At 40.4% G+C, this 144,179-nt stretch overlaps 1 protein-coding gene across 3 annotated transcripts; it reads right to left on the minus strand.

Moving 5' to 3' along the window:
• Positions 1-905: 905 nt before the first annotated feature.
• Positions 906-121,054, minus strand: ENPP2 (ectonucleotide pyrophosphatase/phosphodiesterase 2). Of its 3 annotated transcripts, none has more exons than XM_089517877.1 (26): positions 120,920-121,054; positions 80,138-80,243; positions 65,832-65,987; positions 63,412-63,537; positions 60,853-60,913; positions 58,957-59,054; positions 55,767-55,846; positions 51,238-51,357; positions 45,410-45,465; positions 42,640-42,705; positions 41,955-42,021; positions 31,675-31,786; positions 30,444-30,569; positions 29,585-29,616; positions 23,723-23,850; positions 22,871-22,958; positions 21,698-21,785; positions 21,216-21,388; positions 19,772-19,855; positions 19,104-19,152; positions 16,450-16,586; positions 14,615-14,750; positions 13,838-13,915; positions 9,835-9,967; positions 8,268-8,424; positions 906-2,264 (listed from the first exon to the last, which is right to left on the minus strand). In XM_089517877.1, the coding sequence occupies exons 1-26, from the start codon at positions 120,938-120,940 to the stop codon at positions 2,091-2,093; spliced, it is 2,652 nt and encodes an 883-aa protein (XP_089374003.1). In that variant the 5' UTR covers positions 120,941-121,054; the 3' UTR covers positions 906-2,090. The 3 variants fall into 3 exon arrangements, with proteins under 3 accessions (XP_089374003.1, XP_089374002.1, XP_089374004.1); XM_089517876.1 differs by lacking the exon at positions 120,920-121,054 and adding an exon at positions 80,545-80,742; XM_089517878.1 differs by lacking the exons at positions 19,772-19,855; positions 120,920-121,054 and adding an exon at positions 80,545-80,742.
• Between the last annotated feature and the right edge of the window lie 23,125 nt (positions 121,055-144,179).

Here is a 144,179-nt window from a genome sequence, read left to right on the forward strand (position 1 = left end):
TCATATGTTCTTTTCATATTTTTTTTAATGTAGCGAGATCTTGGAGCACCTTTGAGACTGAAAGCAAAAAGTTGGCAGCATGATCTTTCGTGGACTACAGTCTACTTCCTCACTAAATGTATCTGGCCACCAAATGCATCTGAGCAAGTAAACTGTAGTTTACAAAAGCTCATGTTGCCAACTTCTTTCTTTCAGTTAGTCTCAAAGGAGCTACAAGATCTCCCTACATACTAATTCTACAGACAAACATGGCTGTAATCTTTGAATTAATATATTTTAGCTCTTTTTGATAATTGCTGAGAGATTGACAAAGAACTTTTTTAAAAAAGCTAAAATGAGCAAAATGTTTCATCTTTCTCAGTTGCTAAAGACTGAGCCATATCCAAAGTGGCAGCTTAGAACACTAGGTTGAGGCCATGTGGTGTTAAGTCTTAGAATAATAGAATCTTAAGAGCCACAAGGGCCATCTAGTTCAATCCCCTGCCATGCAGAAATATACAGCTAATACACTCCTGAAAAATGCCCACACAGCCTCTGTTTAAAGACCCTATAAGGCAATCTACTCAACTATCAAACAACCCTTAAAGTGAAAAAGAAAAAAATGAAAAGGTCTTCCTAATGTTTAAGTCTTAATTCAGTGAATCCAGAAATTCTCCCTTTTGTCCAAACTTCCTGAAACTGATGGCACCTCCGTACCAAACACAGAGAAATCAAAGTAGTTGTGATGTTCTGAAGTAAAATGCATGTCCACTGGTTAGTACAGCTCACTGGTCAGAATTGCAAACTTGTGTTTACTGAAGCACATTGTCATACTCTGTGTGTGTGTGTGTGTGAGAGAGAGAGAGAGAGAGAGAGAGAGAGAATGAATGAATGAATGAATGAATTTCTTCAAATGCAGCATGGGGGAAAAATCTCAAACTGAGTGTGGGTTCAAAACAGAAACTGCCAGATGTCTCCATCCAAACCCAGGGATTTTGACTGCTTCACTGAGTTTGAATTTCTATGCATTCAACATTGTTCATGTTTGTGATGGCACTGTTTTTTCCTGAGAGGTTCTTCAACATCTATATGGCAAACAAGGACAACACTGTCCTCTTTATGGTGGGAATATCTGTACCCTTTTAATTTGGCAGATGTAGATTCACTAAAGGGAGATTTTCACTTTAGTTTATTTTTAAAAAATTCACCAGAATTCACAAAATTCATCACTTAAAGTAAAATATTAGAATGAAGGGCAGACTAGGTCCATTGGGATATTGGTAAAGAAGAAATTGCATAGGGCTAGAGTGGCCTTTCCCAACTTGATGTCTTCCAGATTTTACACTACAACTCCCATTGCTAGCCATGCTGATTGGGATTGTAGTCCAAGACATTCAGAGGGTGGCAAATTAGGTAAAGATGGACTATGGTATTACAGCCTCATGCCCTGGCCCAATGCTGTGCCCACTTACCTGTTTGCTTTTTAAAAAAACAACAGAAGTTGGAAGCCTAGGCTTTCTGTATATATGTACACATTCATTCTGCTGCTTTTAACAATCATAACGTAATTTTACATTTGCGCAGTAGGTTGTGCTCTGTTTTTGCACAGGCTGGAAAGCCAGATTAAAAGTTAAACACCTGGTTATTAAAAAATACTGTGTGAGAAAGGAACACAAAGTAAAAAACTGAATGTGTGATTTTATTATATTTAAGTTTCTATTCTCTATGGAGCTTAAATATGTCTATCACATAGTTAATAGTAATTATCATTTTACACGTTTGATACACAGTACAGGACTAAAAAAAAATGAGGCAAGGGAGTGCTGGAAAAATATTAAGTTTCCTCAAAGTAAGTAACTGATTCTGCAGCACCATTTTAGAAAGCCTTGACCAAGAGGCCCCAAGAGTTCTCTTCCAAGAAGACCAAACCATATGCCCTACATTAAAGAATCAAGAACAACTGACACATCTTTTAATATATTTAAGATTTGATGCAAGATTATTAAACCACACTAATAATTTTAATGTCCTGTTTCAAATTAATAAATATAATATAAAAATATACACCACTTCATGAGAGGATGGATGGACTGACTGAGTTTAAGAGCAGGTTAAATTTCACTTTCAAATGTATGCAGATATGTCTTTAGAGAAAGGATTTCTGTGTAGCTTCGGCTAGTCTTCCGGAAGAAGTCCAAGCTGGTAAGCTGCTCAATGTCACGAACTCGGGCAGTGTGCATTTTCAACAGATCTTCAATCCAATGGGATTCATCCTCAGAGTAATTCTGGAATTGAAAGGCAACTTGATTTAGATTGGACTCTCCCTTCTAAAGAGGATGTTCTTTCCATAATAATTTGTTTGAAGCATGATCTTTACAGATACAGGACATCATTTGTCAAGAATATATAGTAAAGTAGGTATTGAGAACCATACCCCCCCCCCCCCTCTACATTTCATACATGAAAAGCAGGGTACAAGTGGCCAAGCAACATCAGACTGTGGCCAAGAGGGCAAAAGCTATTAATGAAGAAAAACACACAAGCTAAGGACTTTATCACATGGGGAAAACTGGGGGGAGATCGGGGGTTTAAAAAGGTATTTTCCTGGGACATTTGCACAATTGCAGGAAAGGTTTTCCCACACATCGCACTTAGGGAGGATTTATCCTGGGAAGCACCAGGAATGCTTCAACAAATCGTTCACAGGATTTTTCCGTGAATGATTTGTGGCTGGAGCATTCATGGTTCTTCCCAGAATAAGTGCTCTCTAAGCATAATGTCATGGGAAAATCTTTCCCACGATGGCACAAATGTCCCAGGAAAATGTCTTTTTAAATTCCTGATTTCCCCTTGTGTGATAAAGCCCTTAAAGAAGCTACAGTGTACAGTGTGGTTTGCTTTTGCCTGAGTCTTCTGGAAAGGGCAAGATTCCATCTCTTCCTTTCTCCTGCCCTCAACTAAGTTAATTGAGTGTAAACTACTTTTTCACTTTGAAGTCAGTTTGCAGCTCTGGTGGCACATTGGTTAAATGCCTATACTAGAGCCACTCACAAACTGCAAGGTTGCAAGTTCAATACCATCCAAGGGCTCAAGCTTGACTCAGGCTTGCATCCTTCCGAGGTGGCTAAAATGAGTACCCAGCCTGTTGGAGGCAATTAGTTTACACATTGTAAACTGCTTAGGAAGTGCTTAAGTACATTCATAAGCGATATAGAAATGTACTTGCTATTTCTATTGCTTGCTACTGCAGAAATGAAGTAAGCTGAGAGGAAAGGGGGAAAAGAAGAGCAAAACTGAGACATTTTAAAAGCAGCTGAAAAAGTGGGATAGCAAAGGATTAGTGAAGACTGTCCTTGCCATACCTGGACTGTTGGGAGTTATGGAATACTTTGAATCCATTACTAAGCTACCTGGACCTTAAGGTAGGTCACAGGGACACAGAAGCTGCTTTATACTGAACCAGACCCACTTATCCATTGAATTCAGTACTGACTGGCAGCAGCTCTGCAGGGTTTGAGAAAAGATTCTTTTGAAGCCCTACCTGAAGATCCCTGGTCTCCTATCCAAGTACTAACCAGATCCTGTCCTGTTCAGCTTCCAAAATAAGATTGAATATGTTCAGGGTGGTATGTTATTTGTGACTTCTTAGGGCTTTCTCTTGCTCTCCCCATAAAATGAGGAATCACCAAGTCACAAGTACAAGGCTTTTCACAATCCAAATTGTGAAAAACACTTTTCCAGAAAAGTCTTTCCCACTTGGCTCTTGCACAGTGGTCTCTTGCAGCTTGGGGAAAAATTGGATTACAACCCACAGAATCTCCCAAACAATATGGCCAATGGCCTTTGATTTTCAATAACATGGGGGGAAAGCCCTATAGATCAGGTACAAAATGCATGCATGCATGATAGCATTAAGAAGGTTCCAAGTTTAGTCAGAGGATATCCTAAATTGATCTAGAAAAAATGTAGCTTTGGGGAGCTTTTGCCAGCCAGCATTGAGCTTGATTGATCAATACTTTGACTCAATGTTAGCCATTCCTTGTTTTGCCATGCTTTCAGTAAGTTTTTGCTGCAACACAAGTTCTTCTTTAGTCAGCTATTGCTTTAACCCACTTCTAAAAAAAAAAAATACGAGTTGGTATCAAACTAGCACCCAAAGAAAAACAAGAGGGGGAGATAAAACTCCTTTCCTATCCTCCATTTAGGATAGGTACTGAAAATCTATGGCCCTCCAAATGTTGATGAACAACTAATAATAATAATAAGCTTTATTTGTATACCGCTTTTCCGTGGACGATCAAAGCGGTTTCCAATATCAGATTAACAATACATAACACATCATGACTCTGCTTCTCTCCCCTCAAGATGGTGGTCGGGAGGAGGACTCTTCTTCTTGGCAGGCAGAGGCCTGTTGTTTCTTGCCTGCTTCTCTCCCCTCAAGATGGAGGACAGGGGGAGGGCTATTATCATCTCTCATAACTGACCATACTGGCAGAGGCTGGTGGGAATTAGAATCCAACATTTGGAAGACCACAGGGTCCTCAAGTTTGGATTAAGTACAGTCACTACTACTCTTCTGACTTTAACATAAGGAGTGGCTCTGTTTCTGGCACATAGAAACAGTAAACACACTACTCCACATTCATTACAATTTGAAAATCAGTGTATCATGGAAATATTTAACAAGATGATTATTATTTTAAAAATCTGTACATGTGAAGCTTATTTTTTAAAAAAAAAAAATCACAAGACCAGGATATGGAGCAGTGTCATTACTGCTGTTGGACAGTAAAGACTGGCTTCACCTCATGATCAGATTGAAGATGGATGATTGACTCCCCATATGAATGCTAGTGCCATATTAGGAGACAGTATACATGGCCACTAGGTGGTGCCATGTTATTTGAAACCATCTTTAAAATCCAAGGCAAGTTGAGGTTTAGGAAAGTCCTCTATGGAGTTTATCACTGGGTCTGATTTTGACATTAAAGAGAGATTAAAGCACCTTTTAAGCATCCCCCAAATGAAGCAGAAATGGCGAGTAATTGTGTGCATGATTATCATACAGAATTGTGCAAATAAAGCAATATAGAAAATGCATTGTCGCTGAAATCTCGAAAGTAAAAAGGTGCATATTAATGCTTCTTTGTGACCACTTCAGTGGCAGGTTTTGTGTGACGTCATGTGAAATTGTTACGCATAATTACATGATTTATCAAGGATATTCAGGGGATAAACTCCTGATCTCCTTTGTGTGATACATGAGTTCTATCATTTGCTTCAGCTACACTCCTTAAAAGTACAGACTTGAACATATGGTAATATAGTTGGCCCTCTGTATCCACTGGTTCTTTACTCACAGATTCAACCATCCATGGCTTGAATATAGAGCAAATCCATGGCTTGAATATAGAGCAAACCTTGATTTTCCCATATTATATAAAGGACACCATTTTACTATGTCATTATACTGTATTTAATAGGACATGAGCATGCACAGATTTTGATATCCAAGGGTGGTTCCTGGAACCAAACCCCAGTGGATACCAAGGGCCCATGGTATGCCAAAGCCCCCACTCAATTTATGTCTTGCGGTGGGAAACCAAGGCAGCAGTCTTGTCACACCATGGAGAAAATACCTGCCAGACTAGCTGGGAATCAACACTGGTAGCAGAACATCCTCCATTACCCTTGAGAGCAGCAGTCTTGCTTAGAGGATTGAGGGCAAGAACAAAGCACAGACAGCTTTGCCCTTCAACACCTCATGTTCTCCATGTCACAACGTGTGCTGCCTGATATGGCTGTTTTCTTAGGGCTAGGATGCAGAATGAGTTTGCTTGGGGTTTCAGAAAGTAAATGCAACTGCTGGTTGTCCATCCACAAAGAACTCATAATATTTCTATCATTATACCTATGTGGATTCATTAGTGAAGCCTTGCAAGTAATTCCAAAGGGAGTCTATAAAAACACCCAGTTGCCCACCTAGTCACGCATGCTTGTTATTTGTGACCTTTATTTATATGGGCTTCATTACCCAATAAGACAGAACAGGCAGTCTGCTGCTAGAGTACATATCACTGTACTTGCATTCATGCCTTCTCTGTCTTGCTTCCTCTTTCCACTTTGGAAAAGGAGTAGAGAAATAAGCACTCTAGAGATTAATACTAGCACTATTTATAATGATTAATTATTATGGAGCTACATGTCTGTAATAAAGTTCTGATGGGTGCGATTTTAAATGGCTCATCCAAACTAAAGCAGAGCACAAATCTCTCCTTGCAACTTAAGTCAATAGAAGCAGATGGCAACAAGCAGCTGCCTGGTTGCCTGTCCCAATGGAAAACCCTTACTGCGTAAACACACTTAATGAGCACAACCTGTGAAGAAAGCACATCAGAGACCCCAAAGTATTTAATAAAGGTTGAGTATGTATACAAATGCCCATATGCATTTTATATACATATATAGAGAAAGAGTAAAGTAGAGTAGAATAGAATTTGAGTCCATTGAATGTTATGATTGTGACAAGCAGCTCTTTTATATGTTAATATGTAACAGAAATATATTTGGAAGTTCACCCTCATGTTCAGAATAGAATGTAACTATGGCCAGCTCTCTGAATATTGATGGACTACCACTCCCATCATCCATAACCACTGTCCATGCCAGCTGGGGCTATTGGGAGATGGAGTCAAACATCTGCAGAGCCAAAGCTTCCCCATCCCCAAACAATAGCACCCTTAATGGATGGTGGTCCAGCCTGTGCTCATGTATTTCAGTACAAATCCCTCTGAAGACAAGGAATCCAACAATCTTGAGGGTCCCTTTCATCCTGGTTCCTCTTTGAAAAGAATATCATCCAGATATGGGAACAAGGATGCAGTGGCTTAGTGGTCAAGACACCAGTTCTGATTATCAGAAGATCAGAAGGTTGGCAGTTCAAGGCCCAAGTGCTGCAAGACAGGGGTGAGCTCCTGTTACTAGTCCACGAACTTCTGCCAACCTAGCAGTTTGAAAGCATGCACATGCAAGTAGATAAATAGGGACCACTTCTGAGTGGGAAGATAACAGTGTTTGGTGCAGTCATGCTGGCCACATGAGCACCAGAGCAGTCCTTGGACAACAATGGCTCTTTGGCTTAGTAACGGAGATGAGCACCACCGCCTACAGTAGACTAGACATTCATGTCAACTGACTATCTTTACCTTTACCCATGTATTCTTGCACAAACCTGAAAGAAGCTATTACTGATTAATATTACTGGAAGGTGAAACAACTGCATTTTCCACACAATTTTGGAGTTCCAAAGCCTCGATTTTTTAAAAAAAATAAATAAATTTCAAAAACTTAAATTGGAGCTGCAGAACTCTGTAATTGCACAATTTTTTTTTGGGGGGGGGGGACCCTAAAGGCATGCTGAGTAAGACATAAGGTATGGAGGGCAAGGTTAAGGGACCAGATGGGAAGGGAGTGGGTGCTCCAAAATATATTTTGCCATTTAATTTTAGCTTGCAGGATTGCAGCGTGAAAGGGGCTGGTAACACCCAAAGAGTGTCAGTTTCTCTGTGCTGATCCTGAATGCCAATATCCAATTCTTTGGTCTCACTATCTCTAGACCTGTTAAATATGTTTTTAAAATTCTGCTTCTCCCTTTAACTTTGGAATTTGCCAGCTGATAAGTTATGTGACTCTGCTGTAAGAGTGGCTTTTCCACTGTTTCCAAAACCTGGCTATAGATGGGCCACTATGATAGCTTTCTTCTGTAATTCCAATTTTCTGCTTTGACTTTCTTTTTTGTTTTCCTTATTATCTTTATTTCAATGATTCAGAAGAACTGAAGGAAAAGGTGGAAGAATTTTTAAAATAACATTTCTAGAGAGAGATTTGAATGACAGAAAAATTACTCAGAGATACCCAAGGAATAATGTGAAATGAACCGAAATACAAGGACAGAGAAAGGAACTGAAGAGGAAAGAACAGAAGCTACACAATGTGATTCCTGTCTCCGGACTAGCAGCATGAGGATTAAGACATATCTTCATAGATTGCTCTGCTACACTGCTTTATATTCCTTCTGTGCATGTTTTGTAATGTACTCCACCCCTGCTCTGGACACCACTACAACAGGATTGTCTAAACGTTTTATTTTGCTTAACTTTAGGCCAAGTTCTAGAATTTGGAGAACAGTACTGTGTACTTGGTAAATCTGACTAAAAGATATTACTACACTTTTGTTGTTGTATAATGCTTTTTAAAGAAAAAAGCAACAGGCATTCATTTAAACTTACAGTGCAGCTCTCATCATTGTCAGGCCGGTGTGGGAATATATACGACAGAACAGACAGTGGCCCATCACACTTGTCAGCTGGCTGAGTAAAATCTAAACAGCTTGTTATAATACTGTAGTAGTGCGTTGGAACTGGGACTGAACTTCCTTCCACATACCTAGAAGAAAAGATCTATCTGTTACTCAAATATATGTTTAACAAGCACCTCTGAAGGAAGACATCTGGAAAGCTTCTGAGGAAAGAACTCCCACAAGTTAGAAGTTATATCCTCATTATACAGAAAGACAAAATCCTCTCACACACAAAAAACATATTGGAACAGATGTGGAAAATCACTCAAACAACAGTGAGAAGCCCACCACTGCAAGTGCCCCCCCCCCCCCACTCTGAGTTACAAAACTGTTTTGGCTTCGAGGTTCAATGAAGCTTGCCAAATAATTAGAAATGTCAGCAAAGTGTATTAGAGTCAGAACTAGGAAGGAAGCATTGCAAAGCCTCCAAATTCTTCTCTGGCTAGGATTTAAATTCAAGCCAGAGAAGAATTCCTTAACAGTAAACCCTGAGAGAAATCAGGGGATGGAATCAAATTACTAGTCACAACTAGAGAAGAGCCATTGAATCAATTGTTGAAAATAAATTAACATTTATGCAAATCACATTGATTCTATTGACCTGTTCTAGTTGGAGTGAGGCAAATACCTCTCCAGGGTGTTCATGATATTCCATAAACTGCTTCTGTTCTGCCTGTAAATCTAATTGAGTAAATCTGGATTAATGGCTTGAGGAAAGGAGCTTGGAGGGATTGACTAGGCCTGGATGAATAGGTGGGGTGACTTTAGAAATTGGACTGGCACAGTCCATATCCTGTTGTAGACCTATTTTAACCATCCTGTCACCAGCATCTTAGCTGGTAAAAACCACCATGGTTTGACATGGTGGGAGGTGATGCTACACTCCTCTCATAAAGAGAGTATAGCCCCATCTACTTTGGAAACAAATACCATTGTAAGATCTCTGCTGTTTGCTTTTAAATAATGATTGGACATAGTTATTCAACTAAGGAAGGTGTGCTTGTGGGGGCTGGTGGTTCAGCTCTAGATTTCCTAGAATGATTTTCCTCTAGATTTCCTATTTAGGTCTGTTCCAGTCTGGATAGGTTTTAGAATCAAGACTGCCTTACTAGATTACAAACAACAATGACTTCTTACCTGCCCCTGCCTTCCCATTTATATGCTGAATTCTTTTATCCTGCTCTAGTTTTTTTCTGTATGAAATTAATTTTAGTAATTTTGACTATTTAGACAGAGGTTATGTACACTATGAACTTTTCAAAAGCTACTTTTAATTTCATTTATAAAGAAAATTGAATAATTTTGATTATTTTCTGAGCCACTCTGATTGATTTTGGGGACACTGATTCCTCTCCACAAATAAATAAGAATCTCACCAAGAGGAATATATCTTTGTTCACATTTGCCTGGGAGTAAGTGCTACTGTGTTGAATGGAAAAAAAACCTCCTAGATAAGCATGCATAGGATTTCATTGTAAAACAGAATAAATTCTTACAGTTTTATTTTGTCTGGTGTGTCATGCAAACCATCAAAATCATAATCAAAGATTGGTCCACTTATAACATTGACTCCATTCCGCTCAATGGCATATCTCTTCACCAAAACACGTTGGAAGTAATTCCACACCTCTATATTTAAAAAAGATACAAAATTATCTTAAAATCAGCCACAGAAGTTTTAAAGTGTTAAATACATGACAAATGCACTTCCTCTACTGCTGTTGTTTATATAGCCAAAATGGCACCAACTGTATGCAAGAGAGAGGGCATCAACAGGCATATAGGAGAGAACCCCAAAGTTTACACAAGCAGAAGGAAAAAAACTGGAAACCTCTCTATACCAAAATCTAACTTCACTGAGGACTGAACAGAGAAACAATGGAAACCAAGGAAATGGAATGCAACTAAGTGCCTAAAATCTTGATTAGAAGCACTTCACACTACAACATTTTGCTCACATGAAGGATGGCAATTCCATCCACATTTGCGGCTTTGACTTTTGCTGATTTGATTATTCACAGATTTGATTAATAGATTCTGTTTAGGAATCTCTAAGACCTCCAGTATTACTCTATGAACAACTTCTGCCAAACGTTGTAGCAGAGAACCTAGAGATTCCTAGAGAGAATTATTTCTCTAGGCAATTGTAGGTCCTCCAGTACAATTCTATTATCCTCTCCCAGCTGATGTTGTCCTGAGGGACCTAGAGATTCCTAGAGAGATGTTCTCTCAGGTAAAAAAAAGATGTGTTTTTATGGCCTCATTTCCACTTATAAATAAATCAGTAAAATAACCCATTTGTGGTTCACATTCACAAATTAATCAATTCAAAATGGACCTGCTCCAGCCAGTCAAAGGGCAAATTTAAATTGATTCCGATCCACATCTGGTTCACACTTGTGCGGAATCAATTTATCCAAAAAGACATGGAAAAAAAACAGTGTCTAAAAGACACGGGTTAAATGGGTCTAGCGCATGGCCCCCCTGTTCAAATCACTTCAACAATTTAGTTTAAGTGGGAACCACGGTCATTTGAACCGGTTCAAACTGATTTGCAATCCAGTTTAAAAGGTAGTGGGAATCAGGCGCTTATTTGCAGTTTTCCCACTTCCACAGGGTTCTGTGCCCCAAAACCCAGTGAATGTGGAGTATCCACTGTATTGCACTATTAAGCGTAATATATCCAGTGTTTTCTCCAATATGATACTGTAACATCTTCTTTCCCACATCTTTTTGTCTCACCACAACAACCCAACACAACAAGTGTCAAGTTGAGAGAGCCCTTGGTAACTCAATTAATTTCACAGCTCAGTAGGGATTAGAATTGTTTGGAATATATTGGCTAAATTACCATATTCCCCCAACCCATCTTTACAATGAGCATTTTGGTAGTGTATAAGAAAATCACTTAACTGCTCTAACCCTAAGAATTAGATATGGGATGAAGATTTTCTGTATCTTTGGAAACAAAATGGATCTTTATTCCAGAATAAATAAAAGGGGGTTATTAACATATTTACATTAATCTAAATATCTAAAAGACTCACTTCCTAAGAAAGAAGTTAATATAGTGGTTTTCTTTAAAATGTAGATCAGGCATTATTTATGGCTGTATTATTACACTAATTTGAATCTGTAAATTAAGCAATAATTTTTAAAACTCAATAAAAACAATTTTTTTAAAAGTCAGTGAAACAATCATTACCCTTTCTGGGTCTATATGTATGTGTTCTGAAGTACAGTATTGGAAATGAAGATATGGAATATCTTCCTTTTGGGGAGAGGGATCAGGAGTAGAATATGAAAGATAAGCATTTTTTTACATGCATATTTTGTTCCCCTATAAGGAAAAACTGCCTTATTTTGCTTTTCCATTTTCCTCCCTTCATCTAATCTGCAAACAAAAGAAATACACAGTGCCATTCTGTGACTAGCATGGGCATTATACAGATGCTTCATTGTTTACCCTCTGCAAAAGAAGATGGGGTTCCTCTCTTTCTGTTTTTCAGATGATCTTATGGACACAGCCGCACATTTGCACCAACTGTGCTTCCTTGAGACTCTACTTTTAAATCATCTAAATTACGTCAATCATGTCATTTATTTTTTAAAGGCTCTCAAAACTTTCATAATACATGCATGGACAGAAAACAAGGCACTATACACTTGTCTAATACTGCATGGTAAATATTAATCTAATTCTATTATATTTCTGGTATTATGTACCAGAGCTGAGGAACCAATAACCTATGAAATGGTATTGAACTATAATACTCATAATCCCTGGCCAGAGTCCATGCTGGCTGGTGCTGATGAGATCTGGCATTTGAACCAATAACATCAGGAAGACTACTAGTCTCCCAAACCTTTTGTAAAGCAAGAACTTTACAAAAGTTGATTCTGAGCTTCTCTAGAGATGAGAAAATGAGGGCGAAATGCAGAAGAACACTGGTCAGCAATTTTTGTTTATCATTACCACCCCCATATTTTTCTCATACTACCCATTAAAGTGAGAACTACAAAACTCAATGACACATGAGGCTAAAATGTCTTGAAATGTACTAACTGTTCCCTTGCTGGATTTCATGAAGAGTCATCTAGTTAAGCCTCCCGCTGACCCCAATGTGGTTTCTTCCAGCTGTGCTGAATTACATCTCACATAAATGGGGGTTATGGGAATTACAATCAAACAAATCAGGAGGGCTGGGGAAGATTGCTTTTGTTCTCTATTTTTTTCCACCATCTGAGTGGCTATTGTTTAAAACACATTGTTTCATATTTTTCTTATGCTGGTTAAAACAATGCTAAACTAAATACCAGTAGATGTTGCACTGATGAGCAAGCCAAATCCAACACTCTTAGCCACTTTAAACATCAGACATGAAAGTGGCCATTAGATGTCATTTAGCATGACTTGTATAAGCCTACCTGTTTCCCTACCCAGAAATTGCTGGGGATCGCCACCATTATATGATACAAAGTAGTTAGTGATGACTTGCAATACTAGTAAAGGACTCTTCTGTATTTGCTTTCTGTCTTTAGAATGGCCTTCCTATTTGCGTCTTCTGGTTTCTTTCTAGCCTGCTTAGTTTTTTATTTATTTGTTTCATTTAATTTCATTTCTATGCCACCTTTCCCCCAAAAAGAGACCCAAGGTGGCTCAAAAATGCTACCTGTATTCCAAACTCTGTTGGCACAGGTGTATTATCCACATAATATCCACTCAACCTTTTTATCCACCTTGACTTTAGAATATGTTTTATTGCTAACACTGCTTTTTGTTCCTTCTTCTTTAATGTTTATGCAAACTGCTTTGTGATAATTTTTTAAAAGACAATAACTGAACGCCAGAAATACTTAAACAAAGTGCACATATAGATCTCAGGCAAGCATAATGTAGAGAAGCACCATTACTTAAGCACGGGCATCATGCCTTTGGGGAGCACAGTCTCTATATCATGCTGATAATATTTCCAGTGCCAACAGAATTTGGATTACAATTGGCATTTCTTTAAACCTAAGCAGGTTAGAAATAAACTAATAATTCTAAGGGTTTCTTTAAATCTGCCCATGTTTGCTTCTTCGGGGACATACCTTTATTGAAACATTGCTATTTCTGCACAAACATGTACAAAAAAAGTGTGTCCTGCAGAGGGAAGATAACTAACCCCCTAAACCAGCAAAATCTCTTATTCATGACCTCTATAGTTAGAAGGAACTTCCTGACAGTAAGGGCTGTTTGACAGTGGAACACACTGCCTTGGAGTGTGGTGGAGTCTCCTTCTTTGGAGGTCTTTAAACAGAGGCTGGATGGCCATCTGTCGGGGATGCTCTGATTGAGATTTCCTGCATTGCAGGGGATTGGACTGGATGGCCCCTGTGGTCTCTTCCAACTCTACGATTCTATGATTCCATGATTCTATAATAGATACAAGTGTAAATGGGCTAGAAGCTAGGTTTTATCAAGGCAAAAAATAAAAATAAAAAGAGGGTACCTACTTTTGAAGGCAGGATACATTGGAATGACATTTGTTATTAAAAATGCATCATACTTTGCTTCTGCTGAGGAACTGAGTTCTGAAAATGAAATAAAAGACAACATCATATATGGATTCTGTTGAACAACTGGGTTTTGCAAATATGTTAGCATGGTTTACTGGAATTACTTGCTAGCTTCAGCCTATATGTATAGATAACAGAAAATTCTCTAGGGATCTGAGTCTCTACTTGTATTAGAAATCTCATACACTTGGAGAAAATATTTGGGAGCTGAAACAGTCCACTATTATATTCTACCAGAATAAGCACAGCCAAACGAAAGTTACAAACCACAGTTCTCTTCAGCTTTCAGTTAATATTTCCAACAACAGAAGATAGTATTGTGAGTGAAGGGGAAGGAAGGAGAGTTTGCCTTCCTCCAGTGAAGTCAATAGCCTCTCATATTGGAAGACTCTAGATAGGTTGCTTCTGCATCCTAAGAACATTCAGGATAGGGTATTGACAGTTCCTGGGTCACTTTGCCTGCTTCTTCCCTGGAGCCATTTAACAGGCATTACAGCCAGGCGCCTTAACATACATTGCATGTAAGCCAAAAGAGCCAAAGTACAGATTAGGTGATGTCCTGCCCTATCAACCACAGAATCTACATCAGCAAAAGAGAACAAATGCTATGCATGTCCATCCCTTCTTTGAATCCCAATGTTGTGCCAACATATGTTGACAGTGAACAACAAAATCTGTAGACATTGTGCCTTAGATACTAGTATATAAGCTTACGTGGTGGGAATAGGAATCCATAAGACATTTGTCTGTCCACTCTGTATGCTGTACAACTCTGACTGTTGCTTGGAGAAACACGCAGGTCAGGCCTTACACAATTGACCAAGTGCTCTGGGACTCCAGACACCTCTGACTGCATTGAAAAAAGAAGAATTTTTCTTTCCATTGCTCTTCACATGTTCTAAACATATAACTTAAGAGTATGAGAGATCTCCATCTTCAATAGAACATTAACTGAGAACACTGTATTGTACTGCGTTCAGCTGAATTTCCTGCCCTGGATGTGTTAGGCTGATTAGACAAACCACATTATGAAACAGGAATACTACCATCATCAGCAAACTTCTACACTGCCACCTTATCATTGTATGGAAGTTACTCTAGACTCTTAAAAACTGTATCAGTGGAACAGAAGGTCTGGCAGGTTCTACCAAGATCCTATAACTCTGATACAGCTCCTGTGAAGAACTGCATATTGACTGTCCAGGGATTAGCTTAGTTAAATGCAAAGAAGTCATCAATAGAAGGCTGATCACTAGGTGCTGAATCGGTCATAGGAACACAACAGAGATTTTGAATATTTATGTTCTGCATCAGTGGAGGGACTACTTGGACAAATTAAATCACAGACCTTCAAGGTCCTCAAAGTACACAGCAAGCAGACTTTTTTTCATTTATTATGATAGCTGGGGAAAGAGTGCTTCATTAGTCCATTATTCCAGGTATTACCAACTTTTATCCATCTTAAGGACAAATTACACACTGTCTTTCATGCATAGCTCTGGCTATGCTCAGAAATGTTCCCATCCTTGACAAGGAAGGGTATCTTCACATATAAAGAAATTTCACTGAAAAAATATTCACCAACTAATCATGAGATTTCTTTATTTTCTGAAAATTTTGTTTGTGCTAAGAGTCTTGTCTTTTATGCAACAACCCTTGCCTTTAGTGCAATTTTTCCCTAGTAATTCTTAGGATGCTAGAGGTGGGGTAGGCTGCTTTAATCCCTTTATTTAAGCCTGCTTTCCCAATTTGGATCAACATTCCACTACTTCACAGGCAATTTTTTTTTCATTAAAAAAATAACCCGGCACTCAAAAGCTGGAAATATATAGCACAGGTAACATTTTGCTTGGTCCTTAGCAACACTTTAAGGGCTAATTCTCACAATATTTTGTACCCACAGAGCACACACATTTATTTACTTATCTATTTATTTCATTTGTGTGCCACCTTTCTCCCAGAATGGGACCCAAGGTGGCTTTCGGAGAGCCAAGGCTCTTCTCAACCCATTAGGAAAGCCTTGCTGAATGAGCTCAAAGAGCCATCTAGTACATCGACCAGTTTAACCAGCATACTTTTAAAAAAATTCACATTTCAAGATAGAAGCTGCCCTTTCCTGCCACTTCCTCACCTCAGGATTATACTGATCTGCTGTTCCCACACTTGAAAGCTCCTGACAGCCAGCATGTCTGAAACAGCTGCCAATTAATCTATTGACCCTGAATCTTTCTAAGCTAGAGGACATTCCTACTTCTGGTAGTAACCAATGCCATAAATGAGTTATGTGATGTGTGAAATAGTTATTACCATACCTCTCTTAATAAAAGGGTTCACATACATAATTTCAACTGTTTCCCCAAAATATATACATGCTTTTTTCAACATAACAAATTACTTGTTTCCTTCAATGGGAAGACCATTTCTTAAATTATTCATTGCTTTCTTTGTAAATGAAACTAGTGAAGGAGGACATCCAATCATTGTCAGTCATGTTTTAGAGATGACTGCAATCCTCCATTCTTCAAACCACTTCAGGGAAGCATAATGACCTGTTTTGAAATAGTATAAGATGTCCAGAGAGGCATCATAAATGTTTCGCTGTAGCCACTTTCAAAGTCATGGTGGTGCAAGATGCTGTATTTTGTACGATAAAGAACAGCAGGACGTCCATAAAGGAGGTGCTTATCTGTAAATTAAAAGAAGAGTGTGTGCTTGGAATGAAGAGGTTAAATACAAATCCTTATAAATACCACCACCACAATCAAGAACACATATTTCTTACATATGCACACATTCCGCTGCCTCAAAACTCTGCCACACATTGGTAAGTACTAATATATTCTTTATATAATATATTAAAAACTGAAAATCAAATGTGTAATGATTAGCTCTCTGGTCAAAAAATGGGTTTCCCAACAGTTAGGAAACTGCCAGGAACAATAATCGGCCAGCAAGAATTTTGCCCATTTTTCTCCTGATATTCAAAAGTCCCAAAATGTTGCGATGGAATTATTCTACAAAGAAAAACAGGTTTTTTGCACATAAAGAACAACAACCCTGTTTCCTATGAAAGAAGCCTGGATTTCTTGCACAAAAAAACCCATGTTTTTCTCCACTTCACAGCACTTTGGGACATTTAAATGTGGGGAGAAGACTGGGAAGCAATATTTGTTTTCTCCCTCCATCAGGAATAAAACTACCATAATTTGTTTTTTGTGAGTTTTTTGGTCTATGTGGCCATGTTCTAGAAGAGTTTATTCCTGACATTTTGTCAGAATCTGTGGCTAGCATCTTCATAGAAAGAAGATGCCAGCCACAGATGTCGGCGAAACGTCAGGAATAAACTCTTCTAGAACATGGCCACATAGACCAAAAAACCCACAAAAAAATATGGATGCTGGCCATGGAAGACTTCGACTTCACTACCATAATTGTTAGTCCAAAATTCCTGTATTAGAGTAGGGCCAAATCTAATGGTTTTAAGTTACAGGAGGGTAGATATTGATTGAACATTAGAAGGAACATCTTGACAGTAAGAAATTTTGACACTGGAACTAATTACCTAGTGATGGTGTGGTCTCTTTCTCTGGATGTCTTTAAAAAGAAGCTACCTGCTGGGAATGCTTTAGCTCAGTGGTTCCCAAACTTTGGTCTTGCAGATGTTTTGGACTTCAGCTCTCAGTATTCCTGACTGTTGGTCAAGCTGGCTAGGACTTATGGGAATTGAAGTCCAAAATACCTGGAGGACCAATGTTTGGGAACCACTGCTTTGGCTGGAGATCATATAGTGAGCAGGAGGTTGGACTCAATTGCCCAAGAGGTTCCTTCCAACTCTATGATTTTATGAAATCCCATAGCTCTGACAAGCGTGTGTCGAGCAATTTGTGTACAAATCATGTTCCACTTTAGGGGTGCACTTTAAAATTAAACATAAAACCACTTCTAGGTAAGCTAAAAGTAATATCTGTCTGCTTACTGAACAGCAAGGCTTAGAGGAATGGTATGAGGCACTTGGAATCATCCTAAAGTACTGTACAGACTCATAGGATTATAAGAGTTCTCAAAGGCTGTCTAGTCCAGTGCCCGAATCCATAGCTAGAGTATCCCTGAGAGGTAGCCATCTAACCTCTGTTTTAAAACCTCCAACTGTCAACACCTCTTACCATCAGGAAGTTCTTTCTAATGTTTACCCAAGCATGGAAATAAGAACATCCACTGCTAATAAGGAAAACCTCAAATAAGAAGTGAGCATTATATACCCTGACTAGACATACTCTTACCCAGCCTACTCCCAAATCTATACTGATGGAAGTCAGTATATTTCTTGATTTCAATGCCAATCTGACTAAGAAGTGGGAGAAGCTCAGAGGAGGGCTCACATATTTAAGACTACTGATTTCCAAAGAAAGTGAGAGAAAGGTTTTGTTAATTATGCTGTTAAAAAACAAAAGTGGATCAAGCTAAATATGTACATTTATATATTAACATCACTGACATTTATGGGTTTTTTATTTTTTTGGATTATAACAGATCTCAGTAGTTATTGTTAATGAGCCCAAATGACAGACTAAAGCCTAGCAAGAACAACTGGAGCTCCAGCACAAAACCCTGGTGTTAACCAACTCTTTTTCTCTGCATGACCAACTTTACACCTGTCCAGATTAGTATTGGTGCTGTAGCAGAGTCAGCACTCAAAGGATCAAAGATGAAGCCTCAGTACTTTCTGATCTGCACCTTCATCTGCATCCACACTGCAGAAATAATCCGGTTTGACATCATTTTACCTGGCATGGGTCAGTGCTATGGAATCCCAGGAATGGTAGTTTGTTGTAGTATCAGAGTTCTCTGACAGAGAAGGCTCAATGTCTCACAAAACTACAATTCCTAGAATTCTATAACGTTGAGCCATGGCAGTTAAAGTGATGCCAAACTGGATTATTTATGAAGTGTGGATGCAGCCTTAGTTCTCACAGATCAGAGCTAATCCATGTGATCCCAAGACTACATCAGCATCATGCCATATCACGACACAAGACAATAAAGACTGTAGAACACATGTAAAGGAGGGGAGATCCTGATTTACATATATATGTAATTTCAGTTTATTTATCCCCCACATCCCACAATAAATTTAAGAGAGAGAGCAAAAAATATGATCAGTTGGTTACAGGGTGTAATTACTAGGTTTGCCACATGTCCTTACCTTCTGTTCCTTTGACATGAAGGCGCCGATAGAGTTCATCCAGTCTATTCTAAAGCCAAACAAACCAATACATACAAGATCAGGAGCCTAACTCAGAGAACGTTTCCTTATTCCCTACTCCAATATTTACATAGCAAAGGAACACTGACCTTGTCAAAGGGGTTACTGGAAACACTTCTAATTACTAAAAGCCAAATTGTGTCAGTTTGTTGCAAAGCACATTGCTTGAATTTTGCAAACCAACCAGTTCAAAAAAGATTTCCAGAATCATCTTTGCCTCAAGGCTTCTCTTCCTGTGCACACAAACCGTTTTCTATTCAGAACAATGTCCAGGCCTGTTTAGGTATATTCAGATGTCCAAACTAAGAAACCTGATCATATGGGCTGAATGGATGTGCATGATGTTCAGTGGCACCAATTTACCCACCAAGAAACTCAACCCATTTATCACCTTTGAGTCACCAAAGGTCAAGAAACAACTTGACAGCACACAACAACAACAACAACAACAACAACACTACCAAGGGTGGTTGACAACTGGTCATTTGAGCTGAAACCCTAATTTATGCAGAAGCATTGGGAAATATCTTCAGTTCTTATTAGGAGATATGAGTGATAATACAGAACCTAGTGGTGGGGGGAGAGTTTTTTAATTTTTAAGCACATACCAGCTTTTGGTGGGTAGAGGAGAAAGATTTAATCCACCTCCACACATACTTGTCACAATCTGGACTGGATTTAGGTATACTTTTCTGAGAACAGAGAAGATCTTGCATTGTAGAAATAAATAAAGGACATATTTAACATACTATATTAATCCTTCCTCTGCAAAAGGAATGGCAGTTTGCCTTCTATTCAGTTTTCTTCTTCTGTCCAAAGCCTGATTCAGCATGTCTACTACAAGGCAAAAGTAGGGTGTTGATGTGACCCCTTTATTCTCCCATGGTTTAGCAGGTCAAGCTGAGAAATACAGTGTGTCCAAATTCTTTTCTCTTCTTTAAACATTTGATAAAACTGAACTGACAAGCATGGTTTTATTTTCAGTTACAATTTTGGCAAAAAGAAAAAAGAGAAAGAGACCAATTTGGAGCACCTTTCCCTGAAAGGGAAATTAATCCTAATGTAGTCAGCACTGAACAGGTCCAGATTATAATTACAGAGATCATAAAGTCCATAAAGTCAAGAAGAAGAAGAAGAAGAAGAAGAAGAAGAAGAAGAAGAAGAAGAAGAAGAAGAAGAAGAAGAAGAAGACGGCAACTTTCGGGAGGGTAACAAAATATTTAAAAACAGTACAGATTTTAAAAGATACAGAAACTTCAATACAAGTATAAATATACAAAAACCTTAATAAAATATAAATATAAATATAAAAATCATTTGAATAACATACAGTTGATTTAAAACCATTTAAATTCATTAAAAGACAATATACAAACTATTAATCAGCACAGCTTTAAAAGCCCATCCTAGACAATTTCTAAAAGCCTGATGGCATAAGATTGTTTCAACATGCTGGTGGAAGGAAAGCAAGGATGGAACCATATAACATGAACCAACCACCAAGAAGGCCCTTCCCCTTGTTCCCACCAAATGAGCTTGAGAAGGTGGTGGGACAGTGAAGAGCACCTCTCCAGAAGATCTCAGAGCTCTAAAGGGCACATAAAAGGAGATGTGGTCCCTCAAATAGCCTGGCTCTGGGCCACACAGAGCTCTATATAATTCATGCCCAGCACCTCAAGTTGTGCCCTGAAATAGACAAATAGCCAATGGAGGTGTTGCAAAAAGGGATTTGTATGGTTCCTGTACCCAGCCCCTGCTAAAAATTGGCTGCAATTGTCTGGGCCAAGTGAAATCTCTGAATATTCCTCAAACGCTGGCTGGTGTTGAGCACACCAGAGCAATCCAAACAGGATATAACTAAGGCATGTGGCCAGATCTGACTTCTGCAGGAACAGTGCAACTGGGGAAACAACCTTAATTATGTTGATTTCACTACAGGGGACTGGTTCCAATGTACAACTGCTACAATTAGGGATTTTCATAATTTCTGACAGACATTTGAATATAACAACATTATGACTTTCTAAGTATTAACAGATGTTATGGGTTTACCTTGTCATCACATGTGCACCCCAGATCATAGTCAGATGAAGGTGTTGTAGCTACAGGATAGAGTGGCCTAGCAACTTCATCTGGCATCACTGGCTTATATGTACTGCTTCGCAGTAGGTGATTTAAGCTTCCATGGGTGCCATTATTAGGAGCAGGCTTCAATCCAAGTAGATCTGGAATGGGGTTTAAAACACAGAAGAAAAGGAATTATCAATGCAACGCATTTTTCTTAAGATTTTATGGACTAACTTGCTAACTTACTAATTTACTGCTCTACGTCCAAGAATAATAAGATGACATTTATGCTACTCTGGTGAAGCACTATTCCCTTTCTCAGTCCATAAGTCAGACATACATCACGATTGCATACAAATATATCACATAGTGCAGCCAAGGCAGTTTGTTGCTACTGCTGCATGCTACTACTGCAAGTAAAAGCATATTCATTTTCAAATATTATTATTTAAATTGGGGCTACTTACCACACATAACATTATAAAGTTCTATATTCTCAAATGGAGGTACTTTTGCCTTGTGTTTAAATGAAGGTCCGTAGCCTACAAAGACTGTCTGAACAAAGAAAAGAAATTTTAACATAATTAAGGCTTGGGCAATTCTGTTATTCTACAAACACATCACAACATATGTCTTTTTCTGTGGTGGTGCCCTGATCCTTCACCAGCTTCCCTAAACACATCATCCTGGTAGGTCTATTGTGCTATCTTTTTAGGAGCCAGTTTTTATTTGTCCTCTTTTTTTCTTTTGATCTTAGCTTGCTCAAAGTTTTAAAATATTGTATTGTCTTAAAATATTTGTACACAGCCTATCTTTTTCCTGGCAAAATTTGTGCAGAGGGAGTTTGCCATTGCCTTCCCTTGAAGGTGAGAGCATATGACTTGCCCAAGGTCACCCAGTGGGTTTCCAAGCCTCTGCAGGGATCTCATGGAGTCAAACACCAGTGCTCAAATCACTACTCCCCACTGGCTCTTAAGTTAACATATAGGGAAGAATAAAAAGTGCTGACATAAATGCTTTAAATATATCTACATGTAGTGGTTTGTGTGTTGGCCCATGACTTTGGAGACCAGAGTCCAAATCCCAGCACAGCCATAGAAGCCCACTGGGTGACCTTGGGCAAGTCACACTCTCTCAATCTCAGAGAATGGCAATGTCAAGCCCTCTCTGAAGAAATGTGACAAGAAAACTGCATGATAGGCTTGCCTTGGGGTCGCCATAACTCGGAAATGACTGGAAGGCACACAACAACAACAAACATTGCATTTTTCTCCAACGTACTGTGCTGGATCATGGCATTATGGGTAATTATAATACAATTACAGTTGTCCCCCCATATTCGCTAGGGTTAGGGGAACAATATGGAAAAACTACAAACAACAAAAACACTGTTTGTACCTGAGAGGAGTAGCTACAAATGGTCTTTCAGTGCAACTTTTAGTTAAAGTTGACCACAGAGTTGCACTGGAGGACCTCGACAGTCCTAGAAAGAACATATTAATGAAATCCATGAATAATCAAATCTGCAAATGTCAAAGCCGCAAATATGGAGGGATGACTGTATATGACGTCAAGAATGTTCAATACAATTTAAGCTTCAGAAAACCCATCCCACCTCTAAGTATTCTGCTGCCCCCTACCTGCATGCTACTGATCTTGTTGTCATATCCATGGTCTCCTTGGAAAAGACATTTTCCTGTTGATTTCTTATACACATCTCCAGGCTTCCTAGAAGTTTAAGAATACTCTTTAACATAGCGGCAAAAAACATCCCTTCAGATTAGACTCCCAGAGGAGTTGAGAAAGAATCAACTAAGACAAATATACTGAGACCAAGATGGTCAGTTGCTCCACTCTGAGCAGAGCTTGTAAAAATTATATTTAAATGACAAGTCCTATTATTCCACTGTCAGCTTCACCACTGTCTAATTCCTGCAATGTGCCTTTGCTGGTGTAGCATTGGTATATCTGGGATGTTCAGAACTTGGAAAAAGGATTTTCAGGTTTTAACTTCCAGAACTCTGAGGATTCTGGGAGTTGTAGTCCGCCCCAAAAGGACTTTTTCCCAGCTCTGATTCTGGAGCACCATTTTATTCATCTCAAAGTGTTGTGGGGACCAACAATATATCTTCCAGCATAACCCAGCCTCTCTCTGGGCTGTGTTTTTAGTTTATCAGGCTCCATCATAACTCGGGCCCAAGCCATGTAGGGCTTTATTGGTCACAATCACACTACTGGAAGAGGAATTTGTGCAATGCTGGCAATATTTTTGGGTCCAAATAATAAAATGCACATTTCTAGTAATATGGGTCAGGCTTCTTCCTTGATTACAACACAGAAACATGGGCCTGGTGCAGGAATAATGAAACACAGATTATCTTAGCTACATCTAGGGAGATGAATCATTTTTACCAATTTGTCAGATTTGTTCAATGGGAAATCTCAATGAAAAGGAGAGGAAAAGTCATTTGGATAGGGAAATGCCAACTTACTTGGCCACATGCCATTGTCTTTCCACCAACAAATGAATATCTTCAATCCTTCGGTTATTTGCATAATGCAAACGCTTGGGAAGATGTTGCTTCAAATAGGGCTTGAAGTGCTGGTCAATCTTCTTGCACTGGAAAAAAAGGGAATTTTAATGGAGGCCTTTCTATCTATAAAAAAAAAGCAGGGACCCTACCTAAAGCAAAGCAAAGGTTCCTTTGGACTACAGCTCCCAGAATGACACACCAACATAGCCACTAGAATTCTGGGAATAGCCCTCCAAAAAATAACTTTTTGAAGCTCAACTGAAGGCTATTCTTGCTTAAAGATAATGCATGCACATACAAATATGTCCACAGATACACATCAAATGCTACAGGTGTTCTTTTTGCTCATTGGCTATACCAGGGGTGAGATCAATGCAGTCTTGCAGATGTTGTGAAACTTGAGCTTTCAACATTCCTTATCATTGGCTGGACTATTGGGAGGTGGAATCCAACAACAACTGGAAGTCCACATGATTCTCACATCTGACGTACACCTAGACCCTGTGTTTGATTCTTGGGATTGAACCTGTGACTTTTTACAGTGACATGAAAAGTACATAACTCAGAGATGTAAAGCTGAATGTAGCCTCTTCCCCAAGCCTGAGGGGCCATTCCACACAAAAAAAAATCAGCAAAATATTCTTGCTTATTCACGCTGATAATGATTCTGTAATCAATATTTTGGGCTTCAAGCAGTTTAACAGTTTAATCAGCAGTAGCAGAACATGCTATAAACCATCCTGGGCATAAAATGCTGTTTGAAAACACTGAAATTCTGGACCATGCCAACAACTATCAGGTCAGAATGCACAGGAAAACCATTGAAATCCACAAACAGCTAGACAACTCCAACAGGAAAGAAGAAACCTTTAAATACACAGCCCTACTGCTCAGGAACATCACAACTTCTGTAGTTGGCAACCTTCAACAGTGCTGATAACATCTGTGAGGAGGACAGGGGGGAGGTGTCGGTGGGAGCAGCACCCTATAAAGCCCCTTGTCTGACCCCAGAGACTGTTTGGAGTACTGCAGAGCTGTGGAGCCACACAGCCCTACTGCTCAGGAACAACGTCCCGCCCCCAATAGAGGCCAGTGGACTTTGCTGTTTGTTGCTGTGCGGCGCCTCCAGGGCCTGGTTTGTGATCCGTTGACCCTGCGCAACTGCGCAGCCTGGAGGATGCCAGCCCGGACCATCTGCAGCATCGCTGCGAGAGCCTAGGAACAGCTGGGGAAAGGGCGAGGAGGGGTGTGACCTGGTGAGAGTGGCACATCATAAAGCCGGCTTGCCGGTTGCCTCCCCGTCCCGCCCCCAATAGAGGCCAGTGGACTTTTCTGTTTGTTGCTGTGCGGCGCCTCCAGGGCCTGGTTTGTGATCCACCGACCCTGCGCAACTGTGCAGCCTGCAGGACACCGGCCCGAACCATCTGCAGCATCGCCGCTGCGCAATTGCACAGTTGTGTAGTGGGGATAAGGGATAAGGGGTTGGTGTATTGCTAGCTGAGCCATAGTATCTGAGGAATGACATTGTTGTTAGTCTTCCTCTGCTTTGGCTCCTTGATATCTATAGGGGGAGAGTCAATAGACATGGGGTTTGGTTTGCAGGAGGAGGTGACGGGTAATTGTGATGTTGTAACTGGAGTTCCCATTGGAGTAGTGTGGGGCAGGGGGAGATATGGCGGTAGGAGAGTGGAATTACAAAGGAAAGGAAGGCGAGATAGATGCTTAATATCTATCTCTCCATCTATCCACTCTCCTAACCAAAGAGAACTGAGGGTCAGCCCAACTGTACCACAAACCCTGTCTCTGCTCCTGTGCAATGCCAGGTCAGTTAGGAATAAGACCCACATAATACACGATCTCATTCAAGATAAGAACTGCGACCTGGCTTGCATTACTGAGACCTGGCTTGGGCCTGAGAGTGAAGCAGTGTGGGCACAGGCTCTTCCAGCCGGGTACTCAGTTAAGGACCAGATCAGGTTAGGTGGGCGGGGGGGCGGTGTTGCCTTGGTCCATAAGAACACCCTTCCTTTGACCAGGAACCATGTCCGTAAAACTGACTTCATCGAGTGTGTCTACCTGACCCTGAGTGCCAGGAACAGACTGGGGATTCTGTTGGTCTACCGTCCACTCCGTGCGCTAACAGACTCCCTAGCCGAGCTGACACAACTGGTCTCGGAACTGGTGTTGGAGTCCTCTAGGCTTCTCATCCTGGGGGACCTCAACATTCCTTTCAAGGCCAGTCATGGTCCAACTGGTGTGGCTCGGGAGTTCATGGCTACCATGACTGCCATGGGCCTGTCCCAATTGGTTTCAGGGCCCACGCATTGTGCTGGTAACACTCTCGACGTCGTCTTTAGTACGGAAATGGATACTCCGTGGACAGAAGTTTTCAATATCTCTGCCCTATCATGGACGGACCATTTCCTGGTTGAGGCTTGAATCAAGGCTTCCACCTTAAGCCCCCCCCCCGGGGGTGGAGGACCTATTACGATGGTCCCCCCTCGAAGGCTGATGGAACCCAAAAGGTTCCAAGAAGCCCTAGAGGGCAATATGGTTGGAATTGACGGCGACTCTGTTGATGCCCTGACTAACATCTGGGATAGGGATCTCTCCAGGGCTATACACAGTATCGCTCCCAAGCGTCCTTTCCAGCCTGCTTCCAACAAGCAACCCTGGTACACGGAAGATCTCAGGGAAAGGAAGTGGGCCGTGCAATGACTAGAGCACAACTGGCGAAGACATCAGCACTTAGCCGACAAGACACTCCTTGAGTCTCTTTTGAAGGCTTATGGAGTGGCAATAAGTGCAGCAAAGAATTCGTACTATGCTGCACGTATTGCATCCGCGGAGTCACGCCCGGCAGAGCTGTTCAGGGTGGTGAGGGAGCTGACACAACTGCCCCCCCCCCCGAACCCTATTTTAGAACCATCTAAAGCCTGCTGTGACGAATTTAACAACTTCTTCGCGGATAAAATCTCTCGGCTAAGGGCCGATCTCGACGCCAGTATTTCTTCAGATCCTATAAGAGAGGCTTCCAGAGATTCCGTGGACTCTATTAATCTGGATCACTTTGAGTTTGTTAGTACCGAGGAAGTGGACAAGATTCTTCGAAGTGTTAGGAAGACAACATGCTCTCTCGATCCCTGTCCTTCATGGCTGGCGGCCCAGGGGGGAACGGCGGTAACTTCTATGTTACGCCGTATAATTAATTCATCTTTCAGGGAGGGACGTTTTCCATCAAGCTTAAAATCAGCAGTAGTAAAACCTCTGCTAAAAAAGCCCTCCCTGGACCCCCTGATTCGGAATAATTATCGGCCTGTTTCGCTGCTGCCTTTTCTGGGGAAGGTGATTGAGAGAGCAGTTGCTTTCCAGCTTCAAGGGATCTTGGAAGAAACAGATTTTCTAGACCCATTTCAAATTGGCTTCTGGGCGGGCTATGGAGTTGAGACTGCCATGGTCACCTTAGTCGATGATCTCCGTCTGGGCATGGACAGGGGAAGCGTGTCCCTGTTAGTGCTTTTGGACATCTCAGCGGCTTTCGATACCATTGACCATGGTATCCTTCTGGAACGCCTGAGGGAGTTGGGTATCGGGGGTACTGCGCTCCAGTGGTTCCGTTCCTACCTCTTGGGTAGATTCCAGATGGTGCAGCTGGGGGACGTTTGCTCCGATAAGAGGGTGCTTACATCTGGTGTCCCTCAAGGAGCTATTCTGTCCCCCATGCTATTTAACATTTACATGAAACCGCTGGGAGACAGGGGGCGCGGTGTTATCAGAACGCTGATGACACACAAATATGCTTCTCTGTGTCTCCGACTGATGCAGTGACAAGGGATGGCATCTCTCCGCTAAATGCCTGCTTGGAGTCGGTAATGGGCTGGATGTGGAAAAACAAACTCAGCTTGAATCCAGAGAAAACGGAAGTACTAGTGATAGGCTCTCCCGGTCTGGGTGGTGAAATTTGGTCCACCTGTCCTGAATGGGGTCACATTCCCCCTGAAGGACTCAGTCCGCAGTCTGGGGGTGCTTTTGGACTCGTCGCTCCAGCTGACTTTTCAGGTGGATGTGGCGGTCAGAAGCACCTGCTATCAGCTTCGGCTGATACGCCAGCTGAGACCCTACCTAGGCCGGAAGGACCTTGAAACAGTGGTACATGCCCTGGTAACCTCTCAGTTGGATTTCTGTAATGCGCTCTACATGGGGCAACCCTTGTACCAAACCCGGAAGCTTCAGCTAGTACAGAATATGGCAGCTAGGTTGGTCACTGGACGTTCCAGGGCCGACCATATAACACCGACTCTGTATGATCTCCATTGGCTGCCTGTTCGCTTCCGAGCACAATACAAGGTGTTGGTTATAACCTATAAAGCCCTAAATGGCTTGGGCCCAGGGTACTTGGAGGACCGCCTCTCCCATATAATCTGCCCCGCACACTCAGGTCATCTGGGAAGAGTTTGTTGAGGATCCCAACAACGAGATATGTGTCAACCTCACAAAGGGCCTTTTCCATCTCGGCCCCTGGGATCTGGAACACCCTTCCCGAGGAACTCCCCACCGCCACCTCCCTGGACCTCTTCAAAAAGAGACTTAAGACCTTCCTGTTTTGGCAAGCCTTCCTCGATGTCCCTTGATATTGGGACTCCCCCCCCCCCCCCCCCTATATGTACAACATTATCGAGCGTATCAGCTGGCCTGGTTTTGATGTATGGTTTTAATGTGTATTTTTGGAATGTTGTTATAAGTTTTATTTATGTATTGCAATTTTTATCCTGTATTTTGTATTTGTCATTGCAATTTTGACTGTACACTGCTATGATCAACATGGAATAGCGGTCTATAAATAAAAATTATTATTATTATTATTATTATTATTATTATTATTATTATTAATTATTATTATTATTAAATAGTTATTAAATATTAAATATTATTATTAAATAAATTGGCTACCAAACCTGAAAAACACCAAAATCATGACCCAGCACATGCAAATGAAAACCACCCAGGGTCAGAGGGTTTTCCCAGCAGACAACTGATCACTAATGAAAGAGACACCTGGAGGCCTTGCTATTCAACAACAGACCAACACACAGATTAACTTGTAAATCACTTCCTCTCAACTAAAGGTCACACAGTATATCTACCCCATTCTCTGAAGATGCCAGCCACAGATGTTGGTGAAACATCAGGAATAAACTCCTCCAGAATATTGCCTGACCATCCCCTTCACAAAAACTATGGCTGTCAGCCATGAAAGCCTTTGAAGCACAGTGCTTCACTATTGGCTGAACTATAATCTGCTTGTTTAGTATCTTTTCTTTTCACTTTTTAAAAAAATTGAGGTGGTGGGAAGAAGTGGAGAGAAAAAGGCAGCTCAACAATGTGAGAAGTCATTCAAATTCCATTACCCAAAGGACAAAATTTCAAGTCCAAACACCTTTTAAACAGTAATAACCATTAAAACAACAACAACAACAACAAATTCAAAGGAATAGCATTTTTTTCGCAAGAGCACTGACAAAATATTTACTCATAAAAGAGTATTTTCCATTGCCAGAAGAGGGGATAAATAGACTCTGTTCAGAGAATTCAAGCACCTATTTGCAAGTAATCCAGCAAAGTTATAAAAACTTTTTACCAGCAACAAACAGTGGAAATCATGACAAGCATTCTTCCGCACTCATGAAGTCTCCTATTTAAAATACTTTACATAGTCTTAACCCAAAACCCAAATTAATAGCACTGACTAATGAACCCATAATTTATTAATATAAGAAAATGTATGTTCTAATTAGAAGCATATGCTAAACAAATACTTACTGTTAGATTGGCTACAATGGCTTTCGGGTCATCTGTTAAATGGGTACGGGAAGAAAGGGGAGGAAAGAGGAGAAGGAAAAGTCAACTCAGGGCAGGAAATACTTTTTCATACAGCTTGGCATTTGCTTTAGCTATTAGGATGGAGGAACAATCTTGGATGTGGGAAGGATCTTTCACTTCATAGAAATTTTGTGTGTCATGTCCTCTAAACTTTGTTTTCTTTTCTTATGTAGAGAGATTGTATCTTTCCTGCAATGAGTTCAATGAGGCATACAGGGCTTTCTTCCATTCTCAATTTATCCTCACCGCAACAATCTTCTGAGGTAGGACAGGCTGAGGCAGAGTGAGTGGCCCAAGGTAACTTTGTGAGTCTCATAGTTCTAGAACTCATGTCAATAAGGTTCCAGTCCAACATTCTAACCACTACACTGCATTAAACATATGGACATACATTAGGCTTTACCCCTAAGTCAATAACAATTGCCATTCCTGAGGGTGAAGAGATGCAAATTTATGCAACAAAGTTAAGGCATAGTTTCTTGTGGGTTTTTCAGGCTACGTTTCAGGCCACGTTCTAGAAGAGTTTATTCCTGATGTTTTGCCAGCATCTCTGGCTGGCATTTGGGCCACATAGCCCAAAAAACCCATAAGAAACTATGGATGCCAACCATGAAAGCCTTCGACTTCACAAAGTTAAGGCAATTACCATCAATGCAAATGTGCAAAAATCTGCAGCAATGCACATAATACACTTATGTGTATACTAGCCCTGAGACAGAACCTATTTAGCAGCTGGGGACAGAGGAGGAAATCAGGAGAGGCATCAAGGCAAAAGGCGAATATGGCAAAATCAACTTACATTTGACGTTAGTATTAGCTTTGGGACGAATACGGCCCAGCGTTCCAGGTATCAAAATTATGTCATCAACATTAGACAGATAGTTATTCAAATATTCAGTTCTGTTACAAGTTGCTTCCTCCATTCCTGAAAAATAAGTAAAAGTTAGTTTTTCGAAGAAAACATGTGTAGCTTTTTTAAATTTTAAAACCAACTGATGGTGGGTGGGGGGGGGGACTCTTGTAGATCCTTGATGTTTTCACTCTTTACCCCCAACACAAATCAAGAGTACCTAATCTTTAAAAATTTACCAGGAATTGCAAAGATGGCAATTAAAGTGAAAAGGCAATATAAAATTATTTTAAAATGCATTTATGGACATAATTCTGAAGAATTGTAGCAAGCCCAGTAAATGTATACAATCCTAAACCATACTAAGAAGTAAGTATGGTCCAGTGAAATGGTAATTTTCCCTAGTAAAATTCCAAAATCCATGTTGTGGTAATATCTTTAGGCCAACCAAAAAGAGAGAAAAATCTGTATTCAAGGTTTTGAGACCAAATATCTTTGTCAATAATAGTTTAAAATAAAGAACAAGCCGGGGGGGGGGGGGGGGGATGTTACAAATCTGTATGTTGTATTGAGATGTTATGGGAGGAAGGGTCTCTAGGATATTTCAGGGTCTCCCTACTAAAATGTGCTTTAACAAAGAGATATTGTATTGAGGTTTTTAATACTTTTATTTTTAAATATCCCTATAAACAACCAATTCTTATCAATTAATAAAAAGGCAGCAGTTCTAATAACTGTAGTTCAAAACTGAAGCCCAAGATCCAATACACTTTTGGCAGAGAATAAATATGCACCAGTGTTGTTACAAATGGATCACAAAACTGTGTGGCTCACTGAACAACAGCTTTGAGTTAACATGTTGCTCAGCAGTTGATTAGCTTGCCACCTACTAAGTCCAAAACAAGAAAGAGAGATGTCTGTGTGTGTACCTGCATAAGTATTGGCTATAGTTCTGCAATAACTATCAAAACTATTGATTATAGTTACACGATCTTTAAAAAAGGACAACAGCTTGTACAGTGATTTTTACATCAATGTAGTGCCCCAAACTAGTGCCACAACATTTTCATTCATCTCACTGTATTTTCATTGAATTCATTTTTTTCAATGCCTTGCCATTTCTTGATATCTTTTACTGGCTAGAAGCCTTAAAATATAACACATTTTCTTTATTATTTACCATGATCACCAACGAAGATAATGTTGACACAACGGTGGAGATTCAGCTGCTTCAAGCCATCCATTAGTTGCCCCAGTATCTTGTCAATCTCTCTTAGTGTATGATGCAACATCTATACATACATATATATATATATAGACAAAGTGAGAATTAGGATTTTTCCTGTCTTTCAATATAAATTTACGTCCCCTTTCTCTTGACCTGGGATGCTATCGCTATGTCAGATCAATTACAATCCAGAAAATTATATAATACATGAGAATAATTCAACCAGGCTGGAAGCATATTCAGTATCCTTTTTCCTACCATGGTCAGCCATTTATCTATAGGAAGCATGTGGCTTCTCATAGCTAATAGCTTCTCATGCTATTAATGATGACATGCAAACTCATATTCCAAGGCATGTTGTCTCTGGTCTCGAAGGGAATATATAGTCATCATGTTCATTGGACATTGGTGGCTTTCTCCTCCAAGGGCTTTTAATTTTTAATCTTCAGCTCCATTGTGGGCCATGCCTGCCTGTTTAGTCACACTTACCATATTTGAAACACAAATAATATTAGATTTTAACATGACATCCAGAACTTAGGGAAATCACTGATCTAATAGCATTAAAGTGAACATATGGAAACATCAACCAGTTTATGAAATGCACAATGGTTGAGTCCACATGTAACCAGGCTGTGGTTCATTGCATTCTGCCTTCTTGCTCTAACCAAATCTCTTCCTTCAAAGAAACAACGGTTTGCTTGCCAGTCACAAAACATAATTAGAAGTCATAAATTGTTGTAGGCTTATGAAGTCGGCATGTTTAAACCATGTTTTGTTCTTACAGCTTAACCTCGAAGTGTGATTTGCTCCTGTTCCCCCCCCCCCCACTGGCCAGGAACCCACCTGAAATAGTTGCTGACCAAATGTACAGGGGGGGAAACAGTCCAGAAATACGGGAAACAAAGGAGAATGTTAGTAGGTAAGAAGAATGGAAAATGATGAATAGAAATTTGGTAGATGGGGGAGGAGGAGGATTAGGGAAGGTTGAGTTATGTAAGGAGAAGTTACCGAGAAGGAAAGAAGAGAAGAGGGAAAAAGAATGGAGAAAAGAACAAGAGAACTTGCAATATAGCGGGATGAAATATCAACCTCAAATATCATAATTTATGTAACTAGAAGGTGTATGTTATGTGTGATGTTTTAATTGATAAGTGACTGATAATCAGATTGTTTAATGTTTTTAAACCAATAAAATTTTTAAAAAAGAAAAAAAGAAATAGGGGAAACAAATTGTAGTTTCTTTGGCCACTTCTGGGTTAAAGCAATAAATCTGCACAAGAAATGCATTTTTTTTACAGAATAAATCCTGAAGTGCAGTTTTCAAAGACATTGTCATAGTAGAAAGAAAAATATGGAGCGACAAGAGTGTGTGTATGTGTGTGTGTCTGTGTGTGTAGGAATATTGGATATATTGGGGAAAGAGACATGTACTGTATCACAGAAAGCTTAAGTATGAACTCAACTGAGGTACGTCAGTCCCTAACCTATGTATCACTACCTTTTTTAAAAAAAATATTCTTAAACTATATGAATTAAAGATTGCTAAATCCCATATTTTAAAATAAACATTAGGCATAAAACCAAACAACAGCTCTGACACAGAAGAAGGCATTGCTAAGTTCCAGTATGGAAGTTCTTGCTGTGAAGTTTCTCCAGTTCTTTTATAAAATTGTGATCATGTTAAATAAAGTTTGGTTCTCTCCGATTTCAGACAAGAGGCAAAAAAACTAATAAGGGGAGAAAATGTACCCTGAAAATTATACACAGCTTATCTGAAAATATATTTTAAAGCAAACTAAAGTATATGTCTATGCAAGAAGGGGAACCACTGAGCAAATGCTTCCCTCTGATACAATGCTATATTTTCTCTGTGCAGTACCAAACCATGACACAAAAACAGAAATTTCTCTCCACCACCACCCTTCCTTTCAATGTATAAGCCTTAAACAGGGGGTATAAATGGGAAGTACTCATGAATTTCAAATTAGTAGCCTGGGGTGGTTCGAGTTTGTTTGTTTTAGTGAAGAATATTTGCTTCTGAGGAAAAGCTCAACAGTACTGCCAAGATGAAAAAGGTGACTAGTCACATACATTTATAGCCTGTGTCCAAATTCACCAAGTTAATTTGAAAAGACATTTGAGACAGTGAATTAAGTACAACACACACAAACTTTAAAACCCATCTACTTCTATAAGTCCACAGCAGGAGAAGCTTGACCAAGCCACCACTTTCTCCAAATAAATTCAAGTCACTTCCAGGGGCTATTTTGAGCCTAAAGCTAAAGTGAAGGCACCCTATGGATACATTATCTCCCTACAATCAGGCTCTTGAAAAGTATATGTTGCTAATAGTAGTTAGTCAATCCTCAAATAAATAGACCTCCCTCAATATGAACATTTCTTGAACGTTGGTTTCCATTTATAAGGTTCAAAAAAGATAGTCCCCCCAAACATGAAAATGAGATTTACAGACCAATTCTTATGAAAACAGCTTATTTGATATCTTTTTCTAAGAGAATCTTAATACTATGCTCATGCTACATTATGAAAGAAAGAAACCTGGTTTTCAATAACCTCCAGTTTATTACTAGAAGAGTATTCCAGATGAGCAGATACCCATTTTCAAGAAATACATTTGAGCTGAACAGGATAACATAATAATGAGTTTGCTTGTGAAGGCTAGTCCAGACTTTTCCACCTGTGGATGAAGAACATGGATGAAATTTTGCAATAGAACATATTGATGTCGCCTCTACTTTGACTTTTTAAATAATGATTAGGAAAATAAGGCTTTACTGAACAGACAAATCTAATTATGAGAAAGAGAAACAGAAGAGGAAAGTAGGTGTCACACCACCCTGGCAGCTTAACCAGCAGCAGTCTGTTGATATATATTCAAGACGGCTGAACCTTTATTTTGCAGAAGAGAATTCCAGACTTGGAGGGAAAAATACCAAGCTGTACAAGTGCTTCAGAATTTGATATGTGTCAGGTTTGGAAACTTACTTTGTTCCGACGGGATTCCGTAGAGTATTGTTCCGCTCTAGGTACTTTTCTTCTTCTCTTTGAAGAATCAACACGTCTTTTCTGTCTCCTCTTAGGAGTGATCTTTCTCTTTGGTCTTTTAGATGGAGTAAGTGGTAAGCCAAAACTACTCTCCTGTACTGGCGGAGAGAGATGCCTGGACTCAGAAAAAGCTCAGCTAACATCAGATAGTTGAAACTGTCTACCTGTGTCAGCACATGTAGGAACCTCGGCACCTACAGTTGTGATTCATGTCACCAAACATGGTTCAAAAGACATGTCAGGGTGAAGACTGAGAGACAGGAGTTAGTTATCTATAAGAGCACCAGCAACTATAAGGAGCATCCCTCTGAAAGAGTGGCCAACTTATTTTTGCACTGGGAGAAAGGCCCCATTTCATGTTTATATTTGATTATGGCTTTTAGTTCATCAGATGTTCAATACACTTGTGCTTTAAAATATTCCTATAAGGCCATAAAAGCTTTTTTGTATGAATGTCTATGTGGCCAATGTTTGAGTCAGTCTGTTCCTTTTTTAAAAGCAGCTCAGAAGGCACAATATTCTCATCTAGCCAGTTTAAGCAGAAGTTACCCCTATCTTATCCTTGTTTTTTATCTTTCAAATGTTTCCAAATGAAAAGAGGTCCCACTGTTGCTACCTGTAGAATGCTGAATACACTTTTTAAAAAAAATAAAATAAATAAGTAGGCTAATAGGCCTTTTATTGTTCAAAATGACTACAGTATCTGATGTATAAGGTCCTGAAGAAAGATTCTGGGGACCAGAAGGGAGTGAATTGTCCATGTATTAAGAGAAGGGAAAACCAATTAAAAAGAAGAGCTGTAGAACCAAGCAGTGCAGAGTTGTTGGATACTACTTTGATCTTAAAAAGAGGCCACGTTGCATGCAACTCCAATTGACTATTCCAATGAGAGTTCTTGGCATCTTTTAGGATCAGATTCTCAGAAGAGTGCAGCTAATTCAAAAAAAATGGAGAAGAAAGGAAGCACAGCCGAAGGGGGTTGAGACTCGGCACTGATTTACAACACCATTTGTTCCTATCCACTTAGCCATTCTCTGTCTTTGTTGTTCAAACTGCAGAGCCCCGTTCTTGGAAGGGAAAACAGTGTTACCATCTGCCATGCTGTTTCATTGCTTCCTAGGCAAGCAGCTGGAAGGGAGATGCTAATCCAATTCCATTTGTCTCTCTCCAGAAAGCAGCTTCAGAGTTTTCTTTTTTGAAAAAAAAAAAAAAAGAGGAAGAGTTCAAGCTTCGTGCAGTCTTGATGAGAGGAGCAGCAGGAGGGGAAAGGAAGGATTCTCACAGTTTACTCACTCTTTCCAAAAGAAGCGCAGCCAGAGCTTTAACTGTGCCACTGAGCGGTTCTAATAATCAGGATCGCTATCTCAGGGTAGCATGTTAGAGGAGCAGCAAAACAGTCCTTAAGCACAGGAGTTTGTTGTCCAGTTCAGTCACAGTAAACTTGTGCATTCACAAAGTGATAGGGTCTCTTTCTAAAGAAAGTTAGAACTAGGAGGAAAGCCAAGTCTTTATTAACCAGCCAAACCATAGCCTCACTTTCAGAGAAGAACAGGTTATCAGTATGAGCAAAAAAGGAAGGTGCATGAGATCTCTTGCTTTGTAGAATAAGCAGTGGTGGAATCATAAATAAGGCAAGAACAAATCAGCCAAGGCTTCTCCCTTGGAGATTACCCCAACAACCCCCAATATCGTCCACCCTGCAATGAAACACACAAGTGCACAATTTAGGGATATTTGTCTAATGGAGCATTTTTCAAGGATCAGGTCTAAATCAAATGTCTCACCAGACAACTGTAATTAGATCTCTCAAAACATTTTATCACAAACTGTAAAGCAGCCACAGGGGGCTCCAGTTCAGAGAACTATTAAATATAAAAGTGGTTGGAAGATCTGGTTGTTACTTTCTTTTGCAATTTTTGTTTTGGTTCTCATCATTGTGAGCCAGCACCTATTTACCCCACAGGAGCTGTTCACATTGCCATACTTACTGCTACTGGCCCAAAAAGCAGAGTAGAATCTAGCACATACATTACCAACCTGGGGTGCCCACATTCCCAGGGGTGCAAGATGAAATTTGAGGGGTGCAACAAAGAGTGGCTTGTGTGCTTTAGTGACAAGTCACAAGTCATCTCTTAAATCACAAATCATCACTTGATTTTTTCTGAATAAATTAGACTCTAACTGCTCAACTTAGGTTTGCATTTTATGCACTGAGTTAAAAGCCCTTTTTTAGATTCAATTTGTTCGCTGCAGTATTGTGTGTGGTTCAATTTGTGATTCAAAAATTAGAAAAGAGAATTCTTCATATTCAAATGTGATATGATTTTTTTAGAGGGTGAGGACATCAATTAAACACCACCTGGGGTGTGGGCATAGAAAAGGTTGGGAACAACTGGTCTAGCTGAATCAGTATGAGTAAGAGTTTACTGGGACACCAGTACCTGGAGTTTACCTGGAGCACCAGCAAGAAACAGAGCCAGATTATCAATGGTTAATCCAAGAACCTCACAGAGTATGGGCCCAGTGCTGAGGGGAAAATGCATAGTTTGCTTGCTCTTCACCCCCTGTCACTTCCTGGCTCTCCCAATAGTTTAAGAAACAATGTACATTTTGTGTATTACTTGAGTAAAAACATACAGAAAATCAGGCTTTTAGTCTCACTGAAGTTGTAGGATTAAATATGAGTTCACACATGAAGATTTTTGCTCTGCTGCTAGAATTCATTTTTTGTACCATGCTCAGAATAAGTCACACATGAGCAAAAAGGGGGCCCTGTTTTGGGAACTGTCCCAGGCCTCCAACCACCTTAAATAATATTTCAGTACAGAAATATCCTGCATAGAAATTGCTATTTATGGTTCAGAAAATGCCATGTGTGAATTCTGTACAGATCACATCTTATATTGTGAATAGTCTTCAAAAATGGCACAGGTTTTTCTCACAGCAGGAAGAAAATTACTAACATTACTCATTGATTCCTTGAGAATGAAATTAGCAAAGAAGTGCAACCCCTTAAGGGAGCTGCCAGTGCTCAGAAGGATTTTATAAGGATAAAAAAGGGAAAGCCTTCCTGAATATGAAAAAGAATACTATGTGCAGATGTATTAAAATCTTCTGGCACACAGAGTGATTTTTTTTACTTTAAGGAAATGTTACAACTCAACTCAACACTTTTTGATGGTTGCTAGAGCAAACATATGGCCCCAGGATTGTCCTGGTCTCTGAAGAGGCAATTTAAACTCCTACTAGCTTTAGTGTGAAACCAAAAACTAGCCACCCACAGCTATCATGGAGGTGTTCTGGGGCTGTCTTCTAAAAGAACATTAAGCATGTACACTATCATTATCAGGGCTTAGAAAAGTTTTGTAGGGAATTGTAACTCACAGAAAACCAGCTATGGCCACACTGGCTAGGGGTTGTGGGAGCTGTAATGCAAAGAATAACTTTACCAACTTCCATTGTGTTTGTTTCTTGGAAGGAGGACGGGATACAAAATAAAGGTACACATTTTTCGATCCATATAAACCTATTTAATTCCTGTGATCCCAGTCCTGCAAAGAGCTAGTTTTCAACCCTGCATGAGCACCTCAATGGCAACTATGAGTACATAAGTAAACATATCAGATCTGAAAAACCTATGTCTTCTTATCTTAACAACTATATCAACATGCAGCAAATCATGTGTTGGCTCTAGTGACTTGCTTGTGCTTTTTTTACCTCCCAATGACCCACTCTGTGTTCAAATGTTTCCAGTGGAGTAATCAGGAAATTACTATGACTTCTCTATGTGAAATTACACAAAACCTCAGTATCTTAGACACATATGTTATGGTTCTAGAGAAGCAACAAGAGGAAAAAACATAAATAAGAAGCTGATAAGCTTTGTGGCATTAACATAAATCAGTTGTCATATTAACTGTAAGTCAATACGATTGTTTTTATTAGATATTTTGGTCCTTTATATATAGAATATCAACATATAGTTTTCCCCTATTCATTTTCAAGGGCTTTTCACCCTACACAACCCATAAAATCACAGAGCTGGAAGTAATCACAAGGGCTATCTAATACAACTTCTTGCCATGCAGGAAAACATAACTAAAGATGCCCACCCAACTTCTGTTAAAAAACTTCCAAAGAAGCAGAAGCAGTCTCTGAGGCAGTCTATCTACTACCCAACAGTTCTTACAGTAAATAATTTCTTCCTAATGTTTAGGTGGAATTCCTTTTCCTGTAATTTGAATAAAATGATTGTACTGTGATTCTACTTTAACTGCCATGGCTACATCCGATGAATTCAGGGGGTTTTGTTTGGTGAGGCTCTAGAGCTATCTGGCTGAGAATTCTAAGTACCCTCCCTTTAACTGATGTTACTCCACCCTACAGAATCTTAGGATTTGCAGTTTAGAATTTATCATTTGCTCCCAAAGAGCTCTAGGCCCTCCCCAAACCTCTATTTTTATATGTTTGAATTCCTTAGGATACAACCAAGGCAGTTAAAATGGAAACAGCACTACAATTGTGTCATGCAAAAAGGTCCTATGAAACAGAAACTGTAATGTCATAGAATATACCCCTTTATTATAGAAGGATACACCGACAGTCCCCAGTTGGGGAACATTTTACAGAATATTTGCGGGGTACCTCTTTGGGGTTAGTTATGATGATTCAACATATGTAACATAGTTAAAAGTATGGATCATTACAGTGGGCCCATGTTTCCAGGACCCCTTGTGGATACCAAAATCTGTTGACGCTCAAGTCCCATTAAATAAAATGACATAGTAAAATGGTGCATCTTATATAAAATGGCAAAATCAAGGTATGCTTTCCAGAATTTATATTTTCAAAAATATTTTCAACCATGGATGGTTGAATCAGTGGATAAAGAATTCAACTGTATTTTGCTCCCTATCTCTAATGTGTTGTTCAAATACTATATAGAGAACAGGGAAGGAGGGCTTAGATCTGTTCCAGCTGCTTAAAAGTGCAGCCAGCTCAGTACAAAGGAATGGAAGATGAAGGAAGATTGCATGCTATGTCCAAACTACCATGATTACTAAGCAAACAACCCTGAGGGGGGTCTCTCCACTGAAGTCTTCTTTCTGACTGATTTATGAGACATTGATAGCTCCTTAAAAATGGAAAAAGTTAACAGGAACATTAAATACTTTTCTGTAAAAAATAAAAATAAAAAAGGAAATCCTTCCTGCAATGAGCCTGATCATCTGTGGAGTTTGCACTACTCTACCAAAATATTTAAATGCACATTTAGAAACTTGAGGGTAAACTTGTTGTGGCATGGAACATCTCTCCACATTCAAAATAGCATCTTGCAAGTGGGACAGATTTAAAAAGCAAGGAAATGATATAAAGAGAGAAAGGTTAAATTCTCTACTTTCTCCCAATATTGTAGCCCTAGCCAAAAGATCCCCTCTGGCTGCTTATAAGTAAAAAAAATTGTGTGAGTTCCAAGACTGTTATCTTACACATTACATCTAATTTGACCTTCAGTCACTTTGACACCAGGGACATGTTTACAGGCTAATCTGTGCAGGAGAGCCACAAATTTTGGCTGATCTTTAAGACACGAAATAGCAAAAAGGACTGGTAAAACCCAATAGAATGGAAGTAGAGAAGAGAAAAAAATATCTATGAAAATGGATGTACTGTATTCTTAAGACCACAACCACCATTTAGTGGTGAGTTGTTAGCCACCCACATATATACTCAACTGTCCTGGCATGTTAAACAACATCTGAATATTCCTCAAGAGTACCTATACTCAGTGACAGCTGGGACTCACTAAGATCAGTGGTGCAAAGGAAAGATTCACCAAATGTAGAGGCTGAGGCAATCAACCACAAGCCAGCACCATTAGGTACTTGGGGGAAAATTTTGGCCATTGTTTTGCATTTTTTAAAAACTGGGGTGCTGGGATGGCATGAGGGCATCAAAATTAGCTTTGGGTGCTGTATTTCTCCACCTGTTGTCTAAGTGTATCTTTTCCCCTCTGTTGACTGGAATGGCTATTAGGGGTCAGGTGAGCAGCACACTATCTGCCCAGATTGTAGGACTACCTTTTCCCTTACTTCTGGCCAACTCATTGTTTCTGCACAGTAAATGATTTCTCCAAGCTGTTAAAATCAGCCGATTAAGTATAGATGTGAAAAGCAAAATTAAATAACATACTCAGGCTATTACGAAGCATAAATAGTAACCACATAAACTGTTCTTTTCATGCATCATTTTTCCTTTTAAACCACCCAACGTACTTGATAGATGACCCTGCAAAACTGATAACCTTACTTCCTTCATGCCACATCGTCATAAAGTGACATTCCTAAGGAAGGACAACAGCCGGAAGCTTTCAGAAACATCTTCCTGCTCTTTTAATGCTAGGGACTCCATATTTTCAACAGGGCTCTCTTCCTTCTTTGGAGGCTTATAGATGAGTGTGTTGGGGGGAACTATCATGTCAAAAATTAGCACTTTGGAAGAATGGATCTATAAACTCCTAGATATGATGGAGATGGACAAGCTTTCAAGAGGTCTTAAAAATGAAAAACACAACATATTTAAAGAAGACTGGATTGATGTCATCAACTTCCTTAAAAAGGAGTGGGGGAGAGATGTAGTGGTGGGAATAGAACCCCTGTAAGCATTAATTGTATTTGATATCTCTGTTAATCAATCATTGCCAGATTTGAACAAAAACTAGATTAAGTCCGACGTCATTTTTGTTTAATTTTTAAGTGGGGTCTACTGGCCTGGTGTACCCAAAAACAAAAGCTGTATAGAACTTGCTGGAGGTTAAGCATGGTTATAAACCCTCATTTTTTGCATATTTGTTTAAAAGGTAATGTAAGATTCAAAAAGTGTATGATTAAAAATGGACTGCTAGCTAGGAAGTAATGAAGGAGGAAGGTAGGTATATCTTTAATGCATCAAGCATCTTAAGCCTGGAAATTGAATAATTATTTTTGTTTTTATTATATATATGTGTGTGTGTGTGTGTGTCTGTGTGTGTGTGTGTGTGTTTTTATCTTTAAAAAACTCAATGAAGACTATATTTTTAAAAAATTAGCATTTTGGCAGCGTTTGCTGTAATGGGGTGAGCACAGCTATATAGGTTCCATAAATGGGAAAAGAACTATACTAACCTCAGTGGGACCATATCTGTGACCAGCAATATCTGGTTGATCAGAGTAGAATGCATAAGCATAAGGTCTGAAAGAAAAGGGAGGGGAAATGGATGTCAGAACAGTTTGTCTTAGCAGGTTAGCTTGAGTCAAGTCTTTTCAATTCACCTTGCCTTCTGGGGGGGGGGGGGGGGGGAAGGGAGGGAGAGCAGGCTGTCCTCAATCATAGGTTTTCCACAGTCAGTTTAAACAATTAATTGTGCAATAACTTCATTAAAAATATGGGAAGGTGTGCCAAGAGGAGCACAGGGGGTGGACAATCTCATGCAGAAATGTTCCACAAGTTTCATAACAGGGAGGGGAATGGGTACAACAATTCTAACCAGGCCATGCCCTCTGTCAGGTTATAGTTCCATGCGCCCTCCATGTGAATTAAAAAACCTTGACAACCACCCAAATTGCAGGAAGCAGTGCTTGTTAAGACTCATTAGACTAAACCATTTAAAAAAAAAAGGATTGGAAAAAACATTAACCAATATTACCATGCGTAATTAAATGTTCCCTAGTAATAGCAGCACATTCACGTCATGGAGGACAAACGTGGCTGATCAAAGTTAGAAGCCGTCAAAGGTTGCTGGCAATGCTGGCCTTCCAGTCTTTGCTACAAAGCTAAATTTCAGATGGATGACAAAGAAAGATTACTTACCTTTCATTTTCTGGCAAAGTTAGCCACTGTAGTATAGTTAATATTCTGCGCTCGTAAGGGATTATGCTAGAACACAAGATAGAAAATAGTGTAAGGCACTAGCTAGATCATGAATTTCCTGAGATCACATAGCAATCTGTCATAAAGCATAGTTGTAGTATGCTCCTACAGGGAAGGACAAGATTCCAATTTATCTTTTTCTTTCTCTTCCACTGAGTTAATTTGAGTGCAAAGTGCTTTTGCAACTTGAACCTAAGGTAAGCTAAGTACAAAGGGGGAAAGCGGGAGGAGGAAATAGAAACTGGACATTTTAAAAGCAGTTGAAAAGTGAGGTGACAGAGGATTAGTCAGGACATACAGGGACATGTAAAGGGTATGTAATGTGCTTATTCCTATTTATGTATTTTCTTTCACTCATTAATCAGAGAGAGAGGAGTTTATCAGTCAAGGGAAATTGGAAGTATAATCCAATGGCAATCATGGGGTTTAATGTTATTGTGTGATAGAGTAGCACATGCAATTTCGGGCAATGGCAAGCTATTTTCGGGCAATGGGAAGTCAGTTCGAACGCAATTCGAATTCACGTAAATTCTCTGACCTAGTGAATTCATGTGAATGCATTCTGGCCCCATTTTTTTTTCATTCGAAATTAAGAGAAATTCCTCCTGTGTGATAAACTCCAGAGTGAGATGTTTGTAGAGTAGATGTTTTCTTAATGTAGGTGATTATATGGGACTCATTTGCCACATGTGTGTTTTTTATCCCCAATATTTCCTAAACTGAGTACATGAATTCTTTAGTTTCTTTGTTTAAAACTGTAGTTTGTATGTTCTTCCTTATTAATAACTTTTGTTCTCTTATTACCTGGCCACACTCTTTTGACAACACTTTGATACGGCCCATCCACAAATGTCCTGGTTTTCTTCTGTGAAATATTGGAGGGTATGCAGCAGACTCAGGCAAAAGCAAACTGCTGCCCCATCTCCTAGCCTGTGTGTCATTCCTCCTTTATAACTTTTGTTATCTTAGCCACACACTGATGTTGTTTAGCCACACGTGCATGCTTAGCTACATATATTCTCTGAACAAATCATTCATTCATTCTCTCGCTCTTCCTTCCTTCCTTCCTTCCTAATTTAATTTATATCCTGACTTTCCCTTCACATGGGATCAAAGGCAGCTTATAAAAAGGCCAAAACAAGGTACAACTAAATTTAATTTAATCTAATTTAAAAACAGTTTAAAATAGCTATTACACTGAAACTCCAATAATTTAAACCATTCTGCAATCATTTAAAAAGCATAACAATAAAGATAATGGTGTATAACAAAAACAACAACAACATTAAAATTCTATTGCATTACCAGTTACTCTCAGAATGACTGCTTAAACTATAAGGTCTTTACCTGCCAGCCTAAAGAAAGCAAAGAGAGGACCAACCTAGCCTCCTCTAGGAGGGAATTATTCAGTCTGGGAGCAGCCAACAAGAAGGCCATCTCCCATGTCTCCACCAGACAAGCCTGTGATGGTAGTGGGACCCTCAATTTTGATACTGGGCACCTTACTCAGTATGGAAAATTGCTGTTTTCATATCAAGGGAGACACCAGAACTGAAACATGGGTTTCATAGGCCTGTTACAGACTGCCAAAATAAAGCTGCTTCGGGTCTCTTTGGAGGTATGCTGTTTAAATGATGCATGCATCCTAAGAATCCGGAAGCTGCACCAAAGCTGCACTCCAGTGCTTAGGAATGGAGTGTGGCTTTGGCGTGACCTCCAGACTCTTAGGACCCATGCATCATTTAAATAGCATACCTCCAAAGAGACTCAAAGCAGCTTTATTTTGGCAGTCTGTAACAGGCCATAGTTCTATTTAAAATGCATATAATAATCAAACTATTCATTATTTCACACCCAAAGGAAGCAGGAAGAAATAGCTACTTCTGCAGATGCTTGCAACATGCAAGGGTTAAATTATATAGCTAAAACCTGTACTGTGCCAAATGTACATTAATTTTTCACCCTAGAAGCCTCCCAATGGTTTTTCATTCACTGTCTACCACTTGCCATATGTGATCACATGGATCAGAAGTTGGGAAACTGTGGCTCTCTAGATATGGTTGGACTTTCATAAGCACAGCCAGCATCATGGCCAATTGTCAAGGGTGGTGGATATTATTGTTCCTTAGAAACTGAAAAACCATTGCTTTAAAAGATTGCAGTAACAATATAGGCAATGGCATATTTATAAAAGCATTAGGCATTTTTGATCAAAGGGAGTCAGCATGGTTTAGTGGTTTGAATGCTGGACTATGACTCTGGAGACCAGGTTTCAAATGCTGGCTTTGGTGTGTAAACCCACCAGAACTGGGTAACTTTGGGCAAGTCACACTGTCTGAGCCTCAGAGGATCACAATGGCAAACCCTCTCTGATGAAATTTGCCAAGAAAACCCCATGATTTGGGTCTTAAAATCACCATAGATCAGAAAGGCACTTAAAGGACTTAAAGGCACACAACAACAAACTATTGATGAAACACTCAACACATGTCAGCATGATTTTAATGAGAAAAAGAATCAAGAAGATAGAGTAATGCTGCCCAGTTCAAAAGATGGATGGAGCAGGACAAAGTAACTAACCCAATCCAATCTTTACTCATAAATAAACTCTGGCAGTTTTTACAGCATTTGCTTACAAGCACCTATATTCAGAAATGCAGCTATGCTACTGATTTTTGAGCATGTACTCAAAAAAATGAAAAGTACTTACTTAGACCAAAAGAATGTACCTGCTTTCACTCCTTGCTTGACAGCCGTAATCCATATCTAATTAGGAAAACATAAGCAGATTACAAAGGGCTCAAGGCTTTTGATTATAAGGGAGAACATTTCCTATAATAAAAACACTTATTACAAATATTTCTAAAGTGTTGGCTTCTACTTCTCCACCTTAGAGTTTATGCATTTGCATCCAACTGGCTTAGTTAGCAGCATCAGTGTTTCATATATTAGTGACTTCTGTATGAGGCCCCGTAACATAAAGTTTTCTGGGCAGCTTTAACAAACACATAGGTAATTTAAAATTGAAGAAGCAGAACATAAAGTTTTCCAAATCAAAAGTAACATTTAAAATAAAACAAGACGCAAAACTCATAGCAATCCCAAACTTAAGAGCAACTGTACAAATCAGATACCTAGACCAGGCTAGTCATACTCTCCAATTGCCCTGGTTTAGCAGGAGGAGACCCACTTAATCCCCTACTGTCACATTTTCTCAGCTGCTTTTAAAATGTCTCAATTTCTCTCTTCTCCTCCCACTTTACTCTTTTGTCCTCTTATTACCTGAGTTATTGCAATCTGAGTTCAAACTGGAAAAGTAGTTTCCACTAAGCTAACTCGGATAGGAGAGGAAGGGATGGGTGCTTGCTTTTCCTGGTAGAATCATTTGTGTGTTTTTCAGGCTTTCCTAAACTCATTACACACATTCCAGGGTTTATCTGCTAAAACTGTAGTTTTATGTGCTTCTTCATTAAAAACTTTTAGTCTCTTGTTGCCTGACTACACCCATTTGACTACACTCTTGTTGCTCAACCACATGTGTTTTCATCTATAAAATGTTGGAGGATACGATGAGTTGTTTAAGATCTGAATAAACAAAAAGGACATTTCTTAATGCCAAAAAGATCACAGGGAGAGAACCTTTCTGTGAAGGCTACTCCACAACCAAGTACCACCAACAAGAAGACCTTCTCCTTTGTAACTACCCACCTCTACCAGAAATGAGAAGCAGAAATTCCTTTGTGAAGTCGAAGGCTTTCATGGCTGGCATCCATAGTTTTTTGTGGGTTTTTCGGGTTGTGTGGCCATGTTCTAGAAGATTTTCTTCCTGATGTTTCGCCAGCATCTGTGGCTGGCATCTTTACTCTGAAGATGCCAGCCACAGATGCTGGTGAAACATCAGGAAGAAAATCTTCTAGAACATGGCCACACAGCCCGAAAAACCCACAAAAACCTGTAGAAATTCCTTATTTAAGATCAACAGATTGGAAAACAACTATTACATTGACAGAGCTAAAAGGTTTAAAACTTGAAGCTACTCTACTCCTTTTTACATTTTACAAGGAGTCTTTGTATTTCTGAAGCTAACTGTCACAAGGTCAGTTGAGAGTTAAAAGGGGGAAACGACAGGCTGATATGAAATGCAGGCTATGAAATGGAGTGGTGATATAGTTCATAGCAGGCTACGAAATGGAGGGATGGACAATATTAACACTAGAGGCACAGTGAAGATTTGTAGCAATCAACAACAGCTCTGCAGTTAGAAAGGATGAAGTAGATTCCCCAGGCAGCAGATGCTGGATATTGGCTGGCAGGACCCCACCACCACCATTTAACATCAAGCTCCCTAAGTCAGTTTGTTGCTGTCAGATATGGTGGTGGATGCGTTCCTGTCACTAGTGTTGGAGTGAGATTCACTTGCCATCTCCCTGTATGGAATGAATGGTTGCTATCTTGGCCTTTACCTCAGATAGGCATTCACAAAGTGCTTTAGGCCAATCCTGCTAGAAATGCCTAGAACTAGGCATTTAGAAGTCAATAATTTACATCTCATTTTCCAGAGGGGTTGCCATAGAAAAGACTGGTCTTCTCCCATGGGAGCAACCAAAAAAAAAACCACTTCTGCAACAAGAGTTCAATGTCATCTCCAAGAACACAACCCAAGAAAAATCGTCCTTTTGTTTTAAAAGTGGAACATTTGTAAGAATACCATGTTCCTTTTGATATACTGCATTTATGAAGGTCATAGATCAAGCCTTCATGGTGAATGGGCCCTTCACATTTGTTTTCCCTTTCTGAAAGAACAACACACTGAAATATTCCCGATGCACGCTTTTAAAGTTTCCCATCAGGCCACACCTAAATTAATAGAATACTCTCGTGGCATTTTGCATTGATCAAAAAGTTCCTGTTGCATGACTCTCTCAGCAATACCGCACTCAGCTGGAGTTGGGAAAACCTCTTTTTGGAGTAGTGGTTTCAGGGCAAGTTCTATTGTAAAATGTTTAGATGAAGGGGGGAAACTGCATCTTACCAATATGGGGGCCATTCAGGATACCATTTACCCTGGATCAGGAATTTGTTCTTGCACGTAAAATTCATATTGGCCCCGAATCTCTCACAATCGATTTTGAGGCATGCACAAGCGTTTCGTGGCAAATGCCCCTTAGTCATTGGAATCGGGGGGAAAGCTGTCTCTTTTTTAAAAACCTGGGTTCCATGAATATGAACTTGCCCCCGATCATGATCAGGTCAAGTTCAGGGGAGGGATTTTGGTCAGAGGGAGGGTCAGAAGGGAGGAGGAGGATTGCCAAGGGAAATTGGGTTGTGGGGCCAAGCTGGAGGAAGGATGTAGGGAAATCAGGCTGCGGAGCCAAGAGGAAGGAGCCTCTCTCTCTTTTTATTTTTTATTTTTGACAGTTTATGCGTATGATTTTTTGGGTGACACAGAATGTGTGTGTGCTTGTACTACTTTCATTTCCTCTTGCTCCTGGAACATAAGAGCCTTTATTATTAATATTATTATTATTATTTGTGTTATATGCAGATGCTACAATTACAATGCCTGTGCTACACTTCCCTTTCATTTCCTCTTGCTCCTGGAATTATTTGTTTAAAATGCGAATGCTACAATGCCAATGTTACAAATTTTTCCTTTTCAATTTGGCAAATTTTCAATATTGCTAAACATAAGACACACACCAGAGGTTTTTAAATTTGAAAGCATCTGTGCACCCTGCCTGCCAGTTTTTTTTAAAAAAAAAGGAGGGGAGAAGCCCCCATCCACTTAGCCAATGGCTGCAAGAAACGTCAGGTTTTATGAAAGCGGAAGTAATTTGATTGACAGCAGAGGACCCTTCCTTTTAAACTGGGTAAAGAGCTGCAATGGTGTTCTGGGGTTAAATACCCCGATTATGGTATTTATACACTTGCTTCCAGTGGCATTTGAGAGGAGGGCCCCAGATTGTACCCGTTGTACACCGCTTTGATCTAATTTGGAAAAGCGGTATATAAATAAACATTATTATTATTATTATTATTATTATTATTATTATTATTATTACCCAGTTCCCTCCAGTGCAAATGTGCCAGTCTGAATGGGGCCATGGTAGTGTACCACTACAGGGGTTCTTTCTTTCTTTTTTTTTTAAGTGAATGTATAGTTTTAGAAACATACAACCCAGGGTTAAAGCTAGTGTGTCCTGGGGAGGGCAAGGATCCGAGACCATCATCCCATCAAAGCTACCAAATCCCAAGCCCCTGCCATATTAGGAAGAAGAGGGAAAATGAGGAACACAGTTGTGGTGGCATTCACACACTGCTTAGAGAGAAGAAAGTGTGAGTGATCAAGAGGTTGGCTATTGTTCTGAATGCCTACCAAAGTCAAACCAGTTGTGGTGGAAGGACAAGGTAGAAAAATCACCTGTTCCACAGCACAGGCAATTCCACCACCCCAGCTTCCGATTATTTGGCTCTACCAGGTATTGAAAACTATAGTCAAACATCTCATTAACCTTGCTTCCTCCTCTCTCATCTTGCTACCATCACCACCATTTTCTATATTCTCCCCTCTTCTTTCTTGCACATTCAGGGAGGGTGCAAGCCAGGGTAGAAGCAATGGCATCATTCAGTTGGTCTGTCTGAACCAGTTGTTAAAACAGTTAAAAGACATGGAGGCTGGGGAGGTTAAAAGGGGAGCCAGGAAAAGTGAAGGGGAGGAGAAGGTTGAGACCAGAGTGGATAAGAAGGACAGAAATGCAAGAAGTCAGAGGAAAGGGAAAGACTGGATCTTCTGGAACCAGGGGGGAGAGCCAGGGACATGGACATGCCAAGTGTCCCACTATCCAACACAGCTGTTGCTGCAAAGGATCTGGAAGAAACATTGGCAAGATATGGAGCTGGGGAACAACACTGCTAGCTCCTGGGATCCCCTGGCGGGGAGGCAGCAAAAACATCCCCAAGCAAAGGAAGACTAGTTAGATGCATTTACATGTCTGCATATTTTTGCAAAACAAAACAAAACATAAGAATAAAAAAATAAAATCCATTGTTAATTACTTTGGATGATACCACTGGGCAGAGGTGGGGGTGTATGTACATGTGCATATGTACATGAGCAGGTTTTCCAGCTCTTTAAAAAAGGGGACAAGACTTTCTGCGGTAGGAGTAGGCATAGTTGGAAAAGTGTGGATGTGGGAGAGTGACACTTCTACATCTTTCTCCTGAGCTGCTGGTTCTTACAGTTCATCACTGGTGTAACCTCACCCTTCAGTAAAGGTCTTAGACCAATGTAGTCTACCACAGGGTCAGGATATGCATATGGTACTGTGTACTCAACATCAGAACTTGCAAAAAAAAATTCTTCACCTCCACACAAGGCAACACTCAGAACTGTACAGCCACAAGACCATGCTGGGAGTTGCAGACCAAAATTGCAACATTTCCAAATGTGCTCAGGATCACATTCACAATTACGGATGTTCTGAACCATGCCTGGGGTACACTATTGAACCAAGCTTGGTGCTTAGGATCCCCTCCACAAGTATGGACATACTGAAACATATCTGGAGTACAAGTGTATGTTGATAGGTTATACTGGGTTTAGAACAACTATAGCATTAAAAGCGCTGATATTTCCATTCCTCCACAAATATATTATACTGCCTTAGAAGCTTCTCGTTCTTCATTTTACAAGGCAATATGTTGATGAGCTAGTGTAGTATAGTGGGTTGAGTGTTGGACTAGGCCTCTGGAAGAGCAGGGTTCAAATCCCTGATCAACCATGGAAATCGATTGGGTGGCCCTGGGCAAGTCACATTCTTCCAGCCTTAGAGGAAGGCAATTGCCCAAGGCCCCAGTATCACCATCCGGCACCATAGGGAAAAAACTAGCATTTCAGAGTCCCATCAAGGCTAATAACATCTGACTCCAACTTTAAGCATCAGGTAGCTATGTCTGCAGCAAGCCTCCATTCTAATTTCCCCCAGTGCCTTGGGGGTTATATTGTCTGGGGAATTGTGAGAAAGAAAAATAGAAATACCCAGACACCTTTGGAGCACACGTAAGCCTACTAGAAGACATCTAGAGACAGCCATAGTTCACGGAGAGAAAGAAAGAGAGAGAACGCTAGGACCTATAGTTAAGAAAGACTTGCATAATACTTCAAAACACAATGGATGACAGGGAGCAGAATCACAACCTGCCAGTATAGATGTACTGCTGATATGAACATTTCTATTTTTATTTTGTTAAAAGATATATTTAGCAATATAAAAATAACTCTCAATGCCACACTCCTGATCTAGATAGATATTAGTTGTGACTCAATCCCATTCATTGTCCAATGGGACAAGTTATATAAGTGTAAGAAATCAATACTTTGTGTCATAACTTTAACAATCCTAGACCCAGCAACAGGGGAAGCAGAATGAAGAGATTTACTCTCCTCTCTCTCTCTCACACACACACACACACACGTTTTTTGAAGTATGATTACTTGTACATGCACATTTGTCTAAGGCAAAAGAAACTGAAACTTACAGGCTGGCCTCCCCACCATCTGTGGTTGAATTTTTCCCGGCCTCGAAGGCTGAAGCCAGCATCAAATACAGGGTCGTGCATCGAATTTCCAATGATTCCATGAGATTCAGGATACAGCCCCTTTGTTCAAAAACAAGCTAGAGTGAGTGATGCATTTTACACAGTATGTACATTTTTATTAATTTCTTTTAATTTTATAGGCACAAAATCAAAGAAGCTTTTAACACTGCATGGAAGTATTAGGAAATTAAACAGATTAGTAATTATGCAACATGAATTTATACAGTTACTTCCTTCAGTAAAAAGCATATAGCATTAGTTGCTTTGAAGTACTAGTTGGGAAAATTATTCCCCCTTTTTTCCTCAAGGAGCATAGGCCAATTTATAATACCTCCACAGCTGTATCACAAAATGCATCGTTTAGAGGTTTGCAATTGTTTCTAGACAATCTAGCACAAGTGCTCACAATTTATAGTGGAAAAGGAAGGGGGTGCCTTAATAAAATGCAAAAAAACAAACAACAAACAAGCTTCATTTTTATACTGCTTTATACTGCCTAAGCAGTGTCTAAGCAGTTTACAACTGTAAGCTAATTTGCCCCCAACAGTCTGGGTACTCATTTTAGCCACCTCAGAAGGATGAAAGCCTGAGTCGAGCCCGTTTGTTGGTCTTGAATTCGCAACCTTATGGTTTTGAGTGAGTGGCTGCAGTACAGGCATTTAACTACTGCGCCACCAGGGCAAACCATTCCATGCTCTGACTTCCCCTAATTTTACCCACATGCATCATATTGTAGCCATCTAAAAACAGTAGCTAAAGGAACTCCTGCATCCAACCCTCAATGCTTTCTCTCTGATTTGAGAACAGAGCTGCTGGGGGAAACAACAATGGTTTCACTTGAAACACAGGTATAAATCAGTCTTTCTGGTATGCCATTTCTGTCAAGCAGAGCAATTAGATGAATAATGTAAGGAGGTACTATGGGAACATAAGATAAATTGCTTTGCAGCTTACATGGGAGTTGTGCAAGAAGGTCACATGCTTATTTTACTGTAAGCCTCTAGAACACCATGACTGGGAACAGTGGGGCAGTGAATCTGCTCTGGGGTTTTAGTTTAAACTTTAAAGGTACTGAATGTATTGGGCGGCTAGGTTAGGCACCTTGAATAATTCCTTTAAAGTTCATATTAAAATGTAGCTTAGCCACCCTCATGGTATGGTCACCACCAGCCATCAATGACTGACAGTGCTTTCCTAACGCATGTCAAAATAGGTATATCATATGGAGGTGTTGTTTACATATTAGCAATTGAGTTCATCAGTGCAGGTGACATGAGCCACATGAAGCAGCCTGAGAGTTAGCAAAGAGCAGGAGAGAGAGAGAATGAAGTTAATGGTTACTTGATTTGACAAAGTCCAAATCTACTTCAAAGGAGGTAATTCTTCACTAATCTTATTCTTAAAGGAAACAATGAGTAATTTAAAGATTTTCTTCCACTGCAAAAAAAAAAAAAAAAAAAGCCTTTGAAAACCACACCGTTTTCAAAGTCTTTTCACAATTTGTATTTGGTACTGACTCTGTGCAAAATTCGCACATGGTTTTTGTGCAGGAAACAGTATTTTCAACACAGGAAAAATTTCTGCACACAAAAAACACAATTTCTATGCAAATCAACCAGCTGCAAATTTTGCACATAATAAGCCCCAAACTCCACAAAGATTATCACTGGTCCAGGATTCTTCTCATCAGGGTTTTGGGATAAATTTTTTAAACCATTCTTCAAATATTTTTGAATGTTCTTTCCATCCCTAGTTCAAAGTAATGTGCAGCACATGATTCTCCAGCTTTATATGGTGCACCAACAGCCAATGTTTGTAACCATTACCACTTTCCCGTTCTTTTCTCCATGATATATAGAATCAACTGTCTTAGGATTTAGATTCATAGAAGCATAGAATTGGAAGAGGCCACAAGGATCATCCAGTCCAATCCACTACCATGCAAGAAGCAGTCCTGAGAGATGGCCATCCAGCTTCTGTTTAAAAACTGCCAAAGGAGGAGACTCCACCACGTTCCAAGGGAGTGTGTTTCACTGTTGAACAGCTCTTACTGTCAGGGAAGTTATTCCTAATGTTGAGCTGGAATCTCTTTTCCTGCAGTTTGAATCCATTGCTCCGGGTCCTAATCTCTGGAGCAGCAGAAAATAAGCTTGCTCCAGCCTCAATATGACACCCCTTTAAATATTTAAACAGGGCTATCATGTCACCTCTTCACCTTCTCTTCTCCAGGCTAAAAATACTCAGCTCCCTAGTCTCTCCTCATAAAGCATGGTTTATTGGTGGCCCGCCTCTGGACATGCTCCAGCTTGACTCTATTCCAATATAGTACAGTGGACCCTTGCTATATGCTGGGGTTTGGTTCCAAGATCCCCCGTTGATAACAAAATCGGTGGATGCTCAAGTCCCATTAAATATAATGACATAGCAAAATGGTGTCCCTTATAAAAAAATGGAAAATCGAGGTTTGATATTTTAATGTAAAGTCGAAGGCTTTCATGGCTGGCATCCATAGTTTTTTGTGGGTTTTTCGGGCTATGTGGCCATGTTCTAGCAGAGTTTCTTTCTGACGTTTCGCCAGCATTCTCTGAAGATGCCAGCCACAAAAAACTATGGATGCCGGCCATGAAAGCCTTCGACTTTCCTTCCCAGTTGTAGCACTTACTTCTAGGATACTCAGAACTAGAAGTGGCACACTGTGGTCCACCAAATGTGGTTGGACTCCAAATCCTCAATGACAGCTGGTTGCTCCAATGTCACTGGAGTGGTTAATCAGACCAAAATGTTAGTTGGGACTTTAAAGGAGCTATCTCCAAAACAGGCTGAGGAGCTCAGACCCAAGATAGGACCAAAAAGCATCAAGTCAAAAATTAAGATTTTAAAGTTAGGACTGAAACCGAGAGCAGATTCACTGTTCTACTGGCATCAGAACCACTAGCTGCCACTGCAAATTTTGTGAGGCCCACCCAGTATCTGAAATGGTTAGGGATGATGAGCATTATAATCCAGAAAGACCTGAAAGGCCCCAGGTTTCCTATACTGTACAAAATTTTAACAGTTAGGGCAAGGGTATGAATCATGTGGCCCTCCATATGCTCTTGGCTTGCAACTCCCAGCTTTCTTCAACCTTGCTGGCAAGGGGTGATAGGAGCTGCAGACGCACAACATCTGGAGATATGTGATTCCTTCCACTGCACGAGGATTGAAACACATCAGTTTCCTCCTGTTATTGTCTTTTTCTCTCCACCTTTCCTAGTTTAGCTAGACACAATTAGTCTATTACAAATCATTTCCTCCTCTGCACTCCCTAATCCATGATGCCTATAGCAAACAATAAGATGGACAAGGGTTTAAATATAGCATACCACCACAAAGCTTAGCTGACTAAATGCTATTTCTCCACCAGCATCCTCTGCCAAAAGGTTTGCCAAGATGATTCCTGAAACTGGCTAATTATAGTTACAAGGGCCTCCAAGAAAGTAGTAACTCAGCACTATAACAATTTATTTAAAATGGTTGTTGTTGTTAACTGTCTTTGAGTCAACTTCAACCCATGGCAGCCCTATGTATGAGAGACCTCCAAGTCACCCTATTCTCAACCACCCTGCTCAGCTCCTGCAGACTCATGGCAATGGCTTCTCTGATTGAGTCTATCCATATGGAATGTGGTCTTCCTCTTTGCCTATTGCCCTCCTCTTTACCAATCATTATAGTCTTTCCTAGTGAGTCCTTTCTTCTCATTATATGGTCAAAATATGACAACCTCAGTTTAGTCATCTTTGTTTCCCAGGAGATTTTGGGCCTAATCTGCTCTAGGATCCATCCATTGGTCTTTTTAGAAGTCCATGATATACTCAGAATGCTTCCCCAGCACTGTACTTCAAATGAGTTGGGTTTTTTCCAATCAGCTTTTTTTTCTAAACTCATTATTTTCCTGCTTTTTCAAAATAACTATGATTGTTGTGTTTTATTGCTTGTTGTTTTTTTTTAAAAAGTCTTGACTGCTACAAACTGGCTGATCATAGAAAACACCTCGTGTCAATCTTGTTTCAACACTCAGAACAGATAATGGTGTAACAGTATAAGGCACAGCATGTGCCATCACTTGAAAGGCGGAGGATACTATTATAGAATAGCATCCTTCACCGTTTATCAAGGACACACACATAACTAAAAGGTTACAACTGCAACACAAAATAAACAATGCTATCCATCATTAAGTTACATTCATACTGTAAGCAAGTTGTGCCTCATATATTGGGGAGGAGGAAGAATTCCAAGCTTTGGTTTATTAATATAAACTTCTAACATTCCACAGTTCATGTGGACCTTCAGACTGTAACCATAAGGTCCTTAAACTGGTCTTCTCTTGGCCACATTCAGAAGCTTCATCTTCTGGTTCCCTAGTTTACATTTGCAGAAAGATTATTAAAATGATCCCACTGTCCCATAAAATCTGCAACAAGACTTACCGTTGCCAAAGTATACAAGTTAGGGAAAGTCTTTGTAGGATAGACAGGTCTCATGTATGGAGCATGTGTTCCACAGGTTCCTAAAAATACAGAATTCAGTATTATTACTTCTTTCAAGCACCAAGGTCTCCATGACACCTTGTAAGCATAACAACAGCGATTCCTGCCTGAAGACCTTACCACTTATCCAGCAATACCCTCTTCGAGGGTATTCCATTTAGTCCTTCCTTATTCCTCTCCTTTCTTATGCTCCTTTTCACTCCCAAACAGGGGAATAATGTACATTTATTTCAGTTACTCATAATTTTATCTACACCAAACTGCAGAATGGGACTAAAGGATTTTGTCTGCGGCTTTATGAAAAGCGAGCTGGGAAGGAACTTGATGACAGAAAGAGAAAGTATCCCACAGCTGTGCTAGAGGTAAGCATAACAGGTATGAAGGCATCAAATAGCAGAACTGAATGAGCCAAAAGGCCTATACAGATGGTATAAAACATGTTTTCTGTCCCACTCTCCTTCTGCATAATTTTTCGCCACTCTTTCATAGAATCATAGAATCGTAGAGTTGGAAGAGACTGCATGGGCCATCCTGTCCAACCCCCTGCTATGCAGGAAATCCAAATCAAAGCATCCCCGACAGATGGCCATCTAGCCTCTGCTTAAAGACCTCCAAGGAAGGAGACTCCACTACACTCTGAGGGAGTGTGTTCCACTGTCGAACAGACCTTACTGTCAGGAAATTCTTCCTAATGTTGAGGTGGAACCTCTTTTCCTGTAGCTTGCATCCATTGTTCCGGGTCCTGTTCTCTGGAGCAGCAGAAAACAAGTTTGCTCCCTCCTCAATATGACATCCTTTCAAATATTTAAACAGGGCTATCATATCACCTCTTAACCTTCTCTTCTCCAGGCTAAACATCCCCAGCTCCCTGAGTTGTTCCTCATAGGACATGGTTTCCATGCTCTTCATGTGCAGAGCAACAGATTTGAAGAGGAGAGACTTCATTATCTATGGAGATTTTCCATTTGAATTAGAAAACTATGGCCCCATACAGACTGCCAAAATAAAGCTGCTTCGGGACACTGTGGAGATATGCTGTTTAAATGTTGCATGCGTCCTAAGAATCCAGAAGGCACACGAAAGCCACGATCTAGTCCTAAGGACTGGAGCGTGGCTTTGGCGCAGCTTCCAGACTCTTAGGACACATGCAACATTTAAACAGCATACCTCCAAAGTGTCCCGAAGCAGCTTTATTTTAGCAGTCTGTATGGGGCCAATGTTTCAGATCAAATGGAGAGTCTTCACAGATCACAGTGACTCATAGGTTCATACTATCTCTCTCCACCTTTAGAGCAGAAATGATGTTGAGGGGGCAGAGCTAGTCTGTGTCCATTCTCAGGTGTTTATTCTACACACTTTTAAATGGCTGTATAGGGCTGAATTAAAGCCAAAGAAACCAATGTGAAGCCTTAAATACATACAAATACCTTGTCAAGTTCACTAAAGACAACAAAGTACATATTAAGTTAGGAAAATAAAATTCACATTCCAAAAATACAACCAATAAAAATGTGACTGTAGCTATAGGTGCAATTCTATCTTACTCCTAAATTAAAATACTGCTCTTAATATGCATTGCTGTATCACACACACACAAACACACACACACACACACAATTTTCTAACAATGCAAAGAGGATCACGCGATCTTTTCAGTTGCAGATCATGGCCAAGGTCTAGCTGTGTACTTTCATCAAATCTTGCTGCTTTCACTAGCAAAATCAGAAAGGGATGACTTCCACTCTCTCCCACATTTCTCCATGCACCCTATAAACCTGCTGGAAAAATCTCTGGAATATGCCTGTCGTGCCATGAAGGTCTATAGGCAAAAGGGGTGATTTTACTAGCAGAAACAATGAAAGCATATCAGTGGATCCTAGCCTGTGCATTATTTCATTTCTATGAGAGACGTGTCACACTAAAAACGAATGTGATAATTTGATGTACGCCTCAACACACAGCAAAGAAAATGCCTCAGTTCTCAAGAAAATCCTCAAAGCAAGAAATACATCAATACTAATGTATGAATACACATATCTCTGTTGCACATCAACAAATAATGTCTCCACAAAACGCTACAGTGTGTAGTACATCTGTTTATTCATATCTTGTTTTCCACAACATTGTTTACCCATCACTTTCAGCAACTGTAGTTAAGGCCCAGAGGTTGTACATGCCCCACACTGGATCTTGGAGGGCAGCTCTAGCATCCCACTGTGTCTAGGGTTGCCATAACTGTCTACCTCCAAACCGGGAGAAATGTAAAAAAAAGTAGGAGAAGGCTTTGTTGATCCCGGCTAGGCTCTGAGAAGAGAGAGGCTGTGGCCGCGGCCTCTCTCTTCGGAGCCCAGCTCGGTGGCAAGCCTTCTCGGAGGTGGAGCCACACAGGGCCTAGCCAATGGGCTGGGCTCCAGAGGAGGAAGCCACACAGCCATGGCCTCCTCCTCTGGAGCCTAGACCACTGGCTAGGCCCTGCATGGCTCCGCCTCAAGCCCTCCTTCCCAGCAAGGCCTAGCATGGCAGCTAGGCCTTGCATTACTGCCGCTGCCACGCTAAAAGTGCCGCAGCTAAGTGGGAGGAGGTGGTGACCGGGAGCTTCCAGGACTGCTGCCATACCCGGGATGGGACGTTCCAGACGGTTGAAAAACCGTGAATGTCCCACTCGGAACCAGGATATGGCAAGCCTGTGTCCACCACCCCATTTTTATTTATTTTTTCTCCAAATACCTACTGTACCTGCTGGAGCATCAAGTAATAATTGCACCATGCCTTTCTACAGCAATTTTTGGCCTAGGAGTGGCCTTTTTGAAACTCAAAAGAAAACCAAAACCATACCTCCAGATCACTTGTTAAGGGGTTAAACAGCTTCACTGGGCCTAAAACGGCAGGGGTGGAAGGACTTGTCAAAATTGTCTCTCACACTTCCTAGATGACATTGGGCACAAATATTAATTTTTTTCTCTCTCCCCCCCCCCCCCCCCCAAAATTTAAAACTTTGGATGAAGGCCACAAAAATGGCCCTGGAACTGTACCTTCTGCCTCATGATATATAAACCAAGAAATACAACAAAAGAGAGGAAAGGGTGTTTAAAAGGTCTGCATTTTACTCTTGTCAAACATACATACTTACTTAATTTTTCAATGTTGGGCATCACTTTTCTGCCGCTCTTTGTGTAGGATGCACGGAAGCCATCAACAGAGAAGATTATCAATGGAGGGCGATGAAACCTGGAGCAAATGGCATACTAATGAGGTCACCAAATGAAATAAAAACATAGCAAATATGGTTTCAAAAAAAAAAAAAAAAACAGAACAATAAAACCAGCTACAATTTTCAGGGATTCTTGGATGTTTTAAAGTTGGAGTATTCCACAGTTGCTACAAGGGACTGTTGAAATGGCTGGTCTATATTAATGGCTTAATATAGATGTTTTATGCAAAAGGAAGCCCCACTGAGTCAGTGGGATTTTCTATCAAATAAAAGAAGATAGGTTTGCAGCTGAAAAGCACAATTCTAGTGTTGAGGACTAAACATGAAAATAAGATTGGCTTGGAATTAAGATACAAGTGCCCCACCACATATTTTAAGATATGCTGGTTTTGAAGGTTTTATTTATCCTGAATGTCTTCTGGTGCTAAGATATTTAATCTTGGGACATACTGTGATGTCTATAATAACTTATGTTACCAATGTGAATGTTTCATGCTGTGTTGGAATTCCCAAACAAGTTACAAATTGTTCATTTTTTTATTTCAAAGGAAGCCTCCAAGAGTGTGGTATCAATTATAATGAGTAGCTAGACCGCAGAATTACTTTCCTTTCCATTGGTCCCATCCTCCCTTCCTCCTTTTTTACCTCAAGGACAAATATCCCTTGATCCCTCTGCCAAAAAAATAATTCCAAAGCATTTTGTCCTTGATGCACAGTATTTTTAAATACATGGAAGAAACTGCAAAAGCAATTGCTGAGGGATTTAAAAGTGGACCATAACAAATCCAACACATGGCAATACAAATTGGGTTAATGCCTCTTCTCTCAAAATACAGTTGCCAATATGGTCTGAATAAATGCAATATGTGTGTGTGTGTGTGTGTGTGTGTACACACACACTCTTCAAGATCCCTTCACAAGGAGCTGGTTAGCCAACATGTAACAATATTTGTTTAACCACTACGTCTTCACTGGTCCTGGTTTGTTGTTCTGCTGCTCTTCATCTGATTTTCATGTTAACTCTAAATGATGATTTGAATGTGTTGTACTTTAAGCATGTGCTTTGGCCTGGATAAAGCAGCTCAGATTTACCACCAACATCTTTTCTGATCTGGCAAATGGCAATCCCAGTTCTGGTAATCTGCCTATATTCCTTCATATAAAGATATATATTATATTTCTATAATTTAATATACATTATACAAATATAATGGCTGGAATTCTGAGGGGAAGGGGTTGTCCCAACCAGAGTACACCTATTCAATCCACTGCTGAATGCGAGTCAATATGTAGGTAAATCCAATTGAGTCAGTGTCTCTACTCTAGTCAGGACTAAGATTTAGCTATACATAATCACTATAATGCAATGTATTAGATGAGAGCCAGCATGGTGTAGTGGTCTGAGCATTGAACTACAGCTCTGGAGATCAGGGTTCGATTCCCCACTTGGCCATGTAAACCCACTGTGTAGTCTTTGGCAAGTCACATACTCAGCCCCAGAAAGTCCCATGATAGGTTCACTTTAGGATTACCATAAACTGGAATCAACGTGAAGGGACACAATAATAGTAATGTATTAGATATACTGGGCCTAAATACCCCAAAGAAACCAGATCCCATCTGATCTTGGAATCTAAGCACAGTCAGCCCTGGTAAGTATTTGGATGAGAGACTGCCAAGGAATATTAGGTGCTGTAGGCTACACTTCAGAAGACGACAATGGCACACCATCTCTGAATATCCATGGGGTCACCATACATCAACAGGCAATGTGAAGACACATACACAGTGTATTAGATAAAATACAGTACTTACCCTGCTGGGCATTCTGGTGTACGTATATCCTCACAAACATCGTCAACCCAGTGTTCTCCTCCTAAAAGGATATACATTACATTTTATATAGTGCCTATTTAGCTTTTGAGCAATTAAATCCAAACTGAGGACTTTGTTTTTATGATGACACAGAGATAGAGATAACTACACAGCGCTAGCTAAACTGAACAGAACTTTCATCCTATATAGAGCAGGAAAGAGTTAGAACAGTGGTTCTCAAACAGTGGGGCAGGACCCTCAGGGAAGCACACAACAGTTGCTCAAGGGGATGGGAACAAGACATGGAGGCCCTCCTCCTCTTCTTTCTAAACCTTTTAAGTGTAAAATTTACATATTCATTGCATTAAATATTGAATTTATTTAACTAAAATTGTTTTAATTTGAACAATGTTATTTTCTTATAAAATGTTAAAATAAGAATGTACATGAATGTGTAAATGAAAATATACACACTAAACAAAATATTTTTATTCATATACTACGTCAAGTGGAGGGTGATGTCGGCATGTAGCGGCAAAGGCAGGTCCCTAGGATAAAAAGTTGGGAGTACCACTGAGTTAGAAGAACTTGCAACATCTTAGAGTTTATCACATTGGTTTTGCTCCTGCGACAGATGCAGGAAGCTTTAATAAGGCAGATTCTATTGTATTTCCCCATCGCCGGGGAGTATTCAGAACATATGCAAGGCAGGCTTCTCCAGGTGCCTCCCTCATTTTTTCAAGAATGGGATTTTCTCATTCTTGAAAAGATGCAGCAGAAGCCTGGCTTGCATACAGGCTGCATACTCCCTGGCAAATGGAGAAATGCAATAAAATCACCCTTCTTAAAGTTACATCCCTCATGTATCGTGGGAGCAAAGCCAATGTGATAAACTCCCATATCAGTTGCTATGTAACATTACCCCAAAATTTGTACTCAGGTCTGCAAATTAGCAAAGCCTTGATGACTTCTGCTAGCACAAGGGCTGACCGCTGCAAAAATCTTTTTTTTAAAATTAACCATTTATAATTCCAGATGCTGTTGGACTGCATCACCATTAGCGATGCTGGCCAGAGCTGCTGGGAAGAGCAGTCCAAAGTCACCTTGAAGACAACACTTTGCCACCTTTTCTCATGGGATCTACAGCTATGTGACTATTCCAAGAGCCTATATAATTACAGATTTCAGTTACCATTAAGACAGTGATATGCAGCCAAACCTCATCCATGTTTATTCAAATTAAGCCCTATTGTGATCACAAAGGTTTATTCCCCAGTTGCAGTTGTAGTTTCATGGTTGTCTTTATGAAAGCATGATTAATCAGAGAGAAATTTACACAATCTTTATTGTATGGAAGGAGGAAAAGAATGACGGGGGGAACTATGCATTTAGGAGAAATGTATACTGGCTAAGAACCAGAAATGAAAGACAATTAATTTTGGCTCTTGACCTCAGTCATTTCATTGTTTCCTAGCAAGCAAGACCAGTCCTACTTTATGCTAGCTTTGTATCCAATTAGTCTTCCTTCCCTTATTTAGTTAACAGGGATCACTTTTATTTCACCCTCAGCCTTTCTGCACTGTTCAAAGATCCCAGGTGTAGATCCTACATTCTATTGTAAGCTCTTTTTGAGAACTTGGGAATGTTACTTTTTTGGACTACTGAGTTTTCACTCCCTCTTTTCTGCCTCCTCCTCTTCGATGTATCTATGGCCTCCATAGCCTTCTTCATGCCGGTAAGAGTTGTACCAACTGGATTTGGCCAGAACTGATGGACAGAATTTCATTCTAATTTATTTTTTACAATTTACCAGCATTTACCAAATTTCTTCATAGCCAGCACAGGAAAAGAACTTGAATATTAAAATTCTAGGAAAAAGCAAAATTGACAGATTTCCCCACACCTAGCTGTGGAATATCCACTCAATAGTTGTCTAACATTTTTAGATATTCATAGTCAGCATTCATATAGCCCATATTGCAGATGGGAAAAAATATTCCATTCTGAGACTACCCGTAATGAGATGTGATCCTAACCAAGGTATTCAGTTCATAGTTCAAGGTTTTAACCAACTGTATCCTTCTGGCAGCAAAAGGGATACCAATAGACTGAATATCTTCTCACTCATGTAGATGCTTCCCAATTGCTCCTGGGTATTAAAGGATCCTTTGGAGCAAAAATAGGAGAAATTCCTGTTGCACAAGTAAAGTCCCTCACATGATACTTAATTTATACATCAGTCTTAGCCATCGTGGTACAGCAGCAACAATTGGTACTTCCCCCCACGTTTCCTCCAGTAAGGCTGGACTCGATAACTCACGTCTCCATCCCAAGAATGTGTTTATCCATAAAAACAACATTATCCAACATAGTGGTTCGCAGTCTTTGGCCCTCCATACATTTGAGTTCAGGGTCTTTGAATTTCCAGAAGCCCTGAGCATTGCCATACTGACTGATGCTCCTGGCTGTTGAAGTCCAAAACAAACGGAAAGCCAAAGGTTGAAAACCATGATCTAAAGTGCTTTTGAAATAGTGAAACAAGTGAACAGAAACACCTACCTTTGCAAACAACATGGTAATTCGTACAGCAGTCCCCTCTGGACAGGCAGTCATTTGAACAGTGGCAAGCATTCTCTTCATTGCGTGTCTCTCCACAGCGCTCCTTTGTACATTCCCAGCCTCCAGCTGACATTATCACAAAAGTGGAAACATAAGACACAAAGTTGTTGTTTTCATTAGATGGACACAAAACATACCACAAAGCATACCTTTGGAGCGCAAGATTTACAAAGCAGTCATGAAGGTCTTTCAGGTCCTTCCACTTATGACTTTTGAAACAGAGGTTAGCAAATGGATGATGGCCTAAGCCAGTGAAACCAATGGTGAAGGTTTATGGAAGCTGCAGTTCAAAAACACCCACCCCTGCTTTGAATGCCTTTAAAAATCAGCAAGGCCAGGGGCACAACGGCAAACAGACCACACTGGCTGTCTGCTTAACTATGATGACATTCCCCAAATAATCTTGGGAACTGCAGTCTGTTAAATAGCTACACCTCAATCACATCCTCTCTACTATGATTAATCACATTTTATAGAACTGATTCAAATATGTTGACATCTCCGCATGCTAAAAAATAAATAAATTGCTATGTGAACACCAGCTTAGCAATTGTTCCTTGGGAAGATTTGGGGAAATTCCACCCTCTCCATATCCACATGAATAAAATGAATCACTAAGAAAAAAATTGAATGGAAATACATGAGCATCTTTGTCTGTAAGCAGTATGTGTAGATATGTAGCTGTGGTTGAATTATGTTTTAATGTTTATATCAGCTGTTTAGGAATTCATCAGCTTTGCAAAAGCCTAGTGTTTGAAAATGAGTTTAGGTGAGCCTCGGGCTTATAGGCTCCCCACTCTACCTTGATCACATGGATGCCTCTAGTATCATTCAGCTGTAAATTAGCCACGGTTTAGCATGTCCTCAAGACCTTAAACCAGGGACGTAGCCAAGGGGGGGTTCTTGGGGTCCGGACCCCCCCCCTTCCATTAGAAAAATGAATGGTGTGTGCTGCTGCGCCACCGCACCCAAGCCCCATTATAATGATGGCAGTTATTCTGAACACCCCCCCTTCCTAAAATCCTAGCTACGTCCCTGCTTAAACTGTGCTTAATTTTCACTACAGCTAATAAAAATGAGCAAGATTCATAAACTAGGATCTGACAATGGCTCACTTTTCACTAATTGGAGCTGGTCCAGATTAAGATGATATAGCAAGCTTTGAGAAATATAAAATGGTGGGAGCAAGATTGTTTAAATTTATCCTAGTGACTATGCTGGAGTTGGTGGAAGAAATGTAAGACCCTAAGATTCACACTTCTGATTCTTCTGCTCAAACCAGCTCATAGTATTATGGATTCAGCCCGAGGTTGAATTTCTGTGACTAAAATTGTAACAATTAAAAGATGGCATGAGCTTAGATTCTGAATGGATGAAAGACAGTTCACAAAGATGTCTCAGCCACCCCATCCTACTACAAACATCCAATTCCTCTCTCCAAGATCTCCATTTTATTGTTGATGTTCCCTGCACAATGTGGATGCACATGATGAGCTACAGAGAAAAGGGTGAGAAATAGCTCCAAACTTCACTTATTTGGGGCAATTCTGCTCCCTATCTCAGCAGAATACTGGAACCATATCAGAATAAGGAACTGGAGGACAAGGACCAGATCATGGAGTAGAGGAGAAGAACACTTTTCCTGCCATAAGGCTTACATGCAGGTTGATATATACAAAGCCAGGGCATTTGGACTGCAATGCTAAGCATGCTGGGGCTCCTGTAAGCAAGACAGAATGGCAGACAGTAATGGGAGTGAATTCATTTAGATGCTGGTCTAAATCACTTACCCACAGATACAATGGGGGGGGGGGCATGGTTGGGAGCTGGAAATGCAGTAGATTTACATCTTCTTTTTCCAAAACTACTGTCACACATCCCATATGACCTTTTCTTTCTTTCTGAGATAAAATGTTGACCTCCCAAAAGAAAGAGTGACTACACCCTCCCCATAAGACAAGTTGTGCCCAGGAGTGGGGTATCCAAGATTGGATCACCTCTTCCAATCCTTTGATGAGACTGGAGCTTTGTCAAAAAACAGAGAAGGGATATCTTTCTATGGCCCCTTGAGACACTCTGTTGTAGTTCTACTCAGAGTCTTTGTTAAAAATACATTGTCTAGTTTTTAAGTGCTCAAACACTTAGCCCAGATACCTAAACATTTGAGGGTGAAAGATATGAGCAGTCAGAAATCTGCCTATTATTTCTGTGAAACATGAATGAGTTGTTACTAAAAAGGACCTAGGATCATGCATTAGAAGCAAGGCTAAAACACATCTTGGCACAGGGAGTGACAAGAGGTCATGATAACTTTCATTTGCTGTAGCCATGTATATGAAAAGGGATTAGAACTATCCTACCTGTCTTTAAACATAGTTCTTCCCAGTCAGCACAACAATTCAAGTAGCTCTTGCACAAGTTGTCACAGCGGCAACCTGGAGGCTCTGCATCTTGAATTTCAAAGCATCTGTTTTTGCAGGAGCCAGAAGTATTGATCGAAGAGGAATCTGATAAGACTGGAGGAGGGAGGGAAAGAAAAATAGGATACCATAAGTCAAGCAACCAGTGGATGGTTACAGATTGCTCAAACTACTGCTGTTTATAGTAGTTAGTTAACGGCCCAGCTGTGTCATCCAGTACAAGTGAGAAGGGAACAAAAACAGAAATGGAGGAACAGGGGAAGAATTAATTAAACCAAGAATTGGTATGTTACTGTTTTTATCCCATTGCTGTTCTTATCCTGGATTAATTTATAATAAATCAAAGCTATGTCTATTCTATGGCCCCTCCAAATCCCATTAAAACCCCATATTTTGACCAAAATTATGCAAATTAGAAACTACAGATATAGGATGTAAAATAATTAGGACTTATTAAGAATTAGGAATTCACTGACCAAAACGAAAGGAAGGAGAGAAGATTGTGGACATAGAGTGGGTCCTATATGAAGAAGTCAGTAGAAGGACAAGGGTTTGTAGTGAGCATTAAGGTCTCAACCCATGACCTCACAAAATCTTGCCCTCAAACTTTGACCTCCTGCTAAGAAGGTGAAATAAAGAGTCACTTTTGAGAAATAAAAATTGACTCTGGCTTCTTCAAGCACGTTTCTAGGGTAGAGATGTGAAAGGACACTAAACTGCTTATATTTTTACCATTCACCTCTGCTGTAAGCGAAAGTTAGGAAATAATTCTTTTGTACATGTTTTAAAAAAACCTTGAATTTGCTGCCACAAGGGATGACTGGCCATTTAAGATGTCTTTAAAAGGGAATTAGACAAATTCATTGAGACAAGGCAACCCTATGCCTCTATCTTACCACAAGTATGCTCCTGGATATACATTACTATGAAACAAGAACAGAGTGATATTTTGCCATTCATGTTAAGTTCTTGGGTTTCCCATGGGCATCTGGTTGGCCAATGGGTGAATAAAATACTAGACAAGATGGACCTTTGGTCTGGTCCAGCATGGCTCATGTTATGTTATTAAATAGTTCTTACAACAAATTCTAATTCCCAAACTTTGAGGCCTCAAATAAGACAGACAAAACTGCAGTTGTTGTGTTAAAATGAGTGAGCCCAGAGACGAATATGTTGCTGGGTTACTTAGCAACAAAGAAAGAGAGACAGAATGTGAAGTAAGTGACATATGCCAATATTACAACAATATTCTCTACTGTGTACAGGGATGTATAGAAAATGAATGAATCGGTGAATGGCTCTATATACTTTAGAAGAATAAATATGTAGAGGACTAGGGTTGCTCTCATCCTGAGAGCAAAGGCAGAGGAACCTCAAGGTTCTGCCTTGATAAGTGTGTATATACAGTAGGTATTTTTCTTAATTGTTGGATTTGGTGGTGTTTTTATTTTAATGACATATTCTATGCAGCTGCTTTGCAACTATAAAAGTACACGTTTACAGACATTAGCAAGGGCTGTCACTTGTGAAGTTACATCACCCTTGTAAAATCATCAGGGCCCACACTTTTGACTTCACAATGGGCATCACCACAGATCTCGGGTTTTGGCTCTGAAGTCTCAGGGCCAGGTTTAGTTCTGACCTGACAACCCTGTAAGAGACATAGGCATACATGCAGCCCAGGCTCCTTACACATCCAGCCAAAACGAGTACAGAGATCCAAAATGGACTCTGTGAAGACGGTGCTGAAAATGTGCTTGCAGAGTTCTCAAGGCTATGACATTGGAGCATGAAAGCTTTGTAAGTGCATCCAACCAATCTTGGATACAACCCCCTTTTCAGCTCTTTGGATACTTGTCAGTGAGTGGTTACCTCTGACTTCAAGCACCGAAATCACTACATCGAGACTATGAGTAAAACACCTATCAGTTTGAAGTAAAGAGAAATGAAGCACTTTTCAAATAAACTTTAAAGTACTATAAAAACATATTGAACATATTGAAAAGCATGGAGAAAAGGAGGAAGAAATAAACTCCTGGAAAAATGTCTAATGTGGAAAGTTCAAAAACAGGGTGAGAAAAGGGCTGCCTCAGAAACCACATGTAACACCTCAAAGGCTGGTTCTATAGTCCTCTTCATCCAACTTCCCTACCAAGATAATTTTTCCAGAAAGAAAAAGGTGAATTGTTGATAGGAGCATCAGTTTACCTTCTAATAGATTTCAGAGGCTATCTGCAGCCTCTAACATCCCAAAATATCAATTTTTCAAAACCTCTTAGCCATTTCGAATTTCCTTTTCCTCCCACTTTCCACAGTATGTGCAGCCCCCAGATAATCTCGTGGGACAGATAAGCAGCCCCCAGACCTGCCAAAGTTGCCCATCTCTAATCTAAATGGTAGCCAAGCACATAGAAATACTGTTCATGCATAGGGCTTCGGTCTTTGTACATGTATTTGTGCGTTTCTGTGTTTCTGCCATATTCTAGCACAGGGGTGGAAATCAGGTGATCCTCCTGGGAAAAGAGCAGGATATAAATAAATAAATAAATAAATAAATAAATAAATAAAATATTGCTAAACTACAGTTCTCATAATTCCTCACCTTTGACTCTGCTGGCTAGAGCTACTTGGAGTTGTACTCCATCAATGTCCAGAAGGCTGCACTATTCCTCTGTAGTTCTTATGGCTCAAAGATACAATGGCTAATCTTGGAAGGTACTCTAGTGATCAAGTTGAGAGAGCATGAAGGGGAAATATATTGCATTGACTCAAATGGTTCCATAGAAGGATGAATGAGAGTTGGAGTAGTGGAGGCTGAGACATAATTCTTTACAGAAGATTTGCAACTCCTTCTTTTAGGACTTTATCACACAAGGCTATAAAAGCAGAATTTTAACAGGATAAAAGAGTTTTGGGGCAGTATCACACGACGTCGTGCTGCTGCCTTGCATTCCATTCATTGCTATAGTGCACCTTCATTGATGGGCAAAGCCCATCAATAGGCGCTCAGTCTCACTGCTATTCCATTGATGGAATATCTCCCTTTAGGAAGGAAAAGGCTTAGAATGATAGTGCATTCCCTTCTTCTATTGTAGTGGTGGGGTGTATGTGTGTGAGTGTACATATGCATGCACACTTTTATCTCACTTTTCCCCAACCTGGCACTTTCTGGAAAGCAACTCCCATCCTCACCAGCCAGCATAGTCTGGGAATGGTGGGGAATGTCATACAACACAACCAGATGGCATCAGATTCAAGGAGGTTGTGCCACACGTTTACATACAAGGGTCTAATATAGATAGGACTCGTTTTTTAGACTTGTTTGCTTGTGTTCTGCAGGATAATAAAAACACAGGTTTGGGGAAGGGGAACTATTTTCTCTTCTGAAGAATTATAATTGAAAAGGTGTAATAATTCTGAGCCTTAAGGTGGACAAGACTTGACATTAACAACCAGGTTGTTATTATCTGTCCCTACTTACAGGGGGAGGCCATCTTCACCCATTAAAATTCAGGCATTCTTAAATATTAATATTCATACAAGTACAATGTACATAATGTGCCCTCCATGTGATCAGTGTAGTTTACTCTCAAGGAAGAATACACAGGATAGCCTGAAGGCAGTCATTAATATTGCTGGAATGGCTCAACAACAATCACTACCTTAATATGTATTAGTACTTGATCATTTAGTACAGTCTGGATTGATAATGCCAGAGAAGGCTCCACTACATAGGAGTCTTGGGTATCCATTTTTTCTAGATCATTTCGAGGAGGAGGGAGCTCTGCTCTTCCTAGCCTAGCAGGGCTCAGTCCTGCCTGTTTTTCATTGCAAGAGCTATGCTGTGATTACACCCTACCACAGCGATGTCTCTCCCATATTATATTTCTATCTAAAAACTTTTATCACACCAGACTGCTGTCCTGCCATAATTGTGCCAGTTTAAGAATGGAAGCATGCTGTTTTGACATCATTTCTTATCACACATTTCCCCACAATAGTGCTTTGGTGATCCTTAGTTGTATGATCTGTTCTACATATTACCAAGCACTACCTTCCAAGAAGAGAGGAGCAAGCAATGCCAGCTGCCAACCGTCTCTGGAAGCCAGGTGCTATGTGAATGTGCACCCAGCAGCCAGCTTTGGGAAGGTGTTGATACTGGTAATCATTGCACGAGAGGGAAGAGGAGCAGAATCACAACCTCTCACTCCAAGTAACTGGTTGACAAGCAGAACTGCAGGTGAAGGGACATATCACATGAAGGCAGTAATGGAATAGTAGTGAGACTGAGAGCCTATTGGCATGTTTTGCCCATTAATGAAAAGGTGCACAGTAGTAATTAATAGAAAGCAAGGCAGCAATAGCAATACAAGCTGCATACTCACTTTAGTGACCTACAGAAGGATGCAAGGCTGAGTGGGCCTTGGAGCCCCTGTGATCAAACTCACAACCTTTTGGTGTAGTACAGGCATTTAACCACTGCACCACCAAGGCTCCAGCATGACACTATGTGATACCGCCAAAAATGCTTTTATCTTGTTCAAATTCAATTTTGTAGTCTTGTGTGAGAAAGTCCTAAAAGAGGGAGTTGCAGTTCTTCTGCAAAGGATTCTGAAGCATCTCAGCCTCCACCTCTCATTCATCCTTATATGGAACCATTTGAGGAAGAATCCATGCAATATATTCCCCCTTCTTCCTCTCTCAACTTGATTGCCCTTTTTCTTGCATAAAATGTTAAAAATCAATTATAAGAGCAGAAGATTTTATTAAGTAAAACTAACTGAAATTATTCTTCCCTGAAATGAACAATAAACATCACACAGATTTGGCTGGTCCTAACCAAGCATAGCTTGACCAGAGATTCTGTTGTTGTTGTTTTCATATGGTTTTCTTTGTTACATTTGTCTTTCTGTCCTGATTAATGCTGACAAAATTTACTCTAAACCTTTGTGTTATTCAACCCTGTGGTTCACAACCACATGCTAGTTGAGATACTGTTTTCTAAAAGTGTTTTTGTTACCAGATTGTCAAGTCAGCAGCATCTCATTCTTAAATTTTTAGGATTAAAACATAAGACCAGATAGTGGGCCCCTGTAAAGCCATAATAAGTACGTCCCCATACTGTCCAAGAAGTGGGACAGGCAAGGGTTGAAAGGAGGTTATATCTGCTTCTGGGTCATCTTACTGTGGAAAGAGGCATAAAAAGAATCCAGGTAAATGCCCCCATATTTTTTTCTGCATTACTATTTCTCTCTCATTGCTTATAGCAGAGGGGGAATCATTTAGACTGACTCCAGGATTTGTCTAAATGTCCCTACAAATTGCAAAGATAATCAGTGACTAGAATGGTGCTATGTTAGCAGCCAGGAGCTCTTAGAAGTAGTGAAGTGGGATCCTCAGATGCTTTAAAAGATGGAGACTTTATGTCATATAGTTCCCTCCCTGTCCAAGGCCACAATGCATCTGTTATAGCATTCCCAAACACTGAGTGGACCATCTATATTTAATCCAAGACATCCTAAACATGATCTGAATCAATGAATGCACTTGTTGCAAACATTGCTTTACTCCCAAAACTCTCACAATCTGCCCACACCTTAAGATCTCAGGAAGTTATTTTATTGTGAGTCAGTCCATTAGTCCATCTCACTCAATATTGCTGACCCTGCTTGGCACTTGCTCTCAAATATTTTTGCAGGTCTACCTGGAGATGCCAAGGACCTTCTGCATGCAAAGCATATACTCAGACACTGAGCTGAGCACTCTGCCTATGCCTCCAGTCATCTTTTGTTCTGTCTCTCCCAACACCAGAGAGGTGAAGGCCATATAAGTTTCTACAGGGACAGAGAACTGGGATCTGAGGTCAGACCTATATTTTTTTTCCACAGCCCTTGGGATGCTGTTCCAGGGCCACAGGACTGCACTGTTAATCTCTCAGATTTTTCCACTGCCAGATTTGAGTGTGACATTTCACAAGATGATCCCAGAATGAACTATTTTAACGTCTTTCAGGAGGTTGTTCAATATTTTCATTTACCTATTCCATTCAGCCTGTCTCATTACCAAACCTTGTGCAACATTTGTATTTGCTCTTGGAACTCAGCCACATTGGTTTTTCAGACACAAATGACACCACAAGATGTGCTTGGCTCCAGGATTTGCTGAAGACCTCTTTCATTGTCAATTGCAAAAAAATAAAATTTAGCAGGCATTTATTGGACTGTTGGTCTAGATACACAAACTTATTGTGTGCAAAGAATAATTTCTACGTAGTTTTTTGCATAGCACATTAAGTGGATTTTGCTGTATCTTACACACTGCACAGCTATGCTGCTACTCAAACTCCAGTTTGAAAAAAACAAGTTAATTCAGGCGTGTTACAGACCGCCCAGAAGGGGCGGTCTGCCGCCACAGCCATTTGCAGTGCGGAGGAGCCCCAGTGTCCAAACCGCGAGGCTCCTCCGCGCTGCAAATAAGAAGTGCCAAAATGGCGCTTCTCTTTGCAGCGCGGATATGACGGTGTGAGGCGCCAATGGCGCACTCGCAGCATCATATGCGCCACGCGACGTTCAGACGCAGCGTGTCCGCTACCTAAAGATGGCGCCCTCGTGTGGAACGGGCTCCGTCATTTTGTACGGACTCAGTCCGTATTAGGGTTAGGGGCGTCCGGAAGGGACGCCCCTTTCTAACCCTAATATGGACCCAGTCCGTACTTTATGCCCGTCTGTAACGGGCCTCAGTTATTCCCAGTGCCCATTAGATCATTTAGTACAAATGCAAATAAATACCATATAATAGTAAAGTCATGTGATTCAATACCATTCCAAACAATATGATAAAAAAGGATTCCATTTTCTCCCTATCCTTACTGGAGACTTTTTTTAAAAACTGCCCAACTACATTTTTTAAAAACTGCACAACTTAAATTTGACACACTTTGCAGGCTGGTCAATTTGTGTTGTAGTAGTACCACGAAGGCTCAATAACATTACTTTTCTGCCAGTGGGATTGTCGGGCACCCACTGGCAGTCCCATATAAAAAGTTGGTGTTGCTATTGTTGTTGTTAACTGCCCTTGAGTCATCCCCCACTCATAGCAACCCTGTAGATGAGACATCTCCAAAAAACCCAATTTTCCACTGCTCTGCTTAAGTCTTGTAGATTCATGCCCGTGTCATCCTCACTGATTCCATCCATCTGACATGCAGTCTTCTTCTCTTTTTACTGCCCTCCATCTTTCCTAGCATTGCTTTCTCATCATACAAAGAGCAGGTTTAGACTCAGAAGGTGGAGTGAGGACAGGAGGAAGGAACATCAACAATCTACAATATGCAGACAACACCATACTACTAGTGGAGAACGTCACAGACTTGGAACAAATAGTAAGGAAGGTCAAAGAAGAAAGTGCAAAGGCAGGCTTAAGACTGAACATAAAAAAATAATAATAATGACCATGGAGGAACTGCATAAATTCATCCTAGTCAATCAGGAAATCAAAACAGTTAAAGAGTTCCTGAACCTTGGATCAAACATTGATCAGAATAGAGACTGCAATCAGGAAATCAGTAGTAGACAGGGAATGTGAAGGAACTAGACAAGATCATAAGGAGTAAAGACATACAAGTGTTCACTAAAGTTAGAATTATCCAAGCCATTGTATTCCCCATCACCATATATGGATGTGAGAGCTGGACAGTGAAGAAATCTGACAGAAAGAAAATCAACTCGTTTGAGATGTGGTGCAGGAAAAGAGTGCTGAGGCTACCATGGACAGCCAAAAAGACAAACAAATGGGTCCTTGAGCCTGTAAAAGAAATTTCCCTTGTAGCCAAGTTGATCAAATTGAGGATGTCATACTTTGGCCACATAACCTATGTTTTCTTTGTGGTTGAAGAGCTATCAAAGCTTCTCTCACCACAGGTGCCTCCCATGCCCATTGATAACATATCTATCTTATAACCATGTTGGTATTTCCCAAGGCACCAGCAGTAGCCATGCCAATGTTAACAAGATACTAGACTGCACATATTCCAGATTATCCAAATGATCAAAAACATTCATACACTGACAGATTTTGAGAAAAGTTATTTTGGGACTATGGGCTCATCTATACTTGACAGTATATTTGGGGCTGCATTCAGAATATTCTGGCCCCAAATTCACTTCTTACTTTGGTCTCTTCCCCCAGCGACAACAGGCAGCTGCCTTCCCACATGGTTCCCATTTTCTGCCCAGCACTGGTGTTGAAATCAGAACAAGGCACCCAGCCATGCTATTGATTCTGAGAGACTCATTCTGACCTCAGAACAACTTGTGCCCACAGCAGTGGCACTGGGTGATAAATAGGGACCGCAAGTTAAAAAGCCATGGCAGCCACTAAAAACCCCCTGGAAACCTGCAGCATTTTTTTTAAATGCAGGTTAGGGTAAGGAAACCACCAGCTGAGTGCAGGTGTCATAGAGACAGACCCAACCTGATTTGGGGATTTAGCCTAGTGTTGTGTAAGTAGGAGGCAGTAAGCCAGGTGGGAGGACTTGTAGTAATCCGTGTAAACAAGGCCTATATCTCCAAGAATATCCCATCCAGCGTGGCTATTGTGCTGGATGGGGGATTTGAAGAGTTATGGTCAAAGAAGCAGCTCTCCTAACCACTGCTGCCAGTGCATCATGGGAGAGGACTTGTAACAGCAGTCTTACAGATAACCTATCAATGGAACCTATCAGATGTGCCCTTATAGGGTTGCCATAATTCTCTACTAAAACCAGGGACAAAATGTAGGACAAAATTTAGACCAAAATATAAGACAATTGTAGGATAAAATTTAACCCAACATGTAGGACATTTAAGAAAAATAGAGGACCTTAAATGTCCTACATTTTGGGCTAAATTTTATCCTACAGTTGTCCTTTATTTTGGTCTAAATTTTGTCCTACATTTTGTCCCTGTTTTTAGTAGAGAATTATGGCAACTCTACCTGTACAACATAAAAGGGCAAAACATTTATAAGAGAATTGTTCCTAGCAGCTCTGGCTCTCTAGTACACAAATACAAGGCCTGCTTTGCACCAGGTATTTCAACCCCATCACTATGGGTCAGCCAGACTCTACTGTTAGTTCTAGGCATGACACAAATTAGCAAATGGAAATTAGAAAGAACCACTTCTAAGTCCTTCTGACTTTACCAATCAAGTGACTTCATAAGAATGAATCTTCTGGATGATAACACCTCCTTGATGTTTGCAGTAGGGAAGGTGTCACAATAGAGCTTGCAATTTCACAACACACTGAAAAGGACCCAGCTTACTGTCAGAACACTTACTTTATATGTCATTCCTTAGCATCTCCAGTTAACATGGAGGATGGAAAACACATCCTCACAGTCAACCGTCCTAGGATGACTGTTGGCTCTGCAATATCAGTTTGCTTTCCTCAGCTAGGACACAAGAAATCTAACTGCTTCAGGAACATACTGCTGACTGAAGTATATGATGTCCTGTAATACTACAGAGGAAAATCCAAGGGCAAAGCTAGCATCTGTGAGGTGTTTTTTCCCCAAACATATGGAGAGCAGATTCCTATTTATAGTGTTCTGCAAAAGTGCAAAAAGACAGACAAGGTCACAATGCAATGCATTACAAAACAGCAACACCCTGATTTGAATAATGATAACAATGCAATGCCACAGTAAGCGGCATACTTTCAAAGCCAAAAGATTACTGTTTTTGCTCCAACTCATACAGAAGGAACTGAATTCTGAGTGCACTCTACTAATTAAAACCTTCCCAACACTTAAGAATATGTTTTCAAGACAGCAACAATAAAAAGCACTCATCTCCTGGCTGTGAAGTGCAGGTATAGAGAACTCATATTAAAAGCCTGCATCTGAATGGGCAAATTAAAGCAAAAGCCAAAAGATTCACCCTGTTTTCCTACTCACAAAAAGGATTTTTCTCCAAGCAATGGCCAAACCTCATGCACAGCAGCCAACACAACCCAAAACTCAAAGAGGTGTATCTTACTAGCCATACAAGTTGCCATAGTGCTAGTAGACAAAGATGATGGGCTTTGAATGTACATGTTGTGCAGGCAAGTAAGTCCCTTTTGTGAAGTGAACCACTGAGTCAAAACAGAGTCCAGATCTGTTACTTTTACCAGTATCAGTTTGGGAGTACTCCTGGACTTGTCTCTACAGCTGACATCTCAGGTGGAGGCGATAGCCAGGAGTGCATGGTACCAGCTTTGGCTGATACGCCAACTGCGTCCCTACCTGGCTCAGGGAGACCTTGAAACAGTAGTACATGCACTGGTAACCTCTTGTTTAGATTTCTACAATGTGCTCTACATGGGGATACCTTTGTAACAAGTTCGAAAGCTTCAGTTGATGCAGAATGCCACAGTCAGACTGATCACTAGAACGCCGAGATCAGAACATATTACACCGGTATTGAAATCTCTTCATTGGTTGCTGATTAGCTTCTGGGCACAATACAAAGTGTTGGTTATTACCTATAAAGTCCTATTTGGCCTGGGCCCGAGTTACTTAAGGGAATGCCTCTCCCTTCATAATCCACCCTGCATTCTCAGAACATCTAGAACAAAAATATTAGAACATCCTAAAACCAGGTTGAAAACTACCTCTTGTAGAACATTTTCTGTGATGGCCCCCAGACTTTGGAACAACTAACCAGAAGAGATCCGTCTTATCACTTCTTTGGAAGCCTCTAAAAAGGCATTGAAGACAGATCTCTTCTGGCGGGCCTATCCAAATGATCTCTTCTAATTTGATTTTGAATAATATCTTACTACAATGACTCGATCCTATGTTTGTGAGCAATACTGTAGCAACCCCTCCCTTTTTATCTCTTCTTTTGATTGATGTATTTCGAATTATATCTATTTTATGACGTTTTTACTTGTTGCAGTTCCACTTTGATCCGAAGGGAGAAGCGGGAAATATAAATAAAATTTTATTATTATTATTATTAAACCAGTGTCCACATCAGCTGGGCAATTCTGGGACTTGTAGTAGGGAAAGAATCACTTCTTCACATTCTGCTTCAAAGTACTATTTTTTTTAAAGGATTTCTTAAAAAGTCTTTTGCTTTCAGAAACTGATGTGGAGTTTTTCAAAGTACTCAACTCTCAACAGCAGCTGGGCTGTTTTGATATCTCCAGCCATATGTTTGGAATTTACTAAGTACGATATCCAGCACCTGTAAAGACAGTGCGAGCTATCTTCCAGCAACAGATGGAGAAAACATTTTCCATGTTAGCTTGGAAAGCAGCAGGATCAGACAGCAGAATTTGATCCAAAGGGATGTTAAGGACTTAAATGTGCAAGCCAACTCAGCAGAGGTGTAAGAGGCCTCTGCCACAAATGTTCCCACCTTGCCGTTCCTAAGGGGTTCTGCCCCATCTGCAGCTTCCATTACCAATAATAGGAATCATGTGTGGTTATCAAAGCCTGAAGCAGTCTCCTTTGATCTGAGCATTTGTTACCAGTTAAAAATAAGTTATGCTGGATAACAGCACACCCTTCTCTTCACAGACCATCGTTCAGATCTCCCATTTGTGACACTGAAACTCCAGGCCTCCTGATCTCACATTTTGTACATCCTGTTTCCATTACCGTGATACATTAGAAACAACTTTGGCAAGGAAAGCAAACACCAGCATGTATCCATACACACACATACTGTTTATGGTCACAACAATACAGCCAGCAACTTCATGGCAGTTTCATTTCTCCAAACGTATACTTTAAAAAAAAAAAGTATGCCTCAGAATGCAAAGAAGGTTATAAAAACATCCAAAATCCACAAAACAGTGATACCTTTTTGGGGTCAACCAAAATGCACAAAAGTCATGCTGCAAGCTTTCAAAGCTCCACTGGAGGTTATAAACATAAAGGAGGTTATTATGTTTGTGTGTCTACGAGAACTGTCTACAACATCAGTATGGTAGGAGGCATAAAACAATTTTCAGTACATTAGCAATTAATCAGAAGCTTTGCTAGATGAGAATCAGATCTGCTTTTATTTTATTTGCCAGCATCCCCAGCCTCACACCATCCAGTCAGGTTGGACTACAACTTCCATCACCCACAATTTCCATGCTGGCTGGGAGAGAGCAAGGCTCTGTAGCCCAGCATGTCTGGATGATCCATGCTGAGAAACAACATGTTAAGCAACTCATTGCCTCCCTTTAAAAAAAACAAAAATAATTTCAATATTCAAATTAGCATCTGTACGTGCACACTAAATAGCTGCAAATTCCTTGAAATGTTTAAATCCCCAGAGCAGCTTAGTAGTAGAGATGAATCCTTCATGTCCTGTATATTATTGCCAGCCTTCCCTAGCTTCACACCATCCAGCTGAGTTGGACTACAACTCCTATCATCCACAATTCCCACACTGGTTGGGAAATGGTGAGGCAAGGCAGTCCATCACATCTGGAGGTGCTGGGCTGAGAAAAGCTAAGACTTCTTTTTGTATGTCAGAGCCAGAAACTGCAGTATGAGTCAAGGGCAATGAAGAACACCACTTCAGAAGCATTAGAATTGCTGATCAGTAAGAACATAAATCTGAGAGCAGCTTTCTGATCAGACCAAGGAAAAACATTCCCAGCTGGGAACAGTCAGATATTTCTGGAAAACTCACAGGCAGGGCATCTTGTGTTCAGATATAGGATGCCTCTGAGTACACAGTGTTGGAGGTCAAACAAGACTGGAGGACTACAGGATCTGTGGTGCCAACTGGCCAGGCGATACTGGCAACAAGAAGGCAAGCTAGTTGGACCATTGCTTTGTTCCAGCTGGACTCTTTTTATTATCCCCCCAATAAACTGTATTTATAGAAGTATACTGCTCCTGAATATGCAGGCTCACCCAGCTATTATGGGATTAACCAATTGTCCATTATTAGAAAGCCATTTAAGCTGGCAGAGACAAATGTATTCTACAGACAAATTAGTTGCGCTGAAAGGTCTTTCTCCTGCCCTCAGTTATTGTGGTTTTTTAACATTTAATATGCATTAATCCAGAGCCTGGAAAAGTTCCTTTTTAGCCACGTGGGCTAGAGATTTTGTGAGAGTTGTAGTCTTTAAAAAGTCCTAAGGTTAAAAATGCATTCTGAGAAAATCTAGAAGGAAAGGTCCTGATGTCTCTTTCTTTCCCCTCCTCTCTTAAACCTAAAAAGGATGCCACATTTAAGTTATCCAACATCTGCATCATGCAGTGTCCAGCATTAAACACATTTGTTGTTTTGTTGTGTGCCTTCAAGTCCTTTCAAACTTATGGTGACCCTAAGGTGAACCTATCATGAGGTTTTCTTGGAAAGTTTCTTCAGAGGGGATTTGCCATTGCCATCCTCAGAAGCTGAGAGACAGTGACTTGCCCAAGGTTTAACTGAAGGTCACCATAAGTTGGAAATGACCTGAAAGCACACAACAACTCTACTGTTGTGTGCCTTCAGGTAATTTCTAATTTATGGATACCCTAAGGCAAAGCTGTCATTCTTGGCAAGTTTCTTTGGAAAGGGTTTTCCATTGCCATCCTCTGAGGCTGAGAGAGTGTGACTTGCTCAAGGCCACCCAGTGGGTTTACATGAATGAGCAGAGATTCAGAACCTGGTCTCCAGAGTCATTGTCCAATGCTCAAACCACTATACCACACTGGGTCACATTAAACACCTGATATCCCCATTTCTTTGCTCCTGACCCCTCCATTTCTCTGCCAGGAGGCTGGCTATATGAATTTTCAGGAGCCAAGGCAGCAAGCCAGCAGATAATCAGAAATCTCTTTCTGTCCAAAAATGCAAACTAATCCAATGAAACCCAAGTTTCCCATATGCTATTTTCAGAGAGGTCTGCAAGTATCTGGAAATCAGTGCACTTCACTTTCTGTATATTCCCACCACAACTCAATGTAACCAACATTAAAAAAATACTGACTTTGACAGAATTGATTGTATAGTGTAAACATGCCCATGCACACACATGAAACCCCCAAATATCTGAGATCCTGAACATAAATTGAACGTATCTGTCTCTCCCTCTCTAACACAGAGAAGTAAATAGGTTACCTATAAGCAAGCCTTGGAAGTCAATAAACCCCAGCTTTTTCACATAACCTTTGACATATTCCGGAACAGAAAAGAACAGTAAAAAGACATTTTCAAAGTCATTTCAACCCACCTGGCCTCCCTCTGCCAAATGCATCAAAATAGACCATTCATAGGCATTCCTTTACCTGAGATCCGAACATCTTCCACCACATCGCTGCTTTGCTTAAACCTCTCAGCTACAAATCCAAAGCAGACGTTCAGAGCCACAGCAAACGTGAACCAGGATATTACCTGCAAATAAGACAAGAGAGAAAACTGTAGAAGTTAACCAAATTAATCCAAGCCATGAGTCAGCTTTGGTTTGGTTAGATTGAAGCAGAATAAAACCAGCTGTTTTCTGCCTTTCCTTGCAGCCTGGGCAACCACAGTCCAGGACACTGCAGCAACTTCAGAAAAGAATTTGGGAATAAAATGGCCTGATTTGCAAACTCTATTTTAAAAAAAGACATTTATTTTTATTTGCCTTCCCTCCACCCTTGTGGGAGACATTGTGGCTCCTCCTTAAAGAGAGAGAAAAAAGGTCAGCTCCTACCTGATGTAAATGGAAAGAGTTTTTCTTAGCCATGCTAAAGAGGATTCTTGAAAAGCCTCCACAGTGGCTTCGCTTTGGCTTTAAACTGAGTGCAGGGCTCTGTTTGCTCAGTCTATTAGCTACAACTAATCCCACCTGGTGAGGTTGACAGCCGCAATGTGATTTGTCCAGGGGGAGGTTTCATCATGTTCCACTCACAAATCGTAGCAGCTCTGGAGTGCCAGAAAAATGCAAGCATCATGCCTCTCCCCAGGTCCCTCCCCCATAACACACACACACACACACGTTTTATGTGGTTTCCCTCTGGCAGCGCAGAGCTTTCTTCTCTTGCTGTGGCCAATAAGTCCATATTCATTTTGATTCCTCTCCCTGATGGGAGGATGGCTTGAGACTCCAGAGAAAAGAGAAACCCAATGTGTGTGCATCATTTCCAGCCTGGGATGTTGTTGGGTTTTTGTAATTACATTTAAGATTTAATTAAAGCAAAGAAGGAAATAACACCTCTTTGAGATTTCTTGTTTTAAAAGATGGCCATAATGGGTTGAGTCCAGACTTAAGCCATATATAGAGTTGCTGCGCCAGCATGTTGTAGTAGTTTGAGCGTTGGACTAAGACTCTGGAGACCAGGGTGTGAATTCTGGCTCAGCCATGGAAGTCTACTGGATGACCATGGGCAAGTCATACTCTGTCAGCCTCAGAGGATGGCAATGGCAAATGACCTCGGAAGAAACTTGCCACAAAAACCCTGTAATAGGGTTGCCTTAGAGTCACCGTAAGTTGAAAATTACTTGAAGGCACACAACAACAACAACAACAACAACAACAACAACAACAGAGTTGTCTCCCTCTCCCAAATGCAGAATTATTGTTGCGTGCCTTCATGTCATGAAATGCACTCATTGCATTCACTGTATGGAGGCTGGGAAAGGCAAAGAGCAGTCCTCTCAATGTCTGATTGCAAGTCCCACCAGTCCTGGCTAATGTTGAGAAATGCTGGGAACTGCAAATCAAAATCATCTGGAAGGCCAATCCTGCATTTAGTGCCATAGGTTAGATGTAAGTCACGCTTAGAATAGACTACTGAATCAAACTCAATTTATTTTAGTGGGTCTACTCTAAGAATGATTTACATCTGGATTCAACCTGATCAACTGTAATTTGTTCTTAGCATTCATACCCAAAGTGTATTTCATCTCTAGCATCTATTATCAGAGATGTAGACTTTAGAGACTCTGAGACCAAAGCCCTAAAGTACAACAGTGTGAACCAGTTCTCACTAATATAATATTTGGCACTTATCACGCATGAGTACAAAACATGGATCAAAATTGTCATGGTATGGACAATCATGCATTTTTAAAAAGGGGATCCCCATGTGACAGTTCAACCTTCCTCAGCCTGTTGCTTTCCAGATGTGTTCCTATCATTCCCACCCAGCTTGGCCAATGAGTTACATTCCAACATATCTGGAGGTCATCAGGTTTAGGAAAACTGTCACATCTAAAACCAAAATAAAAATAAGTCTTCAACAAATCACTTTTACTGCCTTTGATGAACAGTCCTATTTACAAAAGTAGTTTATCATAGTGTGATAGAGTTCTGATTCAAACTGTCAGTTAATTTTATTTGCTCAAGGAAATTATTTACCAAGCAAGAACAACCCCACCTGATGAAAACAGCTTTCACTGAACTGTTTAGCAACAACCACATTTAAAGGGGCAGACTAATGATTGTCAAACCTCTTTTCTTTTTCAAAAGTTAACTTTTCTAGATCCATTCAAAATTATCACTTGTGTAGCTCAGGCTACAGACTCCAGCACTATCAGTGCTACATAGTTTGGCACCAGATCTAGACCACTAAAATCAAAGAAAGCATTGATAACAAACTGCAAGAGGTCCAGAAATCAAGATCCCCCCATGCAGCTTCATTAACCAGCTGCTCTTGTCTGATAGCCCTTGTGATACAATTGAGTCATAGAGTTGAATGACACCTTGGAGGTCATTCAAACTAATTCTCTCCTCAATGCAGGACTGCAACTAAAGCATGGGTGAGGAACCCAGTTGTATAACTAGTATATTTGACACCCCATGCAGATAATTTTTAAATACCCCTCTCCTCTCTTCAACAACCTTTTCAGGGGTCTGTTGGAGCTGCAGGCTGGGCAGAAAAGGGGGGCAAATCGCTTTCCTGCCTGGCCAACAGACCTGCCAGACTCAGAAGCCACCCACTGGTGAAAGTGGGCTGCTGCTTCCAACCCACAACCTTTCATGGACTGGCAGAGCTGCTGGCCTGGTGAGAAAGGGATGCAACTCACTTTCCTGCCTGGTCAGCACACTCACCAAACCCAGAAGAAGCCTCTTCCCAGCAGCAGCCACTGGTGGGCAGTGGTTTCCCTGCACCTGGTGTCACCCAGTGCAGGGGGCCAGGGAGCAGGGCTTCTGGGACTTTCCTCATGATGCAAGGAGCCCTGCACAGTGAGAGTCCCTGCACAGGGAGAAGAAGGAAAACTGTTTCTGGGTGGCCTTTTTGATTGATTGAGTTTCTAAAAAATTTTAAACTTGGGAGAGCATGTTTGTTGCTGAGGGAGTGGGGCTTCTGCGAGTCACTTCTGTGAGTCACTGGGGGGCAGAGCTAGCAGCCTAGCTCGATATTAGGAAGAACTTCCTGACATTAAGAGCTGTTGAACAGTGGAATATGCTGCCTTGGAGAGTGATGAGGTCTCCTTCTTTGGAGGTCTTTAAACAGGGGCTGGATGGCCACCTGGTTGGGGATGCTTTAATTGTGAGTTTCTGCATGGCAGGGGGTTGGATTGTATGGCCCTTATGGTCTGTTACAACTTATGATTCTATGAGCACACAAGCCTCCCTCGGTGCTGCCCCATCCTTCTCCTCATGAGTAAAAGTACAGGCTGGCATGGGAGGAGGGCCCAACTGAATGGCACCCTCTTCTGGGGTGTCATCCAGTGTGGGCCACACCACCACACATCCCCTTGTGACTCCATTGCTGGTGGGGTTGCAGCAGTCAGCAGTCCCGCCAGACAAGAAAGGAGCTACTGGGTGGCACCAGTACCCACCCCCAACAGCAGTCACAGCCAAGGGATGGCAAAGGCCCCCTGACTGGTGGAGGGAGGCAGTCAGGGGGGTCTTGGAATGGACAGCAGCAACAGCCCCACTGTGTGTTCAACCCCCCCTGAGGGGCCACCCAGTTCCATTCATACCCCGTGCACTCCTCTAATGATGCCCCCTCAAGAGGCTTGATCTGGTTCTCCAGGGGTACTAACCTGGACTTCTTAGGTTCTCCAAGATGTCCACACTCATTTTTCTGTTATCCCACTCTTTTGGTAGCTTCCTTGTTTGCGTTCTGTTCATTTCCTCTCATTCCGAAAGTCTGAATTGCCTCTTCCAAAACTTGTTTACTAGCAGTAAGAACTTTTGAGACAAATATTTGAGAAAGTGCCTCTCCCAATATGTGAATGTCCAAGTATTAAGATCTGCAGTGACAATGGTGCATTTCCTCTGTGCCCCACAATTAATACACTGTGTGAGGACATGGGAAAGGGTCTTTTCAGCTCTGGCACCCCTGTTGTGGAATGCCTTCTTCCTGGAGTCCTGATTTGCTTCAACACTGGTTTCATTTAGGCACTGAGTGAAAACCTAGCTGTTCACCAAAGGCTTTAGGTCTCACTGATTTATTTCAAATGCTAATGATCATGAGTTTCAACTCTTTTAATCTGACTTGTTAATTATGTTGAATACATTTAGTCTGAGAGCCAGTCTGGTATAGTGGTTTGAACACAGGAGACCAGGTTCAAATCCTCACTCAGCCATGGAAGACCTTGGGCAAGTCACATTCTCTCAGAGGAAGGAAAAGGCAAACTCCCTCTGAATAAATCTTGTCAAGAAAACTCCATGAAAACCCCTACCTTAGAATCGCCATAAGTCAGAAATGACTTGAAGGCATGCAGCAACAGAATTTAGAATTTATTTAAATTATTTTTATTGATTTAAACTGTGTCGGCATGTTTGTATTACCTTCACTTGTATGTCAGCCCAAGATCTTTTCATATAGGGTGAGGAACGATGATGGTGGTAGTGATGATGCTAGTATTTTGCAATACCAGTAATAGCAATACAGTGGACCCTTAGTATCCACTGGGTTTTGGTTCCAGGACCCCCCCCCCCCCCCCATGGATACCAAAATCTATGGATGCTTAAATCCCATTAAATATAATGGCATAGTAAAATGATGTCTCTTATATAAAATAGCAAACTGAAGGTTGGCTTTTTGATTTTTAAAAAATATTTTCAAGCTGTGGATGGTTGAATCCATGGATAATGAATCTTTGGATAGTGAGTGTCAACTGTATTAACATGCTAAGACTCCCTTTCTGCTATCCACCACTGGAATATGGGCTTCCAAAAACTTCTGAAATTGAATTTGGTTCCTGAACTAAAAGAGGGTCTTCATCATTAAACTGTAGCATTTGTGCCACCGAAAGTGCAAATCTTGAACACCCTTTTGCAATTCATTACAACATGCATGTGGGGGGGCAGGTTTACACCAGCACCAAACACCATGCACTGAGTTCTTCCAAATTGTATTCATAGAAGCTTCTCTTGTTTGGCAGTCAAATGTATATATTTCAGCAGCTGATCTCTATCTTGTACACACGCTCCTCACTGTGCAGCTGTGTCTTTCCCCTGCGGTTTACGTGGCAAAGCAATTACAATTCAGAAGAAGTTGAGGTTTCTCATTGAAATTACATGTTACATTCTACAAAGAGATGCCCAGTTTATTCAAAACCCAAGCCATATTTGTTTACACTGGATTGCATGACTTCAAGCACACATTGTTAAGCAGTGTGGGGGTTTGCAAAACTGCAGCACCCAGCAAAGCATAAACTGTTTTAACACAACACAGGCAAGCTGTTGTACCTCTTTCCCACTATGAGTGTCATGTGTTTACATTTACTATGGGACAGAAAAGCAGAAGAGAGGCATGTTAGAAGCCAACTGTACATTTGAGCTAATTTAAGTGTTAACATTTATTCTAAACAAAAAGGAAAGTTTTTAAAAAGTGCTTATTTGATGCCACATGTGGCTATACCCTTGAAGTTGAAATTCCAAAATCATTCTCTAAAAATTTTGTGGTAGATTGGGGAGGAGAAGGAACTAGGGAATGCATCAACGATAACCCAAGAAATTTGGTGTCTGCACCACTGGTGTAGTACAGGGATACACAAAACATGGTCTGTGGACCACATGTGGCCCCAAGGTCCCCCAGGGGTCATATTTCCCTCCCCCCCATAAATATTGTTTTGCCCAAAAATGTCCACTACAGGACAACGGGTGCATTTCCACTACATTTTGCAGCCTCCTGGACCAAATTAAGTTCCCCAAAGAGGACTTTTTGAAAACAAAAGCAAAGAGAAAATGACTTCTGCTCACCTTCTGTAGTTAAAAAGGCTTCCCCTTGACCTATAATGGCCCCAGGAAGCCTCAAAACATGGAGAAAATGATTCCGTAACCCATAGAGGAAGTTTGATGGCAAAAAGCATTATTATTTATTGTTTGTGGCAGCAGGTGTACTGAAGATGTACATCCCTCTTTTTTTTTTAATTTAATCTTTCTTAAGTTTTCCAGTAAAACAAACAGACATAACGGACATAACAAAAAAACTTGCAACATATAACTATACACAATAACAGACATCTTAATAAAAACATAGTTTGTGCTTCCTAAGCTCCTGATATTTTCTTTCTTAAAGAGATACTGGCCTGTTACAGACTGCCAAAATAAAGCTGCTTTGGGTCTCTTTGGAGGTATGTTATTTAAATGATGCATGTGTCCTAAGAGTCCGGAGGTTGTGCCAAAGCCACACTCCATTCCTAAGCACTGGAGTGCAGCTTTGGTGCAGCTTCTGGATTCTTAGGATGCATGCATCATTTAAACAGCATACCTCCAAAGAGACCCAAAGCAGCTTTATTTTGGCAGTCTGTAACAGGCCACTGTTTGATTAGTTCAACTTGTATTTCTTTTGTAACTTACTTGCTGCTTATTTGACTTGTTATTCTGTTGAAACAAAATAACATTATGAACTACAGAAGCTTGTTACTTGGATTGTCATACCTTAAACTATAGTTACATGACATTACAGAGCAGTATATCCTCATTGGGATCCCCTTCCTTTTCAGTCCTCAAATTAGAAGTGTTCCCTTTAAGGAAATAATAATAATAATAATAATAATAATAATAATAATAATAATAATAATAATTAATATTCCATTGCATATTTGATTGAGATCTTTAAAGAAATATATTATACTCGAGCTATTCTTGAATTGAGATGTACAAATTAATAACATTAAAAAAATAAATGGCATGTAAGAAAGAGGATTGGATACTTTTTGTTATTACTTATATTATAACTATTAATTTTCATTCCAAACTCATTTCTATGTTTTTTTCTTTATGAAAAAAGACGATCAAAGGTTTCCATATCTCTTTACTAACTTCCCACGAATTTCCATGAATCAGACACGTTAATTTATCCATTTCTGAAATATCTAAAATTTTTAACCACCATTTATCAAAATCAATTGGAGTTTTCTTTTTCCAGTTTGCTGCGTATATTATTCTTGCAGCTGTTATCAAGTAGAATAATAATTTCCCATGCTTTCTTTCTAATGCTTCCTTACTAACCATATTCAATAAATACAGTTCTGGTACCATTTTAAACTTAAATTCCAAAATTGATATCTTTGTAAATTTTTGCCAGTTTGGTAGGTGTCAAATACCATCGGTACTGCATTTTATAATAGTTCTCTCTTAAATTATAACTAGCCGTATACTTTAATCTTTTATTCCAGTTTTTTTCCCATTGAGTCAAGGGAATTGTATGTTGTAAATCTTGGGCCCATCTTACCATTGATTTTTTAATATATTCTTCATGCATTTCTTGTTTTAGCAAAAATCTGTAAAATCTGGTGATCTTATGAGGTTTATTGGAGAAAATAATTTCGTCCATTTCAAGTTTCCCTAGTTCAAATCCTTTTTTATTATCAATTATAATTTTTTCTTTAAGTTCTCTATAATTAAACCACGTTATTGTATAGCCTTCATTTATTAGTTCTTCCTGTGATTTAAGGATTAACTTTTTTGATCTGAGATCTTTTTTTGTTATTTCTTTATATGTTAACCATGTATTTGGTGCTAATTCTTGATTTTTGTAAAACGCTTCGTTAATTGAGACCCACAAAGGTATTTTCCTATATATTTGAGATGAATGTTTTACCCATACCTTAATAAGTGCTTTCCTTATAATGTGATGTGTAAAAGCTTTATTGGTATCGATTTTTCCATAAAAAAGATACGCATGCCAACCAAAAATAATATCGTTCCCTTCTAATTGCAACATTTTCTTATTTTCCAGTTTACACCAATCTGAAATCCATTCAGAATAGCATGCTTGGTAATAAATTTTAAGGTCAGGGAGAGCTAGACCTCCACGGTCATTGCTGTCATGCATCTCCTTTAATCTTACCCTAGCTTTCTTCCCTCCCCAAATAAATTTGGTCAGATCCTTGTGCCATATTTTAAATGGTAAATCATTCAGTATAATGGGGATAGATTGAAATAAAAAAATCATTTTGGGTAGTATGTTCATTTTGATGGCGGATATTTTCCCAAGCCATGATAAACCTATTTTGCTCCACTTACCCATTTCTTTTTTTATCTCTTTCCATGTTTTCTCATAATTTTCTTTGAATAGATTAACATTTTGTGTACTAATGTTTATACCTAAATACTTTATTTTATTTTGGATTCGATATGTAGACTTGGTTTCTAATTCTGATAACTCTTCTTTATTTAGATTCATTGGTAGTATAGCTGTTTTATCTTTGTTGATCTTTAATCCTGAGACTTGTCCAAAATTATCTAAGATTTCATTAAGATGTATAATATCATTAATTGGTTCTGATAAAGAAATAACCAGATCATCTGCATATGCACGTAACTTAAATTCGTTATCTTTAACTTTAACCCCTCTCACAGATTTCTCATCCCTTATTACATTATTAAGAATTTCTAGTGTAATTATAAAAAGTAAAGGTGAGAGAGGACAGCCTTGTCTGGTACCTTTTGATATAGTTATATTATTGGTTTTTTCTCCATTTATTATGATTTTCGCAAATTGAGTTTGATAGATTTTATCTATCTGTGTGTAAAATTTCGTTCCTATATTAATTCTTCTTAAACTTTCCTTCATGAACAACCAATTTACATTGTCAAACGCTTTTTGAAAATCAATAAAAATCAACGCTAATTTTTTGTCTATTCTATTCTCATGCAGGTTAATTAAATTTACAATATGTCTGATGTTATCTTTAATTTTCCTATTAGGGAGGAATCCACTTTGTTCCTCACTGATCAATTCTTTAAGAACCGCTTTTAGTCTTTTCGCTAGTATATGAGTAAATATTTTGTAATCAATGTTTAAAAGCGCTATTGGGCGATAATTCTCAGGATTAGACGGATCTTTATCTGGTTTTGGAATTAAAGCCGTGTTAGAGTCTTTCCAGGAATCCGGAATATTCCCTTCCAATATTCCGTTCATGGTTTTTAGTAGATGGTGTTCTGACTGTTCCTGAAAAGCTTTGTAATATTCAGCTGGGAAGCCATCTGGTCCAGTTGCTTTCCCATTTTTACTACAGGAGATTGCATCCCTTAATTCGGGAAGTGTTATTTCTTGGTCTAGCGATTTTTTTTGTTCTTCCAAGAGAGTTTTAAATTTTTTATTATCTAAGTATTTTATAATTTGATCTTTTGGAGTGTTCTCTTTCCTGAATAAATTTGCATAGTATTTGGCAAAAATATTTTGGCTATCTTTTTGAGAAGTGTAACATTGTCCATTATCTTTTACCATCATAATCGTTTTGCTATTTCTTAATTCTCTTAATTTATATGCTAACAATTTGCCTGGTTTATTTGCTTCACTAAAAAATCTTTGTCTGGCTGCTTTCATTTTTTTATTTATTTCTTCTACTAGGATCATCGAGATTTGTTTTTGGGTATATTTAATTTCATTTATAATATTTTTATTATTCGGGATTTTATTAACATCATTTCTTTTTCTTTTAACTCTTTTTGCAACTTACCTAGATTGTTTTGCTTTTCTTTTTTTTTTCTCTGCACCTTTTTGAATAAAAAACCCTCGCATTACTGCCTTGGAGGCATCCCATACCGTTTTTATATCAACATCAGGATGTGTGTTTTCTATAAAATAATTGGAGATGGTTTTCTTTGCCTCATTTAAAATTTTATGATCTTTTAATAACAAATCATTTAATCTCCAATTATATTGTTTTTGTTTTACAGATATTTTCATTACCACTGGGTTGTGATCAGAGAAAGGTTTTGGAAGTATTTCTATCTCTTTTATTTCTGGACAAAAATTTGTAGAGATTAAGAACATATCTAATCTTGACGAAGATTTATGCACTTCAGAGAAAAAAGTGAATTCCTTTGCTTTATCATATTTCTGCCTCCAAGCATCTGACAATTTACAATAATCCATTAACTCAAAAAATGATTTAGGTAATTTCCCCTGGTTTTTTTTTAAAAAAAAATTTCGACAATCTATCCAGTTGGGGATTTATGACCCCATTCCAATCCCTCATACAAATTATATTGTCAAAGCTAATATCTTTAATTTTATTAAGTAAATTTGTATAAAACGAATCATTTTTCTCCGTGGGTGCATAAATACCAAGAACCAAAGTTTTTTGCTCTAACACTTGAATTATCACTCCTATATAATGACCTTTAGGGTTATCCAGGATTTCTTCTGCCCTGAAATTATTATTTAAGTAAAGCGCAATCCCTTTTTTCTTTTTCTCTGATCCTGAGGCAAAACATTGACCCAGTCTACAATTTTCAAGATATTTCAAATCTTGTTTCTTCATATGTGTTTCTTGAATGCAACATATGTCACAATTTTGCTTTTGCAAATATAAAAACACTTTTTTCCTCTTGATTATTCTATTTATACATTTTACGTTTCATGTCAAAAATTTAAGCAATTTGTTCTTCATTGAAAACAGATTCTCTATCAGATGTATCGGAGATTAAGCTTTTATTTCCATCATCCTCGAAAGACATATCTTGATTTGGATCTTCACCATCCTTCATTGCAGCATAAGCTCCAGGTTCTACAGTGGAACCTCGCCATAAGCGGGGGATCCGTTCTGGATCCCGCCGCGTATGGCAATTTACGCCTATGCTCGAGCCCCATTGTAAACAATAGGGCTTGTGCACGGCGGCGCGGAGGCGCGTGGGGCGCAACGGGTGCGTGCGGGGCGCAACGGGCGCACGCACCCATTCAACTGAATGGGACACGCCGCCCCTTCCGCCCCGCGCGCGCACCGCGGCTTGAGCGCATATGCTCAAGGCCGCGTATGGCGCACCCGCCTATGGCGAGGTTCCACTGTACATCTATGCGATCTTGTTGATCTTTTAAGATTCTCAGATTAGATAATATGTGAGTTAGTATATTAGTTTCTTCCCTACTTTCAGATTGATATGGTTTCTGTAAATCCTTTTCAACTTGCTTAACTTGATGTTTTCTATTTGTAGGTTCCTTATTACTTTGTTGAGTAGTTTTCTTTTTTTCTTTTGTAAATTGGTTCCAAAAAAATCTAGCTTGTTGGACAGTTCTGAGTTGAATTTTTTTTCTTTTTATACCAAAAGGTGATTCCTTCAGGTAGTAGCCATCGATAATTAATATCATTTTGTCTCAGTTCTGTCGTTAAGAATTTGTACTCTTTTCTCCGTTTCAGCTCTTTTGCCAGGACATCTTTAAAGATCTGAAGTACCTTCTCATCTATTTCAAAAGGTTTCTCATTATGTAGTTTTAAGATCCGGTCTTTCATTTCTTTTCTTAAAAAATAAATCACAATATCCCTCGGTATTTTTTTTTTTTTTGTTTAGCAATTTTAGAGTTCAATCTGAACATCCGGTCTATTTCCAGTAAGCATAATTGTTCCTCTTTATGTAAATATTTTGCTAGAATTGGGACCAGTCTTAAATATAAATCCTCACCATCTTGTTCAGGAAGTCCTCTGATTTTAATACATCTTTCTCTGGCCCTTGTTTCCCAAATTAATTGATCATCTTCGTAGCAGTCTTGTCTTACTTTGATTTCCTCCAATTCTCCTTGAATATCCATGTGTTTATCTTCCAAATTGTTAATTTTTTCTTTTATAGTGGAAATCTCAGCTGATATCTTTCCCATCGTTTGTTTTATTTCCTTCAAATCATTGTGTAATTCTTTTTTTACTTCCACTTTAAAATTGTTCATGTTCTTATTTAGGTTGTCCATTTGGACACTTAGTTGTGTAGTTATCCTTTTAATTTCCTCGAAATATAAAGTAGTTTGATCCATAGGTGGTTGGATTTCCATAGAGGGTCTTCTTTGAGACTGCGTTTGAATTGATAAGTTGTTTTTTTGGCTTTGCGTTTTTTTCCTAGTATCCATCTTTTTTCGTTCTTGGGCTTCTGGACTACAACTCCCAAGGTCCTTTGCGTTAGATTACACCACGCCTCTACCTGCCGTGTCTCCCTCGCTCCGAGGGAAAATTCAAGCTCTGTCTTACTCATTCAAGATCAGCAGATTTCTCCAGCACAGTAAGTTTGCTTTCCAGATGTTCTCAATCAACCGCTTCATCCAGCAACAATGAAAAAAATTGTATATATTGTATATATTTTTAAAGCATAGTTCTTGAAAAAGGGTCCTTTTAAACACCAACACTCCTTCCTTTCGGAAATTAACTTACTCTCAAACAACGTCGTGTAAGCCGCCCTTGTTTGAGACCACACTTTTTCTTTTGAAAATAGAACTTACAAGTATAGTTCTATATTGGAACTAATAATCCGACAGTCCATATCAGGGCTCCGCTTTAAACAGGTTGCTTGAGAAGGTTTCTCTTCTTAAAATAACAAATAAATTGGTGGTGTTCCTTCGCAGGCGAACCCGCTACGCTTGGCGCGGCCGTGGATGATTCCCCCTTTACCTTCCCTTCAGCTTGTCTTCCCGGGAGATAAATATAGGTGGGTGTCTGAAATCCCCTCTGAAACTCATGTTTTTACCGTGGGTTATTTCGGTTGCTTAGCCCTCTTAACAGCAACCCCTTACAGTGCCTTATTGATGCGAACGCGGAGCTCCCGCGAATGCGTCCTCTTGGTCCGCCTTCCAACCCAGAAGCCCAAGATGTACATCCCTCTAAAGTCTACGGGGGAGGCTAGTGTGGCCCCCTAGCCTTCCACATTTGCCAGCCCAAGTGTAGTGGAATCAAGACTCACATGGTCAAACTACACTTTAAAAAAAAAGACCAGGGATGATGGTAATGACATCTGATACCACCATCCCACTGACCACACCTTTAGATAGCACTTGGAAGGCATCTGGGTTTTTCCAGCAAACTTAATTATCCCAATGAACTATATCTTGGTAGTCAAGGTCTGCTGTCTCAGCCCAGGTTTTCCTCTGCCCCATCCCGGATTCGCCCCTTTTCATTTGCTGCCCCCCACTCCTGGAACTTTCTTCCCCCACAAGCAAGAGCCATCACTTCTTTAACCAGCTTCAAAATGGAGTTGAAAACCATCCTGTTCAGAGTAGCCTTCCCAGGCATTGCATAATTGTTGCTTGCTATTTGGTGTTCTTTTGTTGTCTGTTTATCAAACCATTTCCTGTATTGCTATGTACTGTATATGCATTATCCTACTTGAGAGTATGTATTTTCCCTGGAAAACGATTAACCATCCATTAAGAACCCAAGCCCTCCCTCCAGTCCATCTGCCTTGGTCCAGGCCTCGGAGGTAGAGAGGAACTGCTGGACCTCTTACCCTTTCCCTCCACCACTCCCTTCTCCTTCTGTGTCATGTCTTTTTAGATTGTAAGCCCGAGGGCAGGGATCCGTCTAACTAAAAAGATTGTATGTACAGCGCTGTGTAAATTTACAGCGCTTCATAAATAAAGGTTAATAATAATAATAATAATAATAATAATAATAATAATAATATCTTGCTATAATGCTTGGTTGATATGGATCAACATAGGTGCCAACTGTTTAGGACTCTCCTTCAGTTTTTGGCTTTCGAGACAGCCCTGATGAGCCCCTGAACTTTGAAATTTACCATCATATCATTGCTAGAGGTATGCTTCCTCAGATGAAACTAAAGAAATTTCTAATTCATGCTGCCCTTCAACGGTATGTCAAGAAAAAAAATCCCACTTGAATTTGATCTCATTCCGTCTAACACTAGGGCTGGCCTTAAAGAGATCCATCTGCTTTCATGTTTGTGACATTTTACATACTGAAAGCATTTGACATCCTTTCTAAATCACCTTCACAAGAACCCTGGGTTATAGAAACAAAGGCAGGGTATGGAGAGAAACAGTGAGAGGAAAGGTAGTTTGCTTGATGCCATAGGAAGAATTTGTAGCAACAGAAATATGAAGTAGGGACTTCCAAAACTGAGTTATTCCCCAAGCTCTTGTAATGTGAAAGCAACCAAAAAATAGGGGAAATTAATTCTGTTTGGCATGCTGACTCCAAGCTGCACCCTGGCAGAAAATGCTGTTTACTTTCAGATGGTCTGTTTATAGGAACTCTCCTGTTAAATAAAGGGCTTGTTTCAGGAAAAAGAGATGGTACTTCAGATACTTGATAGGGCCAGGCAAGCTCAGACTTCTCAGTAGATCCTGGGATAAGAACTTGAGTGTGTACAGAACTACAACCTTAAAAGTTACAATCAGTTGGTATTGATCAATATTTATGGTACTCAGACCTCTTTGTAGATGGGATGGAGGAGGTGCCATTGCCAGGAGGCCTCAGACACAGAGAACCATGTCAACATTGGCAAGGAGTGCTATGATACATTTCAAGCAAGGTTACACTCATTATGCATTTTCCCCTCCACTTGAGAAGAGAGTGATGTTGACCCAGGAAGATGTAAAAAAGCAGTGATGGGGAGGGATGCTCCTGTGAACTGCCGTGTATTGAGTTTACCCATCCATGTCAATGGCTCCCCAGGGTTTCAATTAGTCAGTGCAGGCATCTCTCCCAATTCTATCTAGAGATGCCAAGGATTGGACCTGGAACTTTCTGCATATAACTTACATACTCTTGACACTGAAATACAGTCCTTCCTCAAATGAGCATCCAAACAATAGCCTTCCTATGTATGTGTGCTTTCAAGTTGTCTGCCAATTTATGACAACTCCAAGAATTTCATAGGGTTTTCTTAGGCAAGGAATACTCAGAGGTGGAGTCAAAGGCTTTCCTGGATGGTATCTATAGTTTTTTGTGGGGTTTTTGGGCTATTCCTGATGTTTTGCCTGCACCTGTGGCTGGCATCTTCAGAGGATCTGAAGATGCTAGCCACAGATGCAGGCAAAATGTAAGGAATAAATTTTTTTAGAACATGGCCACATAGCCCAAAAAACCCACAAAAAACCCCCTCAGAGGTGGTTTTGTCACTTTTGTCCTGTCTCATCCATAGAATTTATATGGGGGTCCAGAGGGTTTCTTTTGTGACCTGTAACCTCTTTTCCCATTCTTTCCTTTCTCTCCCCCATCCCCTGCACATCTTTTCTCATACACACAAATATTAATCTGCTCAAAATGAAATAACAGTCTAATGCCTTTGGATTGGCATTGTGAAGAGCTCTTCCTCTGGAAACATAATTCAGCTTTTTAGAAAGCCTACAGGTGTGAAGTAGTGGTTTGAGTGTTGGGCTATGACTTTGGAGAACAGGGTTCAAATCCCCACTGAGCCATGAAACCCACTGGGTGACCTTGGGCAAATCACACTTGCTCAGCCTCAGAGGATGACAATGGCAAACCCCATCTGATGAAATCTGCTAAGAAACCCCCCCATAGGGTCGCCATAAATCAAAAATGACTTGAAGGCACACAACAACAAAAAGTGTGAGATGTTGTCTCAAAACATCCTTTCTATTCTACCTAATTTTACAGCATAAAAGAGGCTATGCATACCAACATTCTTAGCACAGTGTTGTCTTGTCCCTTAAATAAAGCTTTCAGAATATCCAAGTGGCTTCATTTTAAGATGCCTATGCAGGAAACAATCTAATATTCTATATATTTAACCTGGCCACAGTACTTCCTGCACTGGTAACGTGCGGATTAGACTACTGCAGTGTGCTCTGCGTGGGGCTGACCTTGATGATTGTTCTGAAATTTCAATTAGTGCAAAACACAGCAGCTAAATTGCTGGCAGGAGCATCTTATTGAAACAACAGTTTAAAGAATTGAACAGGCTGATAATATTCTTTTGGACTCAAGATGCTGGTGATGACATTGAAAGCCTTGAGACCTCAACACTTGAAAAAAGGTCTTTCTCCTGATATCCGGTGATTTTATGACTAACATCTGTTAAAGGTTCCTGTTCAGTTTCTCGTCAGTAAGAGAAATATTTTATTTATTTATTTATTTTTCATTTTTATGCTGCCTTTCTCCCAGAATGGGGCTCAGTGCAGTTCACAAGATAAAAACACTTGTAATGTGAAAGCAACCCAAAAAAAGGGGGGGGGGATTAAGCTTGTGAGAGGATGTCGGAGAGGATCATCTTTATTGTGACACCCCAATTGTGGAGTACTCTCAGCTTAGAGGGACAGTTGGCACCCACCAACAACATCTTAATTCAGGCATAAAAGTAAAAGATGGCTTTTCAAACTTTGGTGCCTTTAGGCAAATCTGTGTATACAAGGTAGACTATTTTAGCAGAAAAAATAATCTCCAGTATTGGCTTGAAAATATCAAAGGACACTTTTGTGGAACTCTGATCCCTGTTCATCAACTATGGATCACCTTTCTGCATAAGATCCATAAGTGGCTTACTTAAAGCTGTGGAATAATAGACTAGGAACTATTATTGATTTTGTTATGGACAGGGGGACTGCACTACACTGTGCTGTAAACTGGGATAGGTAGGTGGGAGGGTTGAAGGTTAACCACAGTGGCCTTTAAAATAAATATATATATATATATATATATATATATATATATATATGTCTGCATGTATACATAGTTTTAAACTTTTTAAACTTAAATTTAAATAATATTTATTGATAATTCTTTTTTTCAGAAAAAAGAAAAAACAAACAACAAATGCATTACAGCACAAAACACAGAGGGAAAAACAAATATAATAAAAATAAATCATAAACCATAAATTATAATAAAAAATGTAAAATGTTGGAAGTTTTCAAAAACAGACATTAGATGGACTTCTATCAGGTATGTTTTAGCTATGGTATCCTGCATTGGCAGACAACTGGATTAGATTATCCTTGAGGTTTCTTCCGACTGTGCAGTTCTCTTTTTCTATTATCTTCTGTCCTCTTCTGAATCTATTCCAATTTGTCCAATTGTCTTAAACCAGGGGTAGGCAACCTTTTTGAGCCAGGGGCCGTGTTGTTGTCCCCCAGACAACGGGGGGGGGGGGGGAGCCAAAAAATAAATAATTAAATAATATAGGACAACATTTTCAAATGTAGGACACATTTTTAAAATGGAGGACATGCGAAAAAATTTGCTGATTTTTTAAAAAATGTTAATATAAATGCATGTTTCTTAGGCATGATCAAAATGGAGGACATTTGGGCATTATTCCTAGACAGATGGCAGAAATGGACTTCCCTTTCTGGCCAACCCCCCTCCCCCCATTCCAAACAGCACATTTGGGTATTGAACATGGCTTTACTTAAGATGGCCTCTTGCAGAGGCTTATTGCATAACCAAACTCTTTGGGTTTCACACTGAACATGGATTCACATGGCTATGCATATTGAACATGTCAAGGTGGTTTCACAGTTCTTGCACCAAGTGTACTTCTCAGAAGTGTGTACTTGGTCAAGGGACTTTGGTTTTTCTTCACTGCACATGAGTTTGTAAAAATCATAGCAATTTACATTGGCCTTGCCTCAGAGGCTTGCTTATATCAATATCACCATTAAAGAACCAAAAAAACACAGAAAAGGCACTTTGGAAAGTCACACTCTCTTGGCTTCAGAAACAGTGCCTGCATGCCTCTCAAGCTGACTCTCATCATCATCATCATCATCACACTATCACTGTCAAAACAAGGGAGACTTGTTAGCATTAAAAGCACCCAAAATAAATTTTTTAAAAACTGAGGCCTCTGGCCACTTACCACCTCTTCCTTCCTCCTCTTCCTCATCCTTCTTCTGCTCCCCCCTCCTCCTCCTCCTCCTCTTCCTCCTCCTCCTCCTCCATGCGCCGCGCAGCCTGGGGGCGGGGCAGAGGAGGCAGAGGAGAAGGAGGTGGGAGGCGCGGGCCCGCGCAGGGAGGCAGGGAGGGCAGCGCAGGGCTTCCCCCTTTGCCTCCTCTGCCCCAGGCCACGCGGCCCTCCTCTTCCTCCTCCGCGTGGTGGAGGAGGAGGAGGAGGGCAGCGCGGTCGCGCAGCCCAGGTGGAGGAGGAGGCGGCAGCGGCAGTGGCGGCAGGCCCTGGCTGGGGCCGGTCCTGCCGCCTCCGCAGGCTGCATCCGGCCCGCGGGCCAGGGGTTGCTGACCCCTGTCTTAAACTGTACATTGTGTGCTCCCTCTTTAAATGAATGGCACTTTAATTAATGTATTGAATTTGGGTTTAATTGTATTCTTAATATTTTGCTCTTTGGATCAAAAATTAAAGGAAATTATGGGCCAATAATTGAATTTATTTTTAGGCCCTCTCCTTCTGAGTTTCCAGAGACTCAACAACGCTATTAAGACATTTCAGAGAAAAAAAGCATTGATTTGTAATTACTAGTACTGAATTATTTTATTCTTATAAACACAAATGGAATCAAAATTTGGACTACTGCCACACTGCAGCATTAATGCAATTTGACACTGCTTTAACTGTCATAGCTCCATCCTACAGAATCCTGGGATTTGTAATTTGATGGGTCAACAGCGCTCTTGTACAAAGAAGGCTAAATAGCTCACAAAACTACAAATCCCAGAATTCCATTGCTTTGAGGCATGGCAGTTAAAGCGTTGTCAAACTGCATTAATTCTGTAGCATAGATGCAGACTATTAGTCTCCTTTGGAATCCCAAAATCATCTGAATAGCCAAAGAAAACCAACAAGTGAATGAATCAGCCTGAATTGGGCTGGATGGCCAATAGGTTTCCCTCAGTGGCCAATAGGTTTCCCTTCTGGTTTTAGTCTAGATTTTAAAGATGTCATCTGTAACAATGAGAGCTAGCAATATAAAACATGTGCATAGGGTTAATTTTGAGTGCTAAGTATCATTCCTCACCAATTCTTCCAGAAATTTTAAGCCTTTACACTATTTAACTCCATCCCATAAAGACTCAGCACCTTGGATAGCTCCTTATATAAATTAAAACCAGGAGTGGATGCAATGGCCCCAGTGACATGGAAGCCACTGGCTGCCAATGGTTTTCACCATGCACCATTATTCCTACTGTGATGGGTGGTTTTCATCTTCTCCAAAACATCCACTAAAATGTATCACAATAAAGAATCCTGTGAAGACAACATAATCCTCAATATTTTTTACAGTATTTATGATTTGGGACTATAGACTGAGAGACCTAGGACCTGACAGTGAAATCATTTTCAGCTGCCAGTTATATTCCTGGAACTTGGACTACTTTTTAGACCAGAACTGTAAAATACATGCACAGGTAACTTCATTTGCTACTGTGAGAGAGGTTGTTGTCAATGAGGAAATGGAAACACAGAGGAAACTTATTCAATAGTAGTATCTTCAACTCCTAAAAACAGGTATATGCATAGCTATGTTGTCCATATTGCAAAATACAATAACATCCAAAATCCACTGAACAGTGATACCTTTATGGGGCTAACCAAAATACATGTCACAAGCTTTTGAAGTTGCTAATGGAATTTAAATTTCCTGGACCTTAAATTCATTTGTACCTTAAAATCCCAGTACCACATGGCCAGCAACAAGAAGCCCGTATAGATATCCCTCCTTACCATCTCAATTCAGATCATCACCAACAAAATGTATGCCTGTGACTAATATTGTCAAAAAATATTTTCTCCTGTATGAATTTTAACACTTTCGCCTGATGAAGAAGCCCATGGAACTCAAAAAGCTTGCAACATGCAATTTGTGTGTTTTGGTTGACCCAATAAAGGTATGTGGATTTGCCATGTTACTGTACTAAGCCTAACACCCAAACCTTACAATTAGAATGTGGAAATGGCAACTGGGGTTAAACTAAATGTGTAATAATTGGAATTTTGGTCTCGACACTCTTCCCATTTATTGTCATGTTCCTTGTCAATGTACAACATGATTAGAGACTGGTTAGGTTACTTTCTTTGGATTACGTCTCTCAGAACTAGCCAGGCTCTGGAGCTGGGGGATTTGGGGCATTGCCATCCAAAATCAGCAATATATTCAGCCACTGGTCAAGATCATATTCAAAGGGAGAAGAAATTCTTGCCATCTCCAAATGTAGCAGCTACAGTCCTATGCTTTCTTGAAAGCCCATGGGGATAGACACAGATAGAATAGAATTTCTCTCCTGAAAGATGCTGAATAGAATTATTTGTTCCTTGGTATTCCCCAATGAATATTTGGCAGAAGACATCCCAGCAATACAGAAGGAATTCATTAAACATGAGCCCAATGAGTGTTTATCCTTATGTAAGCAGAATTTTACTGCAAAGAACTATGTTATTAATGAAACAGTCCTTTACTGGAAAAAGGAAAACAGATTTCACCCAGAAAAGCATTCATTCAAATCCAAAAAATCATTTCTGATTTGTTATAATTTGCTGTCATATTCCACAGTGGAGGAATGAACCTATTATCTTGAAAAAAGTTCTTCTTTCATTGACTCTTCTGTTTTTTACATGTGCATCTGACTCACATAGCATACTATTTTGTCACTTTCAGTCCTTCCATATTCCCCAGACTCACTTATTTCTGGCCAAAACAGGATGAATTGCCTCTTCTGGAAGACACTAAGAATGGCAATTCAACCAATAGTTTTCAGGGAACCCTTTCACTGTTTAACATTAAAACTCCTGATTTTTAAAAGACCAGAAACTGACTTCATGACAATTCCTGTTTTGTTTTTGTTGTGGTCCTCATTCACCAGAGTTGTCCATTCCTGCTCTAGCTGATGGACCATGAAAGTCTCATGAACAGAATATTGAAAGGCAACATAAGAGTACTCTCTCAACACTTAAGAAAGAAATTATGATTTCCTGATTGCCCCAGAGAACAAGAGTATATCTAAGAGGCTAAAGGAAGGTAGATTTGGGATGAACATTTAGATGCAATGTCAACGGAATCAGTGATTGAGAAATGGGTTTTGCCATCATGGGGCAGAAGTGTCTTGAAGGACACACCATGGTATGCTAGCTTTAGATTTTCTGCACTGATCAGGACGTTGGACTATAAGACCTCCATCAACTCCTATGTTTCCATGAACTGAACAAGAAACCCTAAACTCTACCAGCCCCATCCCAAAATGCAAGCCACTGGAATGGCCACTAGGTGACACTTTCAGATGGAACCCTCTTCTACTTTCCTGGCAAAAAACAACAACAAAAACAACCATTGCAAGCTAGCCAGCTGTTCTTGCAGAAATATTTGTTCTGAACAGCAGCGTTGCTGATGTTTCAAACATTGTGCTTATTCAGTTTAGATCAAACTATTACATGAAACAGAGAACACTAAAACAATGTCTCTGGTTTTTGTTGCCCCTTTGGACACAAGTAGGATGATCTTTAAAAGGTGGTATAAGCCAGTTTGTTTAACCCAAAACACAGTTATAATTTTGTTCCTGACTTTATCTTGAAAGGGGATGTTGCATCACAGGAACCAGGACTGAGCGAGTTTTGAAGGAGATATTAAAGTAAGTATATATTTGGATTTTCAACATCTGCAATCTGAATGTTAGGGTTTTTGGGGGTTTTTTTGGCTCAGATGTTGTGAAAATATCAGGGCTTAGTTAGAGGCAGGAATCCACCTCAGTGTCTGTTTCAAATGCTGTACTAGAAGTTATCACCATCATAATTTAAGCACGTAGTCCAGAAGGGAGTGTGGTACTGTTGTTTTGGCCTACATTGTCAATCAATCCTATACAGTATAAACAATGGTAAGAAATTCTGGGAGCTGTAGTCCCCCCCAATCTAGTCCATCATCATTCTTAACAATGTCTATTCAGATCAAGGGCCTACAACACAGAGCCACCCAATGTGTAGAATATTCTTCCATCTTATTTTCAACATGAGACGATTATTTTTTATTGTTAGACAAATGCTGAAAACTCGCCTATTTTTGTAAGCATTCTCTGTGCAATCAGCTGCTTCAAAGGCAATGTAAATAGTGTATTTTAATATTGGTTCTCATATATTTCACAACCCCTGTACAAAGCTTTGAAATCTTATAAATATTTGTAAAATTAAACAAGTAAAGCATGGAAGGCCCAGGCTAACCTCATAGAATCATAGAATCGTAGAGTTGGAAGAGACCACTAGAGCCATCCAGTCCAACCCCCCCTGCCATGCAGGAAATCACAATCAAAGCATCCCCGACAGATGGCCATCCAGCCTCTGCTTAAAGACCTCCAAAGAAGGGGTTGTCTAACTGACAGTATATAAGGTAGTTAAATGCACCAAGAGCAAACCTATTTTCTAATTAGGTTGCTGAAATATCTGGCAAAAACAGTATTATTCAGATAAAAGAGCAAGGTCTCATCAGCTTTACCGGTACCCCAAGGTTTAAAGACTGGGCATATTCAGTGGCCAAATGCTCAGGATGGGAGAACCAGTGCTGAAATGGAAGGAAAGGGCACAATCCACTGACACACTCAACAGGAAGATTCCATACTGAAAAACTGTGTTGCAGATCCCACTTGTTATTACTGCATTTTAACATTAAAGAAGCAAACAGTCCAACTGAAACAACTCTGTGTATTCTCTCCAAGTTATTTTAGCCCTCTTCCCCAAGAAACTTGGAAGTATTTAGAAGGCGAGAGGTGAATACCCATCTTTCTTGAAGCACTGCAGCTTAACTATGAAAATTCTGCTTTGTTTAAAGGAGTCAAATCATCCTTCCCAAAAACCATACAATAAAAGATATGTGTACAAAATTTACATAAAAGAGTTGGGATCTTGCCCTTCTCAGTATGCTCAGGCAAAAGCAAAATGCTGCAGTCTCTCCTAGCTTGTTTGTTACTCTTCTTTCATAAATTTTGCTATCTTGACGATACTCTGTTACTACTTGGCCACATGTGTCCCAATTTTTATCTGTAAAATGTTGAAGTGGATGGAGTAAATTTGTTGTGTGTGTGTGTTGCTATTCTTTCCCTAAAGCATAGACAAAGGCCCCTCAGTGATTTGAATAAACAAACCACTTGGATCAAGCTAAGATTCAGATGTTTGCTGTTTCACATGGACTTAGAGTCCAGAGAGACAGGCACAGTGTACTCTTGGGGCCCACTTACTGTAACATTTCTGGCGATGAGCCTAACCAGTTTTCTCCAGTTGAACTTGCTGACCGTGGATTCCCCTCACAGCCCTACTGCTGCTGTTGCATAACTGTGGACATAAAACTCCCATTTCCCCCTGTAATTTCTGCAACATGTGATGAAAGGTTATACATGCCTACTTCAGAAGACACGCTTACCAGTGGAACAAGACAAGAGATTTCAGTTCCAAAGAATTCCACAACCACTACAAACCTCACTTAATGAAGGAGTGAAATCTGTAATTTTGACCCAATTCTTGCCGCAATAAGAAACCAAAAAGAAAAAGAAAGAAAGCTGAAGCTTGACCTCTTTGGTTTTTCTTTAACAGTTACATAAAAGAAGCCTGCAGAAAGATCTTGCATTAGTTTCAGAAGAAACTGGAAGCAACTCTTGAAGAAATTAAAACCATTTCAAACACTTTCAGGCAAGATTGCTTGCAATAAACCAGATGAGCACCATATGCTTGTTTAAAAACATTTAATTCTTAAAATAATTTTTATTGAAGTTTATTACATCCATACAATAAAAGAAAGCCATTTCAATTATTGTATACATATACACTTGTTCTTACTTTTAATAGCCAAAAGAAAAGAGTTATTTTATAATATTTGACTTCCAATCAGTTCTACTTGTATTAAGAGTAAATAAAAGCAATTTCAACAATTCCCTTTTAGTGTATATCATTTTTCAACTTTAGCAATTAAAATCTTATTGATTACTATTTATATAAAATCATTTAAGCCAGTGTTTCCCAAACTTTGGTCCTTCATGTGTTTTGGACTTTAATTCCGAGAATCCCTAGCCAGTTTGGCCAAAAATTGGGAGCTGACATCCAAGACACCTGGAGGACCAAAGTTTGGGAACCACCAATCAAAACCTTTAATGCAGATTTTAGAAACCCAGTTCCATGAGCCATAAATAAGTGGCCATGCTAATTCAAGATTCTAGGACAGTGATGGCGAACCTATGGCACGCGTGCCAGAGGTGGCACTCAGAGCCCTCTCTGTGGGCAGACATGCTGTCACCCTAGCAGAAAGTTTGCCAGAGTCTCTTACTAGAAAGCCAGAGGGACGTGGCACTTTACAATAAATAAGTGGGATCTGGGTTGCAGTTTGGGCACTCGGTCTGTAAAAGGTTCATCATCACTGTTCTAGGTGGTCCCCAAAACAGTAACTCTTCCAAATTCTGTTCCTTTCAGCACTAGGCAAAGACCTGTCTGTACATTGAAGTCTTGTAAGTAACTTATCTAGTCTCTGCCTTTCTGTTTTCAAATCTGTAGGCATGGTTCTCTTGGTGCTCTGTTCTAAATCAGTATAGGCAGCAGCATCAGGAGAAAAGAGGCCATAGATTTGAGGGCTGTTAAAGAAGGCATCTCCATCACCAACAGGAGGAGAAGGAAGCCCAATGTGAGCAGCCTATTTTTCCAGGCCATTATGCTAACTTGTACTATCTGGGGTTCTTTCACACTACACAATTACAGCACTATGATTCTACTTTAATGACCATGGCAACATCATATAAAATTATATAAAATTCTGGGGTTTACATTTTATGGTGGGAGACTTAGAATTTGCAGCCAGCGAGCACTAATGTTTCATCAAATTGCTAACCCTAATTTCATAGGATACATAGGCAGTTAAAAGTGGAATTAAAGCACTAAACGTGTGTAGTGTGAAGAGCCCCAGCCTTCCAGCAAGTCTGTTTTAACTTTGGAGTGTTGGATTTTGTTGCTTTTCACTCCACAATTTTATGGTATATCCCATATACCATATAAAAATTGTTTTTATGTTTTCATTATTGTAACTGTCCCAGAAAACTTTATTATGGGGTGGCAGAAATTTACTGTCACATTTCACACATGAAAACTAGGACACATGTGGCTAAGCAACATCCGAGGATGGTCAGTATGGCAAAACAGACTAATGAGAAAGAACACAAAAGCTAAGCAAGGCAAGGCTGCATCAGTAGCAGTTTGCTGTTCCCTGAGCCTAATGGAAAGGGTCAAATTCTGGCTCTTCTTCTCTTCTCGCCCCTGCTGAGTTAACTAAGGAATTTATTGCTTGCTTAAAAAATCAGACTTACCCCATCCATTTTCAAGTCTATTACAGGATAAAGTCGGATATTACTGCAGGGAAAATGCCTCCGATGCCACCGCCCGACTGCATCCTGCCTAAAACCCCACTAGAAGTTGCGCTCAGCTGGCCAATTTGCAAAGAAGCTCCTGAGCATGGCTTCTAGGGGGGGTTAGGTGGGTTGAAGCTGGGCGGCAGCATCAGCAACATTTTCCCAGCAATAATACCTGACTTTATCCCATAATAGACTGGAAAACAGAAGGGGTAAATCAGATTTCTTTTAAGCATACAATAAACTCCTAGGTGCAAACTACTTTTGCAGTTTGAAATCAGTTTGCAGTAATTAAAGTAAACTGAGGACTAAGGGGGAATTTGGGAGGAGGGGAGAGAAACCAGGACACTTTAAAAGCAGCAGGAAAAGTAGGATGACAGAGGATTAATTGGGACTGTCTCAGGCCCCATTCCCACTGGCCTATAATGCAGATCAGGATGCAAATCATGGGTGCATCGTTTCCATTGAGATTTGAATCTGAATCAAATTATCCTGAAAAATCCGAATTTTAGGTCAATAAACTGGTTTTAAAAAATAGTGGTTTTTAAGCAATTTTCCTGTGCCTCCGGAGTCTGATTTGAGGCAAATGAACGAAAGGGTGTCTGATTCGGGAACCTGGGGATGGGAGGAGCAGCGCTCAAGGGGCTGGCCTGGGGGTGTCACCCTCTTTGTTCTTTCTACATCGCCAGCACCATTTTCTTCCGTTTGCATAGCCTTTCCCCTGGTGGAGTGGGAAGCAGAGTAAGGCAATTGGGCTACATTGAGCTCCAAATGCAGTAAACGCATCACTCCCCCTGCAACCTCCCCTCTGCTCCACATTCATAGACCGATGTGTGAGGAGAGCCATTGAGCACCATTTTAAACTATTTTTTTCTTTTATCACCTCTGTCTGAGCGCCTGAGCAGCAGATGGGCTTTGCAGTACATGCCTGCTTGATCGGCCCCCCCCCCCCCCCCAGACAGCCCAGGGAGCAATGGGGGAGGCAAATGGATTTGGGGGAATGGAGGCTCATTCTCTCTTTCCCAGAGGAACTATGGGAAGACACAGGAGAGCCTGGACGCATGGGATTTGAGGAGGGGATAGAGCCTTCTCTCTTTCCCAAAGGGAATCTGGGGAGACGCAGGAGAGCCTGGACGCCCAGGGATCTGAGGGGGAGATAGACCTCTTCTCTCTTTCCCAAAGGGAATCTGGGGAATGTAAAGTCGAAGGCTTTCATGGCCAGCATCCATAGTTTTTTGTGGGTTTTTTTGGCTATGTGGCCATGTTCCAGAAAAGTTTCTTCCTGATGTTTCGCCAGCATCTGTGGCTGGCATCTTCAAGATGCCACATAGCCCGAAAAACCCACAAAAAAAACTATAGGAATCTGGGGAGACACAGAAGAGTCTTTGCAGCCGATTTTCATTGGCTGCCCAAAACAACAACAACAACAAACAAACAGAAATGGAAATGGAGAGCAAAATAAACAGTGTCAAAGTGTGTTGAATCAGGTGACGTCTGAAGCCTATTCGCTTGATTGACAGCTTGCAGACACAAATGAGAATGGGGAGCAAATTAATCCGCTTTAAAATACAGCGATTTAAAATAAATGGGAACAATAACAGGGTCTAAATAAATTGAGGTAATTTGTCCCTTTTCGTAATGGAAATGATGGAAAAAATTCGAATTAGACTTATGTTGACCTGCATCATTTTGGTGGGAGTTATATAAATACTCTCCCTAGCTTCATGCAGTCAGCAGAGGGGAAAACAATTCCAAGTTAAATCACACCTGAGCTTGCTACTGTGTGTGTGTGTGTGTGTGTGTGAGAGAGAGAGAGAGAGAGAGAGATATTATATTTTTTGTATATGTTTTTTGTGTGATTGCTCTGAAGGTTAGAGGAGGGAAATGCTAGAGAAAACAAAAGGGGAAAGACAGACATCTTGTTGTTTAGAACAGTACTTTCTGGTTTCTCTGGAAAGAGAAACACAAACTTAAGAACAACAGATCACATTTTGCTTGGTTACTGTGTTTTGGAGAGAGACTTTTATCAGAGAATCTACAACATTATATTTCAAACCTTGAAAAAGAGCCATAGTAACTAATACATGGAAGTTACAGAAATGTGTTTATCACAGCAGTTCCCTTAGAATTTACACAGCAGGGTCACCAAGCTTAAAAATTATAGCTGCAAACTGTAAAGACATTGAACATCATGTGTTCATCAATATTCTTTTCCCAAACAAAAATAACTTTAAGGATAGTGATGGTGAATTATATTCCTAATTTGAGAGTTGTACTGTTTAACCCAGGGGTAGGCAACCTGCGGCCCGCGGGCCGGATGCGGCCCGGCAAGGCCTTGCGACCGGCCCCAGCCCGGTCCTGCCGCTGATTGCCGCCGGGGCCTTTGGGGGGCAATTGTCTATAGAAGCCTCAGAAACATGCATTTATATTAACATTTTTTTAAAAATCAGCAAATTTTTTCGTGTGTCCTCCATTTTTTTTAAAAAAAAGTGTCTTCCATTTGAAAATTTTGTCCTACATTTGTCCTGGTTTATTTATATATTTATTTTTTTAAAAAAAAATATTTAATTATTTGTTTTTTGGCTTCGGCCCCCCAGTTGTCTGAGGGACAGCAACCTGGCCCCTGGCTCAAAAAGGTTGCCTACCCCTGGTTTAACCATTTAAAGAGTTGATTTTAAAAATTATTGCTAATGTGTTGGAGGAAGGGAGAGTGGGAAGGTTTAAGAAGAATTGTTGATCTTAAAAGGACAAACATAACAAAATCCCAAAACAACTGCAGAACAGTTATCTGGATTGTTTTCAGAATGCTGGGATGGAAGCAATCTTTTAAAAACATATAATAGTGTCATTGCACCATATCCCAATTTCAGGCCTACTAAAGGTAGTGGAAGGAATGTAAACTTAAAATGAAGCCCCAAAGATTATGTAAACACAATACAAAAGAACAACTAAATACTAGGCACTCATATGGAAATTGTTAAAGTTAAGGAGTTGTACCATGTTTCTGTTGCACAATTTCACAAATTAACAACAAAGACACTTAAAGATTTAGTTCACTTTTCCTGGAGAAAATTCTAAAAGTATTTCACCAGAATCTGATCCAGACTTCCACTGATAAAACATAGAATGCTAGAGATGGAAGAGGCCACAAGGGCCATGCAGTCCAACTCCCTGCCATGCAGGAAGATACAATTAAAGCATTCTGGTCAGATGGCCATCCAGTCTCTGTTTCAAGGCCTCCAAAGAAGGAGACTCCATCACTCTCCAAGGCATTGTGTTTCACTGTCAAACCATCAGGAAGTTCTTCCTAACGTTTAGGTTGAAGTAGCTTGAATCCATTTCTCCATGTCCTAGTTTCTGGAACTGCAGAAAACAAGCTTGCCCCATCCTCAATATGACATTCCTTCAAATATTTAAACATGGCTAACATCTCACTTAACCTTCTCTTCTCCAGGTTAAGCATGCCTAAATCTCCATACCCAGAACTGGACACAAATTCCAGGTTAGGTCTGGCCAAATTAGAATAGAGTGGTACTGTTACTTCCCTAGATCTATACACTAGCCTAGAATTGCATTGGCTGTCTTAGTTGCTGTGTCACATTGCTGACTCATGTTCAGCCTGTGGTCTGCTAAGACTCCTAGATCCTGTTTGCATGTACAGCCTTCAAGCCAGGTGTCCCCCATCCTATATCTGTGCATTTCATTTTCACTAACCCTGTGTAGTATCGTACATTTCTCCCTGTTCAAATTCATTTTATTAGTTTTGGCCCAGCTTTCTAATTTATTAAGGTCATTGTGAAACTACAGTATTAGCTACCTCTTTTAATTTAATGTCATCTGCAAATTTGATAAGTATGCCCTCTATTCAATCATCCAAGTCATTGATAAAGATGTTGAATAGCTCTGGGCCCAGAACAGAACCCTGTGGCAACCTGCTAGTCACTGCTCTCCAGGCCGAGGAGAAGCCATTGTTAAATAACCTTTGGATTTGGTCAGTGAGCCAATTACAAATTCACCAAACAGTCTTATAGTCTAGCCAACATTTTATTAACTTTTTTGCAAGGATATCATATTGGGGGGGGGGGGGGGTTGCTTGTCAAAGGCTTTACTGAAATTAAGATGCCACATCTACATCATTCCCTTCATCTACCAAGTTTGACTCTATCAAAACAAGAGATTAGATTTGTCTGGCATGACTTGTTTTTGAGAAACTCATGCTGACTTTTAGTGGTTACAGAATTCCTTTCTAAGGGCTTATATACTCTTCGTTTAATGAGCTGCTTTAGAATCTTTCCTGGTATTGATGTCAAGCTAACCAGGCAATAATTATTTCGGTCCTCTTTTTTTTCCTTTTTGAAGATGAACATTTGTCCTCCTCCAGTCTGCTGGGACCTCCAGGAATTCTCAAAGATTATTGACAGTGGTTCTGAGATTACTTCTGCCTGTTCTTTTAATACCCTTGGATATAATTCATCTCTGGTCATAGAGATTTGAATTTGCTTAGAGTAGCCAAGTATTCCTGTACTGACGCTACCTATTCTATGCTGTATGTTACTCCATGTTAACATTTCTGTATCTGATGTCTGTAGATAGGGATGCCATAACCCGGCGGCCCCCGTGACAAACCTGCTTTTGGGGGCCCCCTCCCGGTCCTGGTCCAGTTTGGCCCCTAGCCCCCGGGTTCGGCCTTCCCCTGCCTCCTCCCCGCCATCCTGCGCGGCTGTGCGCCACTCTCCCCACCTGGCGCACTGGCGTAGCCTAGAGAGCAGATCTTCAGGACATCTGCCACTCAGAGCTTTTGCCCACCCACATTGGTATATATGTCCTGCAAGAGTCCTTACTTTCCAGGTTACAGTGAGAAAAGAAAAAAAAGGCCATAAATCGTTCATGTTTCACTGGGAGTCTAATCGCCTCATCTTTTAAATGTATACTGCGTCAGTATTCTTGTAATTCTTTATCACAGGATCGTTTTTGAGGCCCTAAACACCTTTACTTGTAATATGCAAATTTCTCCCGAAGCTGACCAATGGGAAAGAAGCAATCAGCCCTCCACTTGGGTTGGTTTTCAATGGCTTGGTGAAGGAAGAGATTTTGCCTTGGTGGTAAATAATAGAGGGCTTTGGGCAAAAGGCTGCAGAAATAGTTTGACCCCCCCTTAAACATCCATGGCTCAGTGCTATGGGATTCTGGGAATTGTAGTTTCTTGTGGCACCATAGCTCTTTTGACAAAAGGAGGCTGAATGGTCCACAGAGGAGGCGTTGCCTGGGGGCAGAGCCTCTTGCCAGCAGTCTGCGGTGGAAGAGAGGAGGCTGCGATGATGAGGAAAAGCAGGGGCTCCTCTGGATTGTCCTGGCCACTTCCCTTGGCTCTCTCCCTTCTCCTCCTCCTCCTCCTCCTCCTCCTCTCAGAGCTCATTCACACTCCCTGGCTTTTCTCTCCCCCCCCCCTCCCTCTGCACTTTGAGACCCCTTTAACTGCCAAAGCTCAATGCTCTGGAATTCTGGTGTCTGTGATGCATTTGGCCTTCTCTGTCAGAGAGCTCTGGTGCCACAATAAACTACAATTCCCAGGATTCCATAGCACTGAGCCCTGGCAGTCCAAGCAGTGTGTTTTGGACACAGAGATCCTCCAAATGAATCCAGTCCCTAGCTTTTATATCTCTCACACACACTGCAGGAATAATAACCCACTTTGAGACTGCTTTAACTCAATGCTGGGGAATCCTGGGAATGCTAGTGTTTGGGAGACATTGAGACTTCTCTGTCAGTGATGGCTCTGAGGCCACAATAGACTACAATTCCCAGGATTCCACAGCACTGAGCAGTCTCAAACAGTGTGGATGCACCCGGGGAGGAATTCTGGGCACTGCAGTTCAACTACGTTTGGAGGGTTATGGGACTCCCTGTCAGAGATAGCTCTGGGGCCACAGTGTACTACAATTCCCAGCATTCCCCAGCACTAACCTAGGACAGTTAACTCACTCTCGAACTGGATTATTCCCTCAGTGTGGATGCAGCTTTGGTGAGGAACTCTGGGCATTTCAGTCCAGCTATGTTTTATTTCAGCAGTGTATTTTGGACCAGAGACAAGGTGACCAGACACCCTCCTCCTTTTCCAGGATATGCCCTCTTCTGTCAAATTTCAAAATGTCCTCCATTTGGATCATGGCTAAGAAGCATGGATTTATAAGTACATGGGTGTTTTTAGCTTTTATTTTTGGCCATGTTCTACATTTTTTTGCTTGGGTGCCCTACATTTTGGGGTGAGGGCATTGGTCACCTTGGTCAGAGAGCTTTCCAGGGGTTTAACTGCCATTCTGCTGTGGTGCTGGAACAGACCACCATTCCCAGAATTCCATAGCATTCAGCCGAGGCAGTTAAAGTGGTCTCAAACCAGATTATTTCTCCAGTGTAGATGCAGCCCAAGCCTTTTGCCTCTCTTATGCCTGAGATTTCAAAGCCCAGCCTTGGCACCACAACAAACTACAAATCCCAGTATTCCATAGGATGGAGTGATGAGAGTGAAAGCAGTGTGGCAGCAGCCTAAGTGTGCTTAATGCAGTTCTTAACATGGTGCACCTCTTGCCTACAGAGTCTCACAAGACTTTTTTGTTTAACAACTTGTACCCATTAACTCCATTTCATGTCTTCTTTATTTAGTGGGGAGGAATACAGACAAAACAAGTAAAAATGAAGGAAAACCAAAGTCCCTTGACCAAGTACACACTTCTGAGAAGTATACTTGGTGAGACACCTGAAAATGAGGGCAAATCCACTTTTTGTTTAACCATGTTCTATATGCATAGACATGTTAACCCATGTTCAGTGTTAAACCCAAAGGGTTTGGTTGTGGAATAAGCCTCTGAAATATGCAAGAAGCAATGTTAAAATAAAGCCATGTTCAAAGCCCAAATGTGCTGTTTGGAATGGGGAGAGGGGGGTGGCCAGAAAGGGAAGTACATTTCTGCGATCAGTCTACGAATAATGTCAAAATGTCCTCCATTTTGATGATGCCTAAGAAACATGCATTTATATTAACATTTCTAAAAAAAGCATCAAATTTTTTGCATGTCCTCCATTTTAAAAAATGTGTCCTACATTTGAAAATGTTGTCTTGCATTTGTCCTACATTTGTCCCGGTTTGGAGGTCCTGACTTATGGCAACCCTATCTGTAGAGATATGTATAACTTCCTCATCCTTCACACCAGCCACATCAAAAGGATATCCCAGCCAGCTCACAAGCCCATCATAAAACAACATCTGGAGTAGCAATAACACAGCTCTTGTATCAAGGTGTGGCTAGGTCTCCTGCCAACACTCCAGTCAAAGTATTCTCACAGTTACAGAAATAAATGGGATCTTTGACAGTGGTAGTCTCTGATCCAAGGGCACCATGTACAAGCCAGGAAGAAGAAGGAAATTAATAAATGCTTTCTTTCTCAAAAAGATTGTGGATTCACTGCCTCAGAATTTCAGGTATGGATGGAAGGAATCTTACAGTTTATCTACTTGTAACAATAGTGTGATTATCATTGCGTGATTATCATTTGCTGTTTGATGTTCTTTTTTGTTGCCTGATTTATTGAACCATTTCCTGTATTGCTATATATTTTATATGTATTATCCTATTATTTCTTAGATTGTACACCATAGGCAGGTTTACTCTTTTATATTTATTGTTTTTATGTCCAGTGCTGTGCAAATCTACAGCACTATATAAATAATAATAATAATAATAATAATAATAATAATAAAATAGCATCACCGGAAAAGTGCAGGGGGTCCAGGCTGTACCAGGTGTCACCCCAGAAGAGAGCGTGACATTCCAGAAGAGGGGGTGACACCCGGTTGGCCCCCCACAGGGCCTTCCTGGGGCCTTGGGTATTGTGTGCAGGCAGCCATGAGGCCTTGGGCACTCTGTCCGGGCCACTGTGAGGACCCCTACAATTTTGACAAATTTTTCAAAGGGGAATACCTTTACATAAACCTTTACTATGTATAAGTCTTTATCCACTGACTGCAGTATGTGCATATATTTTCAACTGTACACATCTATATTTCATTCACTAAAAAAAGTGCATGAATCCATGTAGTCCAACATTTCACAGATAAAAATGTGGGCATGTGTGGCTAAATTACTTGGACAATGATGAAGGGTTTTCAGAAGGGGGAGGACAGATAAACAGGCAAGTATTCCAGAGAAGATGGGGAATGTCTCCAATCACTCTATATCATACAGTACCTCCTTCCTTCCCAGAGCCAATTTGCCCCCCCCCCATTCTCTTCCTCCCCCAACCTCTCTCCATGAGTCCCATCAGTGCAGTGTGATGACACTAAATTCATGAGCTATATTCTCGGTCATCCCTTGTGATAGGATATTCTCTATATGGTGCTTCATTTTCTCCCATAGATTTTCAATAATTAGACTCACAAAGACAGTTCATCTCTGAGTTTCAGAAGTGGTGGTGGGACCTTGTAAGAAACCTTAGACATTTTTAAAGCCCTCTGGACATGAATTTTAGCTCTGAAAAGAGGACATGTCCAGTAAAAGGAAAATGTACGACAACCCTAATGTAGCCTATCCAATTAATGTCCAGAAAGCCACCAATGGTATTCAAGCTCTTGCCATGCAATAGCAAAGGAAACACTACAGAAATGGTCAATTTAATCCAGTCCTCCTATTAGCACTACTGGGTAGCACCTAAAGACACATGCCTCTGTGCAGGATCAGTACTAGCAAGCATGCAGCAGAAAATGAATCAGAACGAGAGTTCTACTTGAACTTCTTCATGGTATTAACAGCGGCATTATTTCCTCAAGTCAGGGGAGTTGGTCTGGAGCACGCAAAACGACGGAAAAACTTACCGACATCACTCCCTCTCAGTAACTCATTCAGCAAGCACCCGATCACATGGACTTGCAGCTGCTCTCCACAATGAACTAAAGTCTTGATGTTTTTCTCTTTTCCCCTCTGGCAACTAGGCAGCACTAAAAGGTTATGAAGTGCTACACAATCCCGCACTTTCCCAAGTTTCACAGATGAAAATGGTGACATAATAATAATATTTTTTTATTTATATACCGCTTTTCCAACAGATCAAAGCAGTTTACAAAGATGCATAAACAATGACATAAATAATTACATTAGCAAATATACAACTAAAATTCAACCCCTTACCTTAACTACAGCTAAATTAATCAAAATACAATTAAATTAAGAATATTAAAGTCTATTAATATATACTCTCAACTCAGTATCAAATATACAAATACAATAACAGCAGCAAAAACTCATTACAATACAATAAAATATAAAATAGATAACAATTAAGGCAATACTATTAAATATTATCAAATAATATCAGACAATACTATCAGATTCTAACAACCACATAGGTGGCCAAGCGACACCAGAGTGGGCCTAAGATGAGGAAGAATCATTTTTAGGAACTCAGGATGAGAATTACACACTCACTATAATTGGTGACACTCTATAGTCATTGTTAAGGTTCACAGAAGGCAGGCTTGGCTTTGCGTCATCCAGTTGTGGGACTCTGCCTTAGGCAAATTGGTTTAGTTATCTGGAGGTTATTGGAGGACAGCTTTCAGTCAGTAGCCCTGTTTTTAGAAATACGTCCACAAGTTTCAGCACTTTATTATTCAAGCTCATGTATCTGCACATGACACAATGGTCAGGTAGATTATGAAACACTTCACCGCCAACTCCTCTGCATACATGTGGGTATGCCTATGCACACAATTGTGATATCACCCATTTAATTGCTAGCTTTTTTCATCTTTCAGGGTTGACTTAGCCAATGAGGTCATGCACAGCTGTGCAGCAGGCTCAAAAAATGACAACTCAGCTCCATTTCACCAATGTAATGTGGAATTATAGAGGTCAAATTGCCACAGTTCGATGTGGTTTTTGGTTATTTAGGAGGAGGAGGCCACAACACTAGATAATTCGTTTGCTCCTACAAAGTTTTCTCTGTTTAAAAACATACAACTATTGAGGATACATTAAATATTCTGCCTTGTTTCTCTTAATCAAGTCAGAATAGTCTTTATTTTAAAATTAATAGCTACTTCAGGTGATTGAAAACTTACTGAATATTTTTTGAAGTCTCTCAATTGTTCTTGTGACCAAATCATCACAGATTCCTCTCCTGATCTTTATTTTTATGTGCTATAGTTACTGGCGTGGTGTTGTGACTATGACTCTGGAGGCCAGAGTTCAGTTTCCTGCTTGGCCATGGAAACCCACTGGGTGACCTAGGGCAAGCCACATGCTTTCAGCCTCAGAGGATGGCAATGGCACAGACAAACCTCCTATGAAAAAAATCTTGCCATGAAAACCCCATGATAGGTTCACCTTAGGGTTGCCATATGTCAGAAACGACATGATGGCACACAACACACACATACAAACACACAAACACACACAGAGGCATGTTGAAAACAGAAGTAAGCCTCAATTCTATCAATCTGAAGCCTTTATGGCTGTGCTGAGAAACTGGAATTATTGAATATATTTAGATACATTTCAACCAAGAACTGGGGGAGCCTGACCATACCAAGAGTATCCAGAAGAATGAGTGTAGGATGTTTTGTGTGTAGAGATTCCAAGTAGAAGATATAAGAAGTCCCAAGTACAAACCTCAGCATTTCTACTAGGAAAGGCAAGGAAAGAATTTGCCTGTTAGTCTTGATAATACTGGATTAGACAGACAAACAGGCAGGCAGGCAGGCAGGCAAGGCAGACATGGACAGATCCATTTTCCATTGCAGCTTCAATGTTCACTTACATAACAGTTTGGACTCCATTTCCCCAAACTGCATGTTTTGCTTTTTCCCAGCCAGCTGTGTGTCAGCTCAGTATTTTCTCCTGTGATTTAGATAAAATAAGAGAGTTCAAATAGGTTCTACAACTTCGTTGCTTTGTGCTGATTAGCCAACGTGTGCAGTAGGTCATCATTAGTGGCAGACAAATCATTTTCCTTATGGACACCATAAGTCAGAAATGACTTGAAGGCACACAACAACAACAACAATGGCAAGGCTATCATGGAGTTCAGTGGTGAGGTCACCACAATTCAAAAAGGATGTTGACAAACTAGAGAGGAGGGCAACCAAAATGACGAAAGGTCTGGAAACCATGACCTATGATGAGAAATTTAGGAAGCTGGGTATGTTTAGCCTGGAGAAGAGAAGATTAAGAGGTGATAGGATAGTCCTGTTGAAACAGTTGAAGGGATTGTCAAATTGAGGATGGAGCAAGCTTGTTTTCTGCTGCTTCGGAGAACAGGACATGGAACAATGGATGCAAGCTACAGGAAAAGAGATTCCACCTCAGCATTAGGAAGAACTTCCTGACAGTAAGAGCTATTAGACAGTGGAAACTGAGGCCTCTGAGTGTGGTTGAGTCTCCTTCTGTGGAGGTTTTTAAACAGAGGCTGTTTTTCCCTTTGTTGGGAGTGCTTTGATTGTGTAGTCCTGCATGGCCCTTGAGGTCTCATCCAACTCTATGATTCTATTATTCTCTTCCAGTTAAAAAGAAGGGGGGAGAGCTCTTTTTAATATTTAGGTGGAGTCTTGTTTCTTGTAACTTCCAGCAGCTCATGCCAGCCTAGACAATGTAAGGAGTGTTAGGATTGGCAATCTGACAACATCTGCATGGCTTCATGAGGCCCACCTTGGTTTTAAACTAACTGCCAAAGCAATACAAGATCTCAACTATAAGATGTTTCGGTTGTTATCTTTGCTGGACTACAGGATTGTGGTGAAAGACTGCAACTTACAAATGTCAATTTTAGAGTAAATTTTGATCTTGGAAGCTAAGTAGGGTCAGCCCTGGTTAGTACTTGGATGGGAGACCACCAACAATTACCAGGTACTGAAGGTTATATTTCAGAGGAAGGAACTGGAAAAACTGCCTCTGAATATTCTCTGCCCAACAAAATCCTATGAAATTTTTATGGGGTTGCCATAAATCAACAAGCAGCTTCAAGGCATACACACACATGAATTCAAACAAGAACTGATCATGCCCAGAATGATTCTGTGTGAAGTTCTTTCATCCCAACTGCTGTTTTGTGGCCAGAGTTCTCCTCTGCCCCCTCCTTACCAGTAAGAGAGTTGGTACACCTGCTCTTAGTTTTCAACATCATCTGGTTGCTGCAGAAAGCACCAAATGCTGAATAAATACTCCAAAAGAAAACCCATCCCTTGAAAACAGCCAGCACTTTAAGCCACAGTTGGTCTACAAAGGAATTTTTAAAATTACTCTTTGTGGATCAGACTTACGCTTATTGTGAAACATGATCCACTTTTGAGGGGAACTAGGAGTTTCCCAGGAATGAATCACAGCATTTTACTGAAATTCCATACAGTTTCCTTCTGGAGAAAAGCAAGGGCTCCACAGGAATAATGAGGAAACCATTCTTTAAGAGCAGCTTAACATAATCAAGCAAGCAAGCAACAATTTGGAATTTCTAGAACTGGACAATATTGAAGAATGGGAAATATGGGAAGTGAGGTGTCCACCTAATAATAGGAACATATTCAGGAAGACAGGCATCATGATGGACAGAAATTAAGTGGGTGTCCAAGTAGCACCTTGTCATTTTTTTCCAGAATCTCAGCTCACATTATCCTTTTCTTAGCCACTGCATCTTCCATGTCATCTCTTAGATGCCCTGCTTCATCTACATGCCAGGCTATTATGTTGTTTTTGTATAGCTTCAAGTCATCTCCAACTTATGGTGACCCTAAAACAAACCTATCATGCGTTTTTTGTTGTTGTTTTGGGTTTTGGTTTTTGTTTGTTTTTTTGGTGCTGAGAGTATGAGCCTTGCCCAAGGTCATCCAATAGGTTTCCATGGCTGAGTGGTGAACTGAAACCTCATCGCCAGAGTCTTAGTGCAGTAGCCAAACAACTGTGCCATGCAGGCTCTAGGGACTATTATAGATGGAATGATAACATGTAGGGATTGTGGCAATACAAACAAGTTCATGAGGCATATACAATATGGACAACAGCCATGATGGTCTGGGGATTTTAAGAGTTATTAGAAAGGTTATTTTTCTAAGCTCTGATTTCTTGCCACCTATTGGGTCCCGAAGAATCCTCAACACTCTTCCAGCACCACATTTTCAAAATGAATTGATTTTCTTCCTATCTTCTTTCTTAACTGTCCAGCTATTACATCCATATATGGTAATAGGGAATACGATGGCTTGTATGATTCTAACTTTTGTGCTCAGTGGTATATCTTTGCATTTTAGAATCTTTTCTAGTTGTTTCATAGCTAGTGTACCCATTCTTAATCTTCTGATTTCTTTGCTGCAGTGCCTGATCCTATCAACGTTTGAACCCAGGTATGAGAATTCTTTTACTATTTCTATTTCCTCATTTTCTAGGTTAAATTTGGGTAAATTCTCCATGGTCATTATTTTTGTTTTCTTTATGTTCAACAGTAGGCCTGTCTTTGCACTTTTTTCCTTGATCTTCTTTAGTAGGTGTTCCAGATCTGTGAGGTTTTCAGCTAGTCCTATGTTGTCATCTGCGTATCTTGGATTGTTGATATTCCTTCCTCCTCTTTTCACTCCTCCTTCTTCTGTGTCCAGGCCTGCTTTTCTTATAATATGTTCTGCATACAAGTTGAACAGATAGGGTGAGAGGATACAGCCCTTTGCCAACTGGAAACCATTCTGTTTCTCTGTGTTCTGTTCTAACAATAGCCTCTTGTCCTGAGAACAGATTCCTCTTCAAGACTATCAGATGCACTCCCATGTCTTTAAGGGTGTTCCATAGCCTTTCATGATCTATGCAATCGAAGGCTTTGCTATAGTCTATAAAGTACACACTGATTTTCTTTTGGAATTCCTTAGTGTGCTCCATTAGCCACTGTATGTTTGCAATGTGGTCCCTAGTGCCTCTTTCTTTCCTGAACCCCACTTGGACCTCTGAGATTTCTCTCTCCATGTATGGTTGTAGCCTATGTTGCAGAATTTTGAACATAATTTTGCTTGCATGAGAAATTAAATAGAAAGCATTAAACATTATTTTGTAAATTTACAGCGCTTTATAAATAAAGGTTAATAATAATAATTATTATTACTATTTAAGAATAAAGCAAGACATCTTTGGTTATCATCCCTTCCATAGGCACTTATAGGTACAGTAACCTCTGAAAGATGTCACAGACATAGCTGTTTTAGTCTGGAATGTCAGTATCTAAAGGGGTCTTGTAGCACCTTTGAGATTAACTGTGAAGATGAACTTGTAGCACAAGCCTTCATAGACTTGATCTATTGATGTTTAGAATAATGATTATTACTTACTTTCCATTTCTGACAGAGATATGGTGCAGAGGCAGCTATGGAGGGGGAAATTTCATATTGTTTTTGTTTACAAAAAGAAATTACCAAGACCAAATCACAAGCTTTATCAACTCTCATTATGAAACCCCATGGGACTAAAACATATGTTAATACCACTGAAATCAATGGGACTTACATAAATTGTAATTGACAATTACTCTGAACAGTTCTACTCTGATAGGACTAATACTGGATTGAACCCATAATATGAACTGCAAGGTCACTTATTGGAATACTGCTTTAATCAACACTTCCCATTTATAAGCAGTGGTAAAGAAGCTTAGCAGCTCTTTGAAAGCATGAAAACACTTAAAAGGAAATATCAGGGTTTCTCTCTGAAAATAAGATTTACTACAGGGGATCACAGGCACAGTACTTCAGCAAATATAGTCCAAACATCTCAAACAATTGACACCAGAGGAATTTCTTTGATCTCAGTGGGACTGCTCCCAAGAAAATCCTGCAAGGCCAGCAGCTTCACCACAAACCAAAAGTCATAATAAACTCAGAAAGCATTTCTCTGTAACATTACAGAAGCACGAACAAGATACTTTTACAGCATAACTAATTTTTTAAAAAGAGTTTTATTCTGGAATCCATGTGATTTCATGGAGAATTACTCCCTAGTAAGCATGGTTTGGATTGCATCTTCAATAACACCCAATTGGCAAACCAGTCATCTTTATTACTCTGCATCTATTACATCTAGACAAATGTGTCTTACATGCTTAAACTACTAGTGATACAATCTGCAACCATCTGTTGTAAACCCACTTGGCTCTCTGTATCTTTATTCATGATTCTTTATCCATGGTTCAACCATGAAAGCAATATATATATATATATATATATATATTCCATAAAGCAACCTTTTTGCCATTTTATATTGGGAACACCATTTTATTACACCTTTGTATTTAATGGGATTTGAGCATCTGCAGATTTTGGTAGCCATGGGGAGGGGGGAAATCCCAGAAGTTAACCTCAGCAGATACGCAGGACCCACTCTACTGAACGTCTTGTACATTAAATCCAAATCTCTCAACCATTTCAGCCCATACATTGTCCAAGATCTTCCTGCAACCATAGTGTTTTCTCAAAAGTAAACCTCAGGCAGGCCTACTCCCAAGTGAATGTGCATTCAAATGTTGTCCCAAAACAGTAAAACAATCAACTCATTTTTCTACAGCTGTGTATTGATACAAAATCTTTTTTTAAAAAAAACATGATAAAAGATAGCAGACAGTGTCTCTCTAATCTAGTCCATTTTCAAATAAACAAACACATCACTTACCAGTATCTTTATCTTATCCATGGGTTGATAGAAACTCCAATCCCTTTATCACTTTTTTCAATTTCTGCCGTTCTGCAAAAGTCTCTCCTACCCAGTCTTTGCAAAATGAGTAAGATGCTGCTGTCCTGCCCTCCTATGCCTCGTGTTGTTTGTCTGCTGTACTGCTGGCTTTTGAGAGTGGTCCAATACAGATGAAGTCAGTGTGCCAGCTGTCCTTGGATGACAATGGTTCAATTGGCAGATGCCTTTCAAACAAAGGAGCTCCGTCCAGGATGGATTCTTTTATTTTCATTTTCTCCAGGCTCAGGCCACAGCATAACCTTTCCCCTGAAATGACTTGGTCAAAAGTATCATCACTTTCTGCACCCAAGACCTGCTTTTAAAGGGATATGCTTGGTATGCAAGTTTAATTAGTTTGCCCACAACAGCCACCACTAGCACCTTCAAGAGAGGCTCACCTATCCAGAGGTAACAATGCACTGCTAGCTAGATTCTACTAGTTTCATGACCTTTGGCAGAATTGCTCTAAGCACCTTAAAAGAAAAGAAAAAATCCTCAAATGTTTCAAGAGCCCAGACAAAAAACAATGCTGAAACTGTGACAGCAGGTCTTACAAGAACAGAAAAATATACCTTGTAATTAGCAATACTACCCCTCCCTATATTACTTAGAAGTCAGTCTCATTCTGTTCAATGGTATTTACTACCAGGTAAAGTTTAAAGCTGTAATCCAAATCATACTTACTAGGAAACCAGCACCATTGAACTATGCACAATTTACTCCTAAGCAAACATTCCCAGCCTCACTTTCTACGTCCTGTGTATGCTTACCTGTGTCCTTATATTGGGAGAAAGTTGGGATATGAGATAACACCAATGATGACAACAACAATAATATCTGGAAGTAAGACTCTTTGAATGCAGTGGGATTTTTCTGCCAGATACATGTATATATTCTGGATGGTGTTTGGTCTACCATGTTGAGGGGTTTTTTAAACACTGTATCACCTAATGCGATTTTAGGCTGCATCAGTAGAGGTATGGTGTCTAAATCAAGGGAAGTAATAGTGCCACTCTATTCTGCTCTGGTCAGGCCCCACCTGGAATATTGTGTCCAGTTCTGGGCATAACAATTTAAAAAGGATGTTGAGAAACTGGAGCATGTCCAAAGGAAGGCGACCAAAATGGTGAAGGGTCAGGAAACCATGTCTGATGAGGAAAGACTTGGGGAGCTGGGGATGTTTAGCCTGGAGAAGAGAAGGTTAAGAGGTGATATGATAGCCCTGTTTAAATACTTGAAGGGATGTCATATTGAGGAGGGAGCAAGCTTGTTTTCTGCTGCTCCAGAGACTAGGACCTGGAACAATGGATGCAAACTCCAGGAAAAGAGATTCCACCTCAACATTAGGAGGAACTTCCTCACAGTAAGGGCTGTTTGACAGTGGAACACACTTCCTCGGAGTGTAGTGGAGTCTCCTTCCTTGGAGGTCTTTAAACAGAGGTTGGATGGCCATCTGTCGGGGAATGCTTTGATTTAGATTTCCTGCATGGCAGGGGGTTGGACTGGATGGCCCTTGCGGTGTCTTCCAACTCTATGATTCTATGATTACCCTTAAAATGTTGTTTTTCTTTTGCTGTATCTCATATGTTTTAGTTTTGAACTACTACATTTTAGTATGGGTTTGTTGCCTTGTTAACTTTTGCTGATCTGATTGCTCCACTGAAATACTGATAATAATAAATAAAATAAAAGCTTTATTTTTATCCAACTTCTCTGTCACAAGGACAAATAAAGCCATAAAATAGGATCAGGCTGCAAGTATGCAGAGTAACTAAGAAAACCAGATGGAAAAGAGGATAGGACTTCTGTACCTTTAATACTGTAGTTGTGTGGCAAAAGACATTTTGAGCAGGTGTTACTTGCCTGTCAAACAACATTTACTGAGATTCTCTTTCTTACACTGCTGTTGAAGGCACAGGAGCCCTGCCTTTTTTCTTATGTGGCTGCACTAACAATAACTTGGAAGTAAGTCCTATTGAGTGGACATTTATTTCTGAATACATTTGGGCTTAAATTGCACAACTTTAATTTATTTTCTAAGGCAAAACAGTCAATTTTCTCTTTACCTGCTTCCACATTCCAAAACACTTCAGTTTCTCCTGGGTCTGACATGCTAACTGTCTAAACAAGTTACCTTTAAAATATAGAGAGAGATCTTGTAGCACCTTTGAGACTAACTGAAATAAAGATGTTGGCAGCAGTGTTAGAGGTGCGCAGCTGCGCACCGGCCCAGGAGCCACCTTTGGACTGCATCTTTTTACCATCTCCTCCAGAGTTCACCGCCAGCGTTTCCAGCCAGCGGACCAAGGGAGAAAGCAGCAACACCTGGGGGAAGGCGGAGGGAGGAGCACACCGGTAGCAGGGGCGTGTATAAAAGCCAGCTTGCTAGGTTCCCTCCTCCGTCCCGCCCCCCTTGCCTCCAAGGACTGCTGACTGTGAGCTGTGAATTTGCCGGGCGGCTTCCTGGGTTGTTAGAGGTGCGCAGCTGCGCACCGGCCCAGGAGCTGCCTTCGGATTGCATCTTCGCAGCTGTGCAGTTGCGCATATATGTGACCGCACGGGAGGCTGTAGAGGCGAACCCATGCTAGCATTAAGACAGAGGATGATTGGCGTATCTTCCCTCTGTCATCACTGCTGTTCTGTGGGGGGAGGGGGAGGGTATGGAAGTGGGAAGTGCTTTGGTTGGGGAGGCAGGGGGTAACTCCTCTGGTACGAGTGGGGCTCCTATTGGAGTAGTGTGGAGCAGGGGGAGGTATGGCGGTAGGAGAGCGGACTGGCGTTACAGGGGAAGGCGAGATCGATGCATAATATCTATCTCTCCTTCCAGCCCCTCTCCTAACCAAAGAGATCTGAGGGTCATTCCAACCCTACCACAAACCCTGTCTCTGCTCCTGTGCAATGCCAGGTCCATTAAAAACAAGTCCCACATTATTTACGATCTGCTGGAGGATAACAACTGTGACCTGGCTTGCATCACTGAGACCTGGCTTGGGCCTGAAGGGGAAGCTGTGTGGGCTCAGGCCCTTCCTGCCGGGTACTCAGTGAAGGACCAGACCAGGTTAGGTGGGCGGCGGGGGGTGGGGGGTTGCCTTGATTCATAAAAACACCTTGTCCCTATCCAGGAACCATGTCCAACAAACTTCCTATATTGAGTGTATTTACCTGACCCTGAAGGCCAGAGACAGTTTAGGGATTCTGTTGGTCTACTGGCCACCCCGTGCGCTAACAGACTCCCTTACCGAGCTGACACAGTTGGTCTTGGAGCTGGTGCTGGAGTCCCCCAGGCTTTTGGTCCTGGGGGACCTCAACATCCCCTTTGCGGCCAACAAAATTCCATCAGGTGCGGCTCGGGAGTTCATGGAAACCATGACAGCCATGGGCCTGTCACAACTGGTCACGGGGCCTACGCATTCTGCAGGTAATACACTTGATATGGTCTTTTGTACGGACATGGAAATTCCGTGGGCGGAAATAACTAATATTTCCACCTTGTCATGGACGGATCATTTCCTGGTGGAGGCTAAAATCAAGGCATCTACCCAGATCCCCCCCGGGGGTGGCGGACCTATTAGGATGGTCCACCCTCGAAGGCTGATGGAACCCAAAAGGTTCCAAGAAGCCCTAGAGGGGTATATGGTTGGAAATGACGGCGATTCTGTTGATGCCCTGACTACCCTCTGGGACTCTGATCTCTCCAGGGCTATACACAGTATCGCTCCCAAGCGTCCTCTCAGGCCTGCTTCCAAAAAACAGCCCTGGTATACGGAAGATCTCCGGGCAAGGAATCGGGTGCTGCGACGTCTAGAGCGTGACTGCTGTAGACACCAGCGCTTAACCGACAAGGCTCTCCTGGACCTTCTTTTGGAGGACTACGGAGAGGCGATAGATGCAGCAAAGAATTCGTTCTTTGCTGCACATATCGCATCCGCGGAGTCGCGTCCAGCAGAGCTGTTCAGGGTAGTGAGGGAGCTTACTCAGTTCCCCCCTGCCCCGAACCCTATTTTAGAACCATCTAAAGCCTGCTGTGACCAATTTAACAACTTCTTCGCAGATAAAATCTCTCGGATAAGGGCTGATCTTGATGCTAGTATTAGAGCAGATACCAGAGTAGAGGTCTCCAGATCGTCCGTGGACTTGATTGTACTGGATCATTTTGAGTCTGTTAGTACCGAGGAAGTGGACAAGATCCTTAGAAGTGTTAGGAAGACAACCTGCTCTCTCGATCCCTGTCCCTCATGGCTAGCGGCTCAGGGGGGAACGGTAGTAACTTCTATGTTACACTGCATAATTAATACATCACTGAGGGACGGGCAATTTCCATCTAGCTTAAAATTGGCCACTGTAAAACCATTGCTAAAAAAGCCCTCCCTCAACCCCCTGATGCATAATAATTATCGGCCAGTATCACTATTGCCATTTTTAGGGAAGGTGATCGAGACGGCGGTTGCAGTCCAGCTTCAATCGATCTTGGATGAGACGGATTATCTAGATCCATTTCAAACCAGCTTTCGGGCGGGCTACAGGGTTGAGACTGCCATGGTCTCCCTGGTCGATTATCTTCGTCTGGGCATGGACAGGGGTAGCGTGTCCCTGTTAGTGCTCTTGGACATCTTGGCGGCTTTCAATACCATTGACCATGGTATCCTTCTGGAGCGCCTGAGAGAGTTAGGAATCGGGGGCACTGCACTCCAGTGGTTCCGCTCCTACCTCTCGGAAAGGTTCCAGATGGTGCAGCTGGGGGATGTGTGCTCCGATAAGAGGGCCCTTACATCTGGTGTCCCTCAAGGAGCCATTCTGTCCCCCATGCTTTTTAACATCTACATGAAACCACTGGGAGAGATCATCCAGAGACATGGGGCACGGGGTTATCAGTACGCTGATGACACCCAAATAATCTTCTCTATGTCTCCGACTGATTCAGTGACCAGGGATGGCATCTCTCCTCTCGTTGCCTGTCTGGAGTCGGTAATGGGCTGGATGAGGGAAAACAGACTCAGTTTGAATCCAGAGAAAACGGAAGTGCTAGTGATAGGTTCTCCAGGCCCGGGGATGGCGGTGTTTCCACCTGTCCTGAACGGGATCACGCTTCCCGTGAAAGACTCTGTTCGCAGTCTGGGGGTGCTCCTTGACTCGTCGCTCCACCTTACACCACAGGTGGATGCGACGGTCAGGACCACATGTTATCAGCTTCGGTTGATACGCCAGCTGCGTCCCTACCTGGGCTGGGAAGACCTTGAAACGGTAGTACATGCTCTGGTAACCTCTCGTTTGGATTTCTGCAATGCGCTCTACATGGGGCAACCCTTGTACCGTACCCAGAAGCTGTAATTGGTGCAGAATATGGCGGCAAGACTGGTCACTGGTACTTCCAGGACCAGTCATATAACACCGGTCCTTAAAGACCTCCATTGGCTGCCGATTTGCTTCCGGGCGCAATACAAGGTGTTGGTTATTACCTATAAAGCCCTAAATGGCTTGGGCCCAGGGTACTTGGAAGACCGCCTCTCTCCATACAATCCGCCTCGCACACTCAGGTCAGCCGGGAAGCAATTGTTAAGGGTTCCAGAAGCTAGATATATTACCACCACCCAGAGGGCCTTTTCTACCTCGGCCCCCAAGCTCTGGAACTCGCTCCCCGGCGAGCTCCGCTCGGCCGCCTCGCTGGACCAATTCAAGAAGGGGTTGAAGACATACTTGTTCCAGCAGGCATACCCCTGACCCCTGAAGTACTCCCCCCCTCCCCTCTCAACAGCATTGGAAGCTGGCTTGAGATTTTTTATTTTGGGGGGTGAAAATGTGTTTTTTATCCTGTTTTTACTGTGGGTTTTTATTGTATTGTGGATGTTTTTAAACCTTGTTGTTAAACCGCCTTGATCTTTGGAAAGGCGGTATATAAATAAATAATTATTATTATTATTATTATGAACTTTCGTAGACTTCAGTCTACTTCCTCAGATGCTTTTGGAAGTAGACTGAAGTCTACGAAAGCTCATGCTGCCAACATCTTTATTTCCATTAGTCTCTAGGTACTGATTCTACAGACTAACATGGCTATATCTTTGAATTCTACCCTTAAAATATAGTTATTTGTTGTGGTGGTGGTTCTCCAAGTCATTTTTTTCTGCCCCCCCCTCCCAAGGCAAACCTACCATGTTTTTTTTTCTTGGCAAGTTTTTTCAGAGGGGGTTGCCATTGACATCCTCTGAGGCTGAGAGAAATATGACTCACCCAAGATTACTCAGTTGGTTATCAAAACCTTATCTCCAGAGTCACAGTCCAATACTCAAGCCACTACACCACACTGGTTCTCATCCTTACTGTTTTCTCCTCATTCCCTTTATTTATTTAAAATTTTAAAAGAAAACAGTTTACATAGTTTCAGAAATTACCACTGGGAGAAGTCATCTGGAGTTTTGGGGTTCAGTGTCACTAGTACGTTGATGACACACAACTCTATCTCCCGTTTCCATCCAATTCCAAGAAGGTTATTCCTGTACTAAACCACTGTCGGCTGTCAAGAATGGATCAATGAGGGTGAACAAATTGAAACATAGTCCAGGCAAGACAGATGTGCTTCTGGTCAGTCAAAAGGCAGGGATTCAGCCTGCATTGGATGAGGTAGCACTCCCCCTGAAATCTCAGGCTCACAGTTTAGGTGTACTCCTGGATTTGGACCTAAGCCTGAATGCCCAGGTTTTGGCAGTGGCTAGGGGTGCATCTGCACAGATAAGACTAGTATGCCAGCTGCACATGTTCTTTGAGAAGTCACATCTGTCTACAGTGACAAATGCTTTGATTATATGCCATTTGGACTTCCATAATGCAGTCCACGTGGAGCTGCCTTTAGAAACTGTTCAGAAATTTCAGCAGATCCAAAATGCTGCAGCCAGGCTGTTGAGCAAGGACAATTGCAGGGATCATATCATAACCCTGCCCCCAACAATTTCACTGGCTACTGGTTCATTTCTGGGCAGAATTCAAAGTGCTGTTTTTGACCCTTAAAGCCCTACATGACTTAGTTCTAGAGTATCTGAAAGACCATAGTTCTTTCTGCAGACATTGCCGTATTTCTTTACGCAGTTGGAATCAAAGCCCTCCTCCTTACCCCAAACAACTTGCTCTTATCTATCACTTAACAACTGTTATGCTACGTTCAACCGACCCACTTTATTTGGGACATTTGGTCCAAAATGAAAACAAAACACCCCATGAGGTTTAATAAAGCTTTTTATTTCTTTTAAAAATGCATGTACATGGCCTTGTCTTTCTAATAAAGCTTTCAGTTTGTTTCTTTCAGTGCACTTGACTTGGGCTTATTTGGTAAATTGTTTACACGGTATATACTGTAAACAGTTTTAAAATTATTTTTCTCTTTTGAGGCAGTTACAAATTTGTAGGCGAATAAAGCTACTATATAAGCAATGGCAATTTCCACATTTGCCATTTTCTCCCCTGTTCAGACTGAAACTGAATCCAGATAAAATGGAGGTACTAGCTGTTGGGACCCCTAATCCAGGTATAGGGATATGTCAACTGGTCCTGGACAGGGTCACAATGCCCTTAAAGGACTGTGTTCACAGCTTGAGAGTGCTCCTAGGCTTGTCGCTCCTGATGTCAAATCAGATAAATGTGATAGTCAGGAGTGCTTGTTATCAGTTTCGGCTGATGCACCAGCTGCGTCCCTTCCTGGAACCAGAGGACCTGGAAACTGTGGAACATGTACTGGTAACCTCGTGACTCAACTTCTGTAATGTGCTCTACATGGGGCTACCCTTGTACTTAGTCCAGAAACTTCAATTAGATCAAAACATGGCAACAAAACTAGTCACCGGGACAGCTAGAGGTGACAAAATAACACTCTTTCAAAATCTCTTCACTTGTTGCCAATTAGTTTCTGGGCACAGTACAAGGTGTTGGTGATGACCTTTAAAGCCCTTCATGGCCTGGGTCCAACCTATTTGCTGGATCGCCTTCTTCCATGCAATCCACCCCATGCACTTAGGTCCTCTGGGAAAAATCTACTGCAGCCAATAAAGACTAGGGTGGCTGCGGTTACCCAGAGGGCTTTTTCATTTGCCACTCCCAAATTATGGAATGGCCTGTTGGCAGAGATCCGAAACATTACCAGTCTTGACAGCTTTAAAAAGGCTGTTAAGATGGATCTCTTCCAACAGACCTTCCCTGAGTAACCCACTTGGTCACCCCCTGTTATGGACTACCATATGGAATTCTCCAGGATGCCCATTTCTCTGTCGCTGAGCTATTGTTTGTATAACTTAGATGATATTTTATTTTATTATTTTATTAATGTTTATGAGAATTATAATGTTGTGGTTTTGGAGGGAGGGACTATTTTGATAACTTAGATGATATTTTATTTTATTATTTTATTATTGTTTGTGAGAATTATAATATAATCCTAACCTGTGGCCTCAATTAATTCAGCCCATGCTGTCATAGACACTGACAAAGACACACACTACATAAATAAAACAAAATCCACAAAAGAGTTTGCTGGGCCAAACAAAATGCACAAAAACACACCACGCAAGCTTTCAAAGCTCCACTAGATTAATCTTCATCAGGCAAATGTTGTTTTTAAAAAATCATACAGGAGAAAAAAGAAAAAGTAATGGTGTTCAAGTCTCCGCCCTACATTTTGTATCAGATGTTGTTTCTGTTGGTTATCTAAGGCAGTGGAGTGATTACAGTGTTTGACTGTGACTTGGAAGATCCTGGTTCAAGTCCCTCCTGGGGCTGAAGCTCACTGAGTAATCCTAGGCCATTCTCTCACAAGGTTGATATAAAGATAAAGTGGGACAGGGGACAAGCACGTACTCTACCTTTAGCTCACTAGAGAAAAAGTGGATGATAAACGTTACATACCTACATGTCTCACATTGCCTATAAAATTCAACATGCCTAGAAATCTTTGTTCTCCTTCTCTTAGGATTTTTCCAGAACAGTCTAAAAATTGTGAGTTCTCGTGCTATAGTTCCTTGACTTCTGCCAAGTTTTGTCAATTGTTTCACATCTGCACTCATTCTTTCCATTCTTCTGGGGCTATTTATTGTGATTTCTTGAATCTGCAGTAGAGATACTCCAAGTGTTGTTTTTTTAAAAAAAAACATGGGTCATGGTTTGGTGAGATAGCCCTACCATTTGAAAGGCAAATTTTATCCTCTCTTATTTTTTCCCTCTCTTTCTCTGTTAATCTCTCTTCTAGATAGGTTATTTCTTTTTGTCTTTTCCCTGAATTGGTGGGGCTTTTCCCTATTTAGTTTAACTCCTGTGGCCTGTGGTCCAGAGCACTTCAAAATGTTCTTATAGATTTCTGTCCCAAATGGAGATGTGGTACGTGAGAGTGTGAATGAAAATAGGATCATAGGAAGCTGCCTCCTGCTGTGTCAGATTATTAGTCCATCCCAGAAGGAACTGTATATTCTTAATAATAACAATGCCTCTCCAGGGTATCAGACATGATTCTGTCACAATGGTCTTCCGAACAAGGCTCACCCTGGCTCAACCCTGATTACTTTCCAGAATTTAGTAAACACACAAGACTGGGTGTGTGCAGGGTGATGTGGTGCATGTTTATATATATATATACACACACATTCATATATCAGTCAGTCCTGATGGATGCAGATATGCCTTCAAAGATGTGTTGTCATGACAAGTAATACTTCACAAAGATGGATCTGACAGAGAGTGGCAATATATAGAACCAGAAGGTGATAGAGTGTCCATACAGGTTCTTCATTTGAAATTTAGTTCTGGGCTGCCCCTTCCTAGGGTTTTCTATATAAGGACTCCAAGGTGGCTCCAAAGTGCAGCTTTCAAATATGATCTTGTAGAGCGTAGGGAATCTTCCTCCCCTATACATACACAGGCCCAGCTTTCCCCTGCTCTCCCTGACAAGGTCATGTAGTGACTAGGTTAAGGGTTGGGGCAGTTAAGAATCACCACTAACCGTGTTTTGATACCTGGTACACAATAATGACATTATCTTCTGGAAGCCGTGAAGAGCCGCTGGGTGGGCCCCAAAGATGACTGCATCATCATATGACAACCATCAGACCCTTACCACCATTGACCTACCATTGAATCCCACCACCACCACCACCCCACCCACCCACTGCATGGACATGTTGGGGGGATAGGAAGAAAGCTGAGGTGGGGGGCACCTGAGTCTCTTTAAAGACTTGGGAGAATTTTTTTAAGGTTTCATGAGGATTCTTCTGTATGGTGTTATCCCAGGATCCAGCTCTCAATTAACTTTGTTTGACCTTTGATATCAAGATCAAAATCAAATATCCAAAAGGGAGGTTGCCGGGGGGGGGGGGGTAGCTACCAGGGGGCTCCCTAGCGCAGGAAACCAGCCATACCACATCAGAACATCCAGATGGCTCAGCATGGGAGATGCCAAAGCACTTAACCAAGATCTCCTAAGATCAGCATCTGCATAATCCCTTTACTGACGAGAAGGATAATGGAAAGCTGGACTTGGGAATTGTCTGTATATAGCAAACATAGAAAGTTTCCTTCTGGGAATGAAACTCTTGTCATCTGAGGACATTAATGCCAATTGTTCAGATGTTATTCCATATTGCACCCCATTCTTCTTCCTTAGGAAAGTCACTTAAGACTTTTAACTCCTGAAGCACTGGCCTCAAAACCCACTTTTTGCCACAAATACAATAGCAAATCATGTTAGTTTAAAGCCAGACAGTAACTCTGTTTGATTTCAGCTAGACACCTCAGTAGCTGGCCACCCCATCTATCACAGGCGGCTACTGAGTCATCCTCATTCCAGTAACCCTGAAATTGGAGCTAGACTTTGGATTGATACAGTATTACCTCTTAGCCACCTTGCAATTCGCTGTTACCTACTATCTTTGCATCATTCGTTCTTGTGTGTGAAAGGTCCAAAACACACTGCAGAAATAATCCAATTTGGCTCAGTGCTAGGGAATTCTGGGAACATTAGCTTTGTGAGATATTTAGCCTTCTTTGTCAGAGACCTCTGGTGCCACAATAAACTAGAGTTCCCAGGATTCCCTAGTACTGAGCCAGGGCAATTAACTGGTCTCAGACTGGATTGTTTCTGCAGTGTGTTTTGGACCAGAGTGAGAGTATGTGCATGTGAGTGTGGACTCCCCTTTTTAAATAAACAAAATTAATCTGGAAAACCACCTCTGGAGATGTCTGAGTTTGGAACCATTATACAAAAGCTGAGATCCCAGCTTTATGTTACCAAAACCCTCTCATTGGTTCCTAGTGACCTACATTAATTTCCCCATTGAGTACAATTTGTGGGTGCCTTTTTGGAACCCCTTGCAATTGAGGTAACACTGGCTTTCTTGACACTTACAAAGCCCCCTTTTATTTTATGATTTTTCTTCTAGTCTTTGAATATTCTTTCCGTCACTAGCTGAGTTTCTCAAAGTCCCTTCAACTAACAACTTGGGCAGAAGTAAAAACAGCAACAAAGAACAACTAGTCCAATAAAAGGCTTCTTTATAACAACAAGCATAAATGCTGGCTCATGAATTCTATCTGTAACACTGATTGTAACAAACTCCATTTCTTCCTGTACATACACCTGTTCCCCCCACCCTTCTCTCAGACACTCCAACCACAAGTCTCTTCGACTCCTCCTAATTCAACTCATCTGTCAGTTAAATAGACAGAGTTCTTTTTCTTTCCTCTCTTGATCTTGGGATACTAAGCTTTAGTTGACAGACACTTCTGTGTAGAACTACAAACCCACTGTAAACCTTTGGTCAGACACAGAGCAAAATGTTTTTTATTTTGAACTTTTCTAATAGAGATTGCATTCACCTGAGCTCCAGAATCCAATATTTAATTCATCCCAGTTCCATTTATTTTTAAAGGAATGGTCTATTCCTTTAAGAATGGAGATGGTCATCTTCTATCTGCTGTATAAATACTAACACATTTAAATGCACGTGGATTCAAACCCAGACCTTTAAAAGTTAAGCACTATGATACATATGCTGCCTTGTGAGAATCCCTGTGGGTAGGAATGCACTTGCACTTGTATTCTTATCTGTTCTGGCCAATAACATACTTTCAAAAAATTATTTGTGCTTTCTGAAAACATTGCAACATTCCCCCATTCTAGAAGACAGTATGGCATTTCTTGACATTTAGACGGCATTTTTATTTAGGTATAGATGCTTATTACATTCATGTAGATCTTGGAACAGAGACTGGGGATAATGTCATTTCATCTATTAGAAATTACCAGTGCTTGCAAATCTCTTCATATTCATGGTGAAAAAGAATTTAAATAATCCAAATGTGGGAGAGACTGAAACCAGCCCGGCCCCAAGGCTTTCAGTGCTTAACTATTAAATGACTAGATTTGTATCTCCTTGTATGCAATCATGCTGGTGCTGCTGAATAAGGCCTGCACATCGTTTTTTTCCTGGAAGACTCATTATTGAACTCTCATCTATCTTTCTATTTGATTTATAGCATGCTTTTTTCCTGAATGAGACCCAATGCAACTTACCACATAAATTAAAATAGAACATCTAAAACAGCATGGAATACAAAAGTTTTAAAGACATTAAATAATACATTCAATTAAAATGCTGCTTTTAAAACATTAAACATTAAAACAAATTAATCACTTAAAATAAACATTACATACTAAAACTGCCCAATTGCACATCATGCCTGTTTAAACAAGAAGGTTTTTGACTGCCATCACAAAGACAGCAAAGAGGAAGCAGAACAACCCTGCCTTGGAAGGTAGTTCCAAATGCTGGGATTAGCCACCAAGAAGGTTCTCTCTTGTGTCCTCATGAGCCAGGCTTTGTAGTTGATGGGTTGGAGTGAAAGTGCTCTCCTGAATTGGTAAGACTTGGGCAGGCTCATACGGGAGATATGGTAATAATAGAATAATAATAAGTTTATTTTGTATAGCAAAATAAGTTTATTTTGTATACAAAAAGTAGTTCATATAAAAAACATATAAACATAAAATATAAGCAACAACTACATTGTAAGATATACATTGCATTGCAGGGTTAAAATTGTCTTTTGAAAACAACAACAGCAACATGTAAGATGGATCTAAAGAGGCATAAGAGGCCAGATACACTAAAGCTCTATAACATTGGTTTACAGAGCTAAGGATATTCAAGAATAGTTGGGCTTCAAAACTATCCTGTGATGCAACCTTTGTCTTTACCAAACTTCCTCCTTAACATTGAAGCTTTAAAGCAGTGGTTCCCAACCTTCCTAATGCCACAACCCCTTAATACAGTTCCTCATGTTGTGGTGACCCAAACCCATGAAATTATTTTCATTGCTACTTCATAACTGTAATTAAATAGGTGTTTTCCAATGGTCTTAGGCGACCCTCATGAAAGGGTCATTCGACCCCCAAAGCGGTCCCGACCCACAGATTGGGAACCACTGCTTTAAAGGCATAACAGGCTACCTTTTCAGAAATGCTTGTTTCAGTATCCTCTAATAATAGAGTGATCAGATATGAGTCAGAGTTGTTTGATACCAACCCTAAGTCTTTGTATAAAGCATTTCTTATATCTTTATAAATTGCGCACTCTAATAAGTAATCACTTAGATCTTCAACTGAGTTGGAGCCACATGGACAAACTCTTTCTTCCCAGATGGTCCTTTGATAACACCCTTGCACCACAGCTGTGGTCATTGACTGACAACGTAAGGCTGTGAAGGCATATCTCTGTTTGAAATTAGTTATATTATTTAGATATTATGGATAACTTATTTGGGAGATATGGGCTTTTCAGATAGTTCTGGCCTAAGGTATATGGAAGCTAAAGTGTATATGCTCCTCTCCATTCAGTAAATAGCTGTACCTACTACCTTTGGCTATGAAGGACAAATCTATTTCAGTGTTGAAGAATCTACAAAATGGGCCTATATCATCATATTTGGGACAAAGAGAATCTGAGGTTTCAAAGCTTCAAATGTAGACAAAAGGGAAACGGATAGATTTTCCCATCCCCTATGTGAGATTTCTTTATTGTTTTGCATTCCTTTCACAAGTCTTTCTGTTTCTCTGATTCCCGTTCCAATACTGTCTGATCCCTGATTAGAGCCTCAGGGTCCTAAAACTGCAAGCCTGGTTCATCTATTTGAGGAATTCAGGAAAGAATTCTTTCTTCAGTTGATTCCCATGTCTTGCTGCACCTGGAGATAAAACCTGATTTATTTATTGTTATCGCTTTCGTTGCTCTTAGGTATGTGAAACAAATTACTCCTCAGAGTATTTTTAAAAACTACTTATTAAAAAGCTTCTGGCCATACAATTAAGCAAGAAGCTTTTCACTAAGTAGTTTTTTTTTCCTGCACAGAACAAAGCAAAGAGTAGATATTTTCTGTGCAGAAAAAATTGGCCAACTTGTGATGACTTTCTTCTGTTTCTCTGCTTTGCATAAAGAATCTACAAACATACATTTTACATAGTAAAATCCTGTTTGAATCTTTCCTAGAATTCTGTACATTGCCACTGAACATTAGCTACCCTTGGTTGTTGCTGTGTGCCTTCAAGTTGTTTCTGACATAATGACCCTAAGGTGAACCTATCACAGGGTTTCCTTAGCAAGAGTTGTTCAGAGTGGGTTTGCCTTTGCCTTCCTTTGGGGCTGAGAGAATGTCACTTGCCTAAGGGTACCCAGTGGATTTCCATAGCTAAGCAGAGATTTGAACCCTGGTCTCCAGAGTCATAGTTCAACACTCAAACTACTATACCATGCTTTCTGACATGAGATCCAGAGCTTTTTAAATCTTTCTACTTCAGTTTTCTATCCTTTACTTTCCTCTTTCTTCTTCCTTTTTTTAAAAATTGATATTTTTCCCAACCTCATTCCTGGTATCATGTGGTGTTTCTGACTTAAACAAGGAGCTGGTCATTATAGTGTATCCTTCATCATTAATCATTGGTCGATTAAACAAAAATTAACTAACTCATTGTTATTTTTTAAAAATAAGGAACTCTGTATACACTATATTTTCTTCTATTCCATTATTCTTCTTGAGTATTCTTCTGTGTCTCAAATTCTTTATGTGTCTAAGCATCTAACTAGCCAGGCAACAAATCCTATAGCCACAAATCAGATGGAGAGCACCTCTGACTTCAAAGCTCCTCTGACTCCAAAGTTGCAGCCCCAAAGAATGATTAAAGCTGGAATATATTTAAAAATATGCACTTAAAATAGTCTGGTTGCTTTTAGCTGGTGTCTCCAAACATTGTCTATGAACGTTTTGTCTCCTTTCCCATCATGGGGAAGGAAAGGAAGTAATAAAACTACGGAGAGGAAAAATTCCACCTACCACTATTTTGGACAGGGATACAGTGACATTAGGGCCATAATTATGAACCCTAATATCATCCAGAGCATAGCAGGCTAGAGAATTCTTGGCCCACACCTTTTCTGTTCCTACCAAGCACTCGATGGTTGAACAACTCCATCCTTATTGCATTGCCACTTGATGATGACTTCGTTTTTAAGATTGTTATTAATTTTATTGAGGTATTTTTATATGTATTTTAAGTATTGATGTATGTATTTTAGTGGACTATAATCCCGCTTCGGTCCATCTGGGAGAGGCGGGAAATATATAAATTATTATTATTATTATTATTATTATTATTATTATTATCATCCTTCCATCCATTTGATACTCCAAGGATCCATTTAACTCCATACAATTATAGCACTATGATCCCACTTTAACTGCCATGGTTCTGTTCTATAGAATTCTTGGATTTGCAGTTGAAGCAGAGGTATTTAGAAATCTCAGCCAGAGAGTTCTAGTGCCTTGCTTAACTACAAACTCCAGGATTCCCTAGGTTGTAACCATAGCAGAAAAAATAGTATCACAATGGGACAACTGTGTCCTATGAAACGGTGTTTTAAGTAGGTCTCAGTAATCACAGCTGGATGAGTAAGTGATTGTTTGATGCAAATTAATGTTAGGCTTTGTGAGTGGGAATCACAACTGGTTCAGAGAGTGTGAGTGATGGTAAAGGGAAAACCACTGCCTACATTAGAATGTATTTATTTTTTACTTGGGTTCATAGTTCCTTGTGATCATCAGGAAAATTAATAGGCACAGCTTCATAGAATGAGTTCTGGACAAGTAAGTTACTCCCCATTTCTTTTTTGAATGAGATTCCTTGGAGCTGGAAACAAAAGTAGACTATTGTAAATATGACAATACCTGTTGTGCTTGCCAGCATTTAATAGCTGGGTCTATTTAATGTGCCTTTAGTAGCTTTTGCAGGGCATGAATATGTATCCACCCTGGGGACATGATGAATTCTTGCACTTGAAGTCGACCACGGTCCCAAAAAACTGCCTTATAGTGAGTCAGACTACTGGTCCAGCTACACTAGCATTTTCCCCCTTAATTGCAGCAGCTGTCTACCTAGGAACCTATTAACTGACTTAACAGATCTGACCCTAATATTAAGCAGTTGCCTCAGGTTGAGAATGTTGGAGAGCAGAGAGTAATAGTACTCAACTGCAAACTGGATAAATTTCTGGGGGACAAGGACACACCATCTTGAGACTACCCAGTCAACCTTCCCTGCAAAAAGTAGTCATGTGAATAATCCTTTGTTCTTTTAATTCTTTCATTCCTCTCCCCTGTCCTTTTCCAGCACTGGAAAAGAAGATAATTGTTGCTGTGAGAACAGTTCACAATGTCCCCCCACGTGGCTGGATTTACTACAGTTGATAAAAGGCAACCTTGGAGTTTGTGACTTTGCTGCCCTTTCTTTTTGTTTTGGCACAGTCCTTCATGCTAAAGCTCAAGTTTACTGTTTTGTTTACTAGATCCCCTAGTTACAGTGCTGGGGTAAGGAAGGGCACTATCTCCTTCAGGAAACTTGAACACATTGTCCAAGATCTGGCATTTGTGTCAAAGTGAGGGATCGTGTTTGCTCAGATCTGCAGTTGTGATAGTAAACTGCTGAATCAGGTAGGCAGGTCTGGGTTGGGCCAGGAGGAATAATAGATAGATGACACAGTGAACAAAAGACCTCGAATTATCAGTGGAGATAAAGGATAATGTTTTGACTAGCAGTTATTATTATTCTCCCCCCACACACACACACACACACTTCTAAATCAAGGAGTATAATATGGATTAGTTGAGGAGAGTGGGGAAAGATTAGATAACATGGGATTGGCTGTGGTGTCCTGGAGCCAGTACTCTTCCACTCTCTTTCAAGCTGGCCTTGGCCAAATGCTCCCTGACCTGGAACACCCTGAGTGATATTTTAGCATGCTAAAAGCCAGGCCAAACTCATACCTCAGCAAATTCCCAGATGGGTAAGAGCCTTTGGGTTAGATTCTCCCATCCTTTTGGTGCTGTGATGTTTGTGATAGATCAGGCAAAGAAAAGTAGAATCATACAATTATAGAATCTTAGAGCTGTTCTTAGAATTCACAAGGGCAATCTAGTCCAACCTTCTACTGTGCAGAAATATACCACTGAAGCATACCTAGTTGTGTGTTGGTTTTCAGACCTTTGATCATCTTGTGTGCCCTTCTCAGAAAACATCCCAGCTAGTCAATATCCATCTTGAAATGTGGTGTCCAGATATGGACACAATGGCGCGGTACAGAGCTGCTTCTCTTTGCTCTGTAGCCACGCTAAAGCAACCAAATTGAGCAGCACGGCTACGCAAAAAAAAGGACCACTGAAAAGTGGCTCCTTTTTGCACCACTGCAAACAGCTGGCAGCGGCGTAAGCACATCGCTGCTGTATGGCTCCATCTGGAGGCCACACAGCTGCGACGTCATCGCTACGTGTGCCGTCTACTCGGCACTGCACAGCAAGGACGCCCTCATCATGTGCAAGGGGCGAGGGGAGTGTGGGCAGGGCGCCTCTCGCACATGACGAGGGTGTCCTTCAGGGCACGTCTGTAAGGGCCAGTGTTCCAGATCAAGTCTGACCAAAGCAGAATAGAATGACACTACTACTACCTTTGATTTGGACACTAAGTTCTGTTGATGTAGCCTAGAATTGTATGCCCCATAACTCTGTTGATTCATTTTAGCTTGTAGCCTACTAAGAACCATAGATCCTTTTCACATATACAGTACTACTTTTGAAATATTTACTCATCTTCCCCAGGGTTGGGGATAAACTAGTACAAAACATCATGCAAGGATTGTGGACATTCTTGATTTTTGATTGAATTTTTCTTTCTAGCACTGTAGTGCTAAAGTGATATAAAGCTAAACCACTGAAGCTGAGAAAATGTGACTTGCCCAAGATCACCCAGTGGGTTTCTTGGCCAAGCTAGGACTCGAACCCTTACAAGAAAGTAAACGTTAATGAACACAGTAGGGAGTTTATCACACAGGAGCAAAGCGCGCAAATCCCAGGGATAAACGGGGTTTAAATCTTGGTAATATCTCGCAAGAGTGGGATTGTTTATAGACATGTCAGGTGATTTTGACATTAACCCAACATTAACCCATTCAGAAATATTTTCCCAAAGTTTAAAAAGTGGTGCAATTTTGCGGCTTTCTGCACAGGTTAATGTCGCTACAGTCACGTGACGTCGTCTGAAAACAATCCCGCTCTTCCGGGATATTCCCAGGTTTAAACCCCAGTTATCCACAGGATTTGGGTGCTTCCCTCCCATGTGATAAACTCCTAGGACTGAGCAGAAGGCATAGGCTTACTCTGTCAGGACCTAACAATGGGAGGATAAATTTGCCACTTCCTCTGCTGTGTAAGAATTTTGAAACTGTATTGAATTGCAAATTGGGAGGGGGGAGGCTTGAAACCACCACATCATTAACTCTTCACACACACACACACACACACACACACACACACACACACACACCATTTTTGACAAAAATCCCAACCCTATGTGTTGCAACTAAAGAAAGGGGGAGTTCCTATTGGCACAGATTACAGCTTTTATTCTATTGCTTAATGCAGTGTGGAGTTAATTATTTTGCAGGATTGTGCCATGGGAGAGAAGAGAGAAGCTTTTCTTTCCCATCCACTATATTTCTGATTCAAAACAGATTTCCATCCCTATACAGATTCACGATTAAAATGTTTAGCAATCATGTGGCAGTGCAATCGGCACATTTAATTTCATGTGTTGATGTGAGATTTGCTTTTGTGCAGAGCTTGTTGGCCACTGGAAACTTTTTATGATAAATCGTTCAAGAAAACAAAATATCAATGAAGAAAAAGAGGGGACATTCTCAGTAATTTTTAAATGCTTTAAGGTTTGAGTGTTGGACTATAGAGATTATCAGATGGGGGGAGGGGAGCCGGAAATAAAAGGCATACTCTCGGCATAATTGCGCAATTGCACTGAATCTTTTCAGATGACATCACGCTCATCCAGAACCTATCCAGTGAAGACCAGGAATACTCCAGCAACAAACCATTTATGAGCATAATGTTGTCTGAAAATATTCAGCATGACTGCACAATTATTCCAGGAGTATGCTTTTTACTCCCAGCTCCCCCTCCCCCCATCTGATCATCTCCTATGACTCTGGAGATCAGGGTTTCAATCCCAGCTCAGCCATATAAACCCACTGGGTGATCTTGGGCAAGTGACACTCTCTCAACCTCAGAGGATGGTAAGGCAAACTTCCTCTGAAGAAACTTGCCAAGAAGACCCCATGATAGGTTCATCTTTGGGTCACCAGAAGTCGGGAAGGATTTGAAGGCACAAAGCAACAAGAGTTTTGAGACTTAAAAAGTTTCTTCAGGGATAATTCAGTGATATATTAATGTCTGTCATCTAGTGAATACAGTACTAATTTTTGGTTATTCTTACATCTCTCTGTCTTTCTGGAGTTTCCTAATGCATACAAGTACATTTTGCTGTCTGAGGCAAAGGACAACATGGTGCTCAGCCATGTGCACAGCTGTGCCTTCCGAAATTAGAATTCTGCTCCCTGCCATGAAATTTTCCTTCAGTATTCAATTTCATTGCATTGTAAAGATGACACTTTGGAAATGGTTGACACCTAAAACTCTTCTATTTGCTTTGTTCCCATTCCCTTGGTCATGTTGCCTGCTTCTCTTCTTTGGCTGCTAAACTGTATTTCTAAATGCTCAGCTGAAGTTTAAGTCATTGTAATTCTAGAAAACTGGGGTAGCACAATTCTTGCTGGGTTGTATGAACTATGTAGTATGTGTTTGGACTGGCAGTGACTATCCAGTGGCCTCATGCATATACAGTAGCTCTTTCTCAGGTCTCCTACCTGAGATGTGAATACTACTGTGCTTCTGAGATACGGCCTTGTTTATGCAGTTCCATTGTTATACCTTTTCTACCTGCCTTACCTTCAGTGCTCTTCCCTCTCTCTCTCTCTCTCTCTCTCTCTCTGCACATTTCTTTATGCACATATAAACATCATACTGTCCAACATTTCACAAATAAAAACTGGGGTACATGTAGCCAAGCAACATTACAGTGTAATCAAGAACACACAAACTAGGAGAGGCTTTAGCAGTTTATCTGAGCCTACTGGGAAGGGAAAGAGTTTCCCTCTCCGCTCCTGTCCTCTCCTTTCTTTCTGGTAGTTATTTGAATGTGGACTACTTTTGCTCTTTTACCTGTTTTTAGCAACTGAAGTAAGCTGAGGACAAAGGGGGAGGGTGAAGAGAAATAATATTCAGGGTTATTGCCTGCATTTATTGTTGTTTTGGTGTACTGTTTGTTGTCATGTTTTGTTTTAGAATGCATTAATAAAATTTTAATTTAAAAAAAAGAAGAGAAAGAAACCGGGACATTTTTAAATAGCTGAAAAAAATAGGAGAACAAAGGAGTAACAAATGTCCTTGCCCAACTGAGACAGTTGGATGTATGAAATGTATACACACAATGGTTCATACTTTTCCCTTTGCAATGAATCGAATGCACTTTAGTTTTTCCAGTACATGCGCTTCACTTAGTATCTATCACACACACACACACAGAGCGCAATTCTATTGTTCCAGTTTTTTTATTTATTAAAATATTTACATCCTACCCTTTATCTGATGATCTCAGGCCAGCTTACAATAAAACTACTTTAAATCAATAAATAATTACAAAAATTTTAAAGATTAAAAATATATTAGTTTTTTTAAATTTACCAAATTTATACTTTAAAAACGGTTAATTTTGAATGATGTAACTATAAAACATGTGCAGCCTGGATAAAATCAGTATGACATGAAAAATACAACTTTAATCCTCAGTTCATCATTTCTTTTTGGCTGGCATTATGAAGTGATCAGGCTGCTCCACCTTGGTCAAAATGCCTTGTGATCTGAGACCAGATATGGAAATGCCATGTAATAAAAGCTTGTTAGTGGTTTCTCTGGAAAAATTGAGCTCTTCTCTTTGCTCTCTGCCCTGGTGAGTTTGTTTACAAGCCCATGTGATCTTGCTGTTCTTAAACAGTCTTTGTGCTTGTAAATCCAAAAACAGAAGTAGATGAGCTGGATTTTTTATGCTGTAATTTACAGCCTTGTCTTGTATGTGTGTTTATTTGGAAGTAAGTCCAAGTACTTTCAACAGGGGTTACCTTCAAATAAGTGTGCAGAGGGTTCAAGGCAAGATTAATAGCCCAGTCCTATGCAAAGGTGATGTCTCCTCTCCCCCCCCCCCCCCAATTCTGCACATGATTCAGCTGTTGGTCTCCTCTAAGGATTATGCGCTACTAGCAAACTTTTTTTTTCTTGTTTTCTTTTCCATTTTTGGGCAGTTGGCCAAGCAATGCTTTGGAAAAAGCTGGACCCTGCATAGATGATGATCAAAGTTTAGTAACTAAAACTCCTCCTGGTTCCTGAAAGTGAACTGGACAAAACCATGCCATAAAAGCAAATTATAGATGTGGCTCAAAAGCATACATTCTCATTGTGGGATGTGACACAAGATGGGCCCTCTCAAATACCAGCTCAGAGTAAACTTGCTTGCTAATTGAACCTTTTGGATACAGGGGGTACCATACTACTGCTGTACAGTTCAAGCCACATTAATCTAAAGCAGCAATTGGCAAATGATGGGTTTCAGCCATCAGTTGAGTCATTGGAGGTTGGCCGTGGCAAGTGGCCAGGGATCTTTGGCAGCTTTCCAGGTGAGATTTTAGAGGTGGACTATGTATACACAGAATTGTTTTTGTCTTACACAACTCAGTATTTGAGATGCATATTCTTGCTTACTCTGCTCTTGCAGGCAAGAATGCATAACTTCAAAAGTTCTTCTCCTGCTGGGTGAAAGTGGGAGAGTTTTGGCACATCTTTTGATGATTTTTCACATTTTGGGATTTTTTTTGTGTGTGTGGGAGAGAGAGAGAGAGAGAGAGAGAGAGCAATTTATTTCCTTTAAAAAAAAGAAAACTCTTGAGTTTTGTGCAAAAAGAATCTGCAAAGAAACATTATTTTCATACATGGAGTAACAAATGTCCTTGCCCAACTGGGACAGTTGGATGTATGAAATGTATACACACAATGGTTCATACTTTTCCCTTTGCAATGAATCGAATGCACTTTAGTTTTTCCAGTACATGTGAATGGTTATATCAAGGATGTGCAACATTTTCTGGTTGTGCGCTTCACTTAATATCTATCACACACACACACACACACACACACACACACACACACAGAGCGCAATTCTATTGTTCCATTTTTTAAAATTTATTAAAATATTTACATCCTACCCTTTATCTGATGATCTCAGGCCAGCTTACAATAAAACTACTTTAAATCAATAAATAATCACAAAAGTTTTAAAGATTAAAAATATATTAAATAGTCTTAAAATTTACCAACACTTTTGTAAACCTGTTTTCCATTTTTAAAAGGAGAAATCAGATATTTCTACACAACTACAGCATTTACAGATCTCTACAAGGATTCCTAATTGGCAGTTTGACACTGGAATATCAAAGTACAAGTCTACTTGACTGACTCCTTGCAAATGCAGTTTTTTGTGCCCAGAACCTTATCATAAGACAAAAGAAAGCCGAAATACAGCAAGAAAAGTGGTTTTCTCCTTACCTCTCCACATGCCATCAAAGCACTTCCATTCTCTTCCCAAGGGAGAAGGTCATAAAGGTGTGTCTTTTGTTGTGCTAGAAAAATCCATTTGCCAAAAGGCACACTTTGACAACCATCTTCCTTTGGAAGG

This window comes from Sceloporus occidentalis, unplaced genomic scaffold (assembly GCF_023333645.1).
Source record: "Sceloporus occidentalis isolate IW3139 unplaced genomic scaffold, rSceOcc1.0.p SCAF_3, whole genome shotgun sequence".
Taxonomy (NCBI): domain Eukaryota; kingdom Metazoa; phylum Chordata; class Lepidosauria; order Squamata; family Phrynosomatidae; genus Sceloporus; species Sceloporus occidentalis.

What these genes read in the sequence shown, in the direction of transcription:
- ENPP2 (XM_089517876.1), bottom strand. Translation starts at nt 80,577, where the DNA reads ATGGCTAAGAAAAACTCTTTCCATTTACATCAG. An exon ending in GATGGTGGGGAGGCCAGCCT is followed by an intron (nt 45,466 to 51,237) that starts GTAAGTTTCAGT and finishes TTTCCTAATTAG; the next exon opens with ATATGGATTACGGCTGTCAA. An exon ending in TCATGTCAAAGGAACAGAAG is followed by an intron (nt 16,587 to 19,103) that starts GTAAGGACATGT and finishes TTTAATTTACAG; the next exon opens with ATAAGCACCTCCTTTATGGA.